The sequence below is a fragment of the Chelon labrosus genome (assembly GCF_963514085.1).
Source record: "Chelon labrosus genome assembly, chromosome: 23".
NCBI lineage: Eukaryota > Metazoa > Chordata > Actinopteri > Mugiliformes > Mugilidae > Chelon > Chelon labrosus.
The window spans coordinates 8,045,628-8,189,806 of NC_140356.1; the positions used below are offsets into that span (position 1 = coordinate 8,045,628).

Sequence of the window (144,179 nt, forward strand, 5' to 3'; positions counted from 1 at the left end):
TGCGGTGTTTTTAAGCGAGTCTAAACGCGCGTGGAGGCAAATAGGGAGGGGTTATGTGTACAGTGCTGCATCATATGAAGCGGCCGGGATGCAAATTCCCTTTCCAAAAGAGAAAACTCAGCTCATTTTCTTATGCATTTTTTTGTTTTTTATTATTTATTTTTTACGCTTAGCGCGCTTAAATCAATCAATAAATAAAGCAAACGTAAGGGAAGAAAAAAAAACTGAAAACAGGCAGAATATTGCGTGGGGATAAATATGTAAATGCCCTCTGAGCATTTTAGGCCTACTGCAAACACATGAGTGATCAGAGTCAGAGCTTTTCTTGATGGCGCTCTTCTCGAGCAAACCTCTATGACACACGCTCCCTTTCTTTCTTCTCCCCCTCTAATCAGTTCACCCCTCTCGCTTTCAATTAACCACCCTTCCCTCTCTGTGTGTGTTTACCTCTTTCGTACATTCATTTAACAAACCTCTCCGTTTCCTTCGGGCCTGCGGATTTTTGTCGCGCCAACAGTAAGGCGCCGTCATCACTCCCGCGGTTCATGTTAAAACCGCGCCTTCCTGCACGGATGTGTGTGTGTGTGTGCGCGCGCGCGCGCGCCATATCAGAGGAAACATTTGACTCCACCTTGACTCCTTCATGGATCAGTCCCTGCAGTAAAAGCAAGAACAGAAACCTGTGTCCTTGGCAGCTACAAAGGGAGATGATTATCGGGGATTGAGGTGTCGTGTTTGTGCGAGCGCGTCCATAAATACTGTACATGTGTGTGTGTTTGTGTGTGTGTGTGTGTGTGTGAGGAGAGATGTGATGATGAATACGTTAGGGGCTGTCTTTGACTCGCGCAGGATGCAACCTTGCACGCCGCTGTGCTTGTACATCTGGGCGGGAGCGGTGATATAAATTCTTGTGTGTGATAATTCTCTCCTTTTTTTTTTTTTCTCTCAGACTCTCTATCACACGCACACACATATATATATTTATATATATACAGAGAGAGAGAGAGAGAGATACAGGTTGGAGGGGAGGCAGGCCGACAAGCAAACATGCAGCACTTGCCAACTCCCCGCTAAAACTAATCTCATATCTTCTTTTGCTGCTGGGAGATTGTTTGTGTGACGACCCTAAGGAGAGCCGAGGAGGCAGAGAGGGGACGAAATCAAATCTAGCTCTTGTCACCAACTCAATTCTCCAAGTGATCCGTGCGTATGTGTGTTAGAGTGACACGAAACACATGTGGGACAGAACACGCGTTTGTGTGTGTGTGTGTGCACGCACTCCGCCGCTTCAACTCTCGCATTACTCCCCTGAAATACGTGTTTAAGGTATTCATTGGTATGCCAGAGTAACAGGAGACTGTGAATACGGCTGCTGCTCGAAATGAGTGTCATCCATTCTCCGCTCGAGCTCTATTTGCCCTTCAACTAAAAAGCCTCTCGAGCCTATGAGAATGGGTGAGCGTTTTTTTTATTTTTTTATTTTTTAAAGCTTCAATATACAGTGCAGGTGGTGCCATACCCTGTGCACCGTGGAATAAGAGATGAAGATGGAGCCGTTACATCTCTATAGCCGGGGATAATGGGATTCCAGGCCATATTTTCACGGTGTAAAGAGACAAAGCCTGGTTGGAATCAGGGTTGATCCTCTGTCTTTTTAGTGCCGTCAGAGGGAGTCTGAGCTGTGGAGAGGCCAGAGAAGAGGGTGTCGTTTTCCTCATCTGCTCTCACTTTATTCTGTTATTCCTTTCGCTGTTCATGTGTTTCTCTGTGCTCTCGTAAGCTTTCTGCTTTACCTCCGTGCTCCTCCCTGTCTTGACACGAACCTTTCATAGTTTTTAGATGGTCTTGTCAAAGAGGCGTCTGAAACATTCGTCAAAACGATCAAAAACGGTGTCTAAGGTCACGAAGGACTTGCGGATTATATATAGTTCATTACAATACAAAGTATGTGCAATTCATATTAATAGGCAAAAACCTGCAGAACCTTCATTAAATTAGTATTAAAGCTACTAATTATTACTTTCATATCACCAGTGGATCAGATGCCGATGTGCAATGGAAGAAGGCCACTTGATTCATCTGAATCTGTAGTTTAACCCTACTGTGTTTATTTTTATTTTTTTTTTTAAAAAAGAACCATCATTGTCTTTCATTGTTTAAAGAACCATCTGTGTCTCTGTTTTGGGACTTCACAGCTATCATTTGTTAAATCCAGCAAAGAGAGAGAGGGAAAAAAAAAGGTCTTAGAAACCAAACAAGATTTAGACTTGGTGGAGACCAAAACTGAGGGTAAAAAAGGTAGGAATATTGGACACAGTCAACAAGAGATTAGAAAAAAAGGTTTTGAAGTGGACTAACATTTGTATTTATATTGTGATGGAATATGTACACAACTCATTCCTATATGAAGAAACAAAGGGATGCATAGCCTCAAACCAGGACTGACTGGATTTTATAGACACGGTAGCATTTTTTCTTGTTTTTTGTTTTTGTTTTTGTTTTTTTTCAAATCTGCAATTCGGGTTTATGAAGTTTTGCTTTTAGTATCTTTCAGTTCATTGTTTAAAGAACCCTCCGTGTTATTCTTTTGGTCCTCTCATCTCTTAGTTGGGTTAAACCCAAATGCAGCAGAAGGACAGCAAAAATGATAAATATAAAACCTCTTATCAACCAAACAACGTTTAACATCTGCAGTGCCAGATGTTTCGGCATAGAGCTGGTGGAGACCAAAACGGAGATAAAACAGATGGGAATATTGGACTCAGATTCAAGTGGCTTGGAAAACATGAGCTTTGTGTTTTTTGTGTTGTCTTTTGGCCTCAAAAGGTCAATATGTTTAAATATTTAAATGTGTACACTACTCAAGCTTATTTGAAACAAAACTAAAGGAATGCCTAACCTGGATGCTAGCCCAGATTTCCCACGTCCACAAACATTTAGTGATGGATGTTCGATCTGGAGTGGTTGTATTTTGAATTTTTTATACACACATTGATCTGCTGGGCCAATATAATTTTAAAAGTAACAGCGACAATTTACACCAAATTGGCTCTGGTTGGTTGCAACACTATTCAGTGATATGCAGCGATATTTTTTCTCTGTATCTATAGAAATGTGCCTTATAAGGAAATCCAAATGCAGTATAACCAGACTCAAATCCTGATGAGAACTGAGTCTTGCTACACCAGGCTAAACGGTGCCTGGAATGCTAGAGAGAAACTTCCACATATCATATCTCTTTATGTATTTTTGCCTATCCTGAATCATGAAGATAATTGGTTTATGGAGCTATGAGTAAACATTATATTACATGCATAAAATCAGGCATAAAAAGCTTATGAATTTTCTTGCCACTGTTTAATATTGAATAGTAACGAGATAACTGAGCAGTCCCTCTGACTGTTAAACTGAAGGCCATGTGTCTACAGTGAAGAAGTGCAGCTGAGCAAAGAGGCGGTGTATGGATCCAATAATGTGTGTCCATCAGCAGCCTGTGGTGACAGGCAGACTGTGTTAGTGTCTGACTTTCTGCTGAAGCGCTGCTCCAAAATTGTGAATCATCTCGCCCTTCATGTCACTCCATATGCTTTACTCGCTGTCTTCCTCATGCCCCGAAAGACAAGAAATAGTCTTTCCATGTCTGACCCCCCCCTCCCACCCTTCCTTTATGCTTGCCCTGCTCCATTCTGAGTCCCTCTCTCTCTCTTTCAGCGTCTCTCTCTACATGCCGTCATCTAATAATCACATTTCTTTTTAAATGCCGTTCCCCTTTTCACTCGCAGATGAATGCAGGCATTCCAGGGTGATTCAAGGTTACGGCAATCTAGAGAGCAGACTGCTCTTATTTTTACCTAGTGCCAGACAATGCTGCTACCAAATATTATCGGCATGTACTGAATTTTAACAATTTTTTTTTTGTTTTGGCCGGAGCGTCTACTGCTTTACAGCTATTGCTGCTTTTCGCTTTCTGATGTATTGCTTTTCATCCCATAACGGGCGTACACGCAGCAAGCTGTGCACTGTTTATTTAGAATGGGCTTCTATGACAATTGGAAATACTTACAAGCGTGCAGTCATGACCTCAAAGTCAATAGAAATACATGTTTGACATGTGATTTTTCCACAACTACAGGATTTATGCTAGGTTGTTTGGTCTCACAGTTTAATAGTCAGGAACACCTATCATTATAGTTATTGTACAATAGCTCAAAAAGCTAAAAAAAATAAAATGTTAAGAGAGTATGAACAATTCAAACATCTAGTTAAATGTCTAGCAAGTCACTACACCTAGCAAGAATATTTTTACACTTTAACTTTAGATGTTCTGATTGACATACATTTTTACCGTTGGTTGGAGCCAGGCTAACTGTCTTCATGCTAAGCTAACTGCTTTAAAGTTCCCCCAAAGCCAACTTACAGTTTTAAGTGTTTTTATATGACATGTCTTGCATTTCTTTATCTATATACCAGTATCTGCTCCAGCAGTGGCAAACAGTAGCAGCAATAGATTTAAAAATGTTGATGACTCATCCTGCACTAGGGGGCGTGTGCTTATCTCAGATTGAATTGAATAGTTTCTCGGGTTTCAGCTCAGACGTGTATGGCTCTCTTCTCCCTCAGCCGCATCCATGTCCAGTTAGTTCAGCAAAATCTGGGGTTTTGTCAGGTCACATAAGTGATGGTAGCGAGCTTCCTTGGTTATAAAACCTCTGACAGAGGCTGCGCAAGGCATTGGAGCTAAGCAGTCTTTTTGAGGGACGGCGTCCCTAGCTTCCTTTTTTTTTTTTCCTTTAAGACAGACGTAACTATTTTCCGAAACGAATTGCATTGTCTCTTGAGGACTTTAATGAACAGATGTATGACACTGACCTTCCCCTCTAACTCTCTGCAGGAAATTGAATTGGTATGCCTCAAACTACACTGCATTTCAAAAGTTCAATACCCTTATGAACAAGGCTGCATATCAGTTGGAAGTACCTGGCACAGGACTCTTGTTGGGTTCCATAAAAGCACAAGAGCTGAATGTTTCATGACTGCCTTGTGTCCTTACTGCACATCTACTGTTTACACTGGAGCAAAGAGACATATTATAACCTCAATCTTTCCATATAGCATTAATGTTTCTGCTGGCTTTGTATGCACATATTGTAGTTTTGTCTGTCTGTGTAGTCCCAGATGAGCTCTTCTGCGAGCACAGAGCTCAAACATTCTTCAGTTTTTCTTTGTCTCCCTTCCTCGCCTCCCCGCCAGAGACTCTGTGATCCGTTCCTGAATGTGCCGACAGGATATTTCGACCACATTTAAAAAAAGAAAAAAACGGCGAGGATGTTCCACGCGTTGAAGATTGGTATGAAAATTGAGACTCAAGTCAATTAACTTTCTTTCGGTCGATCCAGAATAACACAGAAAGTGTGGTTCATTTAATGTTGATAGAATATTGATTTTTAATTACATCTTAACAGATTGAATATGACATCCTCATTACAAAAGTTGATCAATATTTAAATGATGGAGTCAGCTTTCCTCCCTGGTTGCTTGCGTTGAGAGTGAACTGAAGCCGGCCCCAGAGAGACTTGCATATTGACACTGGGATGCTACTTCTGGACTTATCAGCAGTTTATCAGCGATGGCAGATTTTAAAAACTAAATTAAAATAGTTAATAATAAACTTTGCACCGCAACTTTCCTTGTCGCCGCACTGGAATACAAGACATTATTTTTTATTTTCATTCCGCACTGCAATTTCAATTTAGTTTTCCATCTTGTGTTTATTTTGTGCCACGGTGTCAGCAGTGTTGTGTAAATTAGTGCAAATAAGTAAACAGTTGGTTTTTCAAAATAATTGAGTTAATTTAACAATTACTGCACGTAACTTGTGTCTGCTTCAATTTTCCTCTGAATGCATGACATCTCTGTTAGCTCCAGCATTTAAATGTGATAATAACAACCCAAAAGGATAACAGACAAATTAAAAATACTGAAAGAGCATATTTGGCATGCAATAAATAGTTTTATATGTGTGTTGTGCTGGTAATTTTACTTGTGTGAGCCATTACCTAGCATTCCCGCTCTACCATAAGAACAAATGCGAGCAGCATAAACTGCCACCCTCCTTTGCAACAGCAAAAACACTGAAAACACCTGTAGACTTTGACTTGTAACCGAGTATTTTTAAATTGTGGATTTGATGCAAAATACCTGGCAATCACTCTGTTTAAAGGGAAACTCCTGTTTTTTACAACCTGGACCTCATTTCCAGCATAAAATATGATTGTTTTGTGTAATTTGCACTCGTTCAGGAGATAATTAGATTTCCCGTCTGTGTTTACCTGTAATTTGCTACTGCTATGTTTCGTCCACAACCTCAGAATCGGAAAAATATTCAGCCATGTTGCAAAAAGCTAGCGGTAGCAAGTTACAGGTAAACAAGCCGACCGTTGCGGGTGCTCGCGCCGCTCAGAAACGACATCATCCAGGTCAGAAGACATCATGGTACACATGATACAGGTAACTCCGCACTCAACGGGGAATAGCACTACTGTATCATAACAAAATATTGGTGAAATGGACGAGTTTCGCGGCAGATAATGCGTTATTTAGAGGCTGTGTCTCGGTGTCCTGTCGCTCCCACTATATGGATATACACTGATCTAATTATCTCCTGAATGAGTGCAAATGACACAAACGTTATATGGGTGAGTAAACGATCGTATTTTATGTGAGAAATAAGGTCCAGGTTGTAAAAAACAGTAGTTCCCCTTTAATTCTGCTTGGCTAAGCAAACATGCAGACAAATCTTGAGCTAAATATCAAGCCTTGACTGTTTAGACTGGCTAGCTCCTTGGTTAGCGGTACTAGCAACGGTTTCTTTCACAATAGGCTTTGTAAAGGTGTGCTGCTGAAGATCAGAACTCTTTAACGTGGATAAAGTCTTCACTCTGACACGTAAGACCTCAGCACACCAGAATATTTTTGTCTTTCGTGTGGAGGCAGAGATGTCGGCAAGCTCACATTGTCAAAACCTTTGGCCTTTGTGCGGGCTACTGCTGTTTGATTAATTCACTCATGAAATGTTTTTACTGTCATGTCATGCCGTTATAAATAAAGCATATGTTGAGGATATGTGTAGATTAAAGACTTGTGTACCTCGGTACCCTGACCTCAGCATCTCATGTCCCTGCTAGTCCAGGGTTGGAGTCTCGATGCCCTGGTAGCCCAAGTGCCAGCGCACTTTGTGGCACGAGCTCAAGGCCTCCTCCCCCTGGTGGCCCTGGTGCCCCTGGTGCCCCAAGCGCAGCCCTGACCCTCAGGGTTAGCACACTTCTATCCCAGCCAAGCCGCTTCCCGTAAAAAAAACATGCGCCCTCACGCTGATTTCCCGAGTTCATGCTGCAATACGTGAGATTGAAATGGGAAGGAGTGCAACTCATGAAGCGTCCTCCAAATAACAAGACTTATTTTTCCAAAGATTGTAATCACAAAGGCAGTGATCTTTTACACACCCATACGCAGCAAATGCGAGTAATAGAGGCAGGAGTGCAGAAACGTGTCACTTGTACTTGCACTTGTACTACTTCCCTGTTTTAATAGCTTTTTAATGTGGTCTTGTGTCAGAGCAAATGTTATTTTAACACATTTAGTCATGCTCTATCCCCTGGGGATCACTGACAGAAGAACCACTGGCTGGATATAGTTGTGTACGTGTTGTTAAAGCTTTTGTTATGCATTTTAATATCAAGGCTGTTTTTTTTTTTGTTTGTTTGCCTTTGAGATTGAAGATACATAGGCAGTAACAGATTGGTGCACACCAAAAGATGATTTTCTTGTTAGCTGTCCATTTGGGACTTCATTTTATCTGCCTTTTTTGTCCTATACATAAAGTTTGTTTGCAAAACAACATGAAAAATGTATTTGAATCCTCTTTAAGGCAATTTTCTTCAAACTCAGTTTTCAAACTTTTGCTTTTCATTTGTGAAAATTTTCATCAATGCTTCCATATCTCATTGTAGTTTTATGTTTGTTGATACTGTGTATGTTCAAGAAAGTTCCAGTTATTATAAGGACCAAAGGATTTATACGAATCTTTGGTCTTTGCTACATCTTCACTGGTTTTAAATATGTTGATGTGTATTTTACCATCAGTAAGATTGGAGCTAAGCGTGCTTTCGCATAACTTTTAGCACTGCGCATTCACAGCTGCATGGGCCGGGGTCGCATCTGTAAATGTAGCCATGTTCACGATGAGGTGTCCAGAGGTCAGTAATAAACAAAGAATTAGCTGCACTTAAGAAATATACCTAGCCTGGCAGCAACACGTGTTTGGATTACCTTTTTTCGGGCCTTTCAGCCAGTACCGAGAAAAAATACCTTTACATAAAACTGGCTAGTCTTACAACCAATCAGAGCCATTTTGTTGTAAACAAATTTATCTCATTCACAGTACTGTCCATCACTGCATAAACCCCGGCCAAACAGTTTGATTGATCAGGCAGATCTTTGCCGGGGCATAGTCAACTCCCAACAGAGCAACTCCAGACCAACTTTTACCAATAAGCATTTTGTGGGCGAGGAAAGTGCGGGTTGGCTTCCAGGCTAATTTTAATTTTATTTCCTTTATTGATCCCTCATCGGAGGGATTCTTTCTCTGCATTTAACCCATCCATTTGTTCACACAGCAGTGTTTACAGTGTTTACATTCAAATTGGTGGGCCGCAACTTGTACGGTGCCCGGGAGGCATTTTGAGGGTTAGGTGCTTGCTCAAGGTACGTCAGCACTGGAGACAAGTGGATGCGAACTTGTGACCTTATGTTGCACAGCTGCTTCTCTAACCATTAGCCCACAACATCTCCAAAAGTATCCACATGGGAAGTTCTGTGATCTCGGATGCATTTTCAGGTGGGAAATTTGCCTCAAGTACTTTGAAAAATTGCAACTTTTGGAGCGGGTTTTGGAGATGTGTGCTAGGGAAGTTGAAAAAGGAATAGGCAACCAAGCCGATGGGCTACACATAGTCACGACAACAAAAATATTTGAAATTAAAGCAACTTGCAAACCAGAAAGACTGGTAACTTATCAAGTTTTTGGTCTTTATTTGTTGAGTAATTTCTGGTAGGTACAAGTCTAGCCTCTTTCCCATGGTTGCGGTGAAGTTTCCATCCAGCCGCAAAGAAATCCATAAACACTAAGGGAGGAACAGTCTGTATATCTTACAAAGAAAATGAATTGAAGCTGTTGATGTGGATACCTGACTACAGGAAATGTAAGAAGCTAACAAGCACCCGCGAGACAAAGGGAAGCAAAGATGGGTCCTCCTCACACTGCAGAGTCTATCTGTAGTGTTTGTTAGCTCGATATATCACATTTCCTGTAAGACTTAATTAAATGTGTGCTGTGTGTGCACAGTTAATAATGAATAATATAATAACTGTTGCTTAACGCGCCGTGGGCGACACGGCTTCAAATTAAAAAGAGCAGGATGTTTGAACATTTACGGTGTTTAGACCGAAATATATTTTTACGCAACAGCATATAGCAATACCCTTGTGGGCTGTACGTCCAGTGACGGTGGAGAAAAAGAGTGAAACCCTATCAAGCTCTTGTGTTACAAAGTGACTATGTCCAGAATCTACTGAGGAAAATGTAAGAGATGCGAAGGAAATTAAATCCTTGGAGAAGCAACATGCCTACACACGAGGAAATATGCAGCTGAATACCACACAGTTCTGTCAGGTCACTCATTTGTTGGCTGGAATGGATACAAACTGACAGAAACCTCTAAAAAAATGTGCACTTTCCATGAACCCTTTTTTCATTTAGGCTCAGTAAGGCCCTTATGTTCTCCAAGAATAGAACAGAATTAGAACAGAAAAAGTAATAAAAGTAATTGGTCTTTTATTTTAGGCTACTCATAAGCCCTTCATAGAAATAAATGAGCTATAAATGGCACTGATATGTACTTTATAGCTCACATATTTCTATCTTTAGATTTCCTCCCCTTGTTTGGTGCTGCCTAAATGAGTGGACGCCGACTTATTCACATAAAACACACCAACGTTACGGTGCGGGATATGCCTCCGCTAGCAAATGTTTCCCAAATACAAAGACGTGAATGTGACAGGCGTCTAAGATGATGTGGTTTTGATGGATTATTTCCTGGCAGACGCCTGGTTGCTTTCCCGTGGCTGTCAGGTGATTGACAATAAGAGAAGACAAACACAATGCCTCCCCTTCACTAATATGAAACCACTCAATCTGGGCCCAAGAAATCACTGATTACACAGACAGATTTAAAAAGACAATTTTGCCTTGCATTTACAGGGACAAATTTTATCACTTGGTTTGGTAACGTTTGGTTGATACTGAAAAGCGGACACTGAAAGGTCCCTGCTGACGGATGATTGATCCATGGTATAGAGGCGGGGAGCACATACTGCCAGGGATGATGTAAAGTACAACAGAAAACTTGATTTCTCTCAGGACAATCCATCTCAGCTACAGGAATGAGCCATGTAGCAGCTCTGTTGGACATCTGAATTGACTATATGCAACGTGCCTTTATTAGTTTGCAGTCTATCTTTAACCTTGGGTCCCTGTTGGTCAAATTTGTGTTGACATATCCAGTAGTTTGCTTAAACTGTAGTTATAGTTAGACAGCCATGAAAAGCTTGTTGGAAATAGGAACATTTATGTGGATAGCCCTGAACCAACCAACCAGCTAGTGAAATCTGCGGCGCATTTAGCAGCTAAATAGCTAGCTACTTCCCCTCTGGAGTGGGTGGTACTGGCAATCTGGTGAACTTAATTGCAAGGTTCAGAGTCTTCAAACTCCGTGTTTGGTCTCCACCCACTCCAGAGGGGAAGTAGCTAGCTGTTTAGCTGCTAAATGCGCCATAGATTTCACTAGCTAGTTGCTAGCTTTGTCTTTCTGCTGTTTGGTGGAGGTTAGGGGGCACAGAGAGTTGGTTTCAGGGCTATCTGCGTTAATGTTCCTATCTCCAACAAGCTTTTTGTATTGCCAGGAAAGGGGATTCAAACGAATTCTAACTTTGGACCATATCTGCAAAATGACTAAATAATCAGCTGTCAGCTTGCAAGTTTAAAAGGGGGTGATATTTCAGTGTTCACATCTTGTTCCCACTCAAGTCAAATTGCCAAAAGATATTGACTTATGGCAGGTTTTATTAAATAAAAAACTACTATGTAAGACACCTACATAGTGTAACCATGAGGAAACCAAACAATTACAAGACATTAAATAATAACACGACTAGCCTAGCTAGTGTTTGCAAGACTGCTGTGGAAGAAAGGACAATTTTCATCCATATATTCTATATTAACTAGTAATAATGGTCAAAACTGCTTAATGCTTGGCGATTAGAATAATATTTTTGTTATCCTTTTGGATCAGGTTGGACTCCTGCTTTAAATAATCTATTAGCTTTTCAAGTCCTGCTGTGGAACTTGGATTCCTCCCTGAGTAATTCATGGATTTTGAAATGTTTATTCAATTATCTGCCTATTAGGTTCTTAGGGGACTTTATTTAGAGTCGACCTTGTCTCAGAGGCCCAGAGGCAGCTTTGTTTCATGACAGCGGCGTTATGTTCATCTGCCTAAACCATAATGGCTCCACCTGTCAGAAGACAAAGTGGGTCACAGGGAAAGCCATATTGGTGCCTGCCACCACAACTTTTATCTCTGATTAAACTGTAAGAATCTTTGTGGCGTTGGACACCCTACTGGACACTGGCCTTATGTTCCAGCTTTTCCCTCTGATTAAGCCCTCTTTCAGATTTATTGGCCATGGGAAATAATGGGAAACACAGCGAATGTAGAAGTTTTAGGCCATTACTCATGGCTTTTATTGGCATGGGCTCTGTCTGGCACCCAGCCAGTGACCTGCACAGAGGACAAAGCAAGTAACGCCTCTCCTGGCTCCTGGCAAGGAAAAGCATATCAGTGAGGGGGTGGCGGTAAAGAGCAGGAGAAAGTGAGAGAGGAGACGTAGCAGCAGTGTAGGTGGACAATGTGAGGATGGAAGGGAAGGAAATTGTTCAATAATTTACAAAAGAGAAAAAAAAAATCAGTGCTGTAAAATGTATTTCTAAACATTTTGCCATCCCTGTCTAATACAGGAAAGAGAAATGTGGAATTTGTAATGGCATCTAGACAGAACTGGATGTCCACAAGTCACCTGTGACTATAACATTGGACATAGTTGGTGGAATTAAATCTTTATGGCAATTTACATATGTTTTCACCTTTATCAAATATACAATATATGTAATATCTAAAGTTGCACTCCACAAATATTACAAATGAAGTTCAGTTTACTGGGTCTGGAGGAGATTCTGAAAAAATAACACCAATGATGTCGAATAAAAAATGCTTTCGAGTCGAATTATGGAAAGTCTAGGATCCAGCGTTTTCTGGTGTTAAGAAGATTTCTCTGCTTCTGGTGCTTTGATTTTCACTATTCTTTTTTAAAAATCTGCATCTCTTAGGTTGGCCAACTTCGTGAAAGTGCAGTACTTTCTTTTATTACTGGAGAACCACTTTAAAGGAAAAAATAGATGGATTTTGCAGCTTGTGTTTTTACTATTGTCACGTGGGGTGGATGGACGGGTCAGCAAAACACTGGACTTTAATGGGCGTCGGACAAACTTTCTTTTGAACATGACTGGAATCTGAAGATTTTACTATTTCTAACCTAATCTAAAGTAGTCCTTTTAACTCAGATTTCGGTGCAACGTACCAACCAGGTTGTTTTAAACCTTAATCACTTCATACTTCTTCAAGAACTAGTATAACAGAAAAAGACATTTGTACTTTCCTGTTTATGTTGCTCTATTTTTACTGCAAATGTATGATGACGCGCAAAAGGAGCCGAATTCCAGCGACAGCCGCCCTATTTTTCCACACCGCTTGAGTTTGTGCTCTGTACGAGTGGATGCTCCGTTTTCAGAGGTTGCTCCATGCTGAGTAAAGCTCGAGGCTCGTCTGCTCGCTGCGGAGCATAGCGAACGTTGAGCCGTGCGTTTCTACTTCGGAAGCAACACAAAAGGCTAATTGCCGGTAGGTGTGGAAGCAGCAGACGCCGAATCGTTTTCACGTCGTATATTTACTCATTGTTGCACAAATGGCTGTTGCCACCTTAAATTGGTGGTTTCTGTGTTCTGTGTTGTGCGCATATGGTGCAAATGCTTTGGGACTGTTTTACAGGTTCAAGTGCGCGAGACGAGACGTCGAGGCCAGGTGCACAAAGATGGCAACCTTGTGAATAGTTGTAATTGGTTCCTCTGGCAGATCAAACTGTATCATTCTGTCTCAGTGTTTTCAACTGTTTCTTAATTAGGCTTTACGCACATGCACTGAGTTATATTTAGTTCCTGCGAGTATAGGCTCAGCAAATGATTATGTTAGACTTGCACACAGACAGAGTCCCAAGAATACAGTGCATACAGTCTGCCTAACCCAAATCTTTATAGAGGTCAAGCCTCTGTTAATTGCTTTCCATGTCGTGAAGATGGAAGGGTGGCAGCTTCAGAGGAAGAGCCGGGAGGTGCCAGGAAAGAAAAAAAAACGCACACATTCATACAAACTTAGTGACATGCAAACAAACGCGTAGTCATTTAGAGCGCTGCATACACACACAGTCTGGCACACACTCCAGCCAACAGAGACTGTTATCATCTAATTAGTCGTCATAGCTGCAGGGGCCAACCTTATTGACACATGCAGTGACAGTTTTCTGGTTTGAGTGGCACCGTCAGTCGTCCAAGCATGTCATTTCTGATTCAATTATAAATACACAGACGCAGGGATAAAACTCACAATTACCCCCGAGGAGGAAATGCAGCTCTCGGATGCTGTGATCATTTGAGCGTCCATATGGGTTATTGTGCGCAAACTGGGCAATCTCCTCCAAACGGCGGACCGGCTTCCGCTGGCTGGATAAATGAATGGCAGGATATTTCCATCTCTTGTCGCATCCCACGTGGAGTGAGCCTTCACCAGCGTACAAAAAAAAATACATAAAACAGGAACAATAGCCGTGCTTGACGCTAAGCGGGGAGGGTTAGGGTAGAGGATTACACATGCTATTGTTTTCTTATTCAATATTGGTCCTTCTCCAGTCAGATTGCTTGCACTCACAGGCTGCTGGTATCCTTTTAAACATCCAACTGTGAGCAGAGAAGAATGGGATTTTTACGTATTTACAGTGGCATCGGTTCTTTATGTTTATAATATGATGAAATTTTGGGCTACTTTTGTAATAGATTCCAGGGGGTGTTGGATAATCCTGAAGAAATGGCCTCAGGCCATCCAGAAGCCTATTGCTTGTACCAATAACCCAGAGGCACGGCTAATATGGAGGTGTAGAGTTTCCCCTGCACTCTGTTTAACATTTTTGCTGCATCCATGGATGACTTGCAGGGTATCCAACTAAAAAAAATTAGCCTTCAGCCAGAAAATGGCAGTGAAATGAAATTCAACAGAAAACATTCTATTTTGATTTAACTTGTGAATGTTCACCTGCAGCCCACGCTCACTGTTATTCAGAAGTGGAAGCACCCTTTTACAACAGCACTGTCTCATGCTTTGTAGCCGGAGGAGATTATTTGGAGGAGTTGTGACGTAACCTGGAGCTAAGCAGAGGGGGGAAAGAAGTCGATTTTGTACGAGGAGAACACACGCAAGGACATAAAGTGAGATGTGCCGACACTCTCGCCTGCAACTGTTTGGATCTTTATAGATTATCCGATAGGTGAATAAACCAGATAACCTGCGCTGCCGGGCCTTTGCTCTGTCTGCTGCCTTTAAAGAAAAAGTCTGGGGACGCTGTCGACCACGGTGATTCTTTGATTTTGGTGGGGGGAATGTTTCCAATAGGCTCGACGCGCAGAGCGCAGATGAAGGAGAACGCGGATTATCCAGGAGGTTGCCTGGTGTATGGAACTGGCTGTTCCCGTGCGTAAATGGTAAGAGTTGCATTGGACTGAATCGAGAGGGAAACGGAGAGGAGAGAGTGGCGGAGAGTGGGGAACCGCGACAGAGACAGAAAGAGAGAGAGGGGGGGGGAAAGTGGCGGAACGAGGGAGCAATATAGAGAAGAACCGGGAGAGAGAGAGAGACGGAGCGCGACAGAGAGAGGGAGGGAAAACGAGAGAGAGAGAGAGGGAGAGAGAGGGGGGCTGCGAGGCGACTTGGTTGGCAGTGTTTGCCTCTGCCTCTCCAGCAGTGGGAGAGATGTGCGTAACATGCAGCGGAGAGCGGTGATCATCATCTGCGCGCCGCATCGCCGTGGACCGCCGTGCGCACTCGAAGACGGAGACACGCCGAGAGGCGCAGCCCGATTCGCCGATTCCGTCGCGAGCGAGAGTCTCGAGAAGCCCACGAGAGATCCCTGAAGGAGGAAAAGAAAAGGAAAGGAAGAGAAGAAGTGCTGTGAGGAAAGATGCCAGCCCTTCAGACGGTGATTGGGGGTTAATAGCCCCTCTGTTTGGAGCCGCTCTGACGCACCGGCGGAGAAGCAAGCGCGCGCATATCTATATATTTTTGTTTTTGCTGTTTGACGGAATCCCAGCTCTTTTTTTTTTTTTTTTTTTTTGGTCACATCTTACCCGGACTATCAAGTGGGGATTTTGCCTGAAGTAGTGGATGAATGCTGAATTACATGGCCGGCAGAATATGAGTCAGTGCGTGTCTGTGAGCTGAGGTGGAGTGTCTCTCTCTCTCTCACACACACACACACACACTCTCTCTCTCTCTCTCTCTCTCTCTCCCGCTGCACGACTGATCTCGGTCCGCCACAGACCTTCCTACGCCAGGATGCAGCTGCTCAGAGTTGCGTGGGCACTGACCGGAGCGGCGATTTGCTGCTTTCTCATTCTCCTCATTCACTCCCGCCTGCTGAAAGAAGGTAATCACTCAGAACTCTCACCGATTTGCCTCTCACTCTTTATTTTTATTTTTTTTCCTCTTCTTCTGTTTCAATGCGCCACCGCCTTCCATGTAGTTCACCATGAAGTTTTCCGCAGCAACAACTCCAATGCGGGAATGCATCCATCTCAATCAAATATTTAATCATTCGTTTAGATCGACTAAAATTTAAGTCGATCTAAAATAAATAAATAAATAAATCCAGCCAGAACACACAAGCAGGCTCATCTGCATGAAGCAGATAGGCTCTGCTGGGATTTTTCTCACCTGTATTCCTCTTTGTCAACAAGCCACCCTCCTTCTGGGTGATCGATTAATCAATAGTCTATATAATCGAACAAAATGATCAGGCCTTCAAGGTGTGCGGGAATAATAATAATAAGAAAAAGTAGCACCGAAAGCAATCTGTTTGCACAGGGATCTCGATTTGTTGTAAACGTTCTCAATAGATGGCACTAGAGTCTAGCTTTAGGGTAACATTGAGGTCAAGCGGCTCTGATGTTGCTCCATTCACCTCCTATTGTGTTTTCTGACCCTCTTTATGTTGAGATAAATTCCAATCCCGATCACGGTTCACGCACCTCCCAGCGAGGATCAGCGTGCCCCAAATACTCTTGTTGTCCACAGTGCGTCTGTCACCGCTGCCACGCTGTCTGGCTCTGCACAGCCCGCGGACACGGCTGCACTGTGGCAACCGGTCCAGCTTTTGGGGATAATTAATCGAGTTTGCTGACATTCAGCTGTGAGTGGCGTGGGGTTTAATGAGTCACAACTTAACTGGTGTTTCGGCGTGGCACATTATCGCCCTGCAACCGGTCATTAATTCCACCTAGAATGCAGCCCGGTGCAAATCACATCTGTCTGCGGGGAGATCTTCATGCAGAGGTTGAGTACACTTACTGCTCAAACTCCTTATAAAAGTCAAATGGCGTAACCCGGGGAATTGCTGTGCTGTTTAAAGCTGGCACAAAAGAAACAGCACTTAATATTCCCTTTATTCATGTATGCCCCGGGGCGAGCAGAGTCTGTTTTGGCACTTAGGAAACGGTCATGGGTTTCCTTTGTGGCCATTTTTTTAAATTTTTTTGAAAGGCATGGCTTGGAATGGCTCGCCATCCCCTCTTTGCCTCAAGCCCTGGGCGGGTATTCAGGTCAAGCAGTGGCAGATATTCTCTTCTCTTCTCCTCCTGGCGAGTCCATGACTACTGCTGGGTGGAGGATGTCCAGCCATACTGAAGAGGGGGAGCAGGAGGAGGGGAAAAAAAAAAAAAAAGAAAATGGGTCTGTCAGCCAAAAAGCAAGACAAGGGGAGTTAAGGATTTTGTACTGGCGCATGTCCCGAAGCCTTCCTCTGGAGTTTTAATTTACTGTGGCATACTAGCCTTTTCCACAGAGGTCAAAAAGAGGATTGTGTAGCCACCTAACAGTACAAAAAAGTGCTGCTCGTGGCTGTGTCAATGCGAGCGGCTCTCATTAGATCCAGGCCATCAGCATTGTTGGGCTTGTTGACTGGCAAGGCAATATTTTTGACCTTCACCGCCGAGTTGTTTGTCTGTATCATGTTGTGCTTTTACACCGAGGTGCTTTTTTTTCCCCCTAAGCCTGCATTATTTGCTTTGCTTTCTAACTTGACACCGAACAGCTTTGAGTGGTGGGGTGGGGTGGGGGGGGAGGAGGAGAAGCCGCCGGTCAGATCGGAGGCAAGAAGACGCGATTTAGGTCCACGCTGAGGCTCTTATTAAAAAATCCGACGCGGAGAGGTGGCGTCGGCGTCGAGAACGTGCTCAATTTAGCCTCCCCCGAAAACGGCCAAGGTCAAAGCCGGCTGTGAGGCCTAATGGTACGAGCAGATAAAATGAATTCAAAGGACTGCATTAGTGGCAGTCTTTTGGGGATGGGGATAATGAAAGGCAGGCATGAGGGGCCTCTGACAGAACAGACCTCCTTTTTTAGTCTCGCCTCGCGCATCTTTTCATCGGGGTTGTCCGACACAATCACTTCCAGGTTGAATCAGATGGAGAGAGAGAAGGAGGGAAGGGAAGGAAATGTATTTTTAGTCGTCCCCTCGTGTCGTCACATCACGGATTGATCGCCTCTTTTGCATTTTCGTGCATGCGGGGGTGCAGGTGGCGTGTTAGCTGAGTATGTTTCTTACCAGTTAAGGTGGGAGTGTTATGGCTGGGGATGTGGTGATAATTGCCAAAGGGAATGTCACCAGCCTGTTGGACAAGTGTATTTTGGGGGGGGGCTGTACCTCATTGCGTCAGCCCCCTTGGATAATGTGACACAGAGAACCTAGCATGGGACGGCGGTGGAGGGGTGGTTGGACTGGGAATGAAAACGTGTTTAAAACATTATGCACTGGGGTCGAGGATGAATTTTGTGCCATAAATTTCTCACACTGTCCACTTCAATAATTCAAGCGATGGAGCGAATCCCATTTTGCTCTCCATTGGCCAAGATATTCGTCACATGGCAATAAGAGAGCCTGACAGATTCATGGAACGGTTCTGCAGGAAATCCGGGCGATGGAGTAAGGGAAGGAAAAAAAAGAAAAAAAGAAATGAAATCCAGGTAATGAGACAAGTTACCTGCTGTAATAAAACAATTTGTGGCTTTAAATTGAAGCAACCCGCGGGTTACGATTAAAAAACGGGAGCGTCTTTAAAACCTGTAATGGCCTGCAGTTCTCTCTTAATGCCGCGGCAACGGTGTGGTGTTAAAAGGCGAGATTCATCGCCGACATGTCAACGTGGCGGAATATTTCCCACTTAATGCGAAGATTATTTGGAGAAAAGTATCTTCTTAAGTGCTGCAAATAACGAGGAAATTTAGGTTCCGCGGCTACAGAAGAGACAAATTGGATAATCTCGAATGATTGATCCGCTATCTGCTCCTCCACGGCGCCATGGCTGAAGTGATCCAAGATAGCAGGGTCTGGACGTTTTGCCAGCACGCATTAGCCGTAAATCTTAATATATCGGATGAAAAACCCCGGGAGATGTTTGAGAAAATGGTCTTGAAAAGATGAACAGGGATCAGATGAGTTGTATCATTCATAAAACCTTGTGTCTGCGCATCCCAGGGGCGACCTCTGCATCCTCTACCTCCCCCAAGCAGACCCCCAGTCTGCCTAACGACAGTTGCAGTTATTGATTTTCAGGTAAAACCACAGGGTGAGCCGTGGCGGGCCGAAACGATTTGTGTGTGTGTATATATGTGTGTGTGTGTGTGTACACACTGGGCACGGCATCACGCAAACCAGTCAGTTTTCATTTACCAAAGATAGAAGCGCGGTCCCGGGGATCCACTTTAAGGAGAGGAGAGTGACAGTCGGTGGCGTGGAAGCTCTGCCCCGAGCGGCCCCAGGCAGATTTGGGTCAAGCGGTGGCAAACGCTCGGTGTCATGCACGTACTGTACGCGGCCCGTGGAGAAAGGGAAGCCCCTGTCACGTCTTAAGACACGAGTTTAAAAGGGAAAAGGGGGCCCTCGTGTCTGAGATTGTTTTTCCTTACTCAGAAGAAAAAAATAAGTGGGGAAAAAGAAAAAAGAAATCATGTAAAAAACTCAAAGGCACAACCGCAGGATGTCGCCAGCTTGTTTACGCCGAGCGGTCGGAATCGGCGAGGCAGCTTGCGCGGAGGAGGGGGGAACCGGCACGAGAGGTCATCAGGTACGCTTTCACTTTAAGAGGCCCTCGTGGAACAAAGCCTAATCAGGTCACCTTTACAAAAGCCCCCAGCTCAAAGCTCAGGTCACAGCAAGACGAAAAGGGCCGCCGCTTCCCGTAACGCGCCTCGAATGCAGAACGCCCTTGATTGCAACCTTTCCGAGTTTTGACCCCTCCGCCCGCCGGTGACCAAGAGACTCATCAAAAAAAAAAAAAAAAACTCGCGGCGCGGCTGCTTTCACGCTGCACAGTTGTCAAACACCAGATGATCGTGTAAGATACAGAAGATCCGACGGCAACTGTTGTTTATATTGACGGTTGTTACTGTTTCCCTTTTTTGTGCTACGCTGTTTAGTTGTTGTTGTTGTTTTTTTTCCCCCCACCTCGCTGCAGAGATTTCCGCGGAGCTATTCAATTTCACCGTGCCATCTGCGAGCGCTGTGTTTCACTTTTCCGTCTGAATATTAATTCGGTCGGTGCTACAGTTGCAGAATGCCGAATGCGGGCCCCGGGTTTCGGAGAAGGCGCAGTCGTTCGACGCCGTTTAGTCGTGAACCGCAGCTCCGGCTCGAATGCGGTTCGGGGATTCGGGGGGAGGTGCAGAGGTCATTAAGCGCTTCTCCCTTCTTTAAGCATCTATTATTAATCTGCAGAAAGGAGGGGTTTGAAGGGAGTTTAGCCCCGAAGCATGGTTTTAGGCTCAGCTGAGATAAAGACAATATGCGTGTGTTTAATGCTGCAGTAATACTCCTTTAGCATACAGAGGCGACGAGGTGTTTTATTTGTCGGATCCTCTGCGATTTCAAATCCAACCCCTGCAGCAAAGGGTGCACGCAGGTAAGCGGGACGTTCCCCCGAATGTAATCTGCGGTAAACGGCTTTAAATTGAAGGCAATTTATCTTTAATGGTCAGTATCAGCTGTAATCCATGAGGACGACGCGCATTAATCAATCGCTTAATTGATTCATTACTTAAAGGGTTTGTTAATTAAATCCCTTCGATGAATCCATCACAGGTGCTACAGGAAGCTGTGGTGGATTTTTCAAGGTAATCTAAGACCGGACTAAACAACCCCCCTGTGTCCCGTGTCCAGGGGCACTTCCCGTCTGTGATTGTGTTTGTGTGTGTGTGTGTGTGAGAAAGCTTCAATATTTGCTCATGGCACTGTTTTTCCCAGTTGCTATTGATCGCGGGACAGTAAAACGTGTGCACTGTTGCACCCAGTTTTCCTAAAGTCCTATTGATTGCATTTTGGCAGTGCTGTGGGACAATAAAAAAAAAGAAGAAGGAAGAGGAAAAAAAAAAAAAAAAAAAGAGCCAGCCTAATGAAATGCTGGCTGTGAGGATCCTCTCAGGGCTCCAGCATTTACTGGAGAGACTCACTGGCCTTTGGAAATGGTGATGTCAGAAAGACATCGCCCTTACACACTTCATTCCTGCCCTTCCACCCGTGAAGTGCCGCGTTAAAAAAAAGAAGAAAAAAAAAAACTCCCCAGAGAGTCCTGTGAGTCCAGGCTCGGAGGCGCCGACTCGAGCGGCCCGCTGGGAACGCAGAATCGGCGAGGACGCGCCACGCCGCGTCGTACGTCCTCAGGTGCGTTCGCCCAGATGCCGGCGATAAAATGCGTGTAGTAAATTGTGGAGCAGATTGCTAGATTGTGCTCCTCCCGGATGTAAGACGCGGGGAAGATTTTAGTAGCTGCGGCGGTATCTTTAATTAAAACCCCATCCGGTAGCCCGGGAACGTGTTCTGGTCACCGCGATCTGATAGAGCTCAGCTGTATGAATTAGTCATGTGGATGTGTGCACACTAGATTGAGTAAAGGAGGTGGGTGCGTTTGGAGGGAGACACACACACACACGCCGAGGAGAAGGAGGGCCGGTAGTTTAAGAGGTTAGAGACTGGCTGAGCCATTCGTCTGTCGGCTTGTCAGCTCGGCTCGGTGGGAGAAAGATCCTCTCAGATCAGCGTTTTCCCCCAAGGAAAGGGGCGGGTTCCTCCGGGCCAATTCTTGCAACACCGGCAACGCGTCCATCATGACCATCCCTCAAAGAGAAGCTCGTCCCTCCCCCTCGGAACGATCCGGCCCAGGACGCACAAGCTCAAAGAGTGCTGATTTAAGGGAACTGACCCTCCGTCCGTTTTATTCATAGGCTAACCCCTCCAGACCATCGATCGCCTGACCACCGGGGTGCTTGAGTGTGATCTGTCCGCACATTCTAGAGGAAATGATGGGTGTGAAGTGTGCTTACCCTTCTGCGGTTTCAATTTGTGTCTTCCCCGCTGTGTCAGAGGTAGCGATGAGGTCATCCCAACGTCCCGATCAATCGCCGCGTCTCTGTTCATCTGGCCGATCAATAGCTACTTAAGAAGTTTGATCTTCCGTGTTCATGAGATTGCAGTCATTTGAATGGATTGGGAATTTTTTTTTTCCCTGTCTTCACAAAAGCTCGGCCCCGGAGGCCACTGCGACACAAACGCGGCGTCTGTGATAACCGGCTCGGTCATGCTTTATGGATCCAGTGCGTTTTTTTTTTTTTTTTTCTCATTTCCATCTGACAGAAATGTAGGTTTAATCTGACATTAGTTTGGCTATAGCGCATTAGCTCTTCGTGTCAGAGGGGCAGAATATTACCGATGCCGCGCCGCTCCGCCGAAACAAATTGCATGTTACTCTTTAGAAAACTAATGGAGGCCTTATCGATTCCAACGAGGCCAGCCACTTGCTTTGTCTCGGCTGTCAGATTGTGTCTAAAGCAATTTCATAAAGATCATTATTTTCTTTCTCGGGATGTCTCGCAGCCAAACAAGATCCCCCGTCGTTCCGTTCCTGCCTTTTGTACTGCTCACGGCGGCGGCTCTTATGGTCCAATTGAAAAGGAATTAGAATAGAATGACACATAATGAAAATCACTAAAAAACATTGGCACGTCACATCCCCTTAGCTTGTTGCACCCTTGAATAGATTGCTTGTGGGGTTCCAATTCCTGCCCCCGATGTGACGGCGTAAAGAAGAAAACGGGCTTAGCTCACTGTAAAGGACAAGCCGTACCATTATGGGTCATAACAAGCGGCGCCACTCGTTTATCTTCTAATGCCATTAAAGCGTGCGGCGGGAAAGGTGCTGACATGGGTGTTAGTCATGCAACAAAGCGAGATAACTCATCGGGTTCGCCGCTCTTATGGTGATCATCATTGGCATAATTGATGTAGCTGGCAAGCGTCGCGCTGTCAAATTGTAATCCAACAGGTTGCTTGAATAACATTATTCAAATGATTGCATGTTTCGGCTTGTTTACTCATCGGCGGCCTCGTCGGTCTCGCGAAGTTGTACTTTGAATGCAGAAAAGGGCGCACGCTCGCTGCTCCCCAGACTGATTTGATGGGTTTGGCATTAAATTATTTCAGAGAGAAATATTTACAATTACGCTCAGCCGAAGAAAACAGGAAATAGACATTTTCAAGTTTTCAATTATACTTGAGATTATACCTTAGACATTCAAATTGCCTCTGCAGGGCGGAGTTCTCTGCATCTGTTAGCTCCCCTGTCTCCCTCTTTCTCCCCCCCCCCTTTCTCTCTCTCTCTCTCTCTCTCTCTCTCTCTCTCTCTCTCTCTCTCTCTTTCTCTGCCTTCGTTTATGGCTGTTTTTTACAGTTTACATCGTTGCAACATATAGTTTTATGCTTATGTTTACAGCTTTGTCGATACAACAGCAGCGAGGGGGGTAAAAAAAAAAAAAAAAAGAAAGAAAGAAAACCAGCCAGCAGTTCTGCTTCATCATAATCATTACGGTCCATTCCACATGGGGGAGAGGAACTTCATTATTGCACCTGCAGGGACTGTTAAAACCAAACTCATGAATACAGAAAGCTTTCTTCCGTGGTGTGTTGTTTCTTTACAGTGCTGCTGCTGCCGCTGCCGCCGCCGCTGCTGCTGGGGAATTTTTAAAGCCACATTCTTCACTTAAAAGTAATATGTATAGTACAGAGGCCGCGCGCGCAATCATTTACAAGCTGGGCGCTCACCAGTCACCTCGGCTCGCTACATGCGGCTGTCTGTTTGAGCTCAAATAGCAGCATGCATAAGGGAGCGTGAGGGTCACTGCTTTCTCAAACCTAGTGTTTCATCATCTGAGGAGTAATGCGCGTCTTTCTGTTTGGTATGCATTGATGTGCGTTGATGTGCCCGACTTTTTTATCCCCCCCACTCCCCCCTTTCATAACGTCGCTAGCCTCCTCGCGCAGCACGAGAAATCTGACAGTAAGAGCACGAATCAGCGGTACTCTAAGTTGCATCCCGCCGCACGGTGCGAAACAAAAAAAAATAAAAAAATGATGTTTTCATAATGATATGTTCAGCAAATGAAATATGCCAGGTTTGCACATTTGCCTTGCTGAACAGACAATAAATTATATCTTGTGCTCCGCCACATAAGCCCAAGGATAACACCACATCCAATGAGAAAGGAAATGGGGCTTGCGGGGAATGCGAGGAGAGGAAAAAAAAAATATGAAGAAAGAAAAAAAGAAAAACTAAAACGCCCTTGCCTAAATCAAACGGCGTCGGAGGGGAAGCATTGACACGTAGGTCCTGTTTGGCGCGATTTACCTCCTGCGTGCGCTCGCCGGCGTGCCTCGGAGCACAGCCGCGCGGTGAGGGTGGCATGTAAACACGCGGCATCTCCATTTCGGTGCAGATAAATGTCGAGGCCGCGGGCGTCTCCGCATGTTAAGTTAACGCGCAGGGGCGTGGGGAGAAATACAAAAGCAGGCGCACACACGAATACGCGCCGCCGTACGACGGACTGTGTCTTGTGTTTGTTTTGAGTGCATCGCAAGGCAAATTCCTGCAGCTCGGAGTCTAATTTATCAAACAGACTCTGGGTGTGTGTCTGCGTGGGGCACGGCGCGTTACATTGTACAGTCCGAACACACACCGCTCTCCGAGATAGTGAATAAATGCTGCGAGCGAGTGCAGATGAGCACACGCAGGCCCCAGTGGCAGCCGCGTATACATATGCAAACACTCCTACGATGGGTCACTTGCCCACACACACGCGCGCACACACACACACAGTGCGGCAGGTTGTTGGGGGACTCCAGAGAGGATGAAATATTGCTGCAGAGGCCACACACAGTCCACAGCGAAGCTCTCGCAGAAATAACAGCGCGCGCGCTCCGAGGGGATCGCCGGAGCGATCCTGTCGTTGATGGAGATGTTTGCAAACAGAAAAGTCATCCGCCTCTTCGTCTGCGCGCCGGCGGCCCGATAACCTGACACGTTACACGCGCGCATACGCGTCTGCAGGAGGTCGGCTTCATCCGTCACTCGGTTTCCGCACATTGACAGATAACATATATTCCGGTTATGATCTGCAGGCTTGACAGAACGTCTCATGCGCACACGTGCACTCACACTTATATGTGTATGCAATATGCAGCCCACTTGACACGCAGGCGGACGAGGAGGCAGAACTGACATCACGGAGGCAGGGCAGACGTAAAACCAGTGACATCCCAGCCCTAATGGTGTCTGATAGGTAAACAGAGCATAGCCACCCACCTGCCTTTTGGCCCAGGTGGAACCACTTGAGCAAATTGCCTCCTTAATTGATGGACTTGAACTGGTTGCTGTGTGCTAGCTTGTGCGTGTGTGAGATTGCTGGGGGGGTGGGGGGGTTCTGCCGGTGCCTGTGGCTTGGGGAGCAGTAATAGTGGAAAGAGAAATCTGTCAGCCGGTAATGAAATAATTGGCACAAACGGTTACACACGCGGGTGCTTGAGCGCGCGCACGCCCCGGCACGCTCGCGCTCTCCCGGATACATGTAAACACACACCAGACACGGTCGTCTCCTCACAGATAAGCGCTCGCACTCGACACACACACACACACGCAGCTCCAGCCATGAGTACAGATAACAGCCGAGTGAAGGAGCCTGATGCACCATTTCCTCTGGTTGTAGCTACAAATGAACTAAACCCAGTGGCTGCATATGGACAGGCTGTGAGAGCAAATGAGGCGGAAAGGGACAGGCAGATTAAACCTACAGATGGGGGAAGAAAGATAGAAAGACGGACGGACTGATAGAGTAAAAGAGGAGAGGGAGGATGCGGGAGGAAGAGCGGTTTGAGAGAATGAGACGGACAGAAAGAGAGAGTCACAGGTTGTTGCCGACGGGTTGCTTCCTGAAATAAATTCTTTTTGGGGGAGGGTTACCATGGCAACTCAGGTAACGGCAGACGGGGATTGGTTGTGCTAGTAACCTGCGCTAACGGAGACGGAAAGAGAGAGAATGAGAGAGAGAGAGGGGGGATATCATCCAAATTCTGTCTACAGTTCATCTCCGTCTAAGATTTGTGCAGGATTATCCACAAGCAACGCCAAAGAGATAATCACAGAAAACGTGCCACTAAGAGCTAATCGGCGTAAAAGATGTGTATCGCCGTGACGATTTGAAGAAGGCAGGGGTCAGAGGTTGCGTCGGAGCTTAGTGTGCTCAGTGTCAATATTTTTGCCAGCAGACAGAGAGAGAGGGAGGCAAAATCCGTACTCCAGATATCTTCGGCAGGGGAGTCGATGGCTGCAAAGTTTTAGCCGGAATGTTGGACTTAAATATAGAAAATTCTCCTTGGTTTACGGTGGCACCACGTAGGTGGATGTTTCCAGGCTTTTTCGCAAAAGTAGCAATGCAAGAGACACTTTAATAAAAGTACAGTATATAAGTAAGATGCTCTAATGATGTTAGTAAGATGTACTAAAAGTGAAACTTTTAGTAGATTTGTTGTGTTGATGAAAAAGTAGCCAGCTCTTCTCCACACAATGACAGCCTCACTTAAACAGATTGTATCGGCGTAACCCATCACTGTGTGTGCTGAACGTACTGTACACCGATCTGCCAATGAGGCTGAATTACGTCCCCAGAGTCCTATCCAAGGATATTGTTGCATCCTAAACTGTGCATCATATCTGCTAAGGGCATTATCCATATATTTTATATGTAACGTTTTAAAATGTGGTGTAATTAGCTTCTCAAATTTGCACTAAAAAGCACTACCCATGCAAGTTGCTTTTCAACTAATATGACTGCTACCGTAAGAATGCCAAGGAGGTGTTGGTGTCAGAGAGTGGTGCTGTATTTATGTTTCTGTGCTTGTTACTAACATTCAAATTGAATGTACAGTTTGGGAAAAAAGATGGACTCACTCACCAACCCCCCTTACCCATCCAACCATCGAACAAACCAAACCAACCACACCAACCCACCCATCCATCCATCCACCCATCAAACTAACCAATCCATCCATCCATCCATCCATCCATCCATCCATCCATCCATCCAATCAACCAACCAACCAACCAACCAACCAACTAACCAATCAAGCAAGCAAATAAGCAACTGAACCAACCAACTAACCCATCCGTCCATCCAATCAATCGACCAAACAACCAAATGACCAAACAATCATACCAACCAACCCATACACTCACCCGTCCAGCCATCCAATCAACCAACCAACCAACTAACCAATCAAGCAAGCAAGTAAGCAACCAAACCAACCAACCAACCGAACCAACCAACCAACCAACCAACCAACTAACCCATCCATCCATCCAATCAATCAACCAAACAACCAAATGACCAAACAATCATACCAACCAACCCATACACTCACCCATCCATCCATCCATCCAATCAACCAACCAACCAACCAACCAAATGACAAAACCAATCATACCAACCAACCCATACACTTACCCACCCATCCATCCATCCATCCATCCATCCATCCATCCATCCAATCAACCAACCAACCAACCAACCAAATGACAAAACCAATCATACCAACCAACCCATACACTCACCCACCCATCCATCCATCCATCCATCCATCCAATCAACCAACCAACCAACCAAATGACAAAACCAATCATACCAACCAACCCATACACTCACCCACCCATCCATCCATCCATCCATCCAACCAACCCACCTTCTCGCCAACCAACCAACCAACAAACCCGCCCACCCATCCACCGTCCAACCATCCCACCATCCCAACAACCAATGAAACAAACCAGCTCACCATGCCAATCAACCAACCCACCAACCAACTACTCAACCAACCCAATCCCCCTACCCACCAACCAACCAACTAGCTTCTCAAATTAGAAATCTCAGTCAACTCAGTCAAATGTTCACACCAAAGCACAATTCACTAGCTAACTGCAAAATAACTTCGCTTGAAATTTCAGCCTCACATACTGTATTATCTAATCTGAGAAAATATGATTTGATTTTCACGAATCTATAATGCCGTCTTGTATTGACCCTTTCTAGGTAATGAATCAAAGCCAGACAAATCCATTGTTTAGAATTCATTATCTGGACTGTTGAATATCCTTAGCCTCTGCTAAGGGTAGAAAATGTCTAATTGTGCCTGGGTCAAAGGTTAATGGTGCATTGCTCCTTGGTGCTCGTCTGAATTTTTATGAGGCTCTGCCACACTATTCAACATGCAAATGTAAGGTTTAAAACATTTTTAAAAACGGAACTTTACTTTTGACATAATATTTTTAGTTTCTGGTCGTATAGCTTGTGAGTGAGCCCTTCCGTTTCCTTATGCTGTAGTGTGCTCTGTTTAAAAAAAGCAACTTGCATATAAATAGTTGCCTTAATTAATTCTCATTTAAGCTACTGTCACATTGCAGGGATGCAGCACTTGGAGTCTGGGCGCACTTACTCAACGTCCCCAAAATAGACCCATAACGGTGCTGCTCAAGTACATGTGTCTTGTAGTGTAGCCCTCTGGACCCGAGAGGGGACGGAAGAGAGGACACAGAGTAGAGGGAGTGCATGAACGTGTGTGTGTGTGTGTGTGTAATAAATGCGGATGCAGATGTGGACAAGGTATGCCAGGCGTGGCTGCATGTCTGTGCGAGTGCGTTTGTACGTGCGGGCAGGTGTTCTTCTGAGCTTTCCCCGTGCGCTTGTGAGCCTACATGCAGTCGTGTCTGATTATAAACTCCAGTCAGTGTGTGCCTCGCTATCGAGTGTGTGTGTGTGTGTGTGTGTGCGCGCTTAGGAGCCCGCAACACAGCCAGTCAATAATTAGCACAGACAGCAGGGGGAGGACGATGAGAGGAAACAAGAGGAAAAACAACACACACACACACGCAAAAAGGAAATAAAAAATAATAAGAGCAGAGTGTAGCTGAATCCCCCACACCCACCAACACTGTGGTTACCGTGGAAATCCAGATAAGGATGTTTCCTCTCTTATTCTGCTAACAGGGCTCTGCATTGGCTCTGACAGAGCCTGAATACCAATTACGCTGCCCTGGCACCTCCTCCGCTGGAGATAGAGACAGAAATAAGGGTTGTGGGAGCAAGAAAGAGCGACGGTGGGGGACTGAGGGCGAGATGAATGCAAGGACAGAGGGTACAGCTGACCACATAAAACGGGAGTGGATCGAGAGGGGAAGCTGCACAGAGAGGATGCGTGTGTCTGGGAATGAGGAAAAACAAGTATGCGAGACTGCAGGGAGCCGTAAACGACCGTGTCTTAACTCTATCAACACTCCCTCCGCTACTTTTCATCCTCTAAGGTGATCAGCGCATAACAAGGTGCATCCTCTGACGCTCAGTGGAACTTTTTTATTTTATTTCCCCCATGTATCTCAAAGCAACAGCTGACCGTCGGCTGGTAATAATAGCAGAGGCCCGGTGATAGCGCTGGTGTTGTAGCCAATGAATAATTTATCATTTATGCAGAGCCGCAGCGAACACATAGTCTCCATTAAAGCACATTGACTGTCTGCGCCACCAGCTCTAGCCCCTGGCTTTATTACCAATGTGCAGACATGCGGTTGTGCGTGCGCACACAAAAGGAGAACCCCTTCTGCATACTTGACATGCTCCCATCTCTCCTCCTCTTTCCCGTTTGCCCATTTTCTCCCCCTTTGTCATGCAAAACGCCGTCACTATACTAGGAAGTGCTGTTTCTTGTGCAGGAGCAGAATGTGTTGCCAGATGAGGATTCAGGTTGTGATGAACTTAAAGAAGACGAAAAAACCTGGACGTCGATATGCTCAAGTCCTCCGAGACGAGCTACAATAAAAGAGGCAGTGCTCTCTTTAACTCCCAAAGCACCAGCAGAGTGCCACAACTTGCTGTGATATACAAAGCGTTATTTTTTTTTCCTTTCCCTTCCGCTATCTCTCTCACTTCCTCCTCTCAATGACAGCAGCAGTGTTTTTTTTTTTTCTTTTAAATAAATTTTTCACGGGAGTCAATTGCCAGGCGCTACCTTTGTGAGTGGCACAAAGACTTTGTTAGCTTTGTAAAAGGAGCAACTGTGCAAAGCCATCGTCTCCCGCTCACCCAGTTATTGCGGAGTGCTGCTCGTGCGAGGCTGCCGACCAAGTTATTGTCTTCCTCGCGTTTTGGCTCTTCGTGTTCCGTTGAGCAAAATGATGCGTTTTTATCAAGCGAGCAGGTTTACATGGCGACTTCATGTCAACTCGTGGGATTAAGTTGAGCTGCTAAATGGTTACACCATCACCCTCTGCTGAGGGATATTTGATAAGACTAACAATCTGTACGGCTGTGGCTGTAAAAAACGTCTTGATGGTTAAATGGAAAACATTTAGTGCTTAGTTTTAAATCTATCATACTTAGCATTGACAACACTGACAACAAGTTACAAAATTACGCTTATTAGACAGGATTCTTATTAGTTGATAATAAGTGGTCTGAGTGAAGACCTTTTAACTTTAACTGTGGCTGAAGACATAAAGACAGGTTCGTGATTTGCATCAGAGACAAGACCAGGGAGCTGTTGCTTCCACTCAAGTGAAAGTTTTGCCCTTCCCTGGCATCGTGGCTTTGGCCATAATCCTTGTTGCTTAGCTCTGTTTCCAGGTTTGTGTCTTTAATAATGTCCACTATTTTCAGCAGTAGTAAACTGGCGCAGTCTTCAAATGTATGAAAATGTGTTTTGGATGAAGCATTAGCCGCGCAGACATTCTTGAAGAAGGAGGTTGTGGCGCCATTAGCACACTTTAGCATGATCTTCTACAATAACCGGAACCAACTGTTTTTAGATTTTAAGTTAACTAATTTAATGGTTGCTGATGATAATGCCTTGATGTTTTTTTTTGTAATTGGAAAACCATCTGGTCCTTTTTTATTATTATTTATATTTTGTGAACGCGTAACCTCCGGAGCTGAAATATGAAGCCATAAAATGCAGTTCCTCTAATGGCCACTTGAGGCTCTCTCCAAAAATGTCAGTCTCCGTAGACCATCATGTTAAAATGCCCAACTTTAAACTTAACAAATAAACATCTCTTTAGATAATTTCCCCCTTCCATGGAAACTGTGTGTGAGGGAGTTTTCATATAACCTTTAATATTAACGTCAGGTGTCGCAGATCACCACCATGCTTCAGAACCGGCCTTCTGGAAACCTGTAGTTGACGTCAAGGAGGGTTCATCCATCGAACACCACGAAAATACTCGTGATATTTTTGCATTGCTGCCATTTTTGATCAGTCATCATTTTTTAAAGGGACTGGGGCGTTTTGTAAAAGTCAAATTTTAATTCCTTTGACATTTTTGAAGGGGGAGGGTCACATCAGTCTCTAACAAGGTTGCGTAAGCGAAGCAAAATAATTTCAGAGTGACTCACATGCATGAGAAATTTCTACTCGGCAATGGTAAAAGTTTAATTAGCTCTGTCACATACTTCACAGTCATTTTTAGTGGGGACCTATGGAGGGTATCCAAATGCATAACCTCAATATTTACCACAGTGGAAGTTAATATTAAGTTAACGGTGATTGTAGCGTGGCCATACAAATGCTTATAAAATTTGCATTACGTTTTTATTCGACTGACCCGCGCTGCTCAGTTGTGAGGCATTGGATCCGTTTGCCAATAGCTGCTGTGCTTTCAGTACCCCAAGAAAATTATAACCGTACACAATGAGACCTTCACTTTAAGCTGAAATTGTATCCCGGAGGGTCCAACATGGTGTCCATGCCAATCTCCTCCTCCTTCCTGCGGGGAATATCCCAAACTATTTCAGTATTTTTCTGTACGCCTCTCTTCTTCATCACCATCCCGGCGTGCCTGCACCTGAGGCTCCAGATTGCGATATCTCTCCAACCGATGGGCGTGCAGTACGGTGCGTTATCGCTGTTGACACACTTTAAGAGGGCGCGCACATGCACAAATGCCACGCACGTGCAGGTACTGCATTGCACAGATAAAAAAAGATTGGGACGCTCTCCTTCTCCTTCCATGTATCCTGGGGGCATTGGAGAAACAAACCTCACAGTCACACCCCGAAATGCCATTTCGTATTATTTCCAAATGACAGTTCCGCTCTGTTGGCTTTTGCATTTTTTAAATTTAAAGTTCCTCCATCATTTCATTATGACTCCAATAAGATACTTTCAGGCTCTTTTATAATTTTCTTTAAACTTTTACTTTGAGTTAACAGAAATCACATTTAGTTCTATATATGTAATAGTACACGGATGCTTTGTGTTTCTGTTTAGCTGCGTGCATACTGTTCCTCATAGCAGGAGCCAGGTTATCTCCTCCTTTATCATTATCTCCAACACTGGCTAATAAATCTGTGTGCTGATCGCGCAGCTCCGGCATCCTAATGCATATTCATAACCGCCACCCCCTAAATATTCATGAGCAAATGTCTGGCCAAACAGCTTCCCCCGCCAGAAAAGTGAAATATAAGACTCAGTTAGCCTTTTTTATGTGCTTGTTTTCGCTGCGGTTCGTAGCAATGGGTGGGAGGGTTTTTGAAGAGATGATGTATTTGCATGTCTGAAGGAGAATTATGGGTCCAGAAGTTTCCCCTCCCAACTATGGCAGAGGCCTTCACCGAGGGTAGTTCCCGCTTGATTTTTTTATTTTTTATTTTTTTTTGTTATTCGCTTCAAAAATTGTCCAGGGGCTCGTAGTTAGAAAATGAAAAATGAGCCGACTAACAACTTTTGATAGGTTTATTTTCCAGAGATGGCGCACATACATCACGGTTACAGAACAATAAATGACATATTACCATGCAAATTAGAGATGCGCGGCGGCCGCTCCTTTGCAGCCAAAACAAGACGGTAAACTCAAATGTGTTTTATCAGGCGGGATCAGGTGGCTCCGAGGTGCATTTTGCAGATTTTATTGGACAGTGTGTCGCAGTGAGTCAGATCTACTTCTCCGCCACTCTTGCGTATGTGCGTTCGAGATCACGTCGACATTTTTTTTTTTTGTGCTTTCAAAAATGGTGCAGTCAAAAGTATTCTCCATTCGCTCTGGTTCTTATCAAAGTACAACAAAGGGAAAGGCCATGTTCAGACAAGGCATTTGTTTTGTTTTTTTTAAAAAAAAAGGTGAAACTGTGTTTTTGTTTTTGTTCCTTTAATTTATTCACTTCAGTTATTCTCTGGATGGCTGGAGAGCTTTGGAGCAGACTGATGGCAGGTGCAGAGAACAGGAAGTGAGGGATGTTACAGAAAAGTCCGCCATGAATTTGGTCATTTAAATGGCATTTAAAACTAACATTCAGCAATAGTCCGCTTTTTAACCTTCATCTTCTCGTCTCTGTGTAATTTGGAGCGACGATCAATGGGCGACTGAAGGCGAAGCCAACCACGACTTCAAACCTACAATTACAATCGATTTGTTTTACCGTCCAGCTTTTCATTCCAGCATCCTTTTGGTCACAATGCAAGGGACGTTTGCATCCTGAATAAATGAGCTCCCCTTAGCAAACTTGGTGATTTGAGTTTAGCAAAACGTCTGAGCTTATAAGATTGGGGTAACTGCTAAGTAACACAAGATCTCTATTTCCTTCACCTTCATTGTACATCAGCCTTGAACACAAAGAAAGTCACGTGACAAACGGTAATTTACCATATTTCTGATTCATAGAGTATAATTACGTTACTGTGATACGTTTTTGAAGAAACACTAAACACCCTTTAAATGCACGGCAGCACTACAGGTAGCAGCTTCACGGAGACAAATATTCAGACTATTATTGGTTTAAATGTCAAGACAGCTCCACGTACGTAAACACCTCAATCAGAACAAACGTGCCAAAAACCAAAATTTCAGTCTGTACCGGAGGGATTTTGTAAACCTTTTCATGAGCCAATCAAAAGGGAAACCTTGTAAATGCTTCTTTCCGGCCACGTTCTTCCTTCACCCGCACCTCCATCTTGATACTAAAGTTTCGTGACGTACGTTCAACTACTTCTTAAGAACCATGACTTCTGAGAGTTCTTTGCAGATAGTTTGATTTTTATTCAAATGCTTGTAAAACTGAACCCCACAACTGCATCTGCACAAAGAGTAGGAAAGAAAGGGCATGCAAAAGAGATATGAATTCGTAGAGGCTGTATACATCACTTTTGCGCATCACGTAGACGTCCAGCTTGAATGTGTCGCTGCATATAAACATTAGAATCTATTAAATGGTGTCACAGGTAAGCAAGTGGCTGAAAATCTTCAGTTGTACTCATGTCAATCGATCGTCTTGAAAGAATGCGTGCATGTACCTTTGCAGGTTGTTAATACCGCTTAAATAACGTAGCAAGTGGTGTGTTGGAACATGAGCTGAATTTTTGTGAGATCTGACCAAAAGAAAAAGGTCTGGCTTGCAAGTTAGAGACTAAACATGTGAGTTATAAGTAATTGTTCCGCTCGTTTTGATGGTCGTTGAGTTTAACATACGCTGAGGGTGCTTGGTGAACCCTAAAGGCCACGACACATCAAGCCAATGGACGTTGGCGTTAGAAAAATGGCCGACCTTTGATCTCATCTGAACTTTGCAATATGCAAAGGTTTTCCCAATGACATGATCATCTGGAATGAGCAGCATGATTCAAGAGAAGCCAGCTTTGGTTTGTACGGTTTGTAGCTGTTCCTGTCTTCCTGGCCTGGCAGCTAATAGAGAAATAGACTACCGTCACCTGCTGGTATTAAGAGCTATTTCCCTTCACACAGGCACAGACCTTGCTTGTTAGTTTGCCAGTTGCTGTAGTCTCGGGGTGTTCAAGTGCTGCTTTTTAGCCCAGAAAAAGGCAGCAAGACGAGGTGTCAAAATTGGCTTTTGCTGCCCCTACTTCTTTGAAATCAGTTCGGTGTTTCCGGACCTTAAGGGCAAAACACACACAACGGAGGAGAGCACAATCATTAGGGGAAAAAACACTAAAAGAAAAATGTTACGAAAAAAAGAACTGCAGCACTCGAAGGGCTCTGGGATGCTAATGGGAGTGATGGACTTAAATCTGGATAAGCAGAGACATGGTAGATACTTTGCATGCTCATCAGGCTTAAACACTCATCAGGCTGTGGAGCCGCTAGGTCAGACTGAGCCAATCACTTACAAGAATATATCAAGTGTAGAGGGAAAATTACATGGTTGAATTTTGTCCTGAATTTTCCTCAAGGTGCAATTGTAATTTATTGTTCTTAAGGATCTGTAGGTACAATAATTGTTTGATTTCAGTGAGTACAGTAATTCATTTGGCCATAATATCTGTTCGTAGCGTCTACTTCAGTTTTTCTTTTCTATCCTTGGCTCATATTGAGAGAATCTAATCATCAGTGTGAAGGTAGGAGATCAGCAAGTACGCAGTAGCTGTGCCCAGGGTGAAACGTGACCTTCCTGTAGAGAAAGCGGCTTTAAAGTCCCTCCTACACCTTGTCCATGCAACCTCGTTTTGATATTGTACCTGCAGATATGCGGCACCACTGTCGGAATAAAGATATCGATGTTGTGCGACACTGACAAAATGACAGCCCGTCCCCGCGTCTGACAGCCTAACGTCCCTCACAGGGCACCAAATTATTCATCTGAAATAAAGAAAAAGTCGTCCTTCCTCTCCTTTACGTCTTTCCATCAGATGGCATCCCTGAGTATGTTTATTTCCAGCAAGCCGAAATTTGTCGCAGTCACTGACACACAGCTCTGGGGAAACATAATGTGTGTGTGCACATAAATGAAAGCCACCTTTAACAATGGTCCGACATGAGATGAGCTGCGCGCTTCATGTTCTGTGCGGTTGTCTCATTGTCAGTCAGTCAGTTGTCGGCGGCATTATTGTGATGATTAGGGAAAGGCCTTTTGTTCAGGCAAGGGGAATCATGTCTATTCAGCTCATCTGGTTGGGAGGGGAGTAGAGAGGAGAGGAGCGATAAATCTGACTGAATAACTTAGGTCATGGCACAAACCACTCGTTTTCTCTTCCTCTTTTGTCATTTTGCTCAACTTCTCGTTTTCATCTGCTGCATTTTTCTCTCCCGTCTCTCGCCTGCCTTCACTCTCTGTCCATCAACTCTCTATTTCTCCCGCTCTCCCAGTCCCAGGCAGGGAGACATCGACACACAGAAGCACAAATTGCGAACTTTGAAGTCTGAATGAAGTGACGGCTCCATACTTCCTCGCTGTCTGCTTGGCTTTTGTAGGCACCCCTAACATTGCATGATGGTAATTGGGTGAGCTGCTAATCAGGCGGACCACAGGGTTTATATTTAGGTACTATGACTTTTTTTCTGGTTTATACAGCAACCGAATACATCTCATATTCATCTCACATTGACCTGCGCCCCTTGATTCCCAATCATAACAGTGGTAGAGGTAGACAAAATTCTCATTTGTAGCCGGCAACCATCCATTTTGAGAGAAGGGATTATTGTCATCTTTTAATAGAAGAATCTTGTAAAAGGTCTTTTTTATACTTTATGGTTACATTGACCGAATGAGATTATAGAAGACATGGAAATAATAGGTGCCTCCACAGTTGCTGCTGTGTACTGTATTAATAGGTTTGAGTCTAAAATCCAGTACGATGTGAGTATGACAATCAGTTCCCTGGTCAATCCAGACTCCGATCCAAATCAGCTGGTTCGCAACAAGTGCAAAAGCTAGCTGACCTAAAATCGAGGGGGTGCTCCTTAACATTACTCGACAGTCAAACATGGCCACATCTTAAGAATCGTTCTGGTTTCACAATGAAACTATTTGGTTAGAGGAATGCTTTCAAAATCAAGTAGAAATAGTAGAGAAAAAAGAGAAAATGAAGAGAAGAGAAAAAAATACCCTTGCACACGATCAAACAGTCCTACAACCTATCAAAGCCATCTTGTTCAACTCCATGGCGCTCAGATAACGTGGATGATTACATCGCTGTTACTCTTCTGTCCATCGCCGCTTAAAGCTCACCCAAATAATTTGATTGGTCTGGCAGATTTTCCGGCGGTTCCTTAGCTTACCAACCCCAGACAAACTTTCCTGCGACAACATTTTGTGGAAGGGGAAAGTTCAGGCTCTCTGTTAGCGTCAGACGTTTGGTAAAGTTGTTAATTGACTGCTGTTGCAAGGATTTGGACCGTTCCTCTGCTAGCGTTAGCGGATGTCTTTTCAGATAAGTGCGCATTGCTGTAGTACTTCTGTTGTATTTCAGGACTGACTTACATATTCTGCATGTCACGGTAGAATGGGCTTCATCTTAAGTGAAGTACATCCACGCACAGGATGATCTGCTGCTAGTTTGTTGCAATGACCCACTCGGCTCCTCACCTGTCTTCTCGGAGGCGCCCGTGTTGTTGTTGTCACATGATCGTCGACTAGTCGACTTCCTGCTAAAAGCGTCATGGCTGAGCAGTAAAGTCGACTAGTCACTATGTCTGAAGTTCAGACATTTTTTACGCTGTGAACCTCTTAAGCATCAGTTTCACTTCTTGTGCAGGCCCACTGCTGGAATGGTTCACCTGAAAAGCAGCCAAAAGCCGAGGCCCATCAGCGAGAGTGGAGGCTCTGATGGGTTGCGTCTCTCTGTTTTCATCTCCTGTATCCCAAGTTGTGCTTACAGCCTCTTTTTTTTCCCCTCCGGGACACAAAATTATTAACTCTCGGGCTGATGCGGCTGCCAGCCTCCTGCACCTAACAGCGTACCCTGTCCATCACAGCGACTGCACTAGACAGGTCTCTCGTGGGTTCTGGCAGCATTAGCCAAAACAAGGAGGTTATTGTGTTATTGTTTATATGACCTAATAGTCTGTTTTAAATCTCTCTTCCTGAACCTGTAGAAGAGTTTTGTTTTGTTTTTGTTGTACCACACTGTAGAGCTATATTCTTGGAGACTGGGGTTATAGAGTACTAAATTAAAGAGGTCCTTGGATCCACATTGCACCTGGAGCTGTGGGGAAGAACTACGGAGTTGCCTCTTCATATATTGACTCTCTGCCTTTAAATAATTAAACACTCAAGAACAGTTATCCTCTCCCTCCGCTTGCTTGGGTCACCATCTTCAGCAAACTGAGCTTTTCGCATGCAGCCCTGTGCATCCCGAAAATACGCTGCGAGGAAAAAATAGCCGTCACTGCGGCATATGGACTATTATCCTTCAAGGGTTTGTGAACAATATTTTCCAAGACCTGCTGAACCAGTTATTTCTTTGCCTCGGCAATGCCTTTGTCGTTACCTGCAGAGAAATCGGTTCACTATACAAAAAGACCCTTCTGTCGGTCTATTCGTGAAACCTGAAAAGAAAAAAGAGGAAAGCCAGCTGTTTCATTTTGGAAATCCGCCATGTCAGTTACTTTCAGCTCAAATATACTGATATACACCGAACAGGCATAACATTATGACCACTGACCAGAGAAGTAAACAACACTGACTATCTTCAATGTTCTGCTGGGAAACTGTTGGACCTGGCATTCGTATGGATGTTACTTAGACATGTAGCACCCACCTAGACCAGACCAGGCACCCCCACCCCATAGCAATGACACTCCTTGATGGCAACAGCCATCAACAGCAGGATGCAGCCTGACACAGGCACACACAACATGAGAAACAGCACAAGGTGTTGACCTGGCCTTCAAACTCACTAGATCCTAAACTGATCAAGAACCTGTGGGATGCATTGGAACAAGCCTGATCCACAGAGGCCCCTCCCCTCGACCCGTAGGATCCAAAGGCCACTGGCGAAGAAAATTGATTCAAGGAGTGTGGATACGGCAACAAGATGATTGCAAAATCCTATAATGGAGGGCTTTATTGCTAAAGATAGCTGTAACTACAGCCTAACCCCTAAAACCCCATCAGCTTTTATATCATTTATTATAAGCGGTCTGCCGCGTTCCCCTTTGGCGAATAAAATAAAATGGATCGTGTTCTAAAATTAGCATGTTGACATGTACTAAAGCTGCATACCTTGAAGGTAAACGCCAACATTGCACTAAGGACTTCATGACAGTTTGGCGCCTGTGGAGTTCTACTTCAGGAGTAATTATTCCGCTGTATTGTTTTGCTTCCTGAATAGATATTCAGATTCATTTATGCTGCTATTAAAGAAAAACAAAAGATAATGAACAAAGAGAGACCTAAAGTATCAAAAAGTGGATGGAAATATGAAACGGCCAATCGGTGACCGACAAAGAGAGAGACTAGGGACACACCAGCTGAGGGACAGACAGATCAGAAGACAGATAGGACTGTGAGTGGCCTGGCAGACTCGGATATGTGTGTGTGTGTGTGTGGCCGTCTTTATGGCCCAGCTGAGCCTCAGCAGAGCAGCAACACAGAGGCCAAGTTAAATGGGGAGGGGAGATTAAAGGCAGTGCCGGGGCCTGCAGCCTCTGTATTCAATCACCGCTCTCCCCCACGCCTCACCCTGCATGCTGATCAAGCTGCAGTGAAAGGAGCCATGCACCCTGCCACTCCCATACACAATAAGTGCGCAGGCTGCGCAGTTTGTGCCGCCGCGAAGTCAGATTTTTCCGTGCGATTATGACAACAAATCAAATGAATGTCATCATGTTATTACTGCAGCAGTTCCAATTAATATTATATGAAAATTATCTATCGTACCATGGCTTTTAGTGCTCTGTAAATTTCATTAAGTGACTGAGAGGCACAATGTCTCTGGTGTATATAACTTAAAGCTGCAACGTAGCATCTGTAGTTTTAGCCAAAGTTGTGTTATTGTCGCATGGGATGTTTTAAATCTTAATACAGCCCGTAGCAGCTCCAAATTACTGAAATAATTTAGTGGTATACAGTAGCTGGATTCTGTAAGTAAATGTGCTTAATGTCTGAACAGGAATTAGAACTGACTTTATGTCTGTGAAAGTTCGCAGTCATCCAGGTCATGGTATATCCAAAAAGCAAGCTGGTACAAGGCCAACTGGACTTCGTGGAGTTTCCAAAGATGATTTGCCAATCATCCATGTAGCTTCTTCAGTTCTAAAAGACTGGTGGGGTGGGAAGTTGGGGTTTAAATAGGAACATCTGTGGGTGTTGCTCATCAGGATACAGAATTGACTTTATTCGGCAGGTGTGCTTGATCTTGTTGTTTGGTGCACAGCTTCACTGTTGAGGTGTTCCTATCACCCGGCTTGTAAATTCACCTTGCGGGGGAGCTGGTTTCTCTGGAAATGTGTGAGATCATAGAATCAGATGACAATTTAGCTTCCCAGGCTTTCAGCTTTTCGTTTGTGGCGGCTCTAAAGCGGTGCAGACCAGGGTATTTTAGTACTGTAGGTGTTTTGGGTGTGAAGAATCGAGCACACTTGGCGCCCTGAGGATTAACATGATCCAGGACCTTTTGTGTTCAAGATCTGTGATTGGTCCGCTTGGTAGTAGCATATTTCCATTTTACTATTTCCAGCTGCTTCTCCATTTCCGCAATTTTCAAATTGATTGTTTAACAATAACGATGATTCGGAGATACAAACTCTTGTACGACTCGTCTTGGGTGAAATTCAGGCGAAAGTTTCAGTCGCCATTGTTGAAAGTGAAGCAGGAAGTAGAAACAAAAATGAACCGGACTGGCAAAAAAGACACAGCACCGACTAGCGTTTGGGTGGCGTTTTTACAGAGCGAGCTAGACTGAAGAGCGCACAAGAATCAATGGCTCGCACCAGCGTAGGCTATTTGCGTAGGTTCCGCCGTCTATGTCCCGCAGGGGTATAAACCACACTTAACTGCTCTCTAGTTTTCAAATCTCCTCACACTGTTGTGTTTCCTCTTTGGTGCCTTCCATTGGTGGACATAGTTTATCCAATCACCTGCCAAATACTGTATTTTTGAAAGTGCCTGCCGTTTTCCCAACAGATGCCACGGACAACTTCAAAGATGTTTCTTCAACAAGCTATCTGGCATGTCAGGTCAGCTGTGGATGCCCCTGAAGTTAGAACTGACTTATTCACAACCGAGTTGTAGCACCACCACAGCAGCAGAGAGAATGGATGATTCGAGTAAATAACTAATATTTTGTGACGGTTAAAGCATTTAGTCGGTATGAGGAATTGAAGCATTATTTGCTGACATTTAGCGGTAACACCAGGGTGCTCTACACTCGGTTTTTGCTGCTTCTAGACAATCGGTCCTGTTCTGACCAGGTTGCCTGTTGAACAGATTGCTTGGTTTACATTTGCATTGTGTATTTAACTGGCATCCTTCATTTTAGCATGTCAAGTAATTAAAAGAAACCACCAGTGATGTATTTTCTCAGTTATATTAGTGCAATTACTACAATAAGGGTACAGCAGTTGAGTAGAAGCGTTAATTGGGTGTGATGTCTTTGTTTTAGTATATTTAGTATATGTGCACCAGCACACACAGACATGCCGAGGGAAACAGCCACTGAGAGCCACTGGAAATGAACTTGGGAGATGACAAAATACTGTCTAAATTTGTCTATCATTATGAAGAAAAACTGAAAATATCTCCGATTGTTTTCCTGCTCCATTTTTATCCCCTACGCACAATTTCTGCCTGCATGAGGAACGTGAAGGAGCCAGTAGGTCGCTCGGGCTGACCAGTCACACTCCTTCCAGTCTCTGTGTTAGTGCCTTTGTAGCCCCGAGCTGCTGTTACATTTCTGAATAGTTGCACCTCAACTCTGCAAGCACCTTCAGCAGACCTCAGAAAATCCCTGTGACAACTCCAATGCACAAACATGAATCCCGCGACCCTATCTATGCCGCTGACTTGGGAGGTTGGTTTTGTTTCCTCCTGGCCGTCACTGCGGCTGTACATTCTTCCTCACATCATGTTTGAAAAATATGTCAGTCCTTTCTTTTTACAGAATCCACACAATCCGCGTTACAGCGGGGGGAACTTTTGAGGTGCGGATAAAGGCTTTCTTCTTCCATAACAAAAAAAAAAAAAAAAAAAAAAGCTTTGTTCGACTGATATTTTCTTGGCGAAAAGCCAGAGAGGTTGTAAATTGTGATCGTCCCACCCTTTAGCAAGTGCCGATGTGTATGTGTCAGTGAGAGAGAGAAAAAAAAAATAGAAGAGCAGGACAGAATCATTTATGTGCAAAGTTAAAGTACAAACACAAAGAAACACATTCAAGCAAAATGTCAGCTTTCGTCCATCACTCCTACAGATCCATGTACAGCAACTTCTCCCCCAACCACACACTTACGGATGCTTAATCATAAATTTTCATACATTTATGCAGCCAGCCCTGATCAGGAGCACCAAACACTGTCTGACACACCATGCTTCTCTCCCCCAAGGGTCCAGAAAGAGAGAAATGATTGGACTTCCACTCGTTCACCCAGGGGTCTTTAGTCTGCGAAATCATAGCAACATTTAAGGGACTTCACCTTATCATCATTGCCCTGTTGTGATGTATCCTCAGGGGGAGGAAAATGTGCTTAATTGCAGTAGTGAAGTGGCGCTGGAACTGCATGTGTGTACGTGCGCGTAAAGCTTTCCTGTGTTACCAAGGGTTACGGAGGTCATTTGTTTTCCCTTTTCTCCCGCCGCTTTAATTGATGATCATTCATTGTTTCACGCCGACACCCAGTTATTAAGCAGAGTTCATTATTCTAAAACACTAACACTGGGGAAAAGAGGGCGTCTCACGGGAAAACACTTTTCTTTACGCGCTTTACACAAGGTCACAGGAGAGAAAAAAAAAGGGCCTTCGCTTCATTATGAAAGCCCCGTTAAGCTACGCGGGGACGAAATGAATTTATTTTAATCATAGGTCGAGGCAGTAGGAAAAAGCTGTGCCTCTGATTCTGCATGGAGCTTAACAAAAGTAGGGGCATCCTTGAAGCGATTCATTGATCAATCACGTGGTCTAGAACATATCCAATTTAATGTCTACAAATTGCTTGTTTTGTCAAGGACACACTCCATTGAACTTTTAAAATGACAGATTGTGCGTTTTAAATAAACAAGAATAAGCCTTTGTCTTATTCTAAGACAAGGTCTGTGTCTAAATTTTTAAATATCATCCATCTATCCAAACCATCATGTCAAATTTACACACTCTGGAGGCCATTTCAGAAAAGCCTGTTTTCAAGGAAGAAAAACATAATTTCTGGATGACTAGAGAGAGAAAGGGATATGTTTATGAATTTAACTGGCTTAATGTGGACATAGAACATCGAATGGTTAACAAAGACTAGCACTGTTTTAAATGCTAACATTAACATGCTAACATGGTTCTTACACTAAATGGTTTTTACACCACGCTAACAAGTTCCCGATTATATGCTAATGTCAGCATGCTATCATTGTACCCATGTATTCAATGTAATCATCAACACTGTAATACATCTGCGACTATCTGATAATGTCAGCATGCTGAGGTGCTTCCTATTCAGTGTTATCATCAGCATCGTAATACGCTTGTCGCTATCTGATAAGTCAGCATGCTATGGTGCTTTCTATGAAATGTTATCATCGGCATGGGAACACGCTTGCTGCTATCTGATAATGTTGGCATGCTAACATGCTTCCTATTAAATATTATCATCGACATGCTAACATACTAGCTACTATCTGATAATGACGGTATACTTACATGTTACTCATTAAATATTATCATTGGCATCCTAGCTATTTGCTAATGTCAGTATGCTAACACAATTTATCATTTCATTTATTTTAGTACCTCAACATTTAGCACTGCAAATGGCTAACAATTGCTAATTAGCTAATGGGTGCATCTGGTTATGGGGGATTGTTTGATTTATTTTTTTTTCTTTAAGGACAAATTAAATCAGGCTTATTCTTTAGCCTTATTGTTTCATACTAAAAGAAGACAATTTTCAGAACCTGCTAAAGGCAGAAAACTATAGAGTTGACTTTATGTCTGTTTTCCTTATCGACATGGAAACTGTTATACTGTATATATTTGTTCTGTGTGTATGAGATAAAAGGAGAGAGACAGAAGTCTATCTTGTGTTTATATCTGGCTTTAAATGCTGCATTTGTGTGTATTCTAGTGTTAATGTTTTTATAGTTTAGAGAGTGTGTGTGTGTGTGTGTGTTCAGTGTGTTAGTGCTTCAGTGTGACTACAGCTTGCCCAAGCATTTTAGGGAAAAACGCAGCAAAAGAAAATCAAATCACTTCTCCACAAAGCAAGTGAAGCACTCATACAAGCTCGCTTCACCCGAAATAGATCGGCCAGGCCCCGGTTCTCTCTGTCTCGTCATGATGAGAGAGTGCTCCCAATGAGAATTGTCTCCAGAACATTCTCTGACTCATGGCGGCAAAGCTGGGTATTAATAATTTCAAGGCTAACTTTATGATGAGGTTTTGGTCAGTCTGTCAGTGTGCAGGCGTGGGGAAATGAATGTCCGTTCAGTGGAGTCTGAAGCTAGTCCACTTCTTTTTAACCACAATCTAAAGCGTGATACAAAATGGTGGACCAGTATCTGCAGCTGTTTAGTTTCCATTCAGCCCAACTTTTGCTTACAGTTAATTAAAGAACCAGACCAAAAGTAAAGTTCAACTCATCTGTAGCCCGCAGGCAATAAGCAAGAGAGTTAAATGACAGGATAAAATCACTCCCGTATCTGTCTGTTCAATATGAAGCTGGAGGCAGCAGCTTAACGTAGCTTAAAACCCTGAAAACAGGGAAATGGCTAATGGTAGCAAAATCCTCTTTCCATCACCTCTAGAGTTTACTAATTAACATATTATATCTCTTTTATTTAAAGCATTTCTTGATGCCTGACTGGATGCAGTGACTTGCAGCCTTGTTGGCTTGTTATGCAACCGGCAACCAATAAAGCAACCAACCACAAACTATATGCATGAAATCAATGCGTAATATGTGGTGTGTTAATTAGCGAGCTTTTGGTTTATACTTCTGCAGCGGATCAACACAGTCTGAGCCAGAGCGAGTAGCCTGCACTGTTGTGAGCATTTACTGTATATTTGTGCAATGGTGTGTCGGCATCTTTCTGTACTTACGCTGCTATACCGCTAATTGCCGTTGTGATTTCTACGCCGCTGTAATGAGTCTCTCTGTGTACTTCAAACAATGGCAAATTGAACTGGGTGGCTCACATTGGAGTTGGAGCTAATAATTGTTGAACAGCTACTGTACTTCTACGGAAATCAGTGCAAGGGACGCCAACGTGGGTGGTGCGTATGACCACTGCACTGACTGAGGCAGAAGGAGTGTGTATTTCCATCGTTTTTCTACTTATGTCAGGTAACAAATGAAATCAACAAATGAAGTCATATTAACCGAACTCCTTTCGTTAAAAACATACACTGATGTTTCAAGGAAGCAGTATGAAACCGTCCTACCTCTCACTGAGAACCCTGCAAATTATAACCCTTCAGAGTATATCATCATCCCTTTTGGTCTTACTGCTCATTTGTTACACTTTCAAACATCAAGGACATACTGTATCCTCTTTAAACGCCTTTCAGTGATCGTCAAGGTCCAAACTCCATACGAATTACAGCCCACAGTAAGTGGCTGCTGCCGTTGTTCCTATACCTCTCTCCCTTGCTCAAGTGCACGCCGTCTCATGCGCATTTCATTCAGACCCTACATCATCCGCCCGCTCTTCTACCTAAAGCTGTAATTTCGTGCGCTCCGCTCTCCTTCCTGTTCCACCGCATGCTGTTGAGCTGGCTCTTCCAGCCTCTGATTAGGCTTGTTAAAAGGATTCATTTAAAAACTAGCCCGCCAGGCTTCAGGCTAGAGAGATGGCAACAAGGTTCCACTAATGCAGTGTTTGGATCCAAAATGGGATTTCAGTCTTGGCGCCGGACTCTCCTCTCTCATTCTGAACAGCTGTAGCACACTGGAGTGATAGAGTATTTTAGTCTGGCAATGTCTCCCATGTACACTCATACAAAATATGCACACACTCCGTCCTATCCAGCAGAACAGATATGATGCTAGTTTTTATCTACATAGAGCTGCCATGCAGTGTATCTAATTTAAGTGGTATATATGTGCAACATAATTCTTTTTGTTTACCCATTACATGCATCATTTTGATGCTTAGAAAAGAGCATGTCTGTGTTCTGGCATAGTGGTAATTCCTATTGCTTCACAGCCACACACACAGAAATACCGTAAGTCATTTGGCTCCTCTGAGACACCGTGACAACATTGTTTGCTTAATATACAAATCAATATGTTGGATTTCAGCATTTAAGGTTCCTCACCTTATGTCGCATATTTTTAGCCTTGCTGGTGAGATCACAGTGCTCTAAGGATGCCTTTGTTTTTCGCGCCACAGTGGTTTCATCCTAAGGGCTGCTAGTAGAGTTTTCAGGAGGCTTGAATTGTCCAATATGTGACAAATCTGTTAGGAATTACAATGTGGTAAAGCTCACCTTTACAAATAAGCTTTCCTACATAATTTCATAACCAACGCAAAAGGTGAATGAGCGTCAGTGCCTCTCAGATTCTGACATAACACTTATGCAACCCACCATGTAACGTGTACTTCAGCAAATGATTTGATAGTTTGTTTCTTTATCTGCAGCAACATTGGATCTTACTAAGACAGGGTGGCTATAGATCATGATTTATCATCATTGCCCTCCTAGGCTGGTAAGAGTAGTCAAGGTAATGCAGGGTTATGTCAACTGACCACAAGTACTGTATATAACACTGTCCCTGTTAAGACTTGGTCATTTGAATAAGTCCTGAGTGATCACAAGTAGCTTAAATGCATCTCCATTGTGGGATCCTATTACATTTTCTCACCAACATCATTTGGGTCGAATACATCGATCAGGCGTAATATGATGACAAGTGACAGGAAACTTAAATAGCACTGACCATCTTGTGACAATTCAATGTTCTGCTGGGAAACTTTAGGACCTGGAATTCGTGTAGATGCTATTTAGACATGTACAACCCACCTAGACCAGACCAGGCACCCCCAACCCATAGCAATGACACTCCTTGATGGCAGCAGCCACCCCCAGAAGGATGCAGCCTGACACAGACACACACACAAAAACGCTTTAGGAACAACTAAAAGAAAACATGAAGAACAGCACAAGGTGTTGGCCTGGCCTCCAAATTCACTAGATCCCAAATTGATTTGTGTATCTGTGGGGTGATCCTCAGAGGCCCTTCCCCTCAACCTATAGGACCCAAAGGCCCTATTCTGTTACAAGACACCACAGGACACCCTCAGAAGGTCCATCTCCATTCTCTGATGAGTCACAACTGTTTTGGAGGCACATGGGAGACCTACACAATATTAGGCATGTGGTTATAATGTTATGCCTGATCGGTGTATTGTGACAGTTTGTGTCTTTAATGGATCTCTACCTTCTGCTGTATCAGAACCATCAACCATCAGCTTATTGTTGCATATGCGTCCTGACCTGAAGACTTGTGGAAATGATACAAATTTTGGAACAAGCTGCAGTCTCCCTTACTCACCTGGCTTGACATCCGTTATATCAGAGATCTGCACAAAGCTCAGCCACAACTCGAACGCCGGAGTAATGTCACCGCTTACATAACCACATGTCAATAGCTTTTGGTCGGAATCGCACGCAGCCTTCTCGTATTCAGTAGTTTCATTTGTTAATTCCCCTTCAGATTTATTTTTTATTTTGTTGGTTAACAACAGCAAGGACAGAATATTCTTAGACGCTCTCACTACTAATGAAAAGACGTCAGTGACGGAGCTTTTCCCAAGGCGATCATTTCTAATAGCCTCAATTTCCTCAATGAATGAGGCAACACAAGAGCAGGCAGACCTTAATGTGACCCAGGGCACACTGTGCGTTCACAATGGTAAAATACATGTTTACTTCCAGAGGCATGCTAGGTCTGAGCTCTAATACAAGTGAAATCTAATTTATTTTATTTCTTAGAATCTATGTGCCATGGCTATTTCTTCTAAGCCTTTCTGCCACAAGTATTACTTGTTATTGCAGGCTAATTAAAAACTCATTCAGACTGTGCATATATATATATATATATATATATATATATATGTGTATACATATATATATATACGTATAGTGAATTTCATGTTACAGTGCTTTCTGCTGTTGGATTTAGGAGGACACTCAGAAATACTTCTGAAATAGCGGCTTCTTGTGTTGCACAGTATGCGACCCCAGCATGGTACCAGCACAATGTAGACATTCAAAGGACAAAAAAAACTTCTATACCTATGTCTCCTACCAAACATAAAGCACAGTTTTTATAAATATGTAAGCGTTTGATTCAGCAGAGTGGGGCTCTAAGAAGCGGCTTGTAGCTTCAATTGGATCTGGAGCAGCAAAAACAAGTATATTTAAAAAAAAAAAAAAAAAGAATGAAAGAGCTGTGTGGAATAAAAGACATGCTCTGTGATATCTAGACCAAAGATACAAGATACAAAAAAATGTCACGTCCCCCTGTGTTGCAGCCGTGCCGGACATTTGTCAAATGGCCCGAGTGTGGCAGAGCAATCGTAATGTGCTGAAGAGCGGGAGGAGAAATAATAAAGCATGGGAGCATGTCAATAACATTACGTTGTATTAAGCCATACGCTCTGCCGTATAAATCTATCTTCTGTCACAGTCGGAGCTTTCATTTCACTCTAGGGTGGCCACACATACATTTTAATCAGCCATTTGGCTGGCCAAGCTGACAACTGCTCAACAACAGAAGCCGATAAAGGTGATGATAAATCATAGCACTGCTGGTACAAGCTTTAGGTTAGTTTCTGAGGAACGCTGCCAATTTTTCCCGCTATTCATGAGGCTATTCCAGAAAAAAGGATTACTGTTTCTTCACTTCAAGGTCCAATTTCTTCACAGGGTGACTGTGCAGAGATTGGACCACATCTTGGATCTTTCCCCATATAAAAATGGTTAATCAATGATGCTATACTATTTTAATTCCGAGCAGAAATACAGAATCTGTGTTGCAGACTGAATGTGTACTCATGCTGTCTGGAAACATTATTGCGGCTGTGTATCCTGTAATATTTTCTAACCTTTTTTGTAGATCCCTCTGGGCCAATGGAGGGAAGAACACTTTCTCGGGTTGGGGAGATTTGGTTCAGTTTTTTCTTTTGTTTGTTTAGTTTTGCTGTGTTTCACAGTGGCAATGTACTCACTCTCCTTGGCACTTTGCTGCGGAGTCTGAGCCACGGGGACGCTTGGAGCAGTTTGTTTTAGAAAAGAAGCAATGAAGTCAACTCTTGTATTAGTGGGGTGGGTTGGTGGGGGGAGGAGGGGCAGCTTGTCCTCAAGTTTTCACACATAATATTTGGAATAAAATGCAAACATTTCGAACGCTTGCAGCTGTAACCGACTTGCTTAAAACTCTAATTCTCTTTGGCATTTCCCTGCAGACTGATTTCTCAAATCCTCGATATTTACACCCAAAATATTAAACATAGGAAGGGCACGATATGTTCTTTCTGCGTGTGAAGGTTGAATTGAGATAAACTAATTCCTCAGAAAAATAACACTGATATATTTAGAATTAGCTTTGCATTAGCATAGAAGGATGGCAAAATGAGTCCGTCGGTTGGCTTGCAGAGGAGCCTACTGCTGGTATCATCTAACAGCATACTTACATTTAGTGGTTCTGGGGTGTAATCTGAACAAAGGACCACCTTCACTGAGTCCTGTCCTTAGTCCTAACACTAATGTAGTTTCATGTGGCATTTTTACGTCATTAAATTACTTTCTAATATGTTGCCATGGCAAAAAGGCCTAAAGTGGCATCTAATTGACAATGGATCCCATGATCTCATGTAGGATTGGAGCAATTGCCTTAAAATCTAGATCATCAGAGAATGACTTCCGCAAACTTTGGTGTTCCTCTGACTCGTCCTCGCACCCCCATGAAGTGGACATTTTTAGTTTGTAGTGAAATGGATGACCTTTTGTTAAACGTCTTCACGGTCCCATTGTTTTGGTTTTGAGTCAGATGTTTCGGTGACAATTGGGTGGAATGTCATGAAATCTGGTGATGATAATCGACTGCTCTCAAGAAGAACTCGAGTGTCGCTTAAAAGCTTTTGCACCCTTCAGAATTTTCTACACTTCTGCATAAAAATGAAATGGTTGTTAAGTGTTCTCTTGATGGTGGATTCATAACCATTAACGTGAGAGTGGCCTTTAGTTGCGTAGAAGTTACCCTGGGTTCTTTTGTGACTATTCCAGTCACATTCTTCCAGACTATTATGCCTCTTGCTATTGGAGCGATCTTTGTTGGTCGACCACTCCTGTGGAGGGTAACAGTCATTTTATTTGTTCACTGTCTGTCTGACTGTGCATTTGTGGATTCCAAACTCTTCAATTATTTTGTTGCCTTTTCCAGCAAGATGAGCAGCAAGAACTTTTTTTCTGAGGTAATCAGAAAGCTCCTTTGTCCGTGCCATCTTTCACAAACATGTGCTGTGAAGATCAGACTGTGACAAATCCCAGATTTTTAAAACACGACAGGGCACTGATTGACATCTGAGTATCATTAAATTAACTGAAAACACTTCAGAACAGATGGGCTCTAATTTGGCCTTGAAATTGGATTGTAATCCCAAGAAAACGTATTTTTTGTTCATATGTTTGATTGGGTTCTCTTTGGCTACTTACAGGATTTATAAGAAAATCTGCTGATGTTTTGAGTAATTTTTTATGTAGAAACGTAGACAATTTGGAAGGGCGTAAAAACTTTTAGAGTGTCTAGCCGTGTTTAGTGCTAAATAGCTAACATGCTAAACTAAGAAAGGTATACCTGTCAAACATAATTCTTTCTAAACGTCAGTTTTATGTCCACGCTAGCCTGTGCACATTAACTTTCTTTGGACTATCTTAGTATAGTCTACTAGCATGGCAGCAGACTGTAGCATTGTTCAATTAAGCAAACCCTAAAATATGCAAGATAACCTAAAAAGACTGCACTATTTGAACTGGTTTAAAACTGAAATCATTGTTGTTAAATTATTTAAGCTATGAAACACTTTTTAACTACTATATGAACATTTTAATTTAAACAACTTACAACTTATTTCTACATTTTGAAGATACAGATAATGTATCTTAATGTGAAGAATTTTCCACACCATGCTCAATGCTGACACATATATATATTTATATATATATATATATATATATATATATATATATATATATACATACAGTACGCTTCAAAATGCCAACACAGAACAATTACTTTTTTATACTTGGTTTAAAATTAGAAGATTCTTTATCATCTCCATGAAAAGTCAGTGCAGCCGTATAGAAGATGGTATAACTTCACATAGCAAGACAACATCATAAAAAAGAAATTAATTCAGTCTCCTGGCAGCTATGACTGTTGCAGCAAAAGCAATGTCTGATGAAGTGTTTGATGAAGTCAATTAACGAGCTCCATCCACACTCAAGATGGAAGAAAAGCGCAGAATGGCTACGTCAAAGCAGCAACAGCCTTGTTAACTTCGCACGTGGTACCTCAGCGCCGCAGCAAATCACAAGGCTAGACTTCTAAACTGTCTGTCCAGCTACTTGCGATTTAAGAGTTCCAAAAGAGGAAGCAGGAAGAAGTCAGTGAAAGTGTCGGGTTGGCGAGGAATCATATATATAGATAGATAGATGCAGATACACATGCAGGAGCGACGTGACAAGTCATTATCCGGCATCACCCAGAGAAGACAGAAGAGTTGGAAAAGGGAGGAGGGAGTTAAGTGAAGGAGAAAAGACAAAAGGTTGTTGTTGGTTCTTAATCTCTCCAGTGCAAAAGACACGAGAGATTGAATTTTTTAGCAAAGGCATCTGGTGTTAAAGCATCTTCTGCACATGTCCAATCACTTCGTAGTAGTAGAGTTGTATTGACATATATGCACAAACTGTACACCACATACTGCTAAATAGTTGACATGGGAAAAAAAGACAGGTGGTCTTAATTGTTAATTGTTAATAACTGAAAAAGTTGAATACATTGGACGTATTCAGTCATTACGTTTCTTATTGTATATATATATATTTTTTTTCGTTTTAATTATTTTACTTTCACACTGAACTAAGATTTGTCTTTTAAGTCAATCCTAAAATATGTAAGTTGCGGTACATTCTGAAGCCTGTCCAGGTCTGGAGTTGCACCAATCTGCTGAGCCAACCAAATTTTCTGGGTGAGTTTTATGCAGTGATGGCCAAAACATGTAACAGCAACGTAATCATATGCATCATCTGAGCGCCATTGAGTGGATTTTGTTCACAACAAAACGGCTGCTGTCGGCGAAACCAGATGTTTAGATTCAGCTGTCGTATATCTTTTAAAGTTATTTCACTCTCAAAATCTTTTACAACTTACAATTAACAGCGATTAAGGTATTTATCGAGAAACCGTGCGTCATCGCGTGAGTATGGCTTGGCCGGGCTAGGTACGTTATTTAAGTGCAGCTGATTCTTCATTCTGTTTATTACTGCCCGTTGGACGCCATTGACGTTGGCTATTTTAACATGGGCGCTACTAACATGTAGCCTCTTCAACTGGAAAACGGACTAGCCTGATGTGACCCAATCAGAATGAATTTTCAGTTGGATTGAGAGGGTGGTGTTTATAAACTAAACCGTCGTTATCTCCGAAAACCATGTAAATGCTTGAGACAATTGTTACTTTCTGGGTGGAATGAATATATTCTTTCATACTAGTTTGTCCACTGTGAAGCACAAATGTATTCATTCTAGAAATGTTAAATCGCAGTTGAATACATGGGTCTGTCTTGGTCGAACTTCTTTTATTTAATAAATTCAGCGATGCAAACAAACTTAGTGAAAACTTCTTCTTCCATTTCTGTTATATTTCCAGAAGATTCTATGCTCCACATTCGAAATAACCACATCCAGTGTGTCAAAAATGTTTTATTCTGATTGATGTTTTGGCGCATGTAAACATATACGTCTTATTGCTATATTTGCACCCGTGTGAAGCGGTGGGAACTCTAAACAGAATTATGTAAATCCGGCTGTAGAAATATTGTCCATGGAAACTTGTGTGACAGAAGCAATACTTGGAAAATAATTTGGTCTCTTGTCAGTTTCTTCTGGTGGAGGTGTGCATGAAGTATGACGGTAGAGAACACATTTAATTGTATGTCTACAGCCTGCTGAAAAAGCAGATTAAAAACATTACAACAAGTGGAATGCATGCAGCCATTTTCTCTGTCTGCGACCATGGCCACCACAGGTACCTGTGTGTGGATGAATCCTGATAGATCCCCATTACCCCGGGTGTGACCCCTCGCAGCTCAGTTCATTAAGCTAGCCACCCAAGTGTTTGCGACTGAAGTCCAGATTTAATCACAACTTCCATCCTCTTGCCAATCACAATTAGCTCCTGATAAGCCTCTCCAGGATGGCACCCGAGGGCCCCCGCACACAGACAAAGGTTAATTTGCGAGCAGCAAGGGCCCAGCCACGAGGCCAAAGGTCACCTGATTGAATACATGGAAGGATGTGTGTGTGTGTAAGACAGTGGGGCTTGGCAGCAATTACAAAGTTCATCAGTATTCATGCGCTTCATTCACGGGTAATGGGTACATTACCTTCAAAGAGGTGCGCTCATTGGATGTGGCCCTTAATGGGAGACAGCTCGTGGGTAGTCTTTAGGTAGGTGAAATTTAGAAGTAATTTCTTCAGCATTGTCTTTAAAAGTCTCTTCACACATCTTCACACGGTCTCTTTGATCTGCTCGGTATCACAGCAGTGTTGCTCTGTTGGCTTCGAGATGTCTGGGGCGAGGAATCTCAGCCCTGTCAGAACTTAAGAACTCATGCAGCATACTGTAAAAGTGGAAAATGGTTTCCTCAATGCATATCTAACGTGGTTAAAGGCAGGCATTTGAAAGTAGTTCACAAAGAAAAAGGGGGATTACTTGTTTTTGGTACCTAGCATTTCACATCTGTGGTTGTTCAAGTGAGACTTTGACTCTTTTTCAAGAAATGTTGAACACATAAGCAATAAAACACAATTTCATGCCATCAGATTTTATGTACAAAGTCTTGCCATAGATAAATATGTGCACAAAAACATTGCATGCGCTTGCGTTCCAGTAAGACACAGCGCTTCCAACTTGCTAACATTAGCGCCGAGCACTGCCAATTGGGCTACAAAGGCTTTTGAAAAAAAAGAAAAATACCAAAGCCACACCACCGAACATGTCACAGAATACCAATTTAACAGAAGAGACAGGCTAGTTTATTTTGCTCTGTTTATGATTTCATCTCTCTGACCTCGCGTCCTGTGGTGCAATGTCATTTCCAGGCCAGCTGGCAGCGGGGACATGTGAGATTGTGACGCTGGACAGGGACAGCAGCCAACCGCGGCGGACCATCGCCAGGCAGACGGCCCGCTGCGCCTGTAAGAAGGGCCAGATCGCCGGAACTACAAGAGCCAGACCCGCCTGCGTGGACGGTAAGAGGAGGAAATCCAGGCTTAGCTTGCCGTCTTCTTTTTGTGAAAGCTACTCGGAACATGTTTTTTTCCTGGGGCACGCTTGACTTTTGCATCGAATCATGTTGGCCTTCAAGCGCAGACAAATTTAATGTAAAATTTAACGATACCAAAGTGGAGACTACATCGACAGACTCGGGGGCAGTCAGAGATTGGCTTTTTTTTTTCTTAAGTTAGGCTTTAAGGTGGATAAACCTACAATGTGGAGCAAAGTGGATCACAAGCCTTTCTTTATGTTAGTAAGACCTGCACCAAATCTGTTTACAGTTGAATCGTTCCAAAGAGCAGCTCCAGGGGGTTTCTAAATCCCCCACCAACATATGGGCTTATATTTCATGGAATACTGACACTATTTGTGTGTTTTCCAGCACAGTTAGAGTGCTTCATTAGTATTATCTTTCCTAAAGGGCGGAAACGGTTAGCTGATTAAGAAATTAAATGATCGACAAAAAGCTAATTGCAACTATTTTGACAAACAGTTATATATGACAACAAACAGTCACTTTTTCAAGCCCCCGATGTGAGTATTTCCTTGTTTTCTGAGACTTCCACGTCCATATCTTTGCCTTTTGGACGGTAAGTTGGACAAATGGTGCAATTTGAAATCATCACCCAGGGCTCCAGGAAATCGTGATGGACGTTGTTTCACTATTTTCTGTCATTTTTATGGCCGGGATTATGCGAAAATTCATATTATTTGCAGCTAATTTGCAGCTGAAGGCATGACAATTATGATTCTGACCAACATTTTCTAAATAATTTGGGAAAAAAAAAGAAGAGTGGATGATCTAGTTAATCAGTCATGCGAAAAACTGAGTACACAGAAGTGTTGGAGGGGGTTTGAGGCAGGCGGCGCATGTACTAAAACCCTGAAACGTTTGGCAAATGAAAAAAAAATGTTTATGGAAAAGTAGCCAAGAATTTCAGCAGTAACCCGGCAGAGATTGGAGGACAAGTGTGCAAAACATGTACATGGAGGGTAATACAAGCTTTTGAGCCAGGCAAGTACTTACTTTTCCACAGAAGAATGTAATTTATGTTAATGTTTTTGCCTGACAAATGATTAAAAAACTACAGTTTTTTCCAACCTGGACCTTATTTCTGGCATAAAATATGATCGTTCACTCACCCATCTAACTTTGGTGTCACCTTGTATATCTATATAGTGGGAGTGACTGGGGCACCAAAATGCAGCCTCTAAATAACGCATTATCTGCTGTGAAACTCGCTCATTTCACCAATATTTTGTTATGATACGCTAGTGCTATTCCCTGTTGAGTCCAGAGTTACCTGTTATCATCATCCGGGGTCTGTAGATTGACCTACTAACCTCTTACCTGGATGATGTCATCTCTGAGCGCCACACACACCCCGCGCGGCTTGTTTACCTGTAATTTGCTCCTGCTATTTTTTTGCAACATGGCAACATGAATATTTTTCCGATTCTGAGGTTGTGGACGACGACTTTGTTTATGATGGACATCCTTACTGTTTTGAGCCAGAGTATACGGATGAGGAGTTTGTTGAAAGGAGGATGCTGAGGCAGAGAGAGGAACTGCTGGCCAAAGAACAACAAACCGCTGCATGTCCGCAAATAGATAATAGGTAACTCTGAACTCAACGGGCAATAGCACTAGCGTATCATAACAAAATATTGGTGAAATGAACGAGTTTCGAGGCAGATAATGCGTTATTTAGGGGCTGCGTTTCGGTGCCCCAGTCACTCCCACTATATAGATATACGCGGCGCTCCACTGGAGCTAAATATCTTCCGAAGGACTAAAAATGACACCAAAGTTATATGGGTGAGTAAACGATCGTATTTTATGCCAGAAATAAGGTCCAGGTTGTAAAAAACAGTAGTTCCCCTTTAAAGAGAATCAAACGTTTGCTTGTTCAAATATCCCCCAAAAAAATTCAGAAACTGTGAATTTCATTGAGCGTCAGTGGCAATAGTTAATCATAGTAAATGGAAATAAATGCAAATTTTTAGCCAAGTGGAAAGTAATAACTGATATTTAGGTACTCTTACACATGTCTACTTTTTCTGTAAAAAAATTTAAATACCTCCACTTCAAGAACCCTATATCTCCAAAATGACAGTTCATGGACTTTAAAGGTTTTATTTAAAAATTTCTACAACTATAGTTGCATGGTTTTCATTGGACATGGATGAAATATGTAAGAGAGAAGTGAGAATTCACAAAAAAAAAAGAAAAGGTTGTTTATAGTGGAGACAAAGAGCCTCATTAGTTGTTGCCATGGCGCCCTCACATACGTCTATTTAATGAGGCGAAGATTTCGTCTTCTTGAGTCCTTTCTCTAATAAACCACTCTGGCTCCGTGACAGCTCAAAGACTTTTAAGAAAATCTTATAAAGATGAGAACACATCTCCGTCTGACATCTTCATCCCACTCCCTCTCGAGAGTGCCTGTCACTGCCTCTCATGAGTCTGTCTATCTCCCGTGACGTGGCCTCTACCCTTGGAGGGAGGGGAGGTCGCGTGCTCAGGTGTAGGCAGAATAAACGACTCTATTATCAAGGAAGACCCGCGGTGAACTGCAGCTCCCAACGTCTTGTTTTGCGGGTTATTCAACTGTGCCTTCACAGTTGTGCCTCTGATTGGAGGGGCTGGGTGTCCTCAGTGCGCTGTTTGACTGTTTTTACCTGCTGGTCGTATGAGGCAAAGGCTTCGCACTATGTTCAAACAGGCGAGGAGCTGGCAGTTTGTGAGGCAGGGAGTGTCAAACGTCATCTGACCTTTCCCCCCAAAATCAGATTTCTTCCTGTGGTCAAACCGCTCTGTTTCAGTTCTGTAATGTAAAATCAGATCTTGTAGACATGAACCACCTCCTCTCTGGAGTCTCTCCGCCGTCCCTACTCTTTTTGCCCGTGAGTAAGTGGTATGCGTATTTCATAAATCCACAGTAACTAGATAAAATCAGAAGGTATTTGTCACAATGGGCTCCATGGAGCACTGTGGCATTTTGTGTAGACTAGATACTCAGACATTTTGAAGAGAGCTTACGCTTATCAGCCCGCTTGAAGAGACCAGGTGGACGCCAGCCCCAAACACCTACTGATCCAAAGAAAAAAATGCAGAATGAAAAGAAAACAACTGTATGGTGTATAGTATATACATATGTAAGAAGTAATGGGGCACATTGCAGTATTGCTCTCAAGTGCTTCCTCAACATGCACAGCGGTTTTTTTTTGTTTGTTTTGTTTTGTTTTTTTATTACAAAATTATATAAATAATGTATAATCACTCATAAGCAATTGCTATTTTATGCATATGCAATAATTATTTTGGCACTTTGTAATATAGCCTGTTTTAAAAAAATAAATCCGAAAAAAAAATCAAAATTTACAAAAAATTTGCTTTAAGAAGCCAGATGGACGCTACCTACTGAACCAAAGAATATTTTGTAAATTAAAAGAAAACATGTATGTATATGGTATATACATATGTGATAATGAATTGGGCACATTGTAATATCGCTCTGAAGTACTTCCCAAAATACACAAATTAAAATTATAATTTTAATAAAATGTATATATATTTTTACAAAAAATTACAAAAAATACAAAATTAGAATTTGTAATAATGAATAATCAATGTAATATGTAATGCATATGTAATAGTTAATGGGGAACATTGTAATATAGTCTCAAACACTTCTCCAACATACACAGCCTTTAAAAAAAAAAAAAAAAAAGTTTTACAAAACAAATACTACTTTATTTTATTTTTTTTCTGCTATCTATAAGGAGCCATACATTTTTTGTACTGGCCCTACCTGTGCTGATATTGCCAAGTTATTCCTGAGTGTTCCTTTTAGCTTTTATTAATAGCTTACTGACACAGAATTAAATTAGAGACTATACAGTAGATCATGCTACTATACTTTAGGCAATATGAGCTGTGTTCTGCTCAAGATTTGTTCCTTTTAAAAGGGATTTTTTTTATTGTCACCATGGCCTTAGTGCTTGCTCTGGGGGGTTTCAAGCTCTGGCTTCTGTAAAGCATCTTGAGACCGTTTAGATTGTTATTGGTGCCATATGAATTGAATTGAACTGAAGTGGAAACTACTTTCTGTTTGTAGCCTGCTGCAGCCAGATTTAGTTCTCATCAGAATTTGAGTCTGAATATCACAGAGCGGAGTCCCCAGCTGAAGGTAGCAGATATGGAAACAACCAACAGGAGTGTAGATTGCAGATGGAGGAAGGTAGAGACTTCAGCTGAGGCGCCGTGGACAACCAGGACGAGTTGGAGGACTGTATGACTCAGGACTGACTGGCTCAGATAAGACGGGCAAGCAGGTCATTGGATGAGAAGAGGGATGCTCATAGAGGATATGGACCAAATGTGAGAACAGATCTTCCTTATCGAAACTGAAGCTTTGATACAGTTTTAGTTCTAAATTTATTCGATAAACTTAATGTTACCATACAAATATTGCAAAGATTTCACATCCAAAGCAGTTTTTGAGCATGCATGTACACAAAGGCACGTCTGTGTGTGCATATTTTTCTGACTGTAATTCGCTGCTTTTTTCCACATTGTCTCGTTTAAAAAGCAAAAAAAAAGGAATGAGTGACACATACAAACACACACTTTATTGCTGTTCATGTTACAAAGTCCCACAGCTTGATATTATTGCCATGCAAATCTGAGACCCCGGTCTCCGCAAATGCAATCTTATCTGTTTATTCAGACTCAGACTCTGCTCACTCGGGGGACATGGAAAAAGAGCGGGGTTAGGAGGGAAGTGGTGGGGGGAGCCGGTGATGAAAGAAAAAAAAAAGAAAAGACCTCAAATGCCACAAATGGGATTTCAATCAGCTTTAATCTGCCCGAGTCCTTGAGGTCCGCTCTCCGTTGTAATGTGCCTTTACCTTGGCTGACACGACGGGTGTCCTTCATGCTTCAGGCTCTGTTCGCATCGGTCAACCCGTGCATACGGCGTAATCCGCGCCTCCATCAGCGGCCTGCCGCGGCTTCCAGGACAGCACCTGGTAATGAAAACAGAGGGAGTGCCGCTGCGGCGTTGATCCCGAGGAGTCCTTCTCTGGCGTTGTGCATTTTCCGTCTACCGGTCCCTCCGTATGTGTTTATTGCTTTGAGGAGGTGAAAATGGGAGATAAGCCGTCAACATGATAAGCTTTCGGTTGCCGCGCTGTCTGGTGCGCGAATCCATAAGGGGACTGGCTTGGAGAAGAGAAAACAAAACCCTCCAGAATTGCATCTCGTTGCATGAAATGCCGTCTGACCCTTTCTCTTAATCCATGTCTTATTTCTTCCTCTCTGCTCCTGCTCTTTGCTATTTACCATGCTCTATCTCTTTGTCACACACAGTTTCACTCTTAGTTTTGCTCCCTCTCTCTCTCTCCCTCTCTTCAATGGCTTTACCCATTTGAGGCCTGCACCGCGCCCCGGTGCTGCATAAGTATACCCTCTAGTATCTGCAATTTCATGCTCTTGAGCCTTTTTACATCCGCGCTTGATGACTTCTAAGAGATATATTGATTCTTATTAGGAGGGTGAGGGGCTGAGAGACTATTAGAGAGAAACAGAGTTACCTACTCGTGCTGGCTGCAGGGGTGACGGAGCTACAGAAGCAGCCAGCTCCGGAGACTTAGAGGAGCTTGTTGCGGGTCAGTGTAGTCGTGGCAGCTCAGCGGGGAGCCGCCGCCTGAGGTGAATATGTTTGTGTTCGGTCTCCTTTTCGCTCAGATGCTGACATTGTCTCGCATGTGACCCATTTTGAGAGGCTCATAAGTGTATTAACATGCTCCTCGGATGCTCTCACTTCCCGAGTTGGGAAATGGCTTTTCAAGACTTTGGTGTGTTGACGTGCTTTCAAGTCAGGCTGTGGAATGCGGCGTGGATGCTACAAACAGTGATGGCTCTCTCCAGCATTTGTGGGACATCAAAGAACAAAATGAAGGGGAGCTGTAGCAGATAAATAATTTCAAACGTATCCACATCAACCATAAACATGCGTGGACATTTTTATATATGGTATTAGGCGCTTATATGGGATATACACTCATATAACAAGCGATAAAACTTTGTCAGGTTTGGATTAGGGTCATACGTGTTTCAGCATTTATGATATTAACAATTCAGCAAATTTTGTACTAAAATTTTAACTGATTTTCCAAGTTGTTTGGCCAACTGGGCAGGGATTTCATGTGAATGCTCTTCATCAGGAATTTAGTTTGCCAATTATTCAGACAATTCCCTAGATCCCAAACTGATCAAGTATCTGTGGGATGATCCATAGAGGCCCCTCTCCTCAACCCATAGGACCCAAAGGCCCCCCACTAACAACATTCTGTTGCCAGACACCACAGGACACCCTCAGAAGGCCCATGTCCATTCTCTGATGAGTCCGAATTGTTTTGGAGGACTGTTTTGGAGGCCTGTAGTGTTAGGAAGGTGGTCATAATGTTATGCCTGATTGGTGTATGATACTTCTTATTTTACTAACTATAACTTACTTTTAAGAATAAGAATTATCATACAAAACATATGATCTGTGTCTAAAATATATTATTCAGTGAACAAAATGTCCCCATAAAATCTTAGTTTATTACTGAAACCTTTGATTCTTCGATGTGTGTCACACTGGGGTCAGCAGAAACAAGAATAATCTTCATAGTAACTTGTTAGTGACAAACCTTTGCATATTATGACACAGTTAAGGAGCAACGTTGGCGTTTATTTAAAGTAATATTTCTGTCCACCTGGTGAAAGCCAGTTCAACAATCTCTCTTTTATCTCCGTTTCGGTCTCCTCCTTCAGGAAAAACCTGGCCTTTAACCACGCCACCACGAAAGAGGTGAGACGATTTGAAGGAGACCCTGTTAAACCCTGTTTTATATATAAAAATAATGCTCCGAATCTTTTTTTTTTTTTTCAATGCTGTTTCAGGTATTTCCATTTTTCATCTTGAGCGGCGACCTCCCTCAAAATACTGACTGCTCATTTTTTGTGCAGAGCTTCGCAGATTGATTAAACATAAAAACTGGTTGAATATGCAGTATCCCTCATACGCTGACTTTTTTTTTCTTTTCATTCGTCTTCAAGTCAGTTAATTATGTTCAGAACTGTCTCGATGCGATCGCTGATTAAACCACCCAACAGTAAATGTAATAATTACAATTTTCATGTACACTGTGTATAATACAACACAATTTTCACTGCACGGTGGCTACTTTTGCTACTACTACAACTACTTATAGTTACTTAAAGTCCTTCTTCCACCATTGCTACAATATACAGTAACTTGCATTGTCATTTTTCCAGAGCTGCGCTGTGAACAATAGGAATGACTCTCACTAGATGCACATCCCTGGGTAGCTTGCATATGAGGAATTGTTCCAGTGAATCAGGCAGTGATAGAGACAACAGTATGCGTCAGGCTCAGTCTCTGGGCTATTAGACAGTACCAGAGCTCCAATCATACTGCATCAGCCCGCTGGTTTGATTTGATCCTGGGAGGAAAGGAGGGGGCCGCAGCCTGTTGGGAAAACATGTCATGTCATCTCTGGTAGCCAGTTAGCTACCGCGGCGCTGTCCGGGGGGACCGAGACTGGAAAGGACGGTCCAGTGGTGAATCTGTAATGTCACCCCTTTTTTATATCCCCCCCCCTTTTTCTTGCCCTTTCCGTTTCACATACACACACAGACTGAAGACGGATGACCAGGGAGTGCGGCCTTGTCAAAGCAAAGGCGGGGGGGGGGGAGCAAGAGAGGACAGGCATATGGGGACAGCAGCCTGAGGTGGGACACTTCTCCTTGGGTGTGCTGGCTTAGAGGCTGTAGCCTCTAAACTGGAGCGAGACACAAATCACACGGTGCTTTTTATACACACCCAGGACAGGCAGCACCTCCTCTCTGTTTCTCTTTTGCGTCCAGTTTTATTTTCTTATTCACGCTGATTTACAAAACCCATATTCCATTGCATAAATCTCCAATTCATCATTCAGTGTTGCTAAAAAAAAAAATCCAATCTCGAATAACGACAGTATAATAACACATATATAAAATATATGAAATCCACAATCCCTCGTTTTGCTACCAAATTTTTTTCTTTTACTCTGTTTTCACAACATCAGCAATCATTTTATTGAAAAGAAATATGTTTTTCATCCCACGTTCAGTCTGTTGTATATTGAGCGACTTATACGATATGTGGTGTGAATCCATTGTGGAGCATCGATCAGCATCTTGTGACCTGTAATTCTAGGGAACTGTAGGGTAACGCATTTACCAAACAACTTCAATTGAAATAACAAAAAAAAAAAAAGAAATATGGAAATAACAAAACGCACAAATGGCCGACTGGCTTTCAGGGTTATAGTGAAGGCATAAATGCATCTGCTGCTGACAGTTTCGTCCGCTGCTCTGGCGGGACACTTTGACAGGAAACATTACTGCGCAGGGTTCCACAAAATCTATTTTATACATTTCCTTTGTGAATAAAATCAGAGAATAAAGTCTTGGAAATGAGATGAAGAAAAGTCTGGCCAACAGCGATACATAAAGATTTAATTTCTAGACTTTAGATTTTTAATCTAAACTTTCGAAAGAGCTGAGGTTTTGATGCATCATTTAAAGACCGAAGTTTTTTTTTTTTTTTCCAAGTCCATGAACACATCTCCTTAGCAAGATTGAAGTCAAACATCTCAAATTCTGTGGAAAAGAACCATCAAACCTCCACCGGCCACACACCCAATCCTGTTCAATTCTAACCGATTTGTGCTACACAACAGATCCAAGTTTTCCAGACTCTATTGAATGTGTCTGCATCTAGTCTGATGGAGAAAGTAAACTTATCTATCCCGTCAGTGCATTTGATTGTCATTACTTCAATCCAGTCCTCTAGTGATGGGAAGTCGGGGTCTCTTCAAAGATGCGGCTCTTTTGGCTCGGCTCCCTTAGAAGAGCCGGTTCTTATGGCTCCCAAACAGCTCTCAAATGGCTCTTCATTTAGTTTTACTTTCTAATTTTGCGATTGTGAATGTTTTTTGCGTCTGTTAGCAATTTTTCATAAAAGTTTTATTTTTATGCTTTTTGTCATTACAAAAAAAAATACAGTTACTATTGTGTAACATTTCAAACAAAGCTTCAAATGAACAACTGAACCACAGCAAACAAATCACATAAATACAGGCCAACGTCTTAACATTATGACACTTTAGATAAAAGTCTTTAGTGCTTTTTGGCATCCAGAAATACCAGATGCTTCAGCTTGGATGTCCAGTTTTGTCATTTGCCATTTTAACGCAATGTTATGATCCCAGTCAGTCCTCGCATGTGACTGGCAGCATGGGGTGCCCATCTTAATAAAGTACCGCCCCTCCCTGCATGGATTCATAAGAGCCACTGAAGCTTCGTCTCTCCCCAACTTGAATTGACTGTTTTTGTTCGTTACAAAGAATCGTCTCTTTGAAACGGCTCATTCGCGAGCGACACATCAGCTACCTCCACTTTAGCTACCTCTGTATCCATCCATTTTCTTGTAATGGCTGTTTTGTTATCCTCAACATGAATGCATCTCTGGTCCTAGATAAGTGATGTTCAATTGAGCAAAAGTATAATACCTCAATTGTAAAAGCGACTCCAGACCTCAATGTTTTCTCCATGGGTTTCTTTATCTCCGGCCTATAAGGGGAAATAAATAATACATAATAGAAACACATCCCCAGAAGACATGAGAATGTTTTATCTACTCCACGCTTTCTCGCTGTATCTTGATTTTACTTTTGTGCCGTTTTTTTAAATTGTCTCTTCAACAACAGGGGGCTAGCTGTTTCCCACTACTGCTCAATAATCTCTCGCCATTCGTCCCCTAATAGCACAACGTTAGCCTCTCTCTCCCGATTTCCTTTTAAATCTTCAGTGAAAATGTTTTCATTAATTTACAAAATCTGTTTCATCAGATACTTTTTATATTTTGTTCTTCAGCTCATTTCCAGTGCATAATTTGATTTTGGCACATTAAATGATAATTACGGTTGGTTTTTACTAATCTGTTGAGTTACATTAAATATTTCTGCAACGCTCCCTTGCAGAGTTGTTCCTGCTGTTTTGTTTTGGAGCTGCAGGAGCTCTGAGAAGCTAAAAAAAATAGCATTTGCACCTCAACCATTATTGAGGCAACTTGCTTCAAATGTCAAGCCATCGGTTTTACAGGGTGTGAGAGAATGATAAGGAAGGAGTCCCAAATGAGCATCATCTCTAAAAAAAAAAAAAAAAAAAAATAACTTTTCTCCTTATTATTTTTTGGGGGGCACTCAGAATTTTTGGAAAATATTACTTCGGAGCTCTCCCTCCAGAGCGACTTGCTATCAAAGCCGCTCCGTCGTTGAGTTTACACTCACACAAGTGCTGAACTGAACTGGTTTGTGTTTTGCGGCGTGACGTGCAGAAAAATAATACAAAGAACGCTTGTGTTTTCTCCCGCAGGGCGAAAAAAAACTGACAGGCTGCGCGCATTAGCATAAAAATAATGTATATAAGTGTCGCGCTCTGGCTTTCATTCATGTGGCAGAGTTACAGTAAGTTTTTCTATCCATTAACCTTGCATTATGTTGCTCCGTATCCTCTTCCTTGCTGGATTCCTCAATGAGGCAAATCCATTTTTCACTGTTACTTAAAAAACGGAACCGCTTTTCTTTATTTCTCCTTAAAAAAAAAAAAACTTGATTGGTCTTGGGTTACATGTGTTCGGCGATTCCCTTTCACACCACGACTGATAACCGAGTATTTCATCACATCTCCCTCCGATGCCCGTGATCATTTCTGCTAAACAGATTGACTGCCATATCTTTTTTTTTTTTTCTTCCCAGATGATGGATGTTAACTCGGGCGAACATGAATAAGTAGTCCGCCGGATGTGTGGGGCTGTGTGTGCGTGTGTGTGCTGGAGTAATTCCACATGCATACATTGACTGTAAATATTTAATACCCCAGATGATATAGCTCACACAGATGCCATAATGCATCCAGGCAAGCCATTACGTTCTCCCTTAATGAAGCTGCATTATCCATGTATACCTTCTGCCCAGAACACCCCCTCTCCACCACCACCCCTGCACTCGGCGTTCATAAATCTGCAGGCGCAATGTGATGAAGTGGACCCAGGTGTTCCAAGGTTCTGAGATGTTGATAACGTCAAGGGGTTATTGATACCCCATTGTTGTGCGTCTTGCTCTCTGTGTTTTATTATAATTAATCCGGCTTGAATGAGAAAGAGGCCACTGAAGTTCTCTCGGCGAGAGCTTCATAAGCGCATGTGAATATGATAAAAAGGTTTCAAAATGCGACATGTTTTCAATGAGGTTCTTGTGCTTTTATTCCGACGCTGGAATCAGATGTTATCCAAGCAAAAGTGAGTCACCAGCAGTTTTGTTCTAGACTGGCAGGGGGCAGAAATCTTTGTTGATTCAATGCCAAATCCTTCAGCTGAAGATCAACTCCGTACCAAGTGTTCATGAAGAGGGATGCTGGCTCGGTGGATTGCCTTTGTGTGCCGTGTGTCTGACTTTAAAATGAGCCATCAGGCTCTTGTGTTGAAGTTCTTTATAAAGCGAGATTCTTAGGCGAGGCCGGGGCACCAATCACTAGGCAAGCCCGTCGGAGTCAATCCCAACATCCTGGCCTTGTAAATCTGCAAGAGCTACATCCTAGCTTGTCTTTTACATCTTCCTAGAACGTAGGACGACTTATATGAGACGCCACAACCTATACGTTCACTTACTCTAAAAGCACACAGATTAAATAAATCAGCAGCTTCTAACCATCTACTCTAAGACTTTCTCATTATGTCTTCATCTCTGACACCTCCCCCGTCAGCAGCCGAGGGTGGCGAGGACACCGACGCTGCCTTTTTAGTGCCACGCACCGCGGCGCGCCTTCCTAAACGCCCGCCGCCTGTCCTCTGCGTCTCCCACAAGTGTGCTCACGGGCACTGTCGTGGTTGATGGTCCGTGCTTTCACAATCTCGCTGGTCTAATTGGAAGAGAATAGCCCCCGCCGCCGTGAACGCGTGTCCAAGGGGCTATGTCTGTTGTCGAGCCTACGGGCTACGAACAATTAATAAATAATTACTGCTTCTACAGAGCCCCTTGGGGGCCCAGGCCACGATTTAAAGCAGGAGGAGGGTGTCAATGAGTCTGTAGTCTCAACTACTGCTGTGACTGAATAATTAAAGATTGCTTTGTTAATTTGGTTGCATGTGCACTGATTGTTATCCAACACAGTATTTTGCCATGTGTGTTTAAAGAGACGGATCATCCCAAAATCAAATATACATGTTTTAACTCTGGGCTTTGGAGCTATTTATCAATCTGGACCGAATGTTCCAGAGTTTTGGAGATGCTGTCCTTAGGGATTTGCTGCCTTCGCTCAAATATAATGGCATTTGGCTTGTGCTGCCCCGAGTGCCAAAAACGAAATACTATCGGAAAAAAACTCCGCGTAAACTCTGTCTCATTTCAAAAATCACAATCCTGTTACTCAAGAAAACCCACAGACCTTGTTGAGAAAAGTTTCATGTAGGAACCACTCACAAGCTAACTACTCCAGACAACAACTATATATTACCGCGCACATTGAAGCGTGTATTGTTGTACTGTTATATTCAAGAAAAGGTAGAAATCTGTAGGGTAGTAGCAGTAAAATGATATAATAAAATACAGTTGAAGCCCACGTTATTAGAAATTCCAAAACATAAAGTATAGTGGAAATAACTGAATGACTGGAGGCCATCACCGTCTGCAAAAAAATCCATATATATCTTTTAAACCCATCAATATTAAAATTACATATTCAGTTTTTCTGCATATTTTAGAGTTTGCCAACCTCAAGTCCCACAGACCTTTGGTTTCCACGCACAGTGGACACAAATGAACTTAGAATTCAGCGCCACATTTGTGTATACCTGCACAGGTTTAGACAAAACAGAAGCCTTCACAAAGGAGAAAAACAATTTTGGAAACCTTATCTAGCAATTACGATGACTTCCTATCTCATAATTACCAGATTTGGATGTCATAAGTGAGAGAAAAGCTCTAATTATCACGAGATCCTGATAATTAAAAAAAAAAAAAGAAAAAAAAAAAGGCACGGATTGGAACAATTCAGAATTTTTAAAACGTGTGTAGTATCAAATCAACTCATTGATAGTTGCCACTGCTTCCAAATGTACACAGCAAGAAGGAACTGCTGGAGGATAATTTGGCATACTTAATTTCTACTAAGAACTGTGTAGTTTACTACTATTGTGTCAGCCACTTTTATTCAACAGTTCCACAGTATGATCATTTTACGTCTCCATTTGTCTTCATAGCCTACATCCATGTCTTTATATAACTGCATGTTCATTAGTACATCACGGCCAACAGCTGCATAATAATATTAATATCACTTCATATAAGGAGGTTGAAGATCACTAGGGCAATGTAAGACGTGAAGGCCATCCTAGTAGCTCAGTGTAACAGTGACAGTTTATCTGCAATAGTCACTTAACAAAGCATGATATGCTGTAGTGATGAATCCGTGGCTGGCACAAGGCCTGTCTAAGCTGCAATTGTCTTTTGGAGCTTGGCTCGGGACCTTTTGCGTGACTGTTTTCTTTCTTTCTCTAATGTCAAGAAAGCAAAGTCGGCACAAACATCCTCAATATATGCAGGAGAAAAAAAGCCTTTGCAGGCAATATAGTATGTTTTCGTACTTGTGTATGTTTTCCAATCATTTCCTTGAGGTCACCAAATCAAATTAAACCACTATGCCTTTTGCAAGCACTTAAGAAATCATCAGGGATTCCAGAAAAATGTCTTTGCAACATTAACAGATGTAATTTCTTTCCCCCTCTGGCAAGCTCAGATGCGATATGTAAAAAAACAAGACAGCTTGTTCTTCAGTAAATATTCAGCATTTGTCTACATGTCGGTCTGCGGCGACCTCTGTGAGGCGTGTTGGATTGCGAGGTCGCTTTCGCCGCCAGTTCTTGATGACAGACGAGGTGGGCCAATCATCTCTCGAACCCCCGGCCCCACCCCCGCCGTTTGATTTCTGCCGTTGACGGAGGGCGCTGCCAAGGAGGGCTGCAAGTTCCCTCACTCGTTCACTCGCTCACTCGCTCACAGCCCCAGTCCAGCACGCGCAGGAGCCCATCTGGCACCGAGAGAGAAAGCGCTTTTCCCTTTTTAACCCCCATTACTCACGAGGTGTTGATTCCATATGATGGGTGTCAGAGCCCTGCAGTGTACATCTCCTCCACTCTCCTGCACCCACTTATCTTCCTTTCATCTCAACCTTGTGATTGCAGCTACTTTACTTTCTACTTCTTTTTTTTTTATTCTTTGCTTTTTAAGAGCCAACGGGACTCAGATGGTTGGGGTCCCTGTTGAATATATGGATGGATGGATAGAATGATGGAGGGTAGGTTGGATGCAAGGGACACAATGTGATGGACCTGCAACATGACATTACAGCTCTGCCGGGAGTCAAGGATCTGTGCTAGCTTTGACTGCCAGGGACGTGAGGGGAAACTCAATAGAAGAGGGGAAAAAGGGGAGGTCATATGTACCAGTCTTTATTCCTACAGTGCCAAAACACAAGCAGCAGCAAAGTGAAAGCAATTACCCGCTGCTTTGTATCATTGCATCGAGCTGACGTTGGCTAATTTTCAGCACACATGAGCTTTAATGGCGAACAAAAACCCGATGAACTGAATTTGCTTTCATGCCTCTTTTTATGTAGTTGCTTAGAAATGAGGGCACTGTGCGACTATGTGGCCTTCACCTGATTGGATGTGCGCGCGTGTGATGCTGCGGCAGGAAGCAATTTGGTGGTCAGTGGATGTAAATATAACACGGTTGTGATTATTCTTTATCTTCCTCATTAAGGCAGCGGAGGAACAGCTGCACGAGTACACTGGCCAACTAAAGAAGGGAGGCACTCTATTGTGACTGAAATGATAAAATGCATAATTAGGTAGTCAATGTTGTGTTCCATCTCGCTCTCTCTTCCCTCTCATCCCGCTCGCTCTGTCTTGTGCTGATAGGTGCAACTCCGTGTTTCCTCTCCATTTTCAGAAATGATGTCGTTCATTAATGCGATGCAGTTACAGGCAGACACCTCTCTCTTCTTTGCCGCCGCGTTTTGTCTTTGGTAATTTACCTTTATTGGCTGGCTTAGCAATTTCATCTGAACACGGGTTCATTTAATAATGTATGCGCCTCGTTGTCGTGCGCCGTTCCAAAACCCACCTGTAATTGCTGTGCAGCTGGGTGCACTCGGCTGGATGGATGCACCAGCTGAATGCATGGAGTCAGTGAATAATACAAGAAAACAACAGCCCTGTATGCATTGTTGTTGTATTTTTAGGGCTGATTTGATTTAAAGAAATTATTGGATATTTTTGAAAATATGTGCAATCACTTCCTTACCTGAGAAGTTTTTTATCTGTATCTCTGTCTATAGATGTCAGTACAGTAAACATGTAGCTGTATCTAGCTGGCAGCTGTTAGCTTAGCTTAGCACAAAGACAGTAGAATGGGGAAAGGCAGTTGATTTTAAAGGCATTTAATTGATATTTTGGGAAATATTTGTATTGATTTCCTTATCAAGGGTTTGATAAGAAAAGCTATAACTCTGCCTGTAAGCATGTGGATATAGCTAGCAGCAGGTTAGCTTAGCTTAGTGGAAAGATTGGTGAAAAAATGGAACTGTGGTTGATTTAAAGACATCTAAAGCAATCATTTGATATTTTGGGAAAGGCATGTTAATACTTCCTTGCGAGAGTTCAGTACAATATGTAGCTGGATCTAGCTAGTAGCTATTAGCTTAGCTTAGCACAAAGACTTCGGAAAAGAGAAAGGCAGTTGAATATCTGATATTTTGATAAATGTGGAACGGCACTTTATTTAAAGACATTTAAAGGAATTGTTTGTCAATTAAGTGTCCAATAAAAAGATTCACACTTAATTTTACAGTATGCTTAATATTTAGCTGGATTTAGCTAGCAGCCAATGGGCTTAGCTGAGCACTTAAAGTGAATAAAAGCTATAGAAAAAAGGTAGAATAATCTTAAACGTTAACCTAACCCTCTTTACCAGTCTATATGCTAAGCTAAGCTTGCATAAATCAAATAAATGTCTTCTTTAATATATGTTTGTGTATCATGTGACTTCAGTTCTGTGTCTTTAACTGATGCCTCACGTTCTTGCATGCATGCGTGTGTGTGTACTGTCCTGAAACACAACTGCAGTCACCCTCCACTCTCATCTAATTGTTCTGCAAAGCCCCGCGAGGAGGATCGTGGTCACAGTTGTCTTTGTCCTTGGGTTGGAGCACCACTGGCTCACCTTGTTGGTTGGGAAGAAAAAAAAAAAAAAAAAGGCCTTCTGTTAAATGCATACGCACATAAAAAAATGTGTGTGTGTGTGTGTGTGTGTGTAGATGCCTAGATGTTAGTGTCCCTCAGAAGAAGGACAGACATCATTATCTCCACCCTTCACACCAGCCTATCCAGGGGAACCTTTTAATCTTCCTGTTAGAAAATAGTATAAAATCAGATGAATTAAGTAAAATAGAGCCTCTCTCTTTCTCCCTATGCATCACGCTCTGCTGTCACATGGGGGCAATTTTTATAAGAGCCAGTTATGGGACATCACATGGCCAAAATAATATTAGTATGGCAGTGACAGGCATGTGAGGGCAAGATGAATCTAGGATAAAAATAAAGGCAAATGAATACAAATGGTGTCTCCTTCACCTAGAGGGGGGAATAAATCATATGTGGACTAATGTGGTGTGCTCGCCCTCCCTCTCTCTTTGTCACTTTTTCGCCGCCTCACATAGACACCGCCCTCGTTCTCTTTTTCGTTGTCTTTCATTCCCTGCCTCACTTCATCTGATTAAGTTAGCTACAAAGTGTCCTTCTGTATTAATAGACTGCTCTGAGAGGTGAGCAGAGGTATTTACAGTATGTTGGTGTCAGAATGTCACTGTAGACAAACGCAGCAAGCTTTACCATCTCACTAAGTGGACCGCCTGCTGTATAGGTGACATGAAATGTGTATTACTCTCCACTTTTTGTTTACTTATGCGGTCCACTGGTGACTAAAGAGCACACAAATAAACTCCTCAACTCACCAGTGTCTGCTGAAGAGCTCTTTTGCTGTAGCCGTATGCTACATTTGTGGGAGTGAAATAGTGCTTTTCGTCAAAGCTGGTGTCCTGATTTGACATCTGTGCTTTGTTTTGACTCATACACTAGTGTGTATCCTTGAAATGATGGCTATATCAGAGGATGGACCTCCTGTTATTGCTTTCTGTCTAGTGTAAGACCAGCAATTATATTAGTAGTTCAAAGCCGTTCAAAGCTTCCACGGATTCCATTTGCTTTATTAACTTCATAAACGCTTTACACTAGTTGAAAGAACTGTCCTTCAATATTTTTTCACAATTGATTTTGTCAGTATACTCTTACAAAGCCATACAGGAAGCACCAAGCACCAAAATAGCAGGTGAAAGCTTGCTGCTAGCCTTGGCCAAAGTTAAAACTACACTTTAGATTTATGCAAGCTGTAATCTGTATTACTGTACTTAATGACCAACTATTTTAATATATATTCATTTTCTGTTTGTTTCACATACTTAAATTTGGTCTTTGCAGAATCCAATATGAAAACTGGTACTAAAGGTAATGTTAGCTTGTCTGAATAGCTAAAGCTAAAGCAACAACTATATTTGACATTTTCTCTAGGTGCTATCTGACTCACATATTATTCACTTTAGTGAACAAATATTTTGATATTTCCGTTCGTTTAACTGTTGCTACAGCCAACCATGATGAAAATTAATGCTAAAGGCAAAGTTAGTCTAACAAATTTCAGTAACAGTACTTCCATGAGGCTTATGATTCTTGAAAAGGTCATGTAAATTAAGTATTTTTAAATGGCTTATATTTATTAAACTGCTGGTTAATTTATTATTATTTTCAATGTATTGTAAAAGAAATGTCAAACTAGAAAAATAGAGATATTTGTACCCAGGTAAAAGTAGAAGTTAATCTACTTTCAACAATAAAAGACCTAGGCCCCTTCTAGTCTTTAAGAAGAAGTCTTTAAGAAGTTGAAGAAAAGGCTTTAAGACGTTGAAGGTTGTGATAGAAGAATGGGTAAAATACAAGGCATCCATGTGAGTCACCAGGGTTTGCATCTAAAATTCAACACCAACTTAGACGGCTTATTATTTCCTTTTTTTAAAGATTATTTTCAGTTTTTACATGCAACTTGGAGAAGTTTTTCGCATTGTAAAGTTAGTGTTAGAAATCCTGCCAGAAATCCTTTCTGCGGGCTGCAGATTGCATTGACATCTACAGCCACCTTGGGTGCCTATCTATGTAAACTGGGTGTAAATAGCCACATTAGCTATTCCATTGGTTCAAAAAGACAAGAAAGTTGAAAAAGACCATTTACTGTATATAGATGTCTATATTTTCCTCTGAAGATTGTCCAAAGCCGTTTTGAGAATCAAACAATCAAACATGGATTCTTTCTAGGTGTAATCAGACATAAGACAAAGGTAATACCTAAAAAACCTTTCAACACTCAATTTACCACACACCCTGCAAAATTAAAATCTAATTTCTTAGGTTCACTACTCCTGCTACCACTCTCTGCCTTTTTTAGGACAGTTTATGCAACACAACTTTATTTTGTAGGTGCACACTAGTGCACATGCTGGCCCATCTGAGGGTTCCCTTTTGGCACTCTAATCCATGCAGTAATCCACATGATTCCCCATGTCCATCTGCATGTGTTTGGTTAATTCCATTAATTCTTGTCAGTTGTCCGCACCGATGTTAGCGTGGATTAAAAATCTCCTGACACCATTTTAACACGCGAACGTGGAGCTAAGCCAGTGCACGCAGACTGGAGAGGAAACAGCTGTGAGGCCATCCAAGGACGGATTGACCACTTTGCCAACTGACGGGCAGAAGAGAGGCAACATTAGTGATGAGAGTCTGATGTGACATTTTCTGAATGGATGACTCATAGGGCAGAAGCGAGGGCAAGTATGTGCATCGTGACATCTGCCTGGACAAGGTAATGACGTGTAATGACTGGGACAACGAGGAGTATAAGTCAGGACAAGCTAATGGGCAATGCTGCATCTTGGGATATTTGGGGCCACCACGTCAGATGAACATGGATTACGGAAATTTGCTATGTTGTCTTTATTTTTACCTTGATATACCATCGAACCTAGGCTGCTAGCAATAAGGTCTGTATATTTAATGCACCATTTACGGTTGCACAAATTGACCATTTCAAGCACATCTCCAGTCGTTCCATGGACTATCAACTGGGTGTTCACATCACTTGCCCTGGAAAGTTATGATAATATAATTTTCACTGAAAAAAATAGTTAAATTGGTTGCTAAAGGCAAAGTTAACTAATGGTTGGAGTACACATTTAAATTTGTTATGACTTGAAAATAATTATCGCAACCAGGGTTGCAGACCGTAAACCCAAATTTCCTTTTCTGAGCACATAAAAACAGCAACTGCTACCCTTTTTCTACCCTGAAAAATGGATAAACCGAGTTGTAACGGGACCAGGCTGGACTGATTTGAGGGAGCAGAGGGCACGTCCCGATTGATAGATGGAAGAAGAAGAGGTAAAGCCTCGCGCCAGGTGATTGTGTGTTGCGTGCACGCCCGCAGGCAAGCAAATCTTGCTCCCCGCAAATCTCTCTGAGTCTAAACTGAGGCCAGAGGTTTGGTCCCAAGGGGAGCAACACTTTGTATGAGCACTTACCGTGGATATAGCACTTAAAAGGCCAGGGCAGCTGAAATGTGGTGTGTCCCAAAATGAGGTTTTGCCAAATAATGTTGGTTTAATGTTCTCTTGTGATCAACAGACAATTGTTGTGAAACTAATTTCGATGTCAAGTTTTACGCTTAAGTGGTCCTTTGAAGAGCGTAGTTTCTTTATAATAATGTGTTTTAATGGGGTTTGTAACAAATAATGAATGCATCATTTGTGATACCTTAGTATAATAACTGGAAATATATGACAATATGGTTTGGATTTTCTACTCATGAGCACATCAATTCAGCATCTCTACTCCCACCATGTTATTAGACAGAATGAGCTTTACTCAAGATAAGCAAATTGTTGAAAATTACCTATTTGCATACTTTTATATCAGCCATTCTTCGAAGTCTGAAAGGCGTTGCTTTGTTTTTGCTTGAAGTAAACCATGCACAGGCTGTCATGGTGGAATAAAACAATTTGCAACGAGGAACAGTCACCGAAAATTGCAGGCCCTGGGACACAGAGCCCTGCTGGTTTTAATTCCAGCCATCATTTCAGTGACTGTTTCACACCTGGGATGTCTACTATCATAGACTAGAAAAAACAGCAATGCTCTGCTTTGTGAAGGCCAGGACTGAAAGAAAAGACTGCCATAAAGAGAACAGATTCTCCTTGAAATTCTAGCTGGTGCCACTAAAGAAAATAAATAAATAAAAAATGGCAAGGGGTGTGTAATTATACCAGTTTATAAAAAGTTATGTGATAGTTATTGGTGCCGGCTATTAAAAATAAAGGTTAACAGAACAAATCACGGCAGAAAATGAAAATCCCTGTCACACTGTGAACAAGGCCAAATGTGTTTTGTTCCCGCTATCAGTTGAGCAAGCATACCTACGTGATAATTAACTTGGCTAGTTGTTGGATTGTGCTCTTGGCTCTTTGTAATTTTTCTTCAAATGATGGAATACCGAGCCTTAATTCTAATTCTGCTCTTTAAAAGTGGTCCAGTCTCACTAGGTTCTCAGTCTTGTATGTGCTACAAACCTGATCCTAGAAAACTGATTAATAACTCCAGCTTCTCATTTCAGAGCTATAAGCAGTATTACAGGTAGAGTGAAAAATCTGAACTCATACAAATAGATAGATTTATGTATTTCTATCCTCTATAGTGATCTTGATAGAATTAATAAAAAAAAAAAAGGGGGTCCCTGCAGTAGCATTTTTATCAAACCTTTAAATTCAACACCTACATTTAGTCTTTATTATATTTAGGTTACCACACATCCTTGCTCAACACCAAACATTAAAACTTTCTTAGCTATCAATGACTTGGTAGTCTGTTATGGTGCTAACATTCACTTGAAATCACAGCTCCTGAGTAAAGTGTCTCTTACAGTCAGTAACCCAAAGCAAAATGTCCTCAGCTAGTAAATCTGAAAATGTCTCTCACTGGAATACGAAGGGAAACACACTCGCCAACGGACCAAATGCTATGGGTAAACAGGTTTTATTTTATTATATGGAGTCCAGCTGTGTAAGACGGAGCTAATGAGCGTGCCAATAATCCAACCTCCTCATCATTGGCGCTAATTACATTCATTAATATTAATGCGCTCATTTGCATGGCGACAGAATGTATGTTGTTTATGAGCTCCGTGTCCGTGTTGGAGGTTTCAGAGAGGGACACGGAGAAAGGACAGCGAGATGAAAAACAAAATTTGCAAATGCATTTGTGTGTTACCACGCAGCTGCCACTCACGGTATGCATCCCTTTTTCATTTGATATTGCAAAACAAAATAAAGTTGACCTTTGAAAGCGTGGAGAACCAGAGAGTCCAAAATCCAACCCAAATTTGATATCATAGATTAGTACACCTCACTTTTATGCAAACCTTTTTTCTCAGAGTAAAATCTGTTTTGCAGAAAGTTATCTGTCATTCTGAATAAACTTTATAATTGTATGGTTTTGTTAGAGTCCTGACAATTGTGCTAACTGCATGTTGGCAAGCTTATTAACACAGAAAGCTTACATTTTTTTCTCTTCAATTTAACATGGTATCCATGGTAAATACATTTCAGGGAAAGGTAATTAAAACAGTTAATGGTTGGATATTAGCGCCGAGCTATGCTAACAAGTTTCCTAAGTGACCTTTAAACAGGTTGATAGTAGAATTTTTTTTTCCTCTCAAAAATTTTTGTCGAACTCTGCTAACGGTGTCCAATGGCGAACTAAATGTCAGGGAAAGATGAACAGAATAGCAGACAGGAACCTTTTTTCCCCATTAGCGACCAAGATTTGCTAACTGACTATTAAGGTATTTTATGGTAGATGGCCTTGAAGTTATATAGCACCTTTCTAACTATTAGTTCTCAAAGTGCTTCACATTCACAATGTATCTACTCAAACACTCAAACGCTCAAACATTCAACATGGTGTTCTTGACACCAAGAAGTTCAAGAAGTGCATTAGCTCAAAGCGCTTACATTCATAGCTCAGAGAAATTACATTTTATGTTTCAATTAAGTTTTTATTGGACATAGCTTAATGCGTAATAGTGTCTAATACTAAAATGTAAGGGAATTACTGTGTAACACTAACATGTAAGGGAAAGGTAAACAGAACAGTAGAGAGAAACCACATTTGCTGAGATATGCTAAAAAGTTGGCTAACTGACAGTTAGCAAGTTCATTTAGCTCAGAGAGCTTTACCTTTCTTCTGTAGAAGCCTAACAATTATTGAACATATTGGTTTGCAGTGCCGAACAAAATGGCAGGGAGAAGTAAGCGCAATAAAAGTTCCTATTAGCGAACAAGTTATGCTAACAACCGCAGTGCGGTCCAGAAACATCAGGAGGAAGTAGACGGAACAGTAGAGAGAAGCTGGGAGCTATTGTGACTGACAGTGACGCACTACCTCTGCAAGTAGTCACTCTGTCACACACGGCTTTCAAAATGACCACTGCATAAGGCTGTTGGCCCCGCTGATTAATGGTGACAACACCCAACTGTGATGCAGGGGTGGCCAGAAAGACTTTTGGCCTATGGAATCCAATGAAGCTTTGCTTCTCCTTCGAAATTGTATGGCCTTTACACTTTAATATTGTAATATGACTTCTTTATGGCAAAAGTGACTACCTTTTGGATGAATATACGCTTCTGTCTTGTGGTGTTTGGCTCATGGTAAGGGCGATGCTTGTTGACACATAAAAGTGTCTTCTCTTACTGTCGAGAATCTAATTTGTAGTGACTGCTTTACTTTGTATTCCATTATTAACTGTACAATCTGACTATCACTAGATTTTTTACAATACTGATATTTAAGAGTTTTACAAAAATCTTACACATACGCACAGATACGTTTATGTGCTTAATGTCAAAACCATAGGCGCACAATGGAAAACGATTACATTCTAATACAACAGTCCTGCACTAAATCCACAGGTGCCAGCTCACAATGGGCTAATAATATCCGCCTCATGTATCGGTGATGCAAATGCTGTAATATACAGGAAGGCGACTGTCAAATCCACTCAGAACTTACAGTTTCCACAGTGCAGGTGTGTCTCTTTTTGTGACATGTGCGAGGGGTGCACATGCATAGGAAGTGTGATTCCTCTGGGATACGAGATCATCTCCCGAGACAGGACAAAGTCAATATGGAGAGTTACGCAGAGCCCACAGGGAGCAAGCCACCAGAGGCCGGATTTATACCTACTGATAAAGATGGAGGGGGAAAGAGGAGAGTGTGTGTGTGTGTGTGTGTGAAAGAGAGAGGGGAGAAAAGCAAGGGCAAGAGAGAGAGGGGAAAAAAAGTAAAGGAGAGCAGGGCAGAAATTGTTTTGTTTACTGTGTATATCCGGTGCACACAGCTGTTGGTTCACATAAAACCCAGCACATGCACGGGTACGGGAGTGATAAATTGTCCTGTGGTGTTTGGATGTCGTGCATTTAATCAAACATTTGAAACTGTCTTTTCTAAAAACTTCTGTTACCCACTGGGAACTGACTTTTTGGAAGGATTCCATTGCAGTGTAGCGTACGCGTGCATGTGTGTATTAATAGCGAGGACCAGCAGCGGAGAACATGCAGCTAAGAGTCAAAGCACCAGTGTTTGAGTCCAGGTTTTGTTGTTTCGCGCCTCATAACCTTACGCAGTCTACGGTAATAACCTCTCTTAAATGCTTCCGCCAGAAATCAGCCAACAAAAAATTAAAGGAACTTTCCTTTCATTAAATTTAACATACAGTAGATCTGTAGCTTAATAAATTAAAACTCAGAGAGCTGCATTAGCACCTTCTCATTAATCGAGAGTTATTGAAAGTGTTATGTATAAGTTTGGCATTTAAAGTAAAAGCATTATTAAAATGTGGCATTTCATTTCTTAATTTTTTTTTATATTCATCTCATGATTTACATGCACTTAAAGCAACCTTTCTGCGGCTCGTTAAGGACAAGAAGATTCCATTTATGTGTGGCATTTTAATAGCAGTAATATAATAGTAACAGCTCTGATTAGTGAAGTCTTTTAGTTCCAATTGTATATCTTTTATTATGGAGTATGGGATTCTTTGTAACTGTGAATACGTTGCATTTATATTAAGCTGGTGCAAATATGTCAGTTATTATGTAAAGATTTTAGACTTCAGAACCTTGAATCAAACATTTGTTGACAGGAAATGCTGCAGTCTAATGCGGTGTGTATTACAGTAATGTAATACAATCTAATGCGTGGTGCATTTACTGTTAAAGTCCCTGGTATAATGTGTGCATCAGTGGGTTGTGAGTCATCTTCTTATTTTTCAGGCATTTTTACTTTGCTTTAAAAGCTTATCTCTGACCACCAACGTGCAATCCATTTCTCCTCCTGCTATAGGTGCATGCTGCATTTCAGAACCAAATTATTTCATACTTGGAGCGCTGAATAGTATTTTTTTTGAACAGGGTTTGTTATCATTTACCGTAGATATTTATAGGAATCATATATTTTCGTGGCCAACTCACATTAATGCTATAGTATGATCATTTTAAATGTTTCCACATTAACTAGAGTACATGTAGCTATATACACCTAATATATAATGTGGTTATTAAAGCTGAAGTAATACCGTAGAGTCACACTGCCCAACCTCATTTCCTCGGAGCCCCCTTACTTTCTTGAGCCCACACCAGCTTGCACGCATGCAAACAAAATCTGTTCCCCACTTTGTGCACGAAAGCATCCAGCTTCCAACTGGAAGACGTTCGATTCAGCGTTTCGATCCAGAACTGTCATTAGCTAGCTTCTTGCCAGAAATGACACATTTGGGCCAAGTCCGGTTAAAAAATGGATTTAAGGTAAAGCTTGATTTGCAGCCCTTCATTTATATTTTTGAAACTCGTGAGTCAGACATGTTGTTTCCTTTGTGAAACTGTGATATTCTGGCTGTAGGGCAAATTAGGATGAGTCGGGATAAGCTTTCCAGTTGTGTCACAGACACTGAGAGCACACGGAGGTGTGGCCCACTGGCATAGCCCACTTCGTTTTAGCTAGAACCAGAAAGCCTATATTTTAAAATATCTGTACACATATATTTCTGATGATCTAACAAGAAGAAAAGGCAAGAGGGAAGAGGGAAGAGAAAGACAGGCCGGAACCTCCATTGTACCTAGTTTCTCCCATGTTTTGTTAAACACTTGCATATCTAATTTTGACCACCTAAAATTTGAGAGTAGCTCCCGGCCCCCAGCTCAGACCCCCAGCCTGGCACACCATGGCTGTGGATTTGGCAAAACCTATGGTTACCATGGTAATAGCAAGCACATTCATTGAGAAGCTACTTTCTCAGAAATACAGCAGAGGAGCAGCTGGTGTAGCTATTTACAATAAAGTAATCATGTTTATAGTAAGTGAGTTAGACTGTGGCAGTTTGAATCCTGTAAATTGTGGACCCTGCCCCTAATCTGGTAAATGAATATACAGATATGTAATTATATAACGTAGAAAAATGGCTATTGCTGAAAAAATGTTGACCAAAGGACCGTTTTTAAGGCCTAGAGTGTGCCCTGTTTCACCTGATTCTAAAAACCTCACTTACAGTACATTACAGTAATGGTTTGATCTCACTACAGTGCTGTGCATTTTTGAGTATCTTTGGATTTTTGTCATGTTTAACACTTGATGAGCAGCACTCGCTTTGTCTGAAGAGCACACAGAGCGTCCCGGCTTATCTTTGCTCGTCGCTATCGTGCTTGCACGCCGCCACTTGATCCCGGCCCCCACAAGCTCTTGCGCGGACAGCCAAGCAGATGCTCGGAGCGGAGCGGGGAGTGGAATCTCATTTAGTTTTTACACACCGGGCAGGAGATAACATGTTGTGCGTGGAATTGGAGGATGTGAAAGTAAACCGGTTGGATGCTTGTATGTGGGCGGGAGAAAAGAAGGACCAGTGCAAAACTTGTAGTAAGAGTTGAATGGCCTTAGGAAAAGACGAAAAGGAAAGAGGGAGGGGAGAGAAAGACGGGCCGAAACCTCCATTGTACCTAGTTTCTCCCATGGTGCCTGGTTGTTGGGCTGCCTTTAAATTTGTCCAGGGACAAAGCAGCACAAGGTATAATCCACCTGCCAGTCCCGTTCAGCATCAGCAGCACTCTGGCAGGAACATTCTGCCCCCCACTTAAACACAAAATACCATCAGTGCGGAACAGTAGCACCCATTCTCCTCTTCTCCACTCTTTCTCCTCTTCACCTACTCCTCCTCCTCCCCCACCCTGGATTACAAATGCACCACGAGAAAGCATCGTGGGCGGCGGTGTGGAAGGACGGGAGAAACAGACACACTCGGAGAGAGGGAACAGACAGAAAGATACTTTAGAGGCTGAGCGAGCATTAGCGAGAGTGGAAAAGAGATGAGCAACGAAAGGAGATAAGACACGGGGAAAGGAATGAGTGAGAAAAGGAAGACGGAGTGGTTTTCCCGCTCCTTCCCCACCCTTCTTGCTGGCGGGGAGGCCCCAGGAGAGGGCCGAGATTGATTGGTTCATTTGGATTGGAAAAGTGGATCTCTTCCACCAAAAAAACTTGTTTCCTTCCAAACCAAATGACAAATGAGCTATCGATTTGTTGTTTACAACCCGGGGTGCGCAATGCCCCCTCAGCGAGCATGATGGACCTCATAATGGCCGGGTCTCCAAGGTTTACTGTCGCCGCTAACTAGCATCTCTCCTGGCCGCAGGACGCCCACTGCAGCGCTGCACATGCAACCACTCGGATGCTTTGCTCCATGTAAAATGATAAGTGATTCTGAGAAGACTTCTCCTTGTTCTTAAATCAATGTCATTTGAAAAAAAGCAGAGGACACGGCACAAACACTTGTTTCTCAAATCACAACAGTCTCCCCCTTCTCAGAAACCACAAGGACCTAGCTCGCGCCCTGTAAATGCCATTTTCAGGGAATGCAACAAAAATTTTTCAAAACGTCCTCAACGCGCATCGGTTGGTTGCCACCAAACAACACAGTCCTAGATCGATGCGCGGAGGATATACTGAAAAGGCATCAGGTGATCGACAGTGCAGCCACGGGCAGACTTCCTGTACAACAAGCCAGAGGTTATTGTTTCTTTGACCTTTGCTATTGATCCTCCCTGATCCTTGGAAATGTCAAGTTAAAAACTCCACAACCCTCAGCCACACTTACTAAATCCAGCGCCCACACACGAATATATATGATACACATACACGCTCATGCTGCTGGAATAAGAGGGAGGTTCTTTAACCTAATTTCATTGTGAAATATAATTATAAGACAACATTATTGTGTGCCGAGTGCATCTTATTGTGATAGTTACTGGTGTATTGTATGTCTGCCGCTTTGAAATAAATGCGCAGGCCTCGTAATCATCAGTCTATTCTTCCATCTCTTCATAAAGCTGTTCATTACTAGCAATGAGCTTTTGCAAAGGAGCTTACGTTATTGGCCATTTTACACAAGAATATCTTGTCGTGTGCTCCTACACACACTTATAACACTGGCTCATTAGCAAATGGGTCGGAGTGGTGTTCATTGCAATTGTGCGTTTTTAGTGGAGGATAATAGTCAAGTGTCCACCTATCTTTGATCCAAATATTAAGAAAAGATGGAATGGCCTTCTGTTTGGTGTGACATTTCAACTAAAGGAATGTAACTTCCACACATTGGTCCACACAGAATCAGTCAAAATGTTCTTACAGAGCACAATTCATACAGTTGAAGTAATTCAAATGGCTAGACGTACTACAGATTAATACAACACAGGAACATAATTCATCAATATCAATAGAAATCAAACAAGTAAATAGACGCTGAAGAAAGATACATTCAGAGATTAGCTGGGTGTTTGAGGACAAACAGGAATATATGGATATAAAATTTTGTTTGAGTGAGCTGGGTCTAAGCCATTCAAAGCCCTATAAAACCATTTCCCTTTGTGATTAAGGGCCTAGTATGAAAAACTCGGATTCATCAGAGATGTACAATTGTGTGTCATCAGCATACAGAAGTTGGTATTGTAATCTCTGATGACATAACCCAGAGGAAGTATGCACAATGTGAAGAGCAGTGGCCCCAATCAGCTACCTTGTGCAACACCCAAGGATATGAGTCAGCGTTATGAGACCGAGGTCAGTCCAACTTTCGAACCCACCAGCCATGTTTTTATTTTTTATCGACCATTTTATAAAAATGCCTTAAAACCTTTTAATATTTTTTATGTATGCATATACATTAACAAAGGGTGGGCAGAAACACACAGGCTTTTCATTCAGGAGACTGTGGGTTGAAATCCCCGTGTGCCATTAGTTCATTTTATTCGGTGTCATTTTCACTCCTGTTTCCTTTTGTTTTGGGTCGCTATGTGCTTTTGGTCAGGTTTCACAAGCAAAAATGATTGGATAGTTTTTGAGAAAGATCATGGTTTGATCAAATGGAGCCTTTCAAATAGAGCCTTTCAAATACTCGGTGTGGGCATGAAAGATGATGCCAACTGATATACACTATAATATTATTATAGGTTGTGCTTTGGGTCAGGGAAATGTAATTAAATTTCACGGTTATTTCTCCGATACTCCACGGAACTCCTATGAGACTGGGCTTTGTCACAAGAATACATCAGTGCGTAATCAAAGTCAAACTCTATTGTTGTATCCAGTGGTTTAGTTGATTCTCATAAATTTGAGTAAATGGACTTATATTCCACCACTGCAGATATGTCCTGTTTTTTTTTTTTCAGTGCCCAACCCGTACCACTCCAGTTATCACTTTCAACCTTGGCCCAAGACAATGACAGGGACCATGCGAGGAAAGAATGCATCAAAAATTGGAGTGGGAAAGTTCTGCTGTTAATCTAAACTTGGCAGTTTCATATAGAAAAAAAAGAAGAAGATAGAATCAAGAGTACAGGCACATTGGCCAGATTTTGATCTGTAACTCAGCACTTTTCTGGCAAGGAGCGATGGTGCGCGGGTGGAAGGATTGTGTAGGAGTGAGAGCTAGATTGCATCCTGATGCAGCTGCCGTGCCAGGTTGGGAGGAAATGACATCAGGCATCAGCAGAGAGAGAAGAGGAGCGGGGAACGGTTGAGAGGGAAGAGAGGAAAGGAGTGGAGGATGGATACAGGGCTCGGCCAAGCAGTACTCTAAATACATAACTAATGTTCCTTGCGGTGCAACTAGAGTCCCGGCTCATTTATTGTCTCAATAAAGCTTGTCTGACGGCCTCTGCATCGGTTATCAGTCACAGGACCGTCTTAACTGGGTCAAGACCGCTGGGGTAGGAGAGGAAAAAGCGGGGGGGGGGGGAATCAGTTCAACCTCACCCTCTCTTTCTCCCTCTCCACCTCTCTTCCTCTCTCTGTCTTTGGAGCAGCGGTGGCGGCAGAAAGCGCAGCTGGGGCCCCGTTATCACTCACACTTAATGGAGAGAGGTCCTGGAAATTCAGAGTACCAGGACAGATATATTTGGACCGTTTATCCTTTGAAATGCACACATGCGACCGAGTGAAGGGCACCTGGTGCATACCGGATGCGCTGGAGTCAGTGCCCTCCATCTGAGCTGCTGAGTCGTGTGACGTGGACTTCCAAAAATGCGTGATTGGATGTGTATTTTAATATTTAACACAATATTAGGAGGCTTTTATGTATATATATATTCAAAACCCATGTCAAGTGGCAGTTAGTTTGTATGGCAATGAAGAGAGTCTCCTAACAAGCCCTTAACCGCTCCCGATTCCCTTTTTTTTCTCAAATTTTTGTGCACGCTCCGTCTCGAAGCCCTCCTTTTTTTCACGGCCTTTTCCACGCTTACATTCTGTCAAAGGAAATTAATAACACAGACAGCCGTGTCAAGTGAAAACCTCTTCTGAAAGAGAGAGAAAGGAGGAGGATAAAAAGTTGCAATTTTGAAAGTAGGTAGGATAATGAAGCCTGATTAGTCTTTATTATTACAGGAAGAGAAGTGCCTTAAAAAAAAAAAAAAAAAAAAAAGAAATTATTAATCAGAACAAACGCGCAAAAAGTGCTCTCAGAGGCGGTATTAAATAAATCGAATAACAATAACAGCAGCTGGGAAACGCTGCGAGTAAAAAACTTCTCTCACGCGCGTCGAGCTTGGGAAAATGACGGTAATTTGCTGTCCTTTTAGACAACACAAAACGGAGTGTAGTTGTGCTCTTTAAGTATCAGCACATGCATTCAAAAGAGCATACGTTCAATAATGCGGCTGCAGAAAAGTAAATGTTGTGTACGTGGAAAAAAAAGGGCAACAATGGCTAAAAAAAAAAAAAAAAAAAAGCCTTGAAAGAACAACCTAATAAAGCCGCAACAATAGAATACATTTGCCTCCAAACTTTTTATTGTCTGCTCAATTACATTTGCTTCTCTGCTTCCCGCTTGGTCATTCTTATTTTCCTAAAAACATTTACATTCATTACTTCTCCAGTTATTTTTTATTTTTTTCCTAAATCAAAGCTTAAGGTTATTGCCCCAAACATTATGAGTTTCCTTTATCTAAAACGGGAACTGGCTCAAAAACATTGCATATTCCATCACTATTTCATTTTGTTTTCTCGCTCTAATTATTAAATTATCATTCACTGTAGAAGCTGAATAGTCAATGAGTTCTTAGCTGGTGGCAAAGAATTAAAAAAAAAAAAAAAAAAAAGAAAAGAAAAGAAAGAAAAACCTGAAGGCAGAGAAGTTTCTGGCTCGTTCCAGCTCCCACTGCCCGGCCTGCAGCCTGAATGAAAATGACTCCACGTGCTTCAGGCAGGCCGACGAGCTTTAAGGATTTTTGTACCGGGGTTATCTATAATAAACACTGTGTTCTATAAATATTTTATATGCCATTTTAGGCATTTAGCTGTCATTTTTAATGAGAGCAGTTTGGAATGAGTGAGCAGTCTTGGTCAGCGACACTTTTCTGCAGACTTTTTTTTTTTCTTTCTACATTAATATTTTAACCTCCACTGAGGTGATTAATTTCAGTGGCAATCTTGAAGATTTCCATTTAAATAAATGTCTCTTAAGTGACCGGAGTTAACACAATGATGGTGGAGACTATGTGCACATTTCCCAGGGGGAAAAAAATGCTGTATTAAGTTCCTGCTAATGTAATCTCTATAAATAGATATCTGGATATGAAAGCAGGATGATAAATTGTCAACACGAGATGGCCATTTCCTGCTAATGCAAATTGAACCTTTCCTACTGCTGGAACTTCATATGAACCACCAGTTTAATTATGAAGTAGTCACAGGAATGTGTTTTTGCACCCACTGCTATAATCATAGAAGATCATGTAAGACAGAAGAATCATGAGAATCATGTAAGACAGAAGATCAGTTTAAGCTATTGCAGGGAGTAATGGAACAGGAAGGAGCAGCCACAGTGAGCTGTTAGATGAAGAGCTGCAGGTAACAGGTGTCCACCCTTGACGAAGCAGTCAGGACCAAGTCCTGACGCGACCGCAACACGGCAAACCGTTTCACGATTGGTCATAATTTTGCAGAAAATTTAAATTAAAAGTAGAGCATAGGCAGTGAGTGTGGGCGCTGACATTTATTTCTCTTCTGTGGTTCATGCACCAGCGCTCTGCATACGAACAAGATGTTCAGTTTGATCAAACATCTAGGTTAACTGCAGAAAACAACGTTGATGAATATATGATGAGAAGAAGCTCTGCCGCCGCCAGACACATCTGAATGGCGCGCAGTAGTGGTGTGCACTCCTCCAAAGACGCATCACGTTAACTACTCGGTTGTATTAATACACGGTAGTTGTATTGGTTTCTGGGTAATGTGTGTTCACGCTGCAACCACATTGCAATTGGGCAGCCTCTCTAACCGGGCCTCGGGTCGGTCCTTTTGTTCCGGGACGGGGTGTGACTGCTGGTTGCGGAACAACGACCTAGTTGGCGAAAGCACCTTTACACCTAACTCCAAGTTTCTTACAATCCCTGAGATTTTCATGTAATAAAATCCCATTCAAGACCATTGATATCATCCTTTTCTGCAAAAACAACCTCTTTATATTGTGTAATTGCTCCTCTGTGCAGTCTTTTTCAGTGTTGTTGGTCCAATGCTGACGCCGTTCCCTTTCTGAATTCAGATTTCCCTTGGATTTGCAGGACTCTGTGCGTTCTGTGAAGCTGCTGCTTCACATTAAAAGTCCAGAGCCAAAGAGAAGCTTGCATTTCTTAGTTTATTTCTTTGTTCCTAATAAGATTTCTCAGACAATAAGCCACTGTTATATTTACATTACACAACTGTGCAATAAGATTTGCACTTAGACTCTCATCCATCTTGAACACTATCAAAGAAGGATTTAATTTGACCCCAAAATTCAGCGGCGTGACAACAACCCCGAGAGCAACGCGGTACTGTACAGAAGAAAGTGCAATATTTCCTTTTAAAAGCAGCATGTCCATACAACGTGCAGAAAGATGGACACACACACAAGTGTATTGTGACTGTTTTCATAAAATGCAAATGACCTAAAAAATAATAGGAAGCAGCCGTACACATAACAGCTATGATTATGCTTTTATCTGCTTTGGGGAGTGTACTAAGTTGAATTATCATTCATGCTGTATTGCTGTTTTGCTTAATTGGAATTTGTTTAGCGGCCTTTGTAAGGGAGCAAACAGGGAATAAACAGATTTATGGGGAGCTCTGCCAAGTAAAAGGTTATGCATAATTTAAGGCGGATTAGTTTGGATGTAGAGGTCAATAAGGCTAAATAGACAAGAATCATCAACATCCAGGAAGGAGAAGGGGCGTCTTGTGGGTCTGGCCTTCCACCAGCTGTATAAAGTCTTTATTAACAGACTCTGAGGTGTGCTCAAATGCATCCTGGAGCATGCACCGGCTCACATTAACACACTCATACCTTGCTCGTGCAGCGGCACGCGCACACACAAGCGAGCGGTTAACAGAAGGCATGCTATACGTGCGCAAACCAATTATATCGGTGTGTTTATTTCCGTTCTCCGGCCCCGAGCTATTGTTCTACTTTAGTTTAAGTATGTCACTGTGTCATTTATCATCAGCTTCAACGTAGTCACCTTCATTACCGCAGGCCACGTCGCGATCACAGCTGTCATCATAACCCATCATTACGGGGCTAGGCTGCAGCGCTGCCACGCGCGTCCATTTGTCACATTTCCAACGCTCCTCGCGTTGTTTACGACGCGTTCGCTCGGCTGCCGATAATGCCAGCAAAGGCAAACAGCAATTTATTTTTCACTTACCCCGAGTTGCCTCTCGTCGGACAGGAGTTGAGTCTTGGTGCATCACGCGAGTCCGGCGAGTCTCCAAAGTGAACACCAGGCGAGCGAGATAAGAGACGCTAATGATGCTAACGATAAGTTGATGTAACACCACGTTTTGACTTAAAACGTTCGTTGCACATTGATGAAAGCGCAACCTTGCGTCTCCAGCGGTTACACAACTCCCACCCTCCTCACCTTTTTGGTAGATCATGGCTCCATTTTCCAAAATTTTTTTAGCGCAAGTCAATGGCAACGTCCGTGTCTGGTGCGTATCTGTTGTGTAGGCGTAAGTGCGTGTGCGCGGACTCACGTTGTGGGCGCGCTGTTGCACGTGAAGAAGTGTGCAGCTTTCTGCTTCTCATTGCAGTTTCCACTTTCTAATTACTGAATGGGCCTCATGTGTGGCTGTCTTGCAAATTACCGAGACTTGCAGAAGTCGTCAAGGAAAGCGCTACCCAAGGTCATTTTGATCCCCGGATGAATTCTTTGAGGCATAAACATCTCGGTGTGTGTTTTGTGGGTTCCTCATTCTTTTTTTTATAACAAATATAATGGATATAATGGATGTTCAATCAATAACCGGGAGTTATGTGGCTTAAATCTAAAACGCAATGCAAATATTGTCTGTAGGGTATTGAATGGGTAGCTCTGTGTTCATGAGCTGCTTCCAGGTGTACATGTCAGGGGTTTACTGTTCACAGCTGATGTACTGGTGTCTCTCTAGACACTAGCGTTAAATGATCTCTTTCCTGCAGACTCCTGTTCACACTGACATTTCCTCCTCTGGCTCGCGGTGCCTTTGGGCTTTCCTTTGTTTATGTGTGTGTCTGCGTGTGTGTGCGGGCGCGTCCACAAATCTGGGGTTGCTGCTGCCGTTGAGCCGCGCAGAAATGTCAGAGCGCATCTGCGAAAGAACGATATCAGCTGTATACCTGGTGGCCAGTTTACACACAACACACACACATACACGCCCATACGCATTCATGCTCTCTGCACAAGCCCGGAGCAGTGGCACGGCACACAACCTGCCAGTTATGCACCACAATGGCGTCTGGCTGAATAGGATGCAGGGGAAGGAAGGATGTAGCTGGAAGCAGAGATGTGGCGACCGGACTTCAGTTCAGACATCTGGACATGAGGCAACAAAGAAAGTTGAACGGTACAATTTATTTCAAAAAGAAATATGTAATAAACAACAATAGCTGATGGTATAAACTGAAAGATTGAATGACATTTGAACTGGATGAAAAAAACAAGCTATGTTCATATTCAGAGAAATTTTTTAATATTTTTAGATATACCTACATATAATGTTGGTTCAGACGATACGCCTATCAGCCACAACATTAAAACCACTGACAGGAGAAGTAAATAGCATTGACCATCTTGTGACAATCCACTGTTCTGCCGGGAAACTTTTGGCATTATTGTGGATGTTACTTAGACATGTACCACCCACCTAGACCAGACCAGGCACCCCCACCCCATAGCAGTGACACTCCTTGATGGCAGCAGCCATCCCCAGCAGGATGTAGCCTGACACAGAGACACACACACAAAAACGGTTTAGGAACAACTAAAAGAAAACATGAAGAACAGCACGAGGTGTTGACCTGGCCTCCAAATTCATTAGATCCCAAACTGATCTAGTATCTGTGGGATGATCCACAGAGGTCCCTCCCCTCAACCCATAGGACTTGCTTGTAGGTAATCGCTTTGTAGCTGACAGTTGAAGGCTGGTTTCCCAGGGAACCCTCTTGTCCCACCCCAAGTGAAACAAGCAGAACATAAAAATATTCCTACTGTATTAAGAGAGCTAGCCCTTCATGTTATTAAATAAAAGTCCATTAAGTTAAATTAAGTTAAAAGAAAATACCATTAACGACTCCACTGTTCCATCTGGGTTCACCTGACCAGCCCAGCTAGCTATTAGCATGGGAGGAGCCAAAGTGGTGAACATTTGGGGAACTGAATCAAATGTCTCAATCGCATTGTCACAAAGTTGAGTTTAACTTGGTACCCTCCCACTTCGCCTTTAATCGCTACAACTGTACTTCAGCACTTCTAGTTACTTCCTGTGCGTACGCCCCGTAACAGTTTCCCATTCAACCAGTCTTTACGCTAAGCTACATCATTGGCCGCCTGTCGGCATAACTTTAAGGACATGAGACTTGTGTCACTCTTTGCAAGAAAACAACGCGCATTTTCCCCAAACAATCTATTTGTTTTTTCGACTAAACAAAATTTCTAAGGTAAAAGTTTTTTTTTTTAGTTTTTTTTATTATTATTATTTACGCCGTGGCTGCTTTTAGCCAAGATGAAAGCGGTAAATGAAATGAAAGGGAAAAAGATGAGAAAAAACGAACAATAATCTGTTGTTGTGGAATAAAGATAACTTTAATTTTAAAACTGAACATCCAGCCTGAATTTCGGCACATTGTGGTCTATTGGAGAACGGCCCAGTTGTAAGGCAACACTGTCTTTTCCCATTAGAACATCAATCGACTGAGAGGAAAAAAAATAAAAAATTGCACAGTGAATATCACATTAAAGCGCAAGTTTTTCTTTGTATTTTCAAAATGAAGAAGCCTGTTTGGTGTTGGCAAAAATCAAAGTTTAAAAGTAGCGTAATGGCGAAAAGGAGGCATGTTCCACGTGTTCTCTGGGATCAGTGCTGCAGGTGCTGTGTTCTTGGCGGCGAAAGTTTATTAGGGGACTCCATCTTATGCACACACGTTCACAAAAGAAGAAAAAAAAAAAAACTCCCAGACAAGCATACATGCATGCACACAGACACGGGGCTGAGGTCTGGAAATGTCAGTCAGCATGCTATCTCATTATTTCTGCCTCTTGAAGTTTCACGAGTGCAGAGGAGCTATTTGGGACACAAATTCACTTCACCCAAAAGAAGAGAGAGGAAAAAAAAATAATAACTCAGGCTTTTTAAAAAGGGGCTTGACAGCTTTTAGTGTGTAGATACTCATCAAGGCCGCCAAACGGGTGGAATAATCTTATGAAAATCAGGCAAGGCAGCCGACTGGAAAGGGCCAAGCATGAGGAGGAGAAAGAGGTGTCGGGAGAAAAACAGAGGAGGGGAGATGAGCCGAAAGGAGATCAGCTGTGAGAGGAGGAGAGGGGATAGAGAGATGGTGGCTAATTACAAAGAACAGGGATTTATTTCTTTGCATTGGGTTTTTCGCTCAGATTCCGCTGAGCCTCCTCCTAATTCCTGCTAGGCCCCATTCAGGTTCAAGGAAACGTCTGCCTACCGCGGCAGGTCAGATAGTACAGTTAATTATTCCGACACTTGATCCAATGTAAAAGGGGACATGGGAGAGGGATTTGCGCGATGAAAGCAAATCTCCGAGTGGCTCACTTAGACCTTTTCAGGCCGCGTCTTGTTTGACTTTGTTGCCTGACGTGTCGGCGGAGAGATTACCGCATGCGTGGGTGCGTTTGCGCGGCGTATGCCGCAGCAGCTGCATGCGCGTGTGTAATTCCCGCCGACTTAAATGAAGTGCAGGGCGGAGTGATCTTAAATTGCCAGATCTTGAACAATAAAAGAGGCTATAGGGAAATGTGCTCCTACAGCGTGGAGAGATGCACGGGGAGAACGTTCCGACGGATTCACAGCGCTCCTTTGTGAAACGAAGACACAGGAAATTTGCTTAAAAGGCTGTTTGGTTTGCTGTTGCTGTGCACGGCGGGGGACTGAGCTGCATGCCGATGCTTCGGGAGAGGCAAAGGTGGGCAGCGAATTGACAAAGAGCAGACAGGAAAATGTGCGTGAGGTCCATTTTGCAAACATCTCATGGTAGCGGATAAGGACACAATCCAATCCACAGCGCACCCATTATCTATAACCGCTTATCCGGTAGAGGTCGTCGGGGGCTGGAGCCTGTCCCAGATGGCACCTGGCGAGAGGCCTTGACAGGTCCATTAGAGGTCCGTAACATTTTTGTGCGTGTGGTCAGTGTTACTTCTACAATCAGGGTCACTGTTGTGAGGGTAATAGCAAAAGCGTTTAACCAAAGTTCTCAAAAAAGTCGCGGGCTAAGAGTTTTTAACTGCAGCTCTGATATCTTGCGTTTGACATCATAAACGTTTACTGCGGCCCATGAAAGGTGCAGAGGGTTTAGCCTGCAGTAGCAAAGGTAATTATATTTACACTCACGCCAAGGACTCTAGATGAACTTCGAAACAGTCGTTACGGGAAAAGTCAAATTATGCCAAGAGAAAGGAAAAAAAAAAAACAAGAGGCAAAGCAGATCGTGAACGCAGCTTGCTAGCAGTGTTTTAAAAAAAAAAATACCTCAAGATGTTCGCAAAGGATGTGGTTACTTTAGTATTTTGATCGGCTGTTCTGTTAAAAAGCTTTCTGACTGCACCGATTGCATCCTGCATCAAGGCCAGTCAACTCAAGCGGTTGTATAACAATATACTATATTTTCAGTTTTAATACTGAGGCTGCATTTTTTTTTACATACCTAGATTGTGCTTATGCCAGTACATTTTACTGTGCTACCCCTGCGTACTCGTTGGAAACTGTAATTCCTAGGCGACATCTTGTTCACTTGTCTTTTATTATGAAATGCGAGAATGCAGTAGTCCTTTCTCAGAAGGGCCCAGAGTAAGATTGCTTTGTCTTTGCCTCATTCTTACGGTGGACAAAGAAAAAAAAAAACACAATGGGAGTAATGTTCAAAAGCCTCTTCAAGGGCTGTAACAATGCACCGACACGATCGATGGCGATGATTGTTTATCGCGTGCGTGAGTATGCGGATACTTGCGGTATCTGCGCTCATCCCCGGTTATGGCGGCTCACGCTGCCGGGCATGCAGAAAATGAGCAATTAGGCCCCAACAATAGACCTGACAATCAAAGCTGTGTGAATTCTTTAAACAGAGACCCGATAAGGTGCGCACAAAGTCGGTATTTGGACCATTACGGCAAGGTTTGGCTGATAGTCGGTTTGCGGTCAGTGCCTGGGAGTTGTCATTTTGTGTCCTCATCTGTTGATTTCCAGGCAACAACTTATTCTCCCCATCGGGAACTGATTATGCTCTAGCAAGGCTTTGCCAGGGCAGTCGGATTATTTGGGCGGCCGTTGGTTGTAGGACTATCCAGTGGCGTTTTGTTAGTTTTTTCCCAATATATGGGTTGAAACGCGCTCCGTAATTAAATTCAAATGATGTGTTGCCAGATTCTGCAAAGAGTCAGACTGAACCTTAACATTGCATGCTTTCTCCATTCACAGATTTAATATTATTTGAAAGAAGTTAATACGTTAAACCAAATGATTAATACGAGCTAATCAGAAAAAATGACGGATAGATGAACTGATTGAAAAATAATCATTTGCCGCAGCTCTAGAAGCTTCACAGTGTGTTGAAAAAAAAAAAAGAGGGATGAGACAAGCTGAGATTGCAGGTGCGTGCCTAAATGCATAAGAACCTTGACATTCAGATTATCTGTATAAGCTGAATAAGTATGTATGTGCCGACTCAAGGGTGTGGAAGAGTGGAAGACTCATTCATGTGTTCGTGCGCCGCTTAGATTTTGCCGGCGGGCGCAATAACTTTACATTCCGTGCATGTTTTATTCACGTAAATGTCTCCGAGTATTTTGAAAATATCACATTTATATATATAAAAAAAAGAGGAAAAAAATGCAGACGTGCCATATCTGGGGTCCAACATCAGCAGCCCCTTGACACACTGCTGATTGTGCTACCTGCTCAGACCATATCTGATCTGTACAGCCTGTAATTATCTTAGCACATCTTCTTATCTTAGCCCCACATCTTGGAGAGTGCTGAGCTGCATTTATTATAGCTGATCTGATCCGTCTCCAGGTTCTTTCTCGTGTGTTTTCTTACTGTCTTTCTCGCTGTACTCCTCCTCCACCTCCTCTCATTCTTTCTGCCTTCCTCTCACAGACACACACACATATACAGTACGCTACATATACACACAAGACTATCTTTCTCCTGCCATCTCGGGCTTGGCATGGCATTAGACAGAATTTATTAGGCCAAGATGCTGGCTGTTGACATGAGGGTGATCTACCATTTGGTGGGAAGATAAGTGTCCCATGGAGGCTTTAATAATGTTCTCTCCCTCTCTACTCCTTATCTCCTGCTGATGAGACCACGGCCTCCCCTTACACATACATAGCTTCAAACCCCATGTGTGTGTGTGTGCTTATTTCTTCCCGCGCCGCCCTGTGCTGGGCTTACATGTGTGGGCTGTTTTTTTTATTTTTATTTCATATCATCCTCAAATCTAATAAGTTTCAACATAAGGCGCTGCCGTCACACCAGCCGCACGGTGGTGACACGGTCGAATGGGAAAAGATAGTGTAACTGTGAGCTGAGACGTTTGCTGGGAGATGAGTTTAGTTAGTGACGCGAGACCGAATGGGACGGATAAGGGTTGCGTCTTAACTTGTCTTTACGACTTTCTTTGACCTGGTTACATGATAAATCAGTCTTTATCATCACTGTAAGTAAAAGCATTGTCAGTCTTTACGGTTCTTTAAAATTGGAGATCTAACATATATGTTGAAGCATTTTCTATCAGACTGCTAGCTTAAACGTGGCAATCTTAAAGATCCAATTGGCGTCGTCTTTGGCGCCCTCTGTGGCAATATGTGGTAATTTCAGGTGAACTGTGCCACCTGTGTGGCATCACTGAATCTTAGCTTCATCTTTGCCTATAGCCGAAAAATAAGTGCGGGGTCATGGCTCTACCTGATCCATCTAACTGTGCTTGGCTTCTGATTTTGAGAGGGAGTGTCTCCACAGACACCCATATCCTACAACTTGGAGTATTTTCATATAATTTACTCAGTAGGCCATAGGCTCCTTTAGTTACCTCATTTGTTGAGGGATAGTGAGTTAACAGACATTTGTTTTGAATGAAAAAAATATTCACGTTTTCCACTTTAAAGTCCAAAGAAATATAAATAAATCTATCCTTCATTTGAAAGGCTTTGAAAGTTGGGTAGTTTGAATTGGTAGAGATACTATAGGTATAGTATTAAAGGGCTTTTCAAACCGTTTTCATTATTGTGAGTCAATTTTCTGGGCTATGTTGTGCAAAATTAGATTCAAGTACCATATCTAAGCTACATTTAGAGTATATTGACACATGTAATTTAGCTGCAGTAATGGTAAATAAGTGTACGGAACGAACTGAGCATAGACATGTACACAAAGAATAAATTTTCCTGCAGAAGTAGCTGAACAAGTTCCCTGGGATTCTGACACTTTTATTTTGCTGTGAATCTGGGTCACAGTTGGAATCCTTTGCCACAGCGGAGAATACAAGCTAACTACAGATGACACCCTCTTTCATGAGCTAACTTTAAAGCCTTGTGGGTTTTGATACCCCGAATGTGGGTTTCTGGCATTTCTTTTGAACTCAAGTAGTATTATGTTCTATAATCACATCTCTCAAGGTGCGCACCCTTGAGTGATTTAATATGCCCTTTAATCGCAGATTACATGAATTGGAACCTGTGTTATTTGATATTTTTGGCCACACATGGTTTTCCTATAAAGCTGCAATGTTAACATGTTCGATGGCGGAGTATAATAGGTGATACCAGTCACGTTGCAGATCCATTTAACCAACTGTAATATGAATATTTTAATTAGAGCATCAGTAAGCTGTAATGCCAGTTGTCATAACTCTACGGTGCCGGGGAGCAAATTTATTAAATATCAAAACATCCATCTGACACAACGGTGATGAATTCTGTCTCAACTGTCATCACTGATGGAGCCGTTTTATACCCTAATTCTTGCTGTCAAAAATGACATTTGTAAGGCACGCACATGCAGAGAAGCCGGCTCATGCACACACATAACAGCCCTCATTCCCTCATCACTGATATTTACCAGACATCGCTATACATCTTCATCAGCTGAGGGTCACCCCACTGGATGGTAATTCAGAAGCGAAACAAAACCTGTTAGTGAATTGTATAAATGACCTTGCTGACAACATTCATTAGATAAATTCACAGTAATTTATTAAATAACGAAAGAAGGGAAGGGAAAAAAAAAAAAGACTGCCAGACCTCGGGCTATTACGTCTGACAAGTTTTTTCCTTTCACCTCAGTGAATAGTGTTTTCAATATGTCCTCTAATTTTCTCTTCTGCTCTCCTGCTTCCCTTTGCAATTTACAAAAGCCTGCTTTACATCTCCTCCCTTACACTGCGCTTAGTACTATCGAGGCGGTCCTCACTTGTTGTGGATGCAAAACGATTTCCTGTCCTTTGGATTTGCATAAAATGGAGATTTATCCGTGCCACTGCATTCTCTATACACCAATCCACTAAATATTCAGTACAAATAAAAAGTGCATTTGTGATAAAACAGTCTTTTTTTTTTTCTTTTTTTTTAAAAAAAGGAAGAATGTGAGATTCAGTGCGGTCAGCGCATAGCAAGAACTTTGGCCTTAAAGTGCGCAATTGGGGCATGGCTACCACAAAGTCTAAAAACAGGAGCAGGCAGCTAATCTGGCTCTTTTTCACAAAACCTAATGAGGTCATCTGTTTCTTTAATCTGTGTAAAAACTACAATTTGCTTCAGTTTATTTGGTTGTTGTGTGACTTTTTTTTGGCTGGGAGTCGACAGAGCTAGGGTTTGTTTCTGGTCCGTCTGCTAAGGTAAGCTCGCCGTCTGCTGGATGTACTTTCAGATTTAACGGATTAAGTGGCATCAGTTCTCTCATTAAATTCTCTTTGGTCTAAGACGCAGTTGTGTGAACAGTGCACCCCCTTAAAATTGTTATATTTTTATGTATCTGGACAAGTAAATATTTGACTCTCTTTGAAATTTGACTGTAGATAAAAGGGATATGCTCCAAACAATGACACTTTATACATTTATCACATATTGAAATCCATAAAATTTGAATCAGGGGTTTTAGATTAGGTGCCAGTGATTAGAACCTCTTTAGAGAGTGACAGGTCTAATCTGTCTATCTAGGGTCTACTATTTACTATTGAAGTGTGTGGTGTCATCATGCCAAGATCCAAAGAGCTCTCTAAGGCTTTCATAAAAATAATAATTAAAAAATAAGGTTGGGGATGCCTCATGCCAACTGTGAAGCAAGGTGGTGTACGTGTTACGGCTTGCTATTGCTTTGCTGCCTCAGGGACTGAGCAGTCATTGATTTAAATATGGATTCTGCATCATATCAAAGAGTGCTTAAAGATAATTTCAGGCCATCTGTCTGAAAGTTGAAGCTGAACCAGAAGTGGAGCTTTGGAAAGGATAATGATCCTAAACACACATTCACCAAGACATGGGTTGTCGGGTTTAAGTATGGAATACTCCGTCCAAAGCCTATATTTGAATCTAATTGAAATGTTGTTGGGGCATTTGAAGTGGGCTGTTTGGAAGAATTGTCATAAATTTCAACGAGCAAATGTCAAAGACTGTAGGACAGTAATACCAAATTCCAACAAAGGTATGCTGAAGGTGTACTTACCTTTTCCACTGAAGAAAATTACATCTATTTCTTGAATAAATCTCTCAAAAAGCTGATCGCCCCATGAGCACTGACTACAGTCCCCATTGCAGTGGTTTTATTCCAGCCAGCAACCCTTTCAGCAACTTGTCTTGAGCAACTTTTAAAAAATTCTTTGGATGTAGTATTTTTTTTTTACACATGACTTTAGATGCCAGGGCTGTCAGTGTCCTAACACTGGGAAGCTGTGCTTGCCCCCCTCTGTCAACCCTTATAACATCATTAGGATACTACGTAATGGAGAAAACACTTCTATTACCATGCATGTCATTAGTGTTTATATATATAGAACAACAGAGGATGTAAAACACATCCCTGAGGAACACCCGCAGACAAAAGCTAGTCAGAGAAGACTTTGAGGCCAGGCTATTCTTCAAACTAACTAGTTTGTATGACGTGTTTGTCTAATTGTGCCCAATGGCAAATGTTTTTAGAGTTTTTGTTGTTTTTTTTTGAGGGGGAGAGAGTGTTTGTTCCACTGAAAGACAGATAGACGAGCAGAGATTCAGTAATTGCTCAAATGGGAATAAAAGAACAATAGCTTTCGACCAGCATTTATTTTTTTTTTTTGTTCAAATTTGAGAGTGTTTAAAACAGTATTTCAAATCCTGTTGTCACCTTTGCGCACCTGCTTGAAGTAGCACTGCTTTTGAGATCGTAGGAGCGTTTCCTGCATTTGTTCTTTGGCCATTTGAGAAATGTGCGGAGCGATGAGGTTTCAGACGCTTTAACAATATGACAGGCACTTCTTTTAAAGTACATCTAAATCCACTCAGGGATGCAAACTCAAGGGGGCTGTGCGGAGGACGAGAATAGGGCTAACTGATCAGAGAGCATTTCTGGAAGTCTAGAAATGGATAGCCAATGAACTGTCTAATGGGTAAACAGCTGCAATAAGTTTTGAAATGTATCTGCCAGAAAATGGCAGGGGAATGTGGTTATGTACGAATGCTGACAACTCTTAATAGTTTCAAATTGCCTTTTTCTTCCCCTTGTGTAACTTTGTCCCTGAAGTGAAAATATTCAAGTTAAACATGGTTTATATTGTTTGTGTGCAGCTAGCCTTGAGGCAAACTACAGGAGTGCCAAGTAATTCAACCTCAAGAAGCATGTCAGCAGAATGCACTCAACAATAATAATGCTCTGCATTGGTGTCAATTTCAAGCTCTTTTTACTGTGCTGACACAGTACTCATGGCACTTGCATTATAGTTCGCGACGAGGCGCACATATTTCATAAACTGATTGCCATATAGATATTGTTTATGGTGAACAGATATTAGCATCGAGTCCCGTGCTCGCTGATGATCTACACGCAAGGTTATGACAGCAACTGAAGGTGCCCTTAGAGCAAAATTTATAGATATGGAAGTGAGCACAATTCCCACATGTTTTATAAGAGAGCCAGTATGCTGTGAAAGAATATGATGTATGTACGCGCTATAATTCATTCTAGGTTTCAGTGTTATCCATTAAAGAATGCTATTTTCCATCCATAAATGCATACGAATATGAGCATAAATCCATGTACCCTTCTTCCGTTATCTTGCCCACATCCTGTAATGGTCAAGAGTGTTATCAAGACATGCTTGTCCCCTACTTTGTCTTCATCCCGTCTTCTTTTATCTTAGTTCTTCTCTTCGTCTATTCCGTCCTCCTGATTTACAGGTTAATTTAGACAAGTTTTTGCTTGGGTTTATGCTTGGATACTTTTTAAATACGGCCACAGCCTTCATTGCACAGACACAGGGCTGTGATTAGACAACTTATCATTTTGTGGGGCTTCTTATTATTCCAGATGCATCTCATTACCACTCATATAAAATGATCTTGAAATGCACATTTTTTGGCTCTGTCTTTTTTTCTGCAGCATCATTTCTTTTGATAAATCCTTGGGAGCATATATATATAACAATATATTACAGAGGTATTCTGTGGAGATATACTGTATATACACAAAACAAAATCTCCACAGGATGTCTTTTGACAATGCATACTGGTGATTCATTAGGCCTCTGCGCCTCTCACAGAAACGGTTAACTGCATATATCATGTCTGATTTGTCTGTCTAACTGATTGAGTGCTGATACCTTGGCGGGGGACTGTAAGATGAATGACTTACACCCGTAACCCCATCAAAAGAGCTCATGTACACCACCTGTCATTTTCTTGTGCAATATTATTTACCACTATTATTATAATTATGTAAAGGTGGGCACTGGCGCAGTATGTGGTTCACACAGCATGTAGTGATAGCAGAAATGATTTGCATTGCTGTTAATACCGATTCCAGGTGCAGAAGTTGGTGTTTTCAACCATATATCCCTCACGTTTAGCTTTCTGTTTTAACATCTTTTGCTCCGATTTGTACGGAAGCCAAGAACGGCCATGACAACTTTTTTTAATTGTTTTCTCTTGATCAAGTTTGGGTTGATTCAGCCAGTACGAGGACTCGCCGTGGAAATATCATTTGGAAATGAAGAAATCAGAACACTGATGTGTTTGTAAGGGACACACATAAAGTAATTCATAGATTTTATTTCACTCCTTCTAAGCTTCACAGGATGGGTCTATCTGAAGGATGATTTATGTTGGAAATGTCGGATAGAAACACAAACATTTTTACATGCAGTCTTTTGGTATAAAGTTGTAGAACATCTGAAGATGAGGCCCGGTATGACACTACCTAAATCACAGAGGCTTGGGCTTCCGGGAGATCAGCCGAATTTTACAAAATATGACCGTAGCCTTAATAAATATAGGGGCTGTCACTGCAGCTCGAGCGATCCTCAGATTCTGGAAAAGGACATGTCCTCCTGATTTGAAGAATTGGATTCATGAACATGACATGTTGGATAGAATCAAGAACTAAGGTGAAACCTTTAAGAGGTGATGGGCAGGCTTTTTGGTTTGCCTATGTCTGTCACATTGTATTCATTTCGTTGTTGGCGGTGCCGAGGTGGCTGCCATGTGGTGTCTTTCTTTATAATCCTCATGGTAGTGTCAAGAATGTGTAGTTACCAAGAGTTTTTGGTGTAAATTTGTGTCGTGGCTTGTCATTAAAGAGCCTGTGGAGGGTCCCGAAGCCAGACCAGTTGAGAAAGTCTGATCTCGAGGATGTCAGGTTTTCATGTTGTGCACAAAGTTCCGCGGTGAGGCAAAGATCTAGTGGTGCTGTGGGACAGGATAAAGCTCAGTGCGTAAACTCCTTGCCGTTATGTGAGAAGAGGTAGTCCAGATATGGCGGAGGATTCTGATTATGGTTTGCATCCTCCCGGCGCCAACAACGGATTCGACGTGAACAATAACTTTGGGACGTTTTGTGTCCCACTTTTTGCGTCCAACTTTCCGGGACACGAAAACATTAAACGCACACGAATGTAAAAGCAGGTGATCCGCCAGAAGCAGCCTACAAACATTAGCCGAAGTGACAGATTACACTGCAGCTTCCGCGTCGCTTTCTTTGAATTAGAAAAGAAAGTGTAGCGTCACTATACTTGTCACTATATTTATCAGCGTTGTCATTATGCCTCAGTGTGTAAGGGGAGTCTACGGCACACGTGAACGAAATAGGCTGGAGCCTGGGGCTTTTCCGGGAAATGTGGAAACTCACTAAGTGAAGTCTCTAGCTTCAATAAAACAAGACAGGTTGAGACAAACGGCGCTTCGAAAATGTACAAATTGCACCGTGTAGTTACCAAAAAAAGTCGCGCAGAACCCATTGAACGTCTCAGACTGTTCAAACTGTATTTGACATGCCAGAGTTTTTCTTTGGCAGAAGCTTATGTGCGGGCCTCATAAAGTTTTTTTTTGCTTGGAACGCTGCAGAAAGCTGTAAAACCTTCTAAATACCATTTGTGGTGTTTGATTTTATTTACCTGACTGATTACAGCTCCCTCCATTTCTCTCCATCTGTCTGGTTTCGCTCACCTTCCCCTCATCTCTCACTGTCACCCCCTGCTCTTGAACCTCTCCATTGTCTCTTTACTTCATTGCTCTTCATCTACCTGCATATCTCATCCCTCTTTCAACCCACCCCTCTGCATCTCTCCATCTTCCCTCACTCCATTTATATGTATTTGTACCCCCCCCCACCAACACCAACATCTCCCCTTTTCCATCATTTTTCAATCGTGTTACATCTTCGCCCATATCTGTCTCCCTCCATCTGTCATCCCCCAACCCACTCTCTCTATTTTAATCGTTACATCTCTGCATCCACTTCTCTCTATCATTTCTCTTCATCTATTTATTTCTTCTATTTTTTTTTTTATTTGTGTTTTTTTTTTTTTTTAACTCGCCTTTCCTAATCGTTCTTTCTCTCTCCTCCGTGTGTGTGTCACCTCTGCAGCGGGCATCGTTCGGAAAAAGCAGTGGTGCGAGATGGTGCCGTGTTTGGAGGACGAGGGCTGCGACCTGTTAGTCAATAAATCTGGCTGGACTTGTACACAACCCGGAGGCCGTGTCAAAACCACTACGGTGAGTTCGGGCTCCCTTTTAACCCAACAGGTGACGCACAACACCCACGAACCAGCAGGTGATGCACAGGCCTATAAAGGGCCTGTGAGCAGAAGAAGGGGATGCAAGGCAAGAGGACGTCACTAAAACGTCTTTGTGGGAAACATTAACGGAAAAATGACATTTCTTTTACATTCATTCTGTTGATTTCGCAATATAATCACAGTATATAATAATTCCGATCAGGCGATTTTGCAATAACTGTGACAGGCAACTTTATTAAAAAAATCTAAATCTAATGACACATTTTGAGTCATTTTATAATATTGTGCTGTGGTGACTGTAAAGTTTTGCTTGCCAAACGTTACTGCTAAAAGGGGGCCTTCTAACAAGCTTGGATAAAATGTTTTTTTGTTTTTTTTTAACGCTGGCTCCCGATACAAGCTCTGATCCAGAGGCAAATCTACACTATGAAAGGCATTTTCGGCTGCACTCACTCCGAGTGCAAAATACTCCCATTTTACTGATTATTTCATCATGAAAATACGTGTTTCCCTCTGTGCGAGATCAGTTCGGTGATGTACACAAGAGCGGAGTTAATACACAGCTGAGGGATGCACCCAGTTATTTGGGAACCATGTGCTTTGCTCGTCCCATGACTCTAATTACAGGGATCAATCACAGGTATGGATTAGTAGCCACGGTTGTAATTAGCAACTTTCAAAAGGTTCCAGACAGTCCTCATTGAAGTAGCATCTTAAGCTCAGTCCATTTGGTGCCATGGTGGAAGGTGGGATTTGGGTTTTTGCCCACATGGCAAATGTAACATAAGAGGTATGAAAGCAAAAGCAAAGCAAAAGTGGTGATCTATGGGAAGCAGCCTTCACATAGCTGAAGTGACAGATTAAATTACAGCTGCAACATTGTTGTTATTATGTCTCAGCCGTTAAGTGACATTTATTCTAAGTGTGAATGAAGTTGGCTCGAGCCTGGGAATTTACCAGGTAATGTAGAAACTCTCTAAGTGAAGTCTGGAACTTCAATAAAACTGAACACACCGAGAAAAACTTTTTTTTTTTTTATCTCCACCGATTCCTGAAAAGATTGTGGCTCCACAGCTGCTAAAATCCCAAAGCTACTATGTATATACGTATGTTAGGTTGTAATGTTTGTGCCACTCTCAAAGATTTTCATTTAAACTTACAGTTCAGACATTTAGATGATTAGAAATTGGGTTTCTGTGGCAACATTCCCACGCAGATTCTTGACCTTTGCACTACTAACTCATGTCAAATGTATAACACCGTTTTTGTTTTAGCTTTTCTGTTTTGGTCTCCACCAATCCCTACGAAAAATAAATGCTCTAACCTGCTAAGTGCCATTTCAGCCTAAGACCTACTGGTTAAATTACATATATAAGACATTTAGATGATCCCAAATTGGGTGTCTTCCCACTCAAATTCATGACCCATGAATCACTCACACTCATCAAATGTTTTATTTTACCTCCAATTTGGTCTCTACCAATAGTCTAGTAGGTGCTAATGTTCCTTGTCTGCCGTTGTAAAGTCCCAGTTTTGAAGATTTCCATTTGAGCCCAAGGACCTACATGTTAAGGTCAGGCCTTGCACTCGGAGGAATTCAAATTGGGTGTCTGCGGCGACATTCACACGCAAATTCATGAGCCACGAGTAGTTACTCACACATGACGGATTCTGGTTTCCACCAATCCCAAGGGCAAATGAATGCTCTTAACTGCTAAATGCATTCGTGTTTGTCTGGTAGATTCTAATGTTGGTTGTCTGCAGTTTTAAAAGGCCAATTTTGAAGATTTCTGTTTGAACTTTAGACCTAAGTAAAGTCAAGGTCAGGCCTTGCATTTGGAGGAATTCAAATTGGGCCACAAACTTTCTTTAAAACTTAGAACTATCGCAACAGAATCTCTTGTCAGTTTACCTAGCCTTGTCAAGCAGTGTTGCGTACACCTTTTTTCCCTCTGCTAGAGCTTAAAGTAAACATTACTATAGGAGAACGAACAAAAACGTAGATGACTATTATACGACTCCAGTGCTGCAGCCAAAAAGAACAAAGAAGACACTCCTTTTCACTTTTGCCCACTTGCGCTCTTCAACGCACCACCGAGCACCACCGTCTCCAGCTGTTGCCGTCCTGTACTTCGGGCCGGCTTGTACACCGTCGACCGCATGTACTACATTAATAACGGCAAGGAAAACCCAGTTAGTATTCTCTTCACATTCCCCTGAAAATGTTCGTCCCTCCCGCCCTCCTCATCTTCAGCTCATCTGCACAAACTGTACGTGCTTTGTTTACTTCCTCGTAGCCGGCAATTAGCTTGAATTAGGGACGCTCTTAATGTTAATGATGGCAGCAGATGGGGAGCCACCGCTCGGATCGGATAAGACGCCGCCCATTCATTCGGCCTCCCAAGGCCTCCACACCCTATAGCCAAGCCTCCTCCTCCTCCCCACTTCACCCGACCTTCCTCTCTCCTCTCTAGCCGAACACACACCATCCTCCCACCCGCTTTACAAGAGACCCGACCGCTCTTGTCTCCCCCGCCTGCGCGCGGCGGAGTCTATACCGTAGCAATTAAAAACAAGCCGAGGAACATGTTACGCAACACAGCTGCCCTATCTGTGAATGTCAATGGGTGAACACTGAGGACCAGTGGGGCATCATTAATGCATCTGTCATGATTTAGTCATCAGCTGACTAACTTGTTTATGCCCTCCTGCTGAAAGACAAACACACACACAAATGCATAAAATGAAAAAGGCAGAAACATGCGCCGTTCGCCGAGTGTGGCTGATACGGCTTTCCGTCAGTCGGCTTTCTGCCCCGTCGTCGTGAGTCACGAGCGGCTCTCAGTGACCTGACACAAACCGGAATATGAACCTGGTCGCGGAGACCGTGGTGACAGCCGTTACATGCACCACATACAATGTCATTTGTTATCTAGGCAGGCAGATTGCCCCCCCCCAAAAAACACACACACACAGGTAACACACACTGTACCTGGATCCATTTATTATATGTGACAAATATAAAACCAAGTGTTGAGTATGCATTCTGGCTAATAGATCCAATGCGTTCCTGCGTACATGTTAACTTACTGATTGTGTGCGTTTTTTACGCGTTTGCATATTTGCCTGTGCATGTCCCCGCTTTCCCGCAGAGAGAGTGGCCCTGTAAGCTCCGGCCTACATGCGCGTCTCACATCCTGCTTAGGATGTCAGTCAATGTAACTCTCATCGGCTCACGCTGACAATATGCAGGATGTGACAGGTATTTCTTGCGTGCTTCATTGGCTACTCTAAACTTGGTGACGGCTAGTCAAATGGCTGGACAGCTATGCGCACTCATCTGTACCAGGCCGTGTGTGTGTGTGTGTGTGTGTGTGTGTGTGTTTAAGCCGCTTTCACTGTCAGGGAGTCTAACAGCCGGCAACAAGCAGACCTGGGTCATTGTTTGAAATTCTGAAATATTAACGGATTTGGCTGCTGAGGTAACACGGGAGGATTTAGCCTAAAGTGGCCCAAATGCATCAAAGGTTAAGACCAATTCTCCCGAGCGAAAATTACGTAACCCTCTTGTTATCTTCGGACCCAAGGGAGAATCACCCGCAAAAAAATAAAACAAACAATTTACTCCCCGGCCTGCCTCCGGTGAACCCTGAACAAATGACCCTTTCCCCCGAGGCTTTTCAAGGTTAAACCCAAAACCCGCAGCCACCCCCAACGCTGCCTGAGGACGGCCGTACACAGTCCAGCGAGCATGTCCGACCTGTCTGTCAGGTGTCTGTGCGGAAAACATCAACGCGGACAAACATACGTACCCCTCTGGGCGCCCGACTAAGCCGAGTCAATCTGACTCTGACTCAGCCCCATAAAGGGCTATTTTGGACAAATGTCAGTGGGCAGTTTGTGCGTATTGGTCAAATGTTTGTTGTTTTCTCTGTCAAACAGAGCGAGATTGTTGTTCGGGATGACACCGCTGACCTCTTTTCTACCTTCGCTCGGGCTCCGAGCTGCGAGACAGATTAAGATGTGTCCCGCGCGTCCTCCCCCAACCTACAGAATGTCACTCATCCCGGCGGCCACCGTTTGATGTGCGTCTGTGTAAAAATAACTTCCTCGCGCACTTGTTTTCTCTCGTTTTCTCCTTGCTACTTTTTTTTTTTTTTTTAAACCGCATTTTCTCCCTCGCCTCTCGCTTCATCTCTCCTCCCTTTCTCCATCTCTCCGCGCATTTATCTTAGTCGCTGGAGAGTACCCGGCTGATCCTGTCAATAAGAAAAGTATGGATTTCTCCAAGGCCAGCTCCTGAAGTAGCATTTGAGGATTGATATGTACATTGCTCATTCTTGACAGTGACGTTTCGAGTGAGGTTACTTTTAGCCGCGGCGCACGACAACCCCGGCTGAAAAGGACACCTGTCAAGCGGAGGTAGACTTGTGAAGCTGGAGCGCATCATTTATTTCTGCATCAGGCGTCTCGCTGACACTCTGACAAGTTTCTCCTCTGAAGGACTGACCGAACTGAAGATGAAATCCCTCGAATTAACCGCATCAGGCTCGCCCGTCTGCAAATGAGGCCCAGAGGGATTTGCTTGACTGTATCAATGAAACAATGAAATCCGTAGGGACTCTGAGCAACATGTTCGTCACCACGCTCTTATCAAAGGATAATAGATTTGAGTGTTCTGTCAAATGACTGTTCACTAGGCCCCAACCATCAACAGCAATTGTCCAGTCAATGCTTAGCAATAATAACTAGGCTTGTCGAGCTCTGGATCGCTTCACCTGTTGATGTGTGTCTCCTGTAGTAGGAAAGGTACGTGCTAAGGCAAGTATTAAGAAGGCAGTGCTGTTTTTAGCCTAAAAAAACAAAAAAGAAAATGTGTAAAGACTGGAATAAAACAGTGTGTTTATTAACTGTAACCATCGGCAACCTACTGGGCTAAAAACAAAAATGACGTGCATGTGGATGTGCCAAAAATGTGCAGTTCCTCAAGTGGCCACTAGAGGCTGGCTCCAAAAGTGAGTCAATCCCAATAGACATCCGTGTTAGAACTCCCAACTTTACAGCAGAAACAAACGGACAAATCATTTCAGCATTTTGTTTATTTTTTTCCTAACAAATTTTTATTGCTGATTTGAAATTAAACCAAAGAGCATTTATTGTTTGTTGTTATTTGCTTGTTGCTAATGGATTCCTGCCCTTCGACTGTTGTTGTTTTTCTACACTAGCGTTAGCAATCTGGCTGGTCAAAGAACTAAACAAAATATCGATGGATGGTGGTTTTCGAACAGTTTTTGGGCTGGAAAACTATAAGCTGTTTTTGGCTACGCTGGCACAGTACGACAAGACTATTGCTAACTACATCCACCGGGTTTCCACAGTCTAAGACCAGTGCTACATGCACAGTCTAAGCAGTGCTGCACCTTTATTTCCAAGTGTTTCCCATGGATTGCTAGCTTGCAATGATGCAGACTTTTAATACATCTTGCAACCTCAGCTTCGATCTGTAGAGAATGTACTGTACGCAGCCATCACCACCCACGACAAAGTATTTGCAGGGGAAGATAAAATACAGCTTTGAATATATAAAGTATCCTTATTTCCTTTATTTAAGTTTCTTGCTTTTAACACTGTAAATGTGTTGCACTGCACTGTAAAGGTATATCAACAGTAACTTAGATGGGTTTAGCAAACTACCGACCATCACAGTGACCATCAATCATCTCAAAGAAATTGCTGCTTAGGCACAGCATCCTCGCGGTATTTTTTTCCCTGGCCTCTGGAAAGAATATTCTTAAAAATCACCAAATAAAGAAACACTTTTGTACAGCAGCAAGGGGTTAAATTTCCACTCCCACAGTACTTTCCGCCCTCCGTGATGCTAAATGATTTGAATATACATTTTATAACCATTGCCACAGTCAAATAGTGCATTTGCTGCCTTTTGCAAGGCGCTCGCTTTTGACAAAGCGATATGTAGTCTCGGCAGTCATCTCCCATACCCCCTTCTCTCGGTGAAAGGCTTGCTGCTGTCTCCCTCCAGAGAGGAGGATGCTCCTCGTCGTGCCCTCCACCATTTTAGACTGGCAGATGAAACGGCGAGAGGAGCTATCTCTCTCTGCGTGCGCCGACGCGGGGAGCTCGGCGAGGAAGAGGCAGAGCGGGCGCGCCGTTAGAGGAGAAAAGCGAAATCACCTCGGGTTATCTGGCGGCTTTTGTGACAGCCTGATAAGACGTACAATTCAAAACAGAGACGGAAAATAGAGAGGAGTGACTGAAAGACAGAGAGAGACAGAGAGGGATTTGAGCCAGTCAGATGTAAAAGCATCGCAAAAAATCAAGCAGTGGCTCTTGTTAAGTCCTTTAAGTCCCTGTTAAGTTCATAGAAAATGACATTCCTTTCAAATTTATAATATATAATGTCAAATCTGACAGAGACAAAAAAAGAGACCTGCAGTTTATATAGGAGCCATTAGTTTCACTAAAGACAGCGTGTGTTATCTTTAAGTGTAGCACAGAGTAGAGTGCATTTGACACGCAACAGTACAAAGCAGCATCATCAGGAAACAGGGGAAGACAGTTCTGAAACAAGGGGAATTGCAAAAAAAAAAGTCTCAGATGTCGACCTAGGTCTTAATCATATGTTCCATTAGGTCGATTCTGATTGGGGTATTTAGGCTGCGAGCGGAGTGCTATGAGCAGAAGTGGCACCTACTGAGAGAAAGACTGTGATTACTGTAATCAAGACTTTTTCACTGTGGAGAACGGAGAATACGGAGCAGGAAGGAGCACAGAAGAAGAGTCCATGGTGCAACCTCTGAAAGTGAGCACAAAATGTGATAATATTTGAAAATATGAGCTCAAGTGCATGCTTACGCATGTTTTCTAGACTTCGTAGGTGCTCTGCGTGCAGGATTCCATGTAATCTCGCGCGCATTCGAGGAGACGAGGGCGGTTTTCATCCTCACGTAAATATCTCTTCCTACAAAAGGGGCAGTTTACACTAGACAATCCCCGGGCCAGTCTGTCTCCGTCTCCCTCTAATCTTCCAGAGTATTTACGCAGTTACACTTCTGCCAGTGACAGCATGTGTTCGGCCGAGTATGAAAAAGCCTCTTTGATTGGGGTTTGTAAGCAAGTGCTGAGGGCCTCCCCCCACCAGTCCCTCATCCCCACTCCATCACTTCCTTTTCAGTTTCTTCCTCTCCGATTCTCTGTGGATCCAGCTCAGGCTGGGCCTGATGGGATCCCACAACGCACCCCCACCACCACCGCCACCCCCCTTGTGGTTCTGGGTCGGTACCGGCCTTGGTAATTGATCCCTCTGGGCCCTCTAGGCATATCCAACAGTGGGTTGAACAGAATCACCACTAAGAAGACAGCTGCTTGGCCACCCCAGACAGGCTGAGAGAAAGGGGAAAGGAGAAAGAAATCCTGTTGCTGCTAACCATTACCTCTGCCTGCCAGCTTCCTTCTGGAGGGAGCCAAGTCAGCACATTGCCTAAGCTTGGAAAATACTAAGCCCTCCATTTTGGGAAGCTGGGAAAGAAGCTGGGACTGTTAGCAGAGAGAGAGGCAAGGGGAACTGACATGAGGAATGGGAAAGTCAGTCTTTTTGAGTTCTTATCAGCAGCCTTGTGGGATTGATCCGCTAAGAGAGCAGTATTGCTTAAACCCAAAGCCTCTGCTAGCCAGCGAAAGAGTCCCCTGTCTGTATTTAGGCCTGAGTGTCAACACCGCTCAGTTCCAGAGCTTCAGCCATTTCCATGTGGCCGGCAAAGGTAATTGATTTCATAAAGCGGCGCCTGATAGCTGGCTTGTGTTTGCGCTGCCAGCAGCTCCAAGTTACAAGAGGTGCCGTTTTAATCCAACACGCAGGCAACAACAAATACACACATGCAAGGACAGAACACATACACACTGACAGCCGCCAGTACAGTATAATGTTCCTGTTTTTTTGAAAAACATGTTTCTGTAAAATGTCTGTTTGACTCAATGACGGACTACTAGCACACCACGACCAGGAACTGTGTTAACTTGGTTGCTATCTTTCGCATATTAACATGATAACTAGCTAATAAGTGCTAAACGAAAAAGTGAAGCAGTGGCTGGTGGAAATGCATCGGTTTTGCAACTTAAGACTCTTTTAGAGTACTGCGGGACATAGTAGCCATACGCACATAGCCTACGCTGGCCCATAGTTTCATTTCTGGGGAGGTGCACGTCAGCCACAGTGCTAGGGTCTGCGCAGGTTCTGCATATGCTCTGCACTGTCGCCATAGCTACAGCATCAAACTGACGCAGAAGTCTAAACAACCTATTAGTTCATACAAATCAAAAATCTTCCCTGATGATAGCTATGATAGATAACCACAATCAGCAGGCATCCTCCTCTGGAGACCATGAATTGTCTTTTCAGAATGTTGCCTTCATTCATAGGAAAAGTGAAATGTTTGACTTGCAGATGGTGTCTCATAAAAAAAAGCCAGGGGTTCACCCAAATTCAGTCGGCTACATTCTCTGGGGATCATGACTATATTCACCAAATTTTGTTCCAACCTGCCCAGTATGTTCTATTTCCCTTGAAAAGTGAAACATTTCCGTTGCTGGTGTGCTATAGGGAAGTGTCAAGGGTTCACCAAAGTCAGCAGTATCCGTCCTCTGGGGATGATGAATCGTCTTTTCAGGAATTTGTGTCAAACCACCCAGTGCTAAGAAAAGTGAAAGTTTGACTTGCTCATGGTGCCACAAAAAAAAAACAACTCAAGGGTTTACCCGGAGTCAGCGGGCTACATCCTCCGGGGATCATGAATGTATTTGCAAAATTGAGTACTAACCCGCCCTGTGTGATATTTCCACAGAAAAATGAAACATTTTACCTGCTGTTGGTGCTACAGAGAAAAGTAAGGGGTTCGTCAAAGTCAGCAGTATCAATCAATCCTCTGGGGACCATGAATGCTGCTACAAAATGTTGTGCCAAATCAACTGCTGACACATTTTCCTTGAATAGTGAAACATTTTACCTGCTGGTGGTGCCACAGGGAAAGGTCAGAGGTTCACCAAGTCAGCAATATCCATCCTCCGGCGACCACGAATGTCTGCACCAAATTTAATAAAGACCCTTATAGAACATGACACATAAGTGAGGATTATTATGATTAACAAATAATAGCCAAAGAATTTTAAGAATTATGACAGAATCTGTGATTTATGCTGTTTTCCTTTGAGGAGTCAGCGATGAATAACTCATGGCCTCCTACTATTTTGATTCCATGTGGGCTACTATTACGCAGAGTCAGACCCTGCTTCGTTTCCACACGTTTCCACAGTAACACTTTCCTTTTGACAAATGCATTTTTGACTAATCCAAACAGGAAGCGACACAAGCAGTTAAAGAGCACCAAGGGCCTCATGGAGGCAGCAAGGTTATCAAATGCATCTTAAGAAGATAAATTTGGTAACGTTGGTGGCGATGGTGGCGGTGGTGTGACTATGTCCAAATCGGGTAAAAAAGGGACAAATGAAAATAAAACTCTGCATGGGCTTCGGGCTTAATAACCATACCCCCTTCCCCTCTCCCTCTCTCCCCCCAGGCTCTATGACGCGACAAGGGTCCCCCTCGACACTCTTGCACTATGGAGAGCATTGATGACCCCTTGACAGACAGCCAAAATCCATCTACCAACAACACAGATACCAACACCACCACCACCATCACAACAGCTCCACCCATAACCCGGTCCCCGCAAAGGCAGGAAGCAACACAAGCAGCTAAAGAGCACCAAGGGCCTCATGGAGGCAGCAAGGTACAACAGAAAGCCCCTGAATCCGGATATACTTCCTTCAAGAAATCATTTGATGTGTGTCTACACTTCTTATAATGAAGCTAGTTTTGCGCAGTCCAGTCCAGTCTTGTGTATTAGTCACAACCATAATGTCTTTTAATCTGATGAGTATGGGTTCAGTAAAACACAAACACATCAACCCCCAGCTTTAGGGGTGAACGTGCGCAGGAAGCATTGGCTCACATGCACGCGTAAATCCAAATACAACTTAAACAACCGTCTGCTTGCTTGATATCTTTATTTAGCTCAGTCATCTTTCCATAAGCTCTCCGTTTCCCCGGCGTGCGTTCGAACCACAGAAAATCCATGGGGTGCAGCAAAGAAAGAGAAAAAAAAAAACAACAGTAAAAACCCATGGGTTTATTTTCAGCCTGCTTTATTGGCATTGTCTTTAAAGCACTGTGTCAGATGGCGTCTGTGCACTCAAATAAAACCAGGCGCCAGGCTGACTGGGATATTAATACATGTGATTGGGAAACAGAGAGTAGCCATGTAGTAAATTTAACGTACAGCGCAATAAAAGGGGGATGAGGCCAAAGTCGTAAAAAAAAAAAAAGCCCACTCTCTTGGAGTTTCTGAAAACCAGGCTCTTCTATCGGTCAATATTGTCAGCATTTATGACCCATGTTATAATTCGCTTTCGAGGAAAAATCTGATCCCGCTGCTTTTCCGTCCAGACAGCAAGTCTTCAGTAGATCTGAAACTATTAATAGAGTCAGGGTGGAACGCGTGTGATGAACTCATATCCCCTGCTCAGGACGTCAGATGGAAGATCACTGTCTGATAGCTCACAGAGAAGGCCATCGGAGATCGGATATAAACATTTGATCTTCAAATATATAGTGTAAAAGGAGACTCTACTGTATATTGCCTGCAATCATCTGATCTCATACAATGCCGTAGCAGTACAGTCGCTCACACTGTACGAGCCGATATAATCTATACGTCGCAGTGTACTTAGGGACGTGTAGGCAACATTTCAGCAATCAGTGCCATTTTGTTGTTCCTGTCTGATGCCACCGTGGATAAATCTGTCCTAATGTTCCCTCTTGAGCATTAAATTCTGATCGTATTGCAGGATGCAGATAGTGAACAGTGTTTGCTTTGATGTCCTTAAGAAATTCAGTATGAAAGGGCTGATAATGACATAACACCCCAGATAGCTTTGAACTCCCTCTTAATGTGGAATAGGACCTGGTGTCTGGAGGCCCCCGCGCATACATGTTCATGTATTTTGATGTCGGGCGTCTGCTTCAGGCGCTACCCGACTTCACAGCGCGTAATGAGCGATTTCCCGTCCCTTATTAACCTGTGGAAGATTCCTAACCTGCGAGCCCGCTTATGAATATTCATCCAGGTGGCTATTGTGAAGCTCGCGATCTTAAAGAGAGCGCGCAACATCAAACAGCGAGGGCGCAAACAATTATTGGGAGCGGGCAAAGTGAGGCGACGCGAAAAGCGGAGGCCCTTCAGGATGACGGATGAGCAAAAAGGCTTTATTCCGGTAGACGACACCGCAGCACCACCTTCAGCAGAGCACCAAATCATTTAATCATGTGTCAGTTAATCAGCTGCACACTCTTGAGAGTATCCACATTTATCAGCGCCCCGGCAAAGTCTGGAGAGCGCAGGCGGATCAATTTTCTTTCACGTGTGCCCGCTCACACGTTCACCCCGAGTCACGGCGCTGTGACATTTTGAAGGGAGTCAGCAAGAGTTCAAACAGGGAGGAAATGTCAAGCTGCGGCCATATGCTCGAGTGCATTCGCTCCTCTCACTCCCAGCTGGCGAGCCACTCCATATGCATTGTGGATGTAGTTTTCTTTAGCCTGAGCAGATGCGGCCGGGTGCGCACGTGAAAGCCGGCCTCGGCCGCCCGCGTTCAGCTCTCCTTTCCACATCAAAGCGCTCCCGGCTCGGCCCTGAGACGGGAAGCGCTGCCTAACCTCCCTGAAATCAAATGTTTTCCCTCGTCCTCCATCGAACGCTGCTGGGCACGCGTCGATACCTATCGAGTGGATCGCCTGCTTGCTCCGTAACAAGAGAAGCCTGCACAAATTATACATTAACGCAGATGGATTCTGTCCATGACACTCCCTTCTGTTGCTGTGACACCTCCTGCAGTTATCGGTCTCACTCGGCAGGCTAATTCTCCTTCCCGTTGGAGGTCTTGTTTGGACGGCTACGTCACTGCACTCAAAGCTTGTCCATGTCTTCAATGCCCAGATATTTCCTGCATTCCTCTGCCACAAAAAAAAAAGTAAATTATTAGCTTTCCGTTATAAGATATAAAATAGAGTAATACGGCCGTTTCCTGATAAACCCGAGGTAATAATCACCTAGGGCCTCTGAATTGTATTCATAGGGCAAATTCATCTCATATTCATCTGACATCCGTTCCTCTTTTTTAATGGAAGGCTTGCATTTCCCTGAGATGAGATTTGTGTGTGAGATTTATGGGGAGCCATTTGCCACAGTGTGGATGTGAGGGAGAAATAAAAAAAAAAGAGAAAAGAACCACGGTAGACTATGCAGCAGCCTGCATAAAATACGCCCGTGTCTATGCCTCGTGACGATTTAAATTCATTTGCATCGCATTTCTCTTCTACCACAACACTTTCTATGCGGCGTTTTCTGCCTTTTTTCCATTTTATCAGCATCTTCTTGATCATTCGGTGCCACTGTCGTCTCCGGGTGGCCACTAGGAGGCAACTGAGAGAGAGAAAGAGAGAGGGAGGGAAACTGTGCTCTCACTGCGGAAACAGACACCTGTTTGGGCATGTGGTCACGGTCAAGCAGTTTGCACAGTCACGGCCCTGCTTTAAGCCGTCACACCTCCGGGTCACTTGGTGCCCTGCTCCAAAAAAAACACCATGACATTATCTCGATTAAACCCCGAGCTCACTGAGATGTTTATTATTCCCGGAGACATTGTCATCTGTGATACATCCTACTACTCCGTTCAACACCTGCCCCTTTCATGGCAATTTGCACCCTGTGAAATCATCAGGAGTTCATTATTATGAATTAAGCTTCGGTGGCAGTGCAGCAGTCTTGGAAGGCGTCAGCACCTCTATCAAGTTGGCTGTGTGACTGGCGGGGGCCAGATGGTGAGGAGGCTTTCAGATTTGTCTTTCAGGGGTAAATTAATTGTTTCTCAGGCTCTGCACTGCGAGACTGGCTTTGTTATTGGGTTACACCCGCTGCAGAATTATAAATATTTGACTCTTAACGATGAGCGCTGTAATTAACAGCTTCATTTTGCTAAAGAGCCATGGATATGCATAATGATTTCAGCAATGATACTCCACAAGGAAAAAGCTTTTTTCTTTAAAGGAATGCTTTGACACTTTAACAAAGCAAAAGATTTGCTTTTTTGCTGAGAGTTTGATGAGATCAACCACTTTATTTTATATCCTTTTGTTTAATGTCAGGTTATTGCTAGCAGCTAGTGAGCTCTGTTTAGCATAATGACTGAGAGCAGGGCTGGGGATAAAGGTTGTACTTTATTTGTTGAAAGTGCTAAATATAAGGCTGCAGGCTTAACAGTCTGTTAGCTTTGCTTAGGTTAGCCTAGTTTAGCATAAACACTGAAATCTCTGTATGAATGGAACAAAACTTGCAATTCAAACCTTCTGATGGTGCGTTCACACGACTAGCGGCAAGAACAACAAGTTGCCGAGTCTCCTTTGGGGTGTCACTCAAACGCTAGCTGACACCAATGATGCAGGAGTTTCCATTACACATAACATGTCAACTAGTGAAGACGCTGCGTACTATTGGTTGACGTGGGCTACTATGACAACAGAAAAGTTGAAGCCAGCTCAACTTTCATGTCAAATTGCCCAAAACGTAGCGACAAGGGTCGACTATCAGGTTGTAGCGTGAACGTAGCATTAAGCTAAACTGGCCTTCAGCAAGACACCTAGCCGCTAAACTGAGTGAATGTTTTTATATTACACCAACGAATGCAACAGTTGTTCCGGGTGTTGTACTGTTGATCCAAAGACAGTAAAGGCATTCAAACTGCTACTCAAGTTCCCGTTATTGCTGTCCGTTGCTCCAAGTGGATGGGTTAAATGAAGGGGAACTACTTCCTTGTATGTGTATATCCAGTATGCTTAGTCAATAAGCTGACCTCAAGGCTTTTTGTCTATAAATCCCAAATTAAACTATAACACATTAATCAAGGGAGGTTTTGAGATGCTAGTACTTGGTTTGTTGCCTTTGGACAGAGACCACTGGACAGAAACAAATGTTTCATTCTACTTACCAAATTAGCCATTTCCTAGCTCTAGCTTCTCATATACCACATACACACCCAACAGTGGTATCAATTTTCTCGTGTAACCCTCGGCAAAAAATCAAAAAGAATCATTTCAGACTATAAGAGGAGAGGAAATGATATGTATGAGAAAGAGCAGGCGCACAATAGTGCAAAGAAAAAGTCAATGTCATTTAACACACAGGCAGTATCAAGATGATGCAAATAGGCTGAGTCATTAAAATGGTTTCTTGTACAAATACGCCTTCAGAAGTGTCTCCCAGGAGCTGAGGGTGATAATGACTGCGTGTTAAAACAGTTCGCTCATGTTCGCTTTGTTCTTGTTGATTCGCAGGTCTCTTAACACAGCCGGAGACGGGCAAACCAGGGAGTGACTGTTTGAGAGAGTGCGCTCTCCCCCGGACACCGGACAGACTCTTTATTTCCTGCGACTGGCCCCCTTCGGGTTTCCAACCACTCCCTCCTGCTATCTGTCGTTGGGTCAACATGTTGCGTCCACCTCCTCTCCACTGTATCTGCCTGCTCGGTGAAGTTAGCAGCACCTGCTCATGCCACGGAGGTTCGGACACCTTAAAATCCCATGAATGGTTTTCTGCCTCATCGGAAGTCCGCTGTCTGGAGCCGCTAACTGCATTAAACAAGGGATTTCCCACATCTCTCTCTCCTAGACCCTAGTGCAGGAGTTCCAGAGCATAGACGGGATCATTACAGACCACACCCTGTTGCTTCTCGGACCGTCTCGCGAGGCCGCAAAAAAAAAACTGAGAAACTGAGCGCTCTCTGCTGTGAATAGGCCTTCTGCTGGAGTGAACCTCCCATATTTTTATAGACCAAAGAACAATACAACGAATACGATCATTGTGACGGAGAGGAACATCTGACAAAGACAAACAGTCTTTGTGAACATGCTTCGTGCGTCGCCACCGACCAACGACTGCCCCTCCCCCACAGAAACACAAAGCGAACCTTTGCGACCGGTGGCATACGTACGCAATCGAAGGAGTACTTTTAAAACTTTCCAGACACTTTTTTTCTCAGACTAAGCCCACCACTGTATTTTGGAACTGGAGATATAGGTACTACATACGTATAACTGTGTATCAAAAAAAAAAAAAAAGAAATATCTGATTTGCATTTTTCAGTAGCTACGGTTGGGACAGCTTGCAGGAAGAATTGTCGGGTTGGTCACGGAGTGCAAATCATATCAGAGAAGTGATAAATATCTACAGAGAGTATAAATGCTGTTGAGTCTGAAAAGAGTGAAGAAATGTCATTAAATGTATTTTGAAAGGCCCTAAAAAGTTATATATTTAACAGTTTTATATGTTGTACCTTTGTAGAGAAGCTTATCGGACTTAAAATGTGGTCACAATGGCAGTTTAGTAGGATGTGAACAAGCGCTGTTGTTCTCATTACTGCTGGCTCGTAGTCCCAGGTTTTCTGTTCACACCTCAGTAGCCGCTTTCTTTTCATGGTCATCTCCAAGTCACTGTCTACCAGAACCATTAATGGATCTAAAAAAAAAAAAAAAAAAGGAAAAAAAAAACGGAAAGTGACGCAATTTATTGAGGACTGATCTGCAGCCAACTGAACATTGTAAATCTATGGTAGTCAGTGGAAGCCATTGAAATCTGCTAATTTGCTATGATATTGTATTGTACACGGTGTGGAATACTGACTCGTTTCCCTCTCTATGGGTTTTGATCTCTTAATTTATTTTTGTGCTTGTGTTCGTTCGCACAAATCCAGCCTCTCTCCGGTGGTGTGAGGAGAAAGAGAAAGAGAGAGAGAGAGAGACAGAGAGAGAGAGAGAGAGAGAGAGAGAAAGCAGAGGAAGCATCGCAGAAGTATTAGAGTCATTTACATACATTTTTTTATCATGAAATATTTTAAGAATAAATTAAATACATGAAAAGAAACGTCCCCTGCAAATCTAGACGGCGTTGGTGTTGAGGTCATGACGGGACATTCGACTGATCCTTTCCTTGTCGTTGCATCTAATGAATGTATGTGTTCTGGCACCAAAAAAGTGACTGAACATGAAAGTTTATGCTTTTTTCCCAAGGTACTCAAGTGGGGTTTTTTGACCCGAGGTCCTAAAGACATGAGGAGTGACGAAAGTGACGAAAAGGTCCGAGGTGAACTTTGTCTCTGGTGCGGCTAAGGAATACCTTCCACTACCAGATCAAATGTCAAGTGAAGGAACTTCCAATTTTATTTTTTTGAGGTGTCCATTTAAATCGAGAGTACACTTTCAATAACCAGGTTACAGTTGTCTCCATACATTAAAAGTAAAAGACAGATGCTCAAATATTATACTCAAGTTTCGAAATTTCGAAGTTTGGGCGCACCGCACCAAGAACTATGATTAGCCTTTTAAACTTCATTATGTGGGTTTGGATCTAGTACAGTTCAGTGCTCATTCACTTCCGAGTAAAGACAACTGATTTCTCAGCAAGACATTACGGCTTAAAATGTAGAGTACATCATTAAAGGGTTAGCCCGTCAGAGGCTGAATATTTCTTTTAAGTGTGTACGAAAGTACGAAAAGAGCTATCTCTATTAATATGCTAATGGCTTAGAGGAGTTCCATGCAATGAGAGGTCATAACAATGGCAGAAAATGTCAGCAATAGGAGGCATTAACCCGCAGCAGAATGCAGTTATAATTCCCTGAAACCCCTTTGTGCAGAGATGAATGCCGTCATGTGGTTTTCCTATACCGTATTCAAGTGGTATTGAGTCGGCTTCACAGGATGACACTTGCAGCAATAATGACCGGGTTCTATAGTCAACCACATGTCTCCAATATTAGATTTTTTTTAAAATGTGTTATTCAAGATAATAATTTGTTCTACTGCAGACTGTCCGGGAATGCTATGGTTATATAGATACACACAAGATTTTGCGACATAAATACAGAAGCCAATCACCGCTATCCACCTGAAACCTTCAAAAAAACTGTATGTGAAACCATTTCAGTTGTGTGTCTTTAGCATCAATAACAATCAAAACTGTCTCCAGACGCTTTGCAGAACCCAGACCCAGAAAGGTGACGGGAAAACATTCCCTTTCAACAGCCGGCCAGGCCTCATGCAGATGGATACATCCAGCATATTCACAGATCAGGCATAACATTATGACCACTTTCTTAATATTGTGTAGGTCTCCCTTGTGCCTCCAAAACAGTTGTGACTCCTCAGAGAATGGACATGGGCCTTCTGAGGGTGTCCTTGTGGTGCTTTTCAAGTTTTTTTTTTTAGTTGTTCCTAAACCGTTTTTGTGTGTGTGTCTGCTGCCTTCCATGAGTGTCATTGCTATGGGGTGGGGGTGCCTGGTCTGGTCTAGGTGGGTGGTACATGTCTAAGTAACATCCACATGAATGCCACGTCCAAAAGTTCCCCAGTAGAACATTGTATTGTCACAAAATGGCCAGTGTTATTTGCTTCTCCTGTCAGTGGTCATAATGTTATGCCTGATCGGTGTATACAGTGCAAGTAGTAAACAGGACTACATGACAGACCGGTAATGAATGATACAAGCCAGCACTCCATGTTGAATGGCGTTGACTATATATTTCGCAGCCCTTGACGTCCACCATTTAATGTGCCGGGACGCTAAAATAATGTCAAGAGTATAATGGGTTTCAAAGGAAAACAGCCGACCATAATGGTGCGTGAGTACTTACACATAAGAGGGTCTTCAGATGTAAGTATACACTCTGGGAGAGAAAAAAAAAAAGAGGTTGGATGGGGCTATAGGTGCATACTTCCAGGTATATGTAAGTATTTGTTCCAAGTATCTGTTGCATCCTCTATTCCTCCACTGGGAATATGTGTGAACCTCCTCAAACAAGAAATCCATTTGAATCTTTGCGCAGGAAACAAAGTCTTCTGATTCCAAGATAAACACGATGAAAGCCGAGGTCTTAACCCCGGCTTCAGTCGTTAAGTCCCGGGTTGAACCATTCTGCTCCCTGCCATACTTGACTTTTACTCTGAGAGCTGACAGTGATCTGGCCGGATCATCCTGTGCACCTCCCTCTGTGACTCGGCGTACAGAGGAATATCTGGAGCTGGAGATGAGACCTCAAAGAGGATCTTATTTTATTTTTTTAATTTTTTTTCTCCCCTCAACTGACTGGGGAGGAGGGGTTTAATTACACCAGATTGAATTCCAGTAATCTGCCCCACATCCTTGAGGTTTTTCTGACAGTGTTAGGAGTCATGCCTGTACATGTTTTAATTTGATTAGGACGGGACAATGTGGGGTTTCCTGGAGCTGCGACTATAAGGAGGTACAGTCACTAAGCAGCCCTGCAGAGTATGGAGACACAATCGGTGAGTCAGATATTACAGAATGAGTCGATTGGTGCCTTAGGTAGGTCCCCCCCTTTATTTAGCTTTCATGTATCTGCATTTTGCTCTTTTCTAGGGATGGATGGGAGAGCACGCCTCTGTGTTTGAATTCCTGCTGTATTTATTTGTCAGTCGATGCGTCTTTTCACTGAGCATCGCCTGCAGAGACGACGAGAAGAAGCAGGCAGGCTGCATGCCGCTCCACAGCCCGCAGTAAACCCTCAGGGTAAAAGATTCTCCCTCTCTATTTACGGCCCAGATAAATCTCTGAAATACCAATACTGCATCACGCAGCACAAAATATTATTATTTGCTTTGATGGATAACATTTACCTGCTAATTCAAATTTCATACTGTGAGTCTCTGTTTACAATATAAATCTAATTAAGTGCAGCCATCGCGGCACAGGGCCGATCGATACACAATATGGCCAACACAGCTGCTTACCTCACACGGATGCCTTTCCCTGCCAATATTTTCAACCTATAAAGCTGTTCAGGCCTTCTCAGCGCGGCCAATAATCTGTCAAGGTTAGGGCAATGAGAGACAAAACATTACCTCAGTGGGTCACACGTTTGCTGCATATGAAAGAAAAAAAATGAGAGTTGTGTAGTTATAATACAGGAGTTATACATAATCTCTTATCCTTTCATGGCTAGTTTATGGAGGTTTCAGTTTTTTATTATGTTAATAATTGAGAATGGTTGCTAATTTAACGGGTACAATCATTATTTTTAGTAACAGTGCAACAAATAACTCCAAGTGATGTGAAAGGGGTCACTCGCAGTGTCAGTCCCACAGAGAACTGTCATCTAAAGCCATTTTCTCATGACTGGAAACGCTCAATTAGGTTTTCGGAGATGAGTGGCGCCTGAGTCTCGCGCGCTAAATGCAGCATATGAAACTAAATGCACACCGCTTGGATCACGGTGTTTTGTTCAGAGACAAATAGCCGGTCCCTAATTCGATCTTAAACAAATGAGTCTCTCGCCGGTCCTTAAATTTGTCTGATGATTTCTGCAATTTTCTGCCTTTCCAACTGGAAAGTTAACAAACATCATTGTCTCCCCACTTTTTCGTCTCAACCTCGTCACTTAAAAGTTTTCACACCTTTCCGAATTTTCGACATTTCTGCATAAAAATGTTTCAAAATATCAGGGGATTTTCAAGCGAGTCCTGCAAACTAATGAACCAGAAATATTGCGTAATTGTTTATTCAAGAAAACGAGCCATTATTACATATCTGTGAGGTATGACCCCCCCCCCCCCCCCCCTTGTGCAGCAATCTGTCTCTTCAGTTCTGAGATGCTGGTGGGTTTCCTCACATGAACTGCTTGCTTCGGGTCCTTCCACAACTTTTCTACTGGATTAGGTTCAGGACCATTCCAAAACATTCATTTTTGTTCTTCTTTAGCCATTCTTTTGTAGAACAATTTGTGTGCTTTGGGTTGTTGTCTTGCTGCATGACCCAGTTTCTGTTAAGATTCAGCTCACGGACAGATGTCCTGACACTTTCTTTTAGAATTTGCTGGTATAATTCATAATTCATTGGTCCAGCAATGATGGCAAGCCGTCCGAGTTTTATTATATTGGAAATACTTCTGAAACAGATGTAGAGATATGTAATATTGGCTCATTTTCCCAAATAAACAAATACACGTATTAATGAAAATGAAAATCCTGAAGCGGCACTGTTGAGTCTTTGTGTACCCAGCCTATTTTTTCCTTCACCCTGCTAAAACCCACATCTACCTGTTCACTCCGACTTATTGGGTGATTCCCTGTTCTATTCACACCTCCGCTCAGCTGGGCATTACACAGATTTTGTAAGGTCCGGCTTATCCGGACATTTGCATTCTCACCTACTGCTCCTTCTGCCAATGTCAATAAAAGTTAAATCCCACTGTGCGTGTACAAACAGCTTAGTTCTCCAGTTCACTTAATCTGTGTAAAAGTCTTTGGCCTATTTGATTTTTTTTGTTTTGTTTTTACAACTAGTAAATTTTTTCTTTCACGTCCCTCTTCTCAGCTCCGTTTAAAAAACAAGCTCTGATAAAACCACGGCGTGCATTTCTGCACAGCACAAATGGTAGACAAGCAATGCTAGTGTCAAGCTGGTGAAAGTGGAGGTAAAAGAGGAGGTGCACAGCAGGAATGTGCAGCTGACAAATCTGCAGGAATGATGTGTTGCAATCATATCAACACAGACTAGAGTCTCACAGGAAGGTTGCCAGCATCTAGTGAAATCTAGACTTACTACTTATCGTAAAAAGCTTGTATCAAACATGACATTAAAAGCTTAAAACCAAGCCTGGCACCGGCATCAGATCCTTAATTATCTATCCAGCAGTAGTACTGTCTTCACCTTTCGCTGCATTGACCGCTTGGCCGTTGAGTAGAGTTTGACATGTGAAGTCTGAGGTTAAGCTCCGGAGCTTCGAGCCTGAGCTCTGCCTCCGCTCCCCCTGATCAACCTCCTCTCTGTGGTAGGTGGTTCATTGTCAGCTGGGTGTTCAAGCTCCATTTAACTCTACCTAACTGCCTTTAGTCATTATCACCGCTCATTAATGCTGCAGTGGTGCTGCTGAGCAGCTCTGAGAGCGACCGGGTGAGATGACTGCACCATGTACAGCCGTTAAGACCACGCAGGAGGTGTGTATTTGCTTTTCATAGTTTCATTGTTACTCAATTAAGGGCATAAACATAATCCTAATAGCGTGTTATATTGAGGTTCTTTGCTAATATAAACCCTCATTAAAATGCAGACACCTGTAATCATCTTAAGAGCTAATGTTTATTTTTGTCTAAATAGGATGTGAGCAAATCTTTGAATCCTCACAACAAAGTCCTGCATGCCAGTGCCTCCTGAACAGGAGCACCTGTACCTGAGGGGGTGTTTCTGCAGATGCAGTTTATTTAAGACCATGCTATGAAAAGCAAATACACACCTCCTGCAGGGTCTTAACAGCAGAGGTAAGGAGGAAAATAAACAACCAATTAGTATAATAAAATTACAGCTGCCCACAACTGTCAGTTATAACATATCAACACTAAATACTGAAAACAAGAAAAGAAGGTGAAATGATGGTTTAAACAGACAGTTAAAAGTAAAGGATATGGCTTTAAAGTTAATATATAGATTGTTGAACCTGCTAATCAAGCCTGCTTTCAAGCCTGCATGTCATTCCGTTTCAGGGAGTTATTGATACAATATCATTGCAATGTTGCATTTAACCTTAGCTCGTTTCTCGCTCACAGACAAAGCAACCCAGACAAACACCTGACAAGTCCTCAATACCACGTGCTTGCCAACGGTTTTGTGACAATGTCATAATTTTGTCCCGGAATAATCACATTGAAAATGTGTGAAAATGGAGTGTGAGCACCGACATTTATTGCTGTTCCGTGGTTCATGTCCCAGTGTTCTGTATATGAACAGCGTGTTCAGTTTGAACAAGCATCCAGGCAAGAGAAACCAACATTTTAATGTACAAGATATGCTGAGTCTGCTGGTGCAAGACACCTCCGAAGGAGAAGATGTGCTCTGGAGGCATACAACGACCTATTCACCCAACAGTTTCTCTTCCGGAGACGCAGCAGGTAAACTGCTTGGTTATATAATTCTAGGCTTATAAATAGTAGGTCATATTAGTCCATGGGTAACGTTTTTTCTCTTGGCAAATACTTCTGGGAGCAAGTGCAAGCTGTGTTCCGTGTTCACACCAGTCCAAACGAACCGACCTGGAGGGGAAACGCTCCCTGTTCGGAACAAAAAACAAGGTGTGAAAGCTCCCTTAGATAGCTTAAGGGCTAAATTGTTTTATATATATCTAAAGGTAATGGACAAATAGTCTAAAAGAGCTAAATGGAAATTAGTCATTAATAAATAGTTTGAAATAGCTAAAAACTAATAACGGGAATCAGAACAGCCTAATTTATAACCAGTTTAACAGTTTAATATTTGCTAATTGCTAACTGCTAATGGTAAACAATTTGAAATAATTAGCTTAAGGTTAATAACAGGAATTATTAATGCCTAACTAATTTATAGCAGTTTAAACATCACATTTAAAGTGATAAAAGGACAGTGTTTATAATAAAAAAATAAAATGTTTGAGCTAAACTATCAATGTACACTAGCTAGCTAATGATAATGAATAGACTGTTTGGAATAATTAGCTAAAGGCTAATACCAGGAATTAATACTGCCTAATATATAACAGCTTAAACATTTAATTTAATGAATGGACTGTCTATATAATTAGATAAAAGCAATCAAAAGTGAAGTTTAAATATTTGTGCTAAACTGACACTGTAGCTAGGTAACGGATAAATGGAGATTATGGAGTTAGGAAACAGGTGACATTAGTACTGAATACAAATTTGAATTATTTAGGTCAAGCTAATAGTTAGCTAAATGAAAATAGAAGAGTAATGAATAAATAATATGCTAAGATAAATCTAACTGATAAATAGTTTGAGATAGAAATCTACAGTACAGTACAAGTACAGTTAGCTAAAGGTAATGGATGAACCATTTGAAATAGCATGTAATAAAAACAGAATAGCTGTTTAATTGTTCAACAGTTAAAATTGGTAATACATTCAATTAAAATGCTTGCTCTTTAAGAATAATGTGCAAGCATCTATATAAATAATAGTTTGAGAGAACATGAGTTTTACTGTTTATGCTGTTAGGAAGTATTGTCCAAGGAATACTTGATTTAAACTGGCTGCAGGTACACTGTTACTACAAAAAAAGTTTACAAAGAAACCACAACTTTCTGCTTGGTACAGAACAAAGAGAAAGGCAAATTAAATAATGAATGACTGAGGGAAAAGACATAAAGTGTGAAGTGTGAAACCCACCTTATATAGCATTAGTAATCAAGGTTTGCTACTGTACGCTGAGTGCCCCTATGTATCCACGGTGAGGCAGTGATGCAGGATGACAGCTGGGGACCTAGCCAACACACTGGACCACTAAATGAGAAAAATGACCAGCCTTCACCAGCTCTTTTAAAAACTCATTTACATCCTGTCAGATCCCATTATGGCCGGGGACCTGTACCGGAGCTGCAGGAAAGGGCTGAGCCTGAGTGCACTGACCGTGCCGGCCAAGCTCCTATCAGCCTGACCCGGCTCACCGGTCCAATAGACGGCTGATTCTCCCGTGTCAAGGTTTTTTGGCTTTTTGCTACTTTTTTTTTTCTCTCTTTCTGCCCTGTCCATTTTCCACATTGCTGTTGGTGAGCTCTTGGCAACGAATAGGTGATTATCAGAGTGCTTGAAACGCCACTTTTACTCTTTTACACAATTACTGTACAGTATTTGCTCCTAAAAGCATCCAAAAAGAGGATTAGTCGTGCTAAATCCTAGGCATTGAATACATTATCTGCTAGGGGTAGCAGTAAAAGTAGCTAAGTTTAACTAATCACCATAGTATCAAACTGTGGGCAGCTAGTTTTATACTACAGGTCACAGAATTTTGGGGGCAGCAAAATTAACTGTTCTGGTTTTAATGAGGAACTCGTACAATAATTTAACATTTTCCATCATTCTGTGAACAGCCATGAACGGATTTTATGCTGTGCATGGCATTAGTCTGAAAACTGCACAGTGAAAGGAATTATTCACCTCACTTAGAAGGAGGTTGGAAAGCCTGTCGCCCCGCAGCTCTTCATCTAACAGCTCACTAAGGCTGCTCCTTCTCGTTCAATATGAAACATAAAAATGTGCTATCTCACTTACAAAATCTGCTGTCTTGTTTCATAGATACATTTTTGATGAACAATAGCCGTGACAGTTAGTAGTACTGCTGTGACTACTTCATAATAAAACTCAACTTGTGTTTCTCTCGGTTAAATGTTCTTAAATGCTTTTAATGTGAAGGTGGAACAGGAGTTTGCATTAGCATTCTGCAATATTATGTCAAATGGCCTGCACTTTTCTACCTTAGTGGTGCTCAAAGCACTTTACAATGTCACTCTCTCATTCTCACACACTCACGCACCAACACTCAGTCCATGTTAATGCAGATATATAGTGTAAATACTGCAGTACTTTAATCAGTGGGCCTTAGCCTCGGTCCTCATTGTGTTACCTCGTTTAGTGACAGATAGTGATTTAACAGACATTTATTTAAATGAAAATCTTTGAGTTTGCCACTTTAATAAATATGGTAATATACCGCATGGTTGAGCATGGAAGTTCATTCTCATTTAAATCCATTCATTGAAAAGTCCATTCATTCAAAATACAAGCCAATGAGGAAGCAGGTGAGATGTGGTTGAAAGCTTCAGGAAAAGCTACTAAATGGACATTGATATATTTTTCAGACTGTTCTTAAAGCCCAGTCAATCTCATCATTATTAATTAAACTGCTGTTTTTTCCACTCCCTTCTGTGCCCGCATTTCCCTGATTTATTTTCCACATAACTGCGCAAAGTCAGAAACACTGCACATTTAGCATTACTCTTGTAGAAGTGGTGATTATCTGTCATGTGCGCATGTTAACAATACATACAACGCAGCATGCCCAAACAGCAGTGAGTAAGTCAAACTGACATGCTATTCAAACATTCAACAAATGTTCTTGGGTGTAAGAGCTCTAACAGCAGTTAAACTCACAGGGGTCACAGTCTGTGGTCATGCGTTAAACCTCTCAGTTGTCTCATTCAAACTCCGAGCATGTCTGTAACACTGTGATCCGATGCATATACATCAAAGCCACGTAGAGTACCTCGGCGCTCACCGGGAGCTCCATCAATCCCCTCCGGCCTGCGGAAGCTGCCTTTTCCTACACAGTCGGCCATCAAGGGTGACATCCTTGAGGAAGCGATACAAACAGTGTCTAATGAATTTTTAACGACGAGCGTCGCAAGCAGCAAAGAGGAGGGGAGCGGGAAACAGAGACGGCGCCAGAGACCCCTGCTGAATGCATTACAGTGATTTGTGGGCTCACCTTTGAGCGAGGGTAAGAGGCCTCCCGCCTCAGATCATCGGGGTGTTAAGTGTGCTCGGTGGGGGAGCCTCTTGGCAGCGCATTGCGGGCCAAATGATGTTTGAAATGTTTTAATCAAATTCTGTCTGTTCATTAGACTAACAATAGGCTTCATGGGGTGAGTGCTCAGTGGTTTAGCTTCTCAGTGCCCCAAGGGGAACCCTCCTGATAGAGTAAGTTCCTTAACCTCCCGGCGACAAATCTCAAAATGACACCCCTCAATACATTTAAATGTCCCTTTATCGCTGGTGGTAAATTATCATGAAGTTTTGTTTAAACAAAAAAAAAATAAAAACCTTGGGTTCCAGTCTCAGTCTGTAACAGCAGCTATGTGAGATTATGTGTCAGACTAATGTTGTCTGGAATGTACCAGTGTATGATGAATTGATCAAGTGGGTGCAGATTTCAGGCAGCTTACAAATAGCAGCAAAGTCCGTCATCAGGTAGTCTGTTGGGTTTTCTGTCACAGAGGTTATTCAAATTAGTAATGCCGCAAAATGAACAGGCTAAAATCCTTATTTTATGTTTTCCAGAGGACAACTGCCGTCTTCAAATGGAGTCATGTTTGCCGCGTCCGCGAGAAAAGTCAATTTGAACAACCCCTTCTTGTGGAAATTTTGGGTAACCACAAGTTCACCATTTCTAACATGATCCACCACTGGTGGATGAGCAGTGGTGGATTGTACACTGCAATTTAGTCGTATAATTTTCTCTTCCTAATTTGGTAATAAGTGTGAATGGTTGTCAGTCTCTCTGTGTTGGCCCTGCGATAGACTGGCGACCTGTCCAGGGTGTACCCCGCCTCTCGCCCGTTGACAGCTGGGATAGGCTCCAGCACCCCACGTGACCCTTCACAGGACAAGCGGTTGAATGAATGAATGAATTACTGGTAATAAAGAATGGAAAATGAGGAGCTCTCCAAGTGTTACCCTTGGTGGCTTCTAGATGCCATCGGTTGTCTAGCAGCCATGTTCCAATGACTTATAAATATTGTTACCTCTTGATTGCCAAGCAATGTTGTATGGCTTCATTCTTTCATTGTCTTTGGATGTCCTACATTCAGTTACCTGGTTGTTAGCTTGCTAGGCTGTTAGCCTCAGTAGGTTCTAGACGCCAACAATTGCCAAGCAGCGATGATGTAGTCATTGATTACCTTTTACTGTACACAGTTTCACATGTTGTAACCACAAGCTCACAGATGACTCAACTTTTCCTTGGTGGCAAAGCAAAGGCAGGGTTATTTTGCTTTTTAGCTAAATTTCTGTGGCTTTATACTGATACCAAAAACACCTTTTGATGGGTAAGCCCCAATTTTTCATCCATAGAAACATCATCATCAAGCTGAATTTAAAATTAGTGCGTCAAATACCCAACAGTGGTTTGTGTTTAATGCTAAATATCAACACAATGGACCAAAGCAATATACCTGCCAAACATCAGCCATGACTTTGTTAGCGTGTTAGCATGGCGATGGCTGTTTTTATTTTTGCAAAAGTATTAGAATATTTGTTTGTTAATGCTATCGTTTTCCCATTTCTTTCAGGCAAACAGAAGGTTGTTTCCTTCACAAAACGTCTCAAATTTAATTGTAGATGCAATAGAAGGAGACAAGATTCCTTTTTATTCAATGTGTGCTTCAAACCCAAGTAATGGGTCAACAACTTTTGCTCCCATTAGAGTTGTTTGTTCAGAACTGGAGCCTCAGGTATTTTGGAGTACAAAACAAACATACCTTTGTCAAGGCTTCTATTGTCATCGTCTTCATGTAATGATGGAGCATATAGTTTCTCGTCAGACGCTGGCTGGCATTGGCTGGGATTGGAAGTCTGACTCTCAAAAGCACCAAGTTCATGTAAATTAGGAGGCAAAATGATACACTCGAGCAGTGGCTGCTCACTGTGGGCGCCAAACTTGCTTTTTTTGGAATACTTCTGTGCCCGAATGGAACAGTTCCATGCTTCATTTTTGAATGTCACACCAGATGGGGACTTGAGTGGTCCAAATGCCCCTATAGTTGGTCCAATTTTCCCTTTGATCATCCTGAGTGCCACTCTGGCGTGACCTTAGGGCAAAAACGCACTCTTAGCTATGAGCGTGCACAAAAAAAGAGGTGCTCCTTTAACATTACTGTGTACCTATATATCTAATTTAGTGTAAAAGAAGCACAGTTTACTTATTTTGGATTCCCACACCAATGAAACCCAAATAAATCCCATTTTTTAATCAAAGTGTGCTGGCATTAATCAGCAAAACTACAAATCATATGAAAGGAGCCTTTACAGATTTATTTATTAGTGCCCCCATAATAATGGTCCTCCAAAACACATTTGTAATGTTAATGTACCATGAGGCATGATGGAACACCTATTCTCTAAATGTATTTACAGTCAGCTGCTTTGGACAAATGGGGAAACATTACTTCCAAAACGTGTGGGCTCCCATTACTCTGCTTTTGTTGTGTCACATTGTTGGATAATTGCTTTGAGAAATTCATAGCTTTGTAGATCTTTCTTTTAATTCTTTGACTAATTGTCTCGAGCGACGTTGTGTGTTCTGTTCCTCAAAGTGTCTTATTTCACGGCAAAAGCACGCAGACAGTGTTTTACTCCTTCCTTCAGAGCACAATGCACCAGCCTTTAATCTGAAATGTGAAATGTCCCCACATTGCTCAGCCACTAAATCTACTTTATTGTGTTATTTCAACCTGTCAGACCTATCGATCAGTGGATTAAGACAAAGATGATGTTTTAAAGCTTTGACTGAGGGTTTCATAGCTGTCCTGAAATCCAATACCAATAGGGGTTCATAGATCCAGGCCAGGATTTAGTGCTATAGGCGGGATTGATGGCACAGAGCAGAGGCATAATAGTGGAGGTGCATCCTTCAACATAACTCAAGATAACAGTCTGCTTTTTATTTGGTTATTAGAGTCATTCAGTTGTCCGGTTATTTAAAACATCTAGTGTGGCACATTGCAGCACATCTCCATCGTAAATAATGTCGAGGCATCCTGCTCTTCTTCTGGGGAGAAGAGATTTGTCCCAAAACTTCTTCTTCTAAAATGCTTGAATTACTGATCACAGCAAAACTGCAGCCAATGTAAGCTGTATTACTCAAAGTCAGTGACATAATCACATTTGGGGTTGTTTCATAGGCTCAATAGAGCATTTGTCAGTGGCACCAGCCGAGGATTTATCACCACTTTAAACCTAGTACAATCACCTGCAGCGTTTCAATATACACAGGATTCAATTTCAGGATGAGTGTGGTCTTTATTTTGTGATCAATTGTCACTGTAAGATAGAAATGAAGGATTCATTAATGGCGCAACGTAGCAGAAAACCTATCGACTGACAATTTAACTTTTATAGGATAAAGCAAAGCAATATTGGACAGAAAAAAACAATAAAAAAAGAAAATGTTATATCTCTTGCAAAAAAAAGCCAGTGAGACTTTGATGCCAACACAATATGGATAACTCACACCCTAAACTCTTCTCAGTGTCGGGACAATGCAGCCATTGTGGCTCTTGGTTCGTTTCGTGCTTCTGGGGCAAAATGGAGCTGAAAAAGATGCACTGAGCATTATTTTTCTTTGACCCAAAGCGGCAACGGCAACTCTGCACAGAGTTAGTGTAGATAATATCTTCTGTGAAGCTGCTGGTGGCTTTTTATTTGAGCTATTTGTTAGTGCCGCTCAGCACTTTACTGCCTGGAAATGCTGTGGGATAGAGTAAGATGTAACAGCTTAAATGGAACTTCAGGTTGCTTTAATGGTCTGTAAAAAATAAAAATAAATAAATCTGAATTCCCCTTACTTGACAAAACAGGCAATTGTTGTTTCTGTGTAGCAGGCCTTGAATATGACAATGACTATACTCTTTTGCTGAGGGATATCCAGATGTTGTCCAACAATTTCCACTTAAATATTATTTTTCCACATGATTATATCTCGATTTTATATATTCTGGATGTATTTCTATGCTTATGTTGCAAAACTGAAAGGACTGGACTGGTGCGGTTTATACCTCTGCAGGACATAAATGGCGTAACCTACGCACGTAGCCTATGTCGATGCGAGCCATTTATACTTGTGTGTTCGTCAGTCTGGCTCGCTCTGCAAACCGCCACCCAAACAATGGTCGTCAGGCTACAGCGTTAGGGTCTGCGAAGGGTCTGGGCTGAAATTTTTGGAAAGTTTTATCCATCTCAACAAAGGACTTCAGTGAGATTGGGAGATCAGTAAAGTTTATTATACTTTCACCATACTACTGGATTCTGTTTGAGTATAATAGAATATTAAATTTCTTTATTATTTTTTGTTCATATGACTCATGTGATGTTTGCTACTTAAGTCTGAGCATCTGTTCTGCTTGATGTCTTCTTCTCCGTTAGAATTAAACAAGAGCTCATCAGCAGGCTAATCAGTTTTGTCATGAATTTGTAAATTGCACATGCAATGTATCCACTGACATAATTAGCTCTGTTTGAAATACACTATATTGCCACTATATTCGCTCATCTGTCCTTATACGCATATGACCTTAAGTGACGTCCCATTCTTAATCCACAGGGTTTAATATGACGTTAGCCCACCCTTTGCAGCTAAAGCAGCTTTAACTCTTCTGGGAAGGCTTTCCACAAGGTTTAGGAGTGTGTTTATGGGATTTTTTGACCATTCTTCCAGAAGCACATTTGTGAGGTCTGAAGTTGGACGATAAGGCCTGGCTCGCAGTTTTAGCTCCAATTCATCCCAAAGGTGTGCTATTGGGTTGAGGTCAGGACTCTGTGCAGGCCAGTCAGGTTCTTCCACACCAAACTCGCTCATCCATGTCTTTATGGACCTTCATGTTGGAATGTATTCAGAGTTCCCTCTACTGGAACTAAGGGGGCAAGCCCAGCTCCTGAAAAACAACCCCACACCATAATCCCCCCTCCACCAAACTTCACACTTGGCACAATGCAGTCAGACAAGTACTGTTCTCCTGGCAACTGTCAAGCCTAGATTCGGCCATCAGATTTCCAGATGGAGTAGCGTGATTCGTAACTCCAAGGAGCGCGTCTCCGCTGTTCTAGAGTCCAGTGCCGGCGTGCTTTACACCACTGTATCCGACACTTTGCATTGCACTTGGTGATGCATGGCTTGGATGCAGCTGCTCGGCCATGGAAACCCATTCCATGAAGCTCTCTACGCACTGCTCTGGAGCTAATCTGAAGGCCACATGAAGTTTGGAGGTCTGTAGCCACTGACTCTGCAGAAAGTTGGCGACCTCTGCCCACTATGCGCCTCAGCATCCGCTGACCCCCGCTCCGTCATTTTATGTGACCTACCACTTCGCGACTGAGTTGCTGTCATTCCCAATCGCTTCCACTTGTAATACTACTGACAGTTTACTGTGGAATATTTAGTAGTGAGTGAGTAGTGAGGAAATTTCATGCCTGGACTTGTTGGACAGGTGGCATCCTATCACAGTACCACGCTGGAATTCACTGAGTTCCTGAGAGCGGCCCATTATTTCACAAATGTTTGTAGAAGCAGTCTGCATGCCTAGGTGCTTGATTTTATACACCTGTGGCCATGGAAGTGATTGGAACACCTGCATTCAGTTATACTTTTGGCAATATAATGTACAACACTGCTGGCTGACTGTATCACTCTGAATTGGGTAGGTTCGTCCTCATGATCTATATTTTAAGTGTGATCACAAGAGTACGGTCATTTTGTGATGGTTGGTGCAAAGTAATGGGGTATATTTCATTATTGCTTCGCCTTGGCATTTACATTTTAAACAGGAATCTGCCCTTAAGACTTATAGTGTGGTGGCTCTGGCCATGACCTTTTTGGCGATGCCTGACTGCGATTAAAGCCCTATCCACGATTTGCTTATCGTCCATCTCGTTGTAGCTGATAGTTGGTCGCTAGTGGACTATCCTGGCTCTGGTTGTCTATGTAACCCTTTTATATATTTCCCACTCCAAGTGTTAACAAGCAGAACATAAAAATATACAACTCTGTCTGAGAAGAAAATACCGTCCCAGGTAACGAAGCTCCATCTGGGTTCACCCAAAAGTCTTTCCTTGTGGTAAAAGTGTGTTTCTTGTGTCATATGTCACTCAATCGTATGAGTCACTCCCATTCGGCGCCGCCTAAATCAGATGGTGTCAACGTTGAGATTAGTTCAACTTACTGGCTGCCCACTTTGCATCGCCAAAGGTTTTACCGCCAATGGTTTTGTTGACCCTGTCATGGTCGCCACATCGCTGCTCGTCTGTTCCCATTGTTGTTGTATCACCATTATCTTGTGTTTTGTTTATTTCTCTGTCTTTTTTCAGTCCCCGTATGTGAGATGGGTTCTGCCCAAGGTTTCTTCCGGTTAAAAGGGAGTTTTCACATGCCACCATCACCTTAGCAATTAATCTGGGGGTTTGGGGGCTCTGGGTTCCATAAAGCATCTGAAGACTTTTTGGTTATTTGAAGAGGACGATTCTACAGTCAGTGCTTGATGAATGCATTACTTTTATACATACTCTATATGAGAACATAATGCTGCAAATACTATAGGACCGCTACTTACAAAAAACATTATGAAGACACATGAATGGTAAGTGTATGTTGCTGGGATACAGCATACACAGAAAAAAAAGGCCTTTGTGCAATTTCAGCTTCGACGTTCACTCTGAAAATGTACAAGGATCCTATGTTACGGTTCATATTTACACAAAAGCTGAATTATCTTTGAAGCATTTCTTCAAATAGGATGTCACTGATGTTATCTATAGCGTATTATTTTCCATGAGAGGAGGAAGGGGAAAGTGTAGACAGAAAATGGGATATTTTCTGGTTCAAATGTTTTGTGCTACTGCATTTTGTCTTGGTTAAGAGGGAAATCCAATCTTTTGTTTTTCTTCCAGAGACAGGGCCATAGCTATTATGGCACACACTGGGGCCATTTCCTCTAGATATTTTAAGGGGATTTGGGGGGGTTTAACATCACGGTCTTCATTTTACACCAAACTTTTATTTATGGCACTACAAAGAAGGCTATTCAATGAAATGTGGTGAATATCATTTAAAATACATACTATTGTCTAAGAATAGCTAAATTCCTCTGAAGCTGATTACTTTGAAACAACCGCTGAAACATTTTATTTGACTCCCGTATAATGATATTGCGCGTAGTGGGAAGATGAGATGCTAAGATGTAATAAATTTGCAGGCACAGGCACAGTATGACATACACGACTGCACAGGCCTGTGCCCAACAACCTACGCACGTTTTTTTTTTGTTTTTTTTTTTCATTTTTTATAATTTCCACAAGAAGGCAACATGAAAGTGAAAATGAAAGGAGAAGCAGACCTGGAGCTACAGCGTGAGCTCTTAACTTCAATAGAAGTCTATAAATCCAAGCCTCCACCTCTGCCAATAGTCCCCATGAGCAAGGGCAAAGCGTTTTAAATCACATTGTCATCCGTCAGTGTTTCAAAGGGATTAAAGTTTGTTAAGAATTGTGAGGCCATAATGGGGTCGGGGCCTTGACAACTCCATTTCAGCATCGTCAAACCGCTATAATTACTTCAAAAGCACGTCCTCGAATCCTCTCGTCAGTTCCTCGCCGAGTCTCACTGTATGTCACAGCGCCGCAGTGAATCTCTGCGTTTTTGTCTTTAATGGCTTATGGAAAAGAACGGCCCATCAGCCCGGCTTAAATGGCTGTTTTCGAGTTTCTGCGAGACTGACAGGCAGTCCGCGTTCCTCCTCGCCTCAGCGGCCTCAGTAATTCCATATACGTTTCTTCGTCTTGTTTTTTTTTTTTTTTCCAGCAGGAAATTTGACTAGCGTTGTCTGAGTAAAGCCATGAGCTCCCCGCCCTCTGGACGTGCGGTACTGTAGTTAACCACTCATTCAGTGCCATATATGTTTTTCAGCTTAATTTGATAGTAGAAAGCCACGGGGTTCTGAGTGTTCATTTGACAAAATAGCAGTGCGCAGGGATCCAATATCATTATTATCACCATCATCTTCACCATCATCATATCTCTCTCTGCTGGAGACTGGCAGCAGTATAAGAAAACACAGGCCTATATGTAAAATGTTTTTTTTCTTCTCCATCCAGAAGTGTACTTTTGAGTCACTTTGACTCGTGATTGCTTTGTGCTTTTATGGTGAAACGGCTATTATTCCATTTGGCTAAAATGACAAAGCAGAGCTGGGTTGGGCCTGCGTGTTCTTTAAATGTCATTCACGGTATTTTCACATATGCAGTCGGAGGAACAGAATGCAGGAAAGTCAGCTTGGCCTTTTCATCTGAAGTGGCTGAATAAGAGCGTGAGTCTAAGCATCCCTGGAGTGCATTCAGTCCTCCTGTTCCAGTAACCCTTCCTCGCGTGGTTTCAGTGCATTGCCGGTTGGGTATTCAGTGCACAGCTGTAGTCCAGAGTTTACCTTGAAAGTTAATGTGAGGCTCCAGCAGCTTGAATAAGTCAAGAGTGCATTTCCTTAAGTTAGTCTTCTTAGAATTTGCTTTTGTGGATTTCCGTCAATAAGCTGCAGTGGAGGGAACATTTAATACACAGTGCATGCACATTGGGCTCTTTGACACATTTATAATATATATTTACATGCATTTTGATCTAATTATAGCATAAACCTAGAGCCACGCTAGTATCTCTGCTCAGAATGACAAAGCTAAGACTGATGCTTAGAAGGTTTAAGTGGGTGTAGCTTGTTAGCAGGCTAACTGTAGCTGAGTAACACTGAACACAAAGAACAACTTAGGCTCACTGCTATATCTTTATCAGCTTTGCGAGTATTTGACCAAATTAATTAATCAGACTCACAGTTCATGATGGGGCCGGTTAAAAAGTCAGGGGCTTGTCAAACAATTCGCAATGAGGGAGGTATATGTGCTAAATTCCATGTCAATATATCCAGTAGCTACCGAGTTATTTCCCTTCAATAGGTTTAGGGTTAGTAAGATCCAAGAGTAACTTTGAGAAACGTCCTCACACAGTTGTTGAGAGAATTTGGACTGGTCCCAAGCGATGCATGGAACAAAAAATGATGCTCTTCCTTTGTCTAACTGTATGTAACAGGTTCTGGAGCATCTGGGTCATGGTATCCTGTTCCTTCAGGGTTTGGTTTTCCATGTTTCCTGTTTTATCTTGAAAAGGTCCCTTACCCTGTGTCTTATGGTTTGCTCCTCCCTAATTGGTCTCTCCTGTGCCTTGTTTCCTCATTAGTTCTTGTGTACGTATAGTCCTGCCTCTGCTGTGGTCCTTGGTCAGTTTGTCTATGTTCTTCCCCGGATGGTTTCCCTCCATTTTTTTGTTTTTTCATTCCCATTCCTTGCCCGTGTTTTGGCCCTTTTGTTTTGGATTGCACTGCCTCACTCATCCGGCACTTTTGGTTGCCTTCATAGTAAGTCTAATTAAACTGAATTATTATTTTCTTTCTTTCTTGTGTGTGTCCGACATTTGGACAGTCCAGGCCAGAACAATCAGACTCAGCAACATCTACCCTCCCCAAGGACATTGGAATACTCTTGCCACACTACCTACTCCAAAGACTAACCGGTACAAACGCCGAAAACATAGCAGAAGCTGCTATCAGCTAAGTTAGACACTTGCACCATATAATGTTGCACAGCATTCTGTACAAATTTATAATTTATGCACTAAAGTCATCTGTGGCACCCTTGTGCAGCATTGTACAGCCATTGCACAACTTAGCATTTTTCTCTGCAGTTAAATTTTGTGCTTATAGTTAGCTTGTACAATTTCATATTTCAATATACAGTGTACCTTGTCTATACAGTTAAAAGCTGCACTCATAGATTCCACTTGTATATTTCCTGTTTGTGTTCTGTATTCTGTGTTGTAATATAATTCAATAGATGTAGGTAGTGTGGTAATAGTAGTAATAGTAAAACACGAAGAACATCACAAGGTGTTGACCTGGCCTCCAAAGTCACTAATACTGCCCATACTGATCAACTGATCACAGAGGCCCCTCCCTTCAATCCACAGAACCCATTGGAAGGCCCATGTCTATTCTCTGGCTGTTTTGGAGGCGCCAGAGAGACCCACGCAATATTAGGAAGGTGGTCATAATGTTATGTCTGATCGGTGTACGTTTGAATAGAAGGATCATTTTGTCCTTTTCCATTGAGAGCACATTGACTGGAAAAAACTGCGAACCTGTCCTTTTAGCACCTGCTAAGCAAACTGCCGCCGCATATTTAGTCCACTGAGACGAAGCAGAAACTATTACTCTTATCAAAATGGTTCTGGCAGTTAAAATGCGCAGCAGGGATGATTCAGCAAGTTGGTGTCTCTGTGTTGCGGCGGCCACGCCTCTTTTATACTTTCCTGCTGCCATCATCAGCTTATTCAAACGGTCCCCAAAAGACCAGGTGAGAAGTGAGGGACTGCACTTAACTAGAAGCACACTGCACCTTGATAATGGAGTGGGGCTGAAACGATTAGCACACTAACAGCTTCACGCAAGGAGGAGGGGAATTCTCTTTGGGAGGACGCTAAGAGACAAAAAAAAAAAAAAAAGAGAGAGAGAGGACGCAACCTGCCGGCAACGCAATTCACAGCACGGCTGCCGCTTGTGCGAGGCACCCTGACACCTTTTGAAGGACTCGGTGCCCTCAAACTAAAGGTGAAGGCGCATGTAAAAAGCCTTTCTGCGACAAAACTGGGTTTTAATCCAAATGTAAGAATTGGAGAGGTGGAATATGAACACATTACTCATCTCTTACCTTTTACAAAACAGCCAGGCCAACCACAGTGACACGGGACGGAAACAGCTTCACAAACGGAAAGAAATGGAGACAAATATAATTACGGCGCCATAAATTCAGGTAATGCGCCTTTTTAATCCCCGACATGTTCACCGTTTATGCGGCCGTGCGCTATTATTTTGCAGTTAGGCTCTCTGTAATTTAAAAAATCTTCCTCACGGGCGCATTATTTTGTTCGCTGCCTTTAATTTGTTTTATTTTAATGATTGCCGTTTTGCATCCAATTAACCATCCAGTTGCACAAGTACAATGCGTTTGCTGCAAAAAAGAGGTTTGTTTAAGCCAATCCCTTAAAGCCAATTCTGTTATTATTTTGAGACTTGAAATATAAGAGACAATTGCAGTAATGACTTTGCTCATGATCATGTCTTCTCAGCAGGGACAATGATTGCAGCTTCACGCTGGGTGAGGTAAGTGTGAGAACTTAAAGAAGTTTAAGGTCGGGCAGACATAAGTCTGTTGTAGCATCTTTAGATGGAAAGTGGATTCAGCCATATGTTCTATTTCTGAAAGTCTTTCATTAGACATTTGCATTCAAATTGAGGTTATATAAATCTTTATACGGGTATTATCTCCTTTAGAAAGCACAAGTTTTTTTTCCATAGCTGACTTTATGTACAGAATCCGTAGGTAAAAATATTTAGTTTACGAAAATGGAAAACTGCAAAGAAAAATCACCCCGTGAGTTTCTGTAGTGGTGACAGAGTTAAGAAGTGTACTGTTCCCAGTACTTATTAAACGGATTCTTCGACTGAAACTGCCGCGTGTAGCTTTTGATTAGCCCCGTGTCCTCAGTTCTGCGCCGCCCCGCTGACTCTAAACAAAGTAAAACACTGTACTGAAGCTCAAAGCCTGCTAACCTCTGAGACGGCTCTCCGGAGACGCCGTTAGCTAGCTGTTAATGTGCCATGCTAACCACCAGCCGGGCCCCATGTCGTCTTTGTCTGCAGTGTCTTTAGAATGGAATAAAAAGCAACACTGACAAAAGGAGGCGATTGTAGCATGTACCGTCAAAGGGCCTTTTTGATGGTTTCTTATCTTTGAGACGAAACAGAACAAAACTGTGAATAAAAGACGGACTTCATCGCATTGTAGATAGGAGTCCTTTATGTTGCGTGATTGTGATCTACAATCGCTGCCATCCACCTTGCTGTTGCGGATAGTCAGTGAGAACAAACTGTATCTACATTGTGACGTACATATTGTGGAGCCAAAGAGAGGCGTTTTATTGTGCCTCTCTCTCCTACCTCATCAGATATGTTTGTTCCATGTAATCACTTGGTAAGAAAATGCATATCTGGAGGTTATGGATGTAACCTATGTTCTCTGAGGGAGGGAAATGAGGTTCATCACATGATTAGGAAGTAATGCATTGTTGTTGTGGTTGACTGGCAGGAAACAGCAGCCTGTTCTCTGTAGTACAACCCAAATATTATGCAGAAAGGAAGTTATACTTCAATTTATAAGAAAGTAAAGCAGATTAATTTATTTAGTTGTCCACATAGGTGAAGCAAAACAAGCTGAGAACACCACATTTTCATTAATTACTGCCAGAAAACTAGCAAAAACTTTGTATTCATTCATTCATTCATTCATTCATCTTCTGTAACCGCTTGTCTTATGAAGGGTCGCAGGGGAGGCTGGAGCCTATCCCAGCTGTCATCGGGCAAGAGGCGTGGTACACCCTGGACAGGTCACCAGTCTATCGTAGGGCTAACACAGAGAGACAGACATCCATTCACACTCACATGCACACCTATGGCCACTTTAGAATCATATTAATAATGCAGCATTTACAAATATTATTTAGATCACTCAAACAGTTATCACTGAGACGTTTCTTGCTCACTCGGTAATTACTTTCCACACCCAAATCGACTATCTGACGGCACAGCTGAACATTAAAAACGCGCTGACCCTTTAGGGTTGCTACAATGACAATTTTTGTTTCATAACCCAGCGTGTTGATCAGATTAAAAGATTAAAATGATGACACACGCAGCGTGCTAATATGTGGAAACTAAGAGCCCCATTTATGAGCCATTCACACATTTCTGGATACTCATTGCACTTTGCTGGGAGACCCTTCCCAGTTGTGGCCACATTCCCATACTGTCTGAGTCTCTTTCATTTTCACTCTGCTCCTGTCATCCATGAATAATTGATAATCCAATGCGATCTTGGGCTTTAAGAGTTTGAGTGCTCTGTATCTGTCTCATAATGATTAGTGGAAAGGGTCACATAGCTCAAGGCCCGCGGCCGCCTGCATCCGCCCTTAATCCCCCTTAATCCTCAAAACAATGGGCTCCTCCATGCAGGGAACTGCGACAGATTTTTATCATCCTGCTCAGAGGGATCAGTGCGCCTTCACACTGCCAACACAACAATGATAGCGGTTTAGAACTGCCTGCCCTTACAAGTGCCAGGTCCAACGTTATACATGACAGACGTGTGGGCAGTGGAAATGCAGGCGAGCTTTGAAGTGTGTTCTACCTCCTACCTATGTGGGATTTGTGTTTTAGGTTTAACATGTTTACCCCTTTCGACCCCCTCTACGGCCAGACACCTCACATCATGTTTCATATGGAAGGATGAAGGCTGGTCTGCTGTGTACACAGCCAGGCTTTGGTGTTGGCTTTGGCTTCAGACTCAAGAGCTGAGGTGAGTCTGCGTGACCAAAATATCACCACAGGTGCACCAGTTGAGAGGGGTGCAGCATTAAGGCGCGTGTTCAGACTTACAATCGCTCAGCTGCAAATAATGCACGCATTCCCGGTACATTACTCAACCTGGGTTTACAGAGACTGTAAAAAAAAAAAAAAAGAACACACAAGAACCACAGAGCTCCTTGAGGCAAATTCGTGATTTGACTTGAAGTGCAAGCCCCCGATGACCTCCAATCACGAGACCGTACAGTCTCCGCTCATCCATATGTGGGCATTTCTGCTTCTAAAAATAAAATAAAAGCCTAACACTCAATTGGCAACAACCAGTTGATGCCTCGAGGCTCTGAAGCCTACGGGTGACGTCACTATGGCTGCATCCATTTTTTATACATGGTCTGCTGTATGGAAGCAACATCCAAAATGTGTTTTTGAGGAACTGGGACTGGATTTATTGATATCTTAAACCCTATTCGCACAGGACTAGTTTTAGCTGGGGACTAAAACTAGTCCTAGGAACCAGGACTAGGAACTAATGCACGGCTTTTTTGTTATATCGCTCAAGAACTATGATGGCTGTCTTCTAAATCAAAATTTGGACAGCTGTTAGGGCGCATAGTCAAGATGTCGCTACATAGCATGCAGACCCATACACAGAAAACTGATTCCATTCGAATAGTCAGAAAAGGTGGAGTACATAGCGCTGCACTATAGGAAGACACTCACAAATACTCTTGTCTCTTTGTATTCTTAACTGTAGTGCTGTGGTATGGCTTCTGATAAGCATTTAAAGCCATAGATGTTTTTGTCAAACTAGCATTTCCTGAACCTCATTTCATCACCTCGCTGTTAGGTGTACAAACAAAAACCAAAGCCAGCGGCTTTTTTTCTTATTTTCTAACTCCGTATTGCTGTTTTCAATCCGAACAACCCCTAATGATGCAACTGACCCAAGACTAACGGAGCCAGATGAGCTAGATGAAAATTAAATCAGCTCTCGGAAATGTAATCTGCGGCATTCGTACCATTCTCAACAATTATTCTGCCCCCGAAGATAATTCCCCAAATACGCAGTTCCTCGGACGTGTCAGCGGAAGCATTCGTGGCGAGTTTACGAAGTCATTACGATTACTTCCCGCATGCTTAAATTATACAGCACCTATTGCCAGACCTTTTGACCCACCTGAGGATATACTGTGAATACGCTAACGCCGCATTTTGGATTCAGAACAGCTCCCACCCTTGGGCATTATGATAATCTTCCCAACTAGACCGATCACTGAAAATTGTCTATCACACGCACAGAAAAAAAAAATAAAGAAATCACCCGTTATGTTTATATCTGAAAGTGCACATACAGCACGTGCGCAAATGGATGCACCCAGAAGGAAACGGCAGCACGGAGACGTACAATAACAGCCGTTATTACTTGGCATTTGGCAGTGACATCAATCAGAGCCAGCCATTCTAAGCACTGTGATGGTACATAACTGCTCAGCCAGAGAGCTGATTTAATAGAGCATGGTCTGATAAAGTCCCTGCAGAGATCACTTCATGGCCAATAGGTTGTTCAGGCAGCTAATTGGTCAAAAAATAAAACCTCTCTCAGGAATTGGATCCAATGTTATCACAGCGAGTCTGGCACACTATTAATGAGGTGCATTGGCTCCCTTTAGCCTCCTAACTAAATTTCTGCTCAGACTGTGCATGGGGACTTGTATTTGGGCATAATTATGGTGATGATGACCAAATGTTTACCTTATAAGCAGAGTCCGTACACAGGAGGATTTCTGCAGACTCCGTACAGTTGTAATAACAGGGAGAGTAATGAGGCAGGCACACGGGCTCAGCTGCTCGGGTATTTCACAGCAGACCATCTAACACTTTTATCGATCCTGCACCTATAGAGATATTAAAAATAAATCTAGGGGTGCAGAACTTTTTCATCTCTTTGATTTTCAGCTGAGCGGGGCGACTAATATCTCGTGTTTGCTGGACTCGGCGGTGTCAAGCGAATCAGAGTCCCAGCCCTGTCGATGCCACTTTGGCTGAAGTGGTGGAGCGTGATTTTGATATGCGCAGGCTGTACACGTGTGAACTGTGGCGGAGGGGAGACCCGATTAATGCTGCTCACAGTAAACAAGATAGATGCTGGTGGTCCGAACTCCAACCTGGCAACTTGCATGTAACATGTGGTTGGAAAGGCATTTTAGTTTGTAAGCTAATATACACTGATCAGGCATAACATTATGACCACCTTGCTAATATTTGTAGGTCTCCCTTGTGCCTCCAAAACAGTTGGGACTCATCAGAGAATGGACATGGGCCTTCTGAGGGTGTCCTGTGGTGTCTGGAAACAGAATTTTGTAGTGGGGGCCTTTGGGTCCTATGGGTTGAGGGGAGGGGCCTCTGTGGATCATCCCACAGATACTTGGTCATCTTGGGATATGGTGAATTTAGAGGCCAGGTGCTGCCATCAAGGAGTTTCATTGCTATGGGGTTGGGGTGTCTGGTCTGGTCTAGGTGGGTGCTACATGTCTAAGTAACATCCACATGAATGCCAGGTCCAAAAGTTTCCCAGCAGGGCGTTGTTTTGTCACAAGATGGTCAATGTTATTTACGTCTCCTGTCAGTGGTTTTAATGTTGTGGCTGATCTGTGTATTTTTATGACGTTTTTGCTGGCTTGGAGTATCCGTGCATGCTACATCTGCTGATCAGCAGAGACGTTGAATTGTCTGACATTTCGCCCACATCATCATCTTCATCTTCCCTCGCCCTTCAGCGCATCATCTCTCGCCCCTTCCGTCTCCACATCTCCATCACCCCCCCCTCCCGCCGACTCCCCTCGCCTTTTCCTCCTCCTCGTGGCCACCGCGGCGTGACAGGTGACTTACGACGCTAACAATGGTGGGTGCGGCCGGCCCCGCTCGGTCCGGCGCGCAGGCTGCATGATAAATTACCCTCATCAGTTTGTTTTGCCAGCAGCCCACGCGGGTCACCACCAAGGCCGGTCGTGACATTTTGTTGCGTACTGTATATGCAAATACCTGCCAATCAATTAGCACGCCGCTCCCCCCCACTCCCTCCTCCCGCTCCCCGCGCTGCCCATTGTGATTAAAATGAATTGATTGTGGGCTAAAATCAACACCAGCCAGCCTGCCAAACACCCAGGGGTCAGCGGGACACAACAGA

The 144,179-nt window shown here is 42.7% G+C and overlaps 1 protein-coding gene across 1 annotated transcript; it reads left to right on the forward strand.

Annotated features, from left to right (window-relative positions):
- Window positions 1-15,830: 15,830 nt before the first annotated feature.
- LOC311508591 (chemokine-like protein TAFA-5) lies at window positions 15,831-111,904 on the forward strand (the record flags this gene model as incomplete). Its single annotated transcript, XM_084573422.1, has 4 exons — window positions 15,831-15,921; window positions 54,166-54,357; window positions 101,878-102,005; window positions 111,619-111,904. 4 exons carry the CDS (start codon window positions 15,831-15,833, stop codon window positions 111,625-111,627), a joined length of 420 nt encoding a protein of 139 aa, XP_084429548.1. The 3' UTR covers window positions 111,628-111,904.
- Between the last annotated feature and the right edge of the window lie 32,275 nt (window positions 111,905-144,179).